Source organism: Hakea prostrata, chromosome 2, assembly GCF_041222555.1.
Source record: "Hakea prostrata isolate BN-2017 chromosome 2, UWA_Hpros_2, whole genome shotgun sequence".
Classification (NCBI taxonomy): domain Eukaryota; kingdom Viridiplantae; phylum Streptophyta; class Magnoliopsida; order Proteales; family Proteaceae; genus Hakea; species Hakea prostrata.
Genome location: NC_142601.1, coordinates 11,225,717 through 11,369,895, shown reverse-complemented (window position 1 = coordinate 11,369,895; position 144,179 = coordinate 11,225,717). Strand labels below are relative to the sequence as shown.

The window sequence follows — 144,179 nt, the reverse complement described above, 5'->3', positions numbered from 1 at the left end:
TCTCTGGCCCATGCAAGGAGTTGAAGGATCTCTTCATGAGTAAGGCTCCACCGGGTATAACATGTCTTGTCATATATCGTTACAATATAAGAGATCTTATTTTGTTCTAGATAAGCAAACTTAAGTGATCTGGTTTTCCATTCATCCATGACAAATTTAGGAACAGGTACCTCATCAAGATCAGCAGAAGCAAGAGCAAGAGCTCTGATACAGAGAGTTCCAACATATCTGAGAGAGAATGAAAAGAAGAAGGGTTTCTATGCCCCAGTGCTGGTCTCCGTTGGTCCATACCACTATGGTGACCCTAAGCTTGAGGTTGGTCAGACCCTTAAAGGCCAGATTATTGAAACGGTTAGTCTACATAAAAAAAAAGCCTTGAATCTTGTTTCCACTCACCTGAGTTTTCCAAAGTAGTCCGTGAGGCAAGAGAGCTTTACGCCAGTGATTCAAAGTTAGATGAGTTGAATGAAGAAGCATTCAAGTGCTTGATGTTCTTAGACGGTTGCTTTGTGGTGTATTTCTTTTGCTACAGTTTCGAAGAACTGGATTTCAAGGATCCACAAATGAATATCAACTTAAATTTCATACAGAGGGATATTCTTTTGTTGGAAAACCAGATTCCATATATAGTTCTGCAAATGCTGGCGAAAGAATTTTTCCCCAACAAAGATTACATTGAGGAATATGTGAAATCATTTGCCAGAATCGAAGGCAGTCCAGGTACGTAGGGTTTCACCCTTATGTGGAGCTGTTGGATGTTGTTTTAAACCAATTCTGGATTTTGCTCGAACCATTCTACGACCAGATGATTCATCTTCTTCTAATGCCATGAAGGAGGAACCACCAGTACTTCATCTGCTGGATTATGTACGAATCCATTTACTTGGTGATGAATCATCTCCTTCTTCCTGCCATATTGAGAAATACTGGGAATCTTTCCGTTCAGCCTATGAACTTAGATCTGCAGGGATCAAATGCGTGACCAGCGGCTCATCTACCGTAGACAAAATCAGATACACACCACGTTGTTTCAACATCTGTGCAAGACTATCGCTTCCGGCTATTATCATTCATGGCAATTTCAAGCCTCCGTGGCTAAATTTATTAGCTTACGAGGCATGCCCCGATTTTCCTAACGATGCTGCCATTGCATCCTTCATATGTTTCATGGATTCGTTAATCGATCACCCAGAAGATGTTAAAGAGCTTCGAAGACGAGGTGTGCTTCTAAATGCTCTGGGCAGTGACGAACAAGTTGCAGATCTTTTCAATGAAATGGCGGATGACTCGTCACCGAATCCTTTGAAGTATAACCAAGTTACGCAACAAATTGAGAAGCATTTCAACAATAAACTCGCCATTTGGATAGCTGGGATTTTACACGACCATTTCAGTACTCCCTGGGCTGGGATTGCCTTCGTAGCTGCAATATTAGTAGTCTTTCTCACCTTTGTTCAGACCTACTACACTGTCTTCCCTCGAAACACATAGTTCCCTTGCTTTTTCCTCTCACTGGTCTTTATGTTTTAGTTGGTGGAGAGTACATTTTCCAACCATCAACGTTCAAATAAGCAAATGTAATATGCTTGGATTGGATATGTTTAGCTCATACATGCATTCATGTGTTGGATCAATCTCATCATCTTTATGTACAACTTCAAGGGTTTGGCTTAGTTGACAAAATACAAAGAGTTTGAATCTCTTTGCGGCCAAAGGCGAAAACCCAGCCATATATTTAAAGTTAAACTTTCATTGGATATATTAGTCCAATCCATTTATGACTACCATTAAATCATCGTTTTATTTTTCTAATATCAAAATTAACCTCAAAGAGTTGATTGAATCTAGGGTTTTCATATTGTTTAAGAGCAATGAATTAGCTTTTTTGCTTCCTTCTAGCTTGTCTTTGTCCAGAATCTAGAGGAAATCAGATGATTTGGAATGTTCGAAGATAGAGGTTTAACCAGAGTATCTGTAACAATCAAACATAACCAAACATGATAACCATGCAAAACCTGAAATCAAACATGCGAACTGGCCAGATCACATTGGCACCTTTCATAGCACATGGTCATGAATCATACCTTTTTAGGATCTATTGGAGATGGAATGTAGCAAAATCTTTTCTTCAGTCTTCTATGAACAATGAACTCCCTTGTTGCCACGTGGATACCACTAGGATGTTCTCCTCTAAGCTCCTTCTTGTTCACTACCTTAATGGAATGACCACTCTCTGAACTCACTTTTTATGTGCAGAGAATAATGTGTGATTAATTAGGGTTAGACAAGGGACCTAGTATCTCTTTATATAAGCTAACTCATTAGATGCTCCATCAACATTTAACGGTTCTTGTTAGCCCATGCTACCTAGTCCATATCAGGATTAGTAATTATATATCTCCCATATATATCAGATCAAATTAGCAAACCAAATAAAGATAAGATACAATCAATAATGCCCACCTTTTGTGGAATACTTCATAACATTAAAACAAGCATTAGTGGTCAACATGTAAAGTATGGAGGGTACCATTATTGTAGTTCTACCAATTGAGGTGATTGAGAATCCAAACTCGTGCATTGAGGTTTTGGTGGTAGGGAGTGATTTGATTATGGTAACTAGTAACTCAACCCCATCCCACTATGGCAACTAGGGATGTTAATAAAACCTTGTTGACCCGAATGGGCCAGATACTTCCCTAAGCCCGACCCTCACTTTTTAACCCGAAGGGCAGGTTTGGGTTACAAAATAACTAGCCTTGCTAGGTTTAGGTAGGGTTTGAGTTTAGCCCTTGGCCAACCCAGTTTTGGTCCTAACCAACCTTATGTTAATTAATTTAGTTAAATAAGAATTATATATAAATTGAGTTTGAATAACTATTTAACCAAAACCTGCCCTAAGCCCGACCCTCACTTTTCAACCCGAAGGGTAGGTTTGGGTTACAAAATAACTAGCCTTGCCAGGTTCGGGTAGGGTTTGAGTTTAGCCCTTGGGCCAACTTGATTTTGGTCCTAACCAACCTTGTGTTAATTTAGTTGAATAAGAATTATATATAAATTGAGTTTGAATAACTATTTAACCAAGTAACTCTTGGGTTAGAATGGGCCAAAAGCATGAGGATATAGAGGTTGTGGATTGAGACTAACTCAATAGCAATTGTGGTCTTACTTCAAGGTAAAAAGATCCCATTGGCCTCAACTTCCATTCGATACAGCAATTGTGGTCTTGCTTTAAAGGGTGGACCATAATGGGCCTCAATTGATGGTTGGAGAGCCGGATTGGGATGCTTCAAGAAGATCTAGATGATTTTGGTTTTAAATAGGTCTCTTTTGGTTATTGTATAATTGATTGGTGGTGCTTTTCTACACCCCCATAATTTGTTTTCCAAAATATTGAGAATGGAACCAGTGAGGTTGAGTGTACAGGGTGCAACTATTGTTGTGGGTTGAGTGATTGGTTCTTATTTCAACATGGTTTTGTAATTGTTGTACTCTTTTTCGCTTTTAATATAAACAACCTTTTAAACACGCCCCCCCCCCCCCAAAAAAAAGAAAGAAATTAAGAAAGAGTATTTAACATGGTATCCAACTAACAATCCCAAGTGATTAGCTTATTTAGCAAAAACTAACCTTTGATAAGTAAGAGGAGTTCAAATTTTCTTGGGGATATTAACATGTGTTTGTTGTTCTGTTTTCAATGGATTAAGAATCAAAGTTTGTTTAGAGTAAATTAGGGCTAGTCCGACCCTATCCTATAGTAAATAGGATGAGTTCGGCTTAGAACTACCCTAGCAGGAGTAAGGTTTGGGTTTAGGATTCTTAAACCCAGGGTAGGCCATGTGCAACAAAATTGATCGTTTGATTTCAAAGTTCTGGCAAGGTTCTCCTCAATCTGAGAAGAAGTTGACTCTGATAGCCTGGGACAAGTGTTGTCTACCAAAGTCCCTTAGTGGGTTGGGATTCAAGAAAATAGAGGAATAAAGCACTTCTCTAGCGGTAGGGTGGCGGTTGTTGACTCACCCTAATGCAATCTAGAGTCAATTTTTGAGAGCTAAATATTTCCTAGCTTGCATCCATCTTTGACCCCAAGGTGACCAAGAAATCTGGTTCAAGAACCTGAAAGAGCTAATGTTCTATTTTTCCTATGCTTGCAAGTATGGTGCTACGATATGTAGGGGATGGCAAGGTAACATCCCTTATTTGGTGGAAAAGAGAGGATAGAGGGTTCGTTGATTAGCTTACTTGTCTCCGAGGTCTTTATTCTTTTCTTACTATTCTTACTATATGCCTTGTTTTGACTGTATCGCACTATATATCATTTGAAAAGCCAAGAAATACCCGAGCCTTTGATTCAAACCTCATTTCAAATGGAGGAAAACCCTTGGTTATTGCACATCAGACCACAGGTTTGGTCCCCTGATTTCAATATACAACCGTGAAATGCTACGGTTGCAGATATGATTTGTAGAAGAATTTAAATGTACCCTCCTTTTTTGCGTTTGATCCTGCTATGGAATAACTTAGTTGTTTCTATATTTTTGAATTATGCTTCAGATTATTGGGAGTCTATAATTTCTTCATCTGGTTTATTTAAGTCCAAGTTAATTGGGCAGGAGATATGCTCTTTAAAACACTCTTCTTTGACTAATAAATTTACCCCTTGGTGGAAATTTTTTTGGAAGCTACATATTCATCCTAGGTTTAAATCCCTTCTTTTGGCGCGTGCTTCATGCAAGGTTATCCATTTGTGCAACCTTATCAAGATGGATTCTAGTTTAACCTACTTGTCTTCTATGTTATGAAATTCCTAAAAATCCTAAATTGATAAACTTACATCTCGAGTCCATGAACTAGGAGTACTATTAGAAGGTAGCTTTGGACCATCTGAGTTGAACCCGGGAGTTCGAAAAACTGAACCTATGGACTCAGGTGAACTAGAAGAAGACCCGACCACCCTAATTGATTTCAAGAGGAGAGAGAAATTAACCTGAAAGGCATAAAAATGAGATTTTGGCAAGCACAAAAATCAATGCTAGAGGACCAAGGGGTACAAACGAAGTCATGGGAGGACCGGTTTAGTACTACTATTTATAATTATTCCATTATAGGGTGTAGATGAAGGTAATTGTACTACCACAAGGGTAAGGTTGAGCAAAACTCTTAATTAGTCTAATCCCAAGGAATGTGGGGGTGTGTTAGTTGTGGTGCATATCAGAGACTAACCTAAGTGGATGTAGAGGGTTTGGCCACCGTCAATGAAAACTTATAGGCAAGTTCTCTAAACATTCATGAATCCAAGATAAGGGACATGGCCGGTTCAAAAGTCCAATGTGTAATATAAAGGGTAGCTCCAAAAGTTGACATCAAGGACATGGATGATGGGACGAGTAGCTACGCTAATAAGGAAAGGTTCAAGGAGTTTGACTCTACCCGTACTTTATAGCATGACTCAATAGACCTAGTGTAGGTTCAAGTCCGGAAGACACCTTCAACGATGTGTCCTTTAGCGTCTAATACAGTCATAACATGTGTCATTTTTTGCAATTTTGAAACTTGTGGGAGATTGTTAGGTTTTTTATTAAAATCTATATTAAGTTTCAAAATTAGTTTTTGTATTTTTTTTTTAATTTTAATTGTTTTGTTAGTGTGTGGGACCTAGAAGGTAAGGGTGGTAATGAGGCACCCATGCGTAAAGAAGACCCTTCATGACCTTGGTTATGAGGCTCTTCATGACATTGATCATGGGTCTTAAATGTCTTGATCATGGTGATGAGGTGGGCTTACTTATAGGGTAAAATTAATTTACTCAAATTCTAACTATTGATCTTCAATTCTTATTTCAACTTCATGACCATTCATGATCATTACCATGAATGGGGTTAAGGTTATTGAATGGATTAAATCCAATTTATTAGAAGTGAATATCAAAGTTAATTCTCCATCTAGTGGGGAGGTTATGTCAAAGTGGTTTATTTCCATTAGTGGAGAAGGGACAAGCCCATTGATTCTCCCATTTGTAAGGAGGTGAGTCATTGTGATTTAATGACCCAATTTATTGCTTTGAGAATCTCAAGGGGTGTAAGGTGTGGTTTAGGCCCATATAAACCCAACCCCTTCCTTGCATGTGGTGGGTAATAGAGATACTCCTCACATTTGCATTTTTTTTTTAATTATTGTTTTAAAAGTTTTTTCCTTTGAGTTTGTTTAAGTTTTGTGCTGTAGCTTTTGGCTTCTTGAAGGGACTTAGAAGAACTACTTCATCTTCTGAGGTTGCTTTATCTTGGAGGTGATGGTGTAAAGAACCCTTGGTAGTAGGCTTCATTAATTACCTTTAAAGATAGTACTCAACATGGACTCAACCTCATTCAATGGTGATACGTTCGATTGCAACATCGCTCTCCGGATTGGCTAAGGATTTTCATCTTTCAATTGTATTGCAATTCAATTATTTGCATTTTGGAGAATTTGTAATACAATTACCCAACACTAAACTGCACCAAACCGAAAATGGCCCGAAATTGTTATTTTGCAAACTGGTCGTGTTTGGGTTGAGTGATTTTGAGAAACCGCTCGAAACTACACCGTTGACATCTCTACTCTCGAGTATTCTACCCAATAAAAAAAAAAAAATTCTCTTGAATAAAAATTTAAAATTTTCTTTCTTTGGCTTGAAAGGTTTTTCGTTTAAAAGTTCGGTGACACAGATTATACTCTAGAAAACTATGTTTAAAGATTCGTTTTGCTTGGCTGCAAAAGGAGCTAGGAGTTGGATTTCGTTGATGAACCATGCTTCTTAACTAGAAGTCGTACCTCTCTAGGTGCAATATCGGTGGAATTTTCTCATATTATTATTAATTTTCTTTAAGAAATTAAGATTTGCTCGGGCAAGGTTTTTTGCAGCTTGGTTATATCTATAGAATCGTTTGTTTGTTGGAATAAAGATGGGGTGGAAAAAAAAGATGAGAAAAAGTTCAGAAAAGTTTCATAAAATTCTAAAAGTGTAGTTTGTTTGATTTAAAATTTACCAGGAGTTTGTTTGATTTAAAAGTTGGTAAACAAGTTTGCCTGTTGAAGTGGTATGCTAATTTTACATTTATGCCTTTTCAAAATTTAACAAAATATATAAAATTTTATGAAAACATATAAAAAATAATAAAATAAGACCCACATTAATAAATTACATGGAAGCGTTGGATTTGCCAAATGAACCATCCCATTGATCTAGGCTCCCGTAAAAAGGTCATTATCACACGTCACACGAGCATCAAAATGTTTGCGCTGTCCCCGTTGAGGCGAAGCACCCCTCCCACCAACTCCTTATCAAATACTATCTATTCCAAACATCCCCAGTGTCTCTGTTTCGTCTCACCCTCACTCGCTACTGGAATCGGCAGCTATGGCCGCCAAAACCATATTAGCAGCTTCTCCTTCTCAACCTCTGATATCTTCATTCTCAAAACCTAGTCCACCATTTCAATCCTCCTTCGTTGGTTTCTCCCTCAGATTCTCTCGTCAGTCATTGAAGCCGGTAACTGCTTCAAGGTCTTTCGCCATTGTCGCCGAGACCAAGAAAGCCGTTGCAGTCCTCAAGGGAAGTTCCCAAGTTGAAGGCGTTGTCACCTTAACCCAAGAAGACGATGGTTTGTGCTCCGATTCCTTTTCTTTTAATGTCAACGCTTTGCTACTGATAATTTTCTTTGTAGAATTTGCAGTCGTTTTTGTTTGAATTTCCAGAAGGTGATGCGATTGATGTTGGATTTTTCAATTACAGGTCCTACCAAGGTGGATGTTCGTGTTACCGGACTCACTCCTGGACTCCATGGATTCCATCTAGTAAGCCCCTATTGTAAAAGAATAATCTTTGATTTCATCAATTTGGTGATAAATCAAAATTATTTCTTGTAATCTTTTTAACTTCTAACCTCGAATTTTGGTTTCTATATTGCAGCACGAATACGGCGATACGACGAATGGTTGCATTTCAACAGGTTGAATTTTACGCTTTTTATTTAGCTTTTTTTCGTTAGTATTTTATTTGAACAGTCAGGGATCATTGAAGAATGCGGATTAGCAACAGTTTTTTTTTTTTTTTTTTTGACATTTTCGTTAGTTCTTTTCTTATTAACGAGAACCGTTTGGTGGTGGCAAAATAGGGCCGCATTTCAATCCTAACAAGATGACACACGGTGCTCCTGAAGACAAAGTCCGCCATGCGGGTGACCTGGGAAACATAGTTGCTAACGCCGAAGGTAAAATTATCTTTCTTGCTATTATTTAGATTCATTTATTCCCTTTTACGGAACTGATATCCATTAATGTCAATACAGGTGTGGCCGAAGCAACAATTTTAGATAACCAGGTAGTTTATCATTTCTTTGACTGTGTAATTTAGATAGATCCTGGTACTCGTTTATTGAGAATATTTTAAGCCAGGATTCTGACTTCATTTGCCTAAATATGCAGATACCATTGTCTGGGCCTAATAATGTTGTTGGAAGAGCTTTTGTGGTTCATGAGCTGGCGGATGACCTCGGAAAAGGTAGAGTTTAATGTGCATTAGCTTCAGCTAATCCCATCCAATCAGCTAGTTATCAATCAGTTTTATTTCTCCAATTAAAAAAGAAAAATGTCGATCCATTTATATAGTCATCCATTAGAATTTTCTTTTGATTCTTACATGCTATTTTCTCACTCTCTGCTTGGTGCATCTGTAGGTGGACACGAACTTAGCCTCTCCACTGGGAATGCAGGTGGAAGATTGGCCTGTGGTACGTAATGTCTTATTAAAGGCATTTTGTAAGGAAAAATTATATCTAGAAATTGGATAAATACTGACAACTAGTAGTGATTGTGGTGTTTTTTTTTCTTTGGGTAAAATGCCAGGTGATTGTGTTTGTTATTCATGGTTTCTCATTTAATGTCTAATTATTTAAATTATGACTTCACATATACTGAAAGTCACAACTCTGAAACTTTGCATCTATATGATTTACAAAATGCTTTGGTTTCTGCTGTGGCTGAGAGCTGCTTATTTTCCATGACAGCTTAAATTCGTAGGATAGATCCAGAATGTTAAAGTGCTTACATCTACTTTTTATTACTGATTTTTTTTTTCATTTGTTGTTTTCCCTTTTAATGTACCATTGAACTTATGCTTGTTCATGTGGGTTGTCTTCATAGTTGTTCATTATGTGATTGCTTTGCCTCCTCCTTTGATTTGTGATCTGGAGTTTAATGTTTTGGGTTGCTATGGGCTTGACTATTTGCTGCAACAAATGTTAATTTATGAAGGGTTCCCAAAATGTTTGGAATATCCTCCACTGTAATGTAGATCAAGATACAAAGAAAAAAAGGGCAACACACTGTTAATGATACCATAGTTATCAGTGCAAGAGCATGGGGTCCAAATGACTGGACTGTGATGCATATAAGTAGACCAAGATGGACGGGTCTGGATTGAATTATGGGTCCAGTAGAATCTTTAGGAATTTATATTATTTGAGGAAATAATGTCTTTAGTTTATTTTATTTATTTTAGAAGTTAGATTCATAGGATTTTGTTTCCTAATTTATTTAGTTTTCCTTATTTGAGTTAGTTTCCTAGTTAGAGAGTCAGTCAGAGAGTTAGTCATATTTTAGGGGCCTCTAATTATTCTTTATATATGATGTAATTCCCATGTAAAGGGCAAACTGAGTTTATGGTTGTGAAAGCCTGTGTGGCTGGTCTGTATATGTGGCACGCAGCTCGCTCTTATGTTTCTTCTTTTTCCTTTATGTCTCTGGTTTTTCAGACGTTTCCCTTCACCCTACAGGTTCACCATTAGATCATTGTGAGTGCCTTGACGCCTTGTTGGTGTTGAGTTGCCACCTTGATAACTATGCAGTGTTATTTACTTGAATGGTGTCACAGCCCACATTCACAATGTTTGGCAATGTTTTGTCAAGAAAATCTTGTAAATGCATCAAAAGTGGAGAAAGGCTCCATCCCAGCGCTTACATAATTGAATTTTCAATTTTACAAAGTTTATTTTAATTCATTTAGGCAGCTTCTAGTTTCAGTTTGTTACTATTTTTGCATATGGTAGGTAGCTAGATTTGTCAAAAGTGCCTATTTTAGTTTTTGTCTTGAAGTCTCTATTTCCTTGAGTTTCTATTTTTGAGACTTCCTGTTTTGGGAAGCTTAGTTCAACCTATAAATAGGCCCCACAGTTATATTGAATAGAGACTTGACTAACGGAATTTTAAATGCTTGCTTGCAAGTGTTTGCTCTGAGAAAGATGTGTTCATCGGATAAATAGCTGTGAGGGAAAGGCCCATGGCTGAGATAGCCTACAACCCTTACCCATCCTCCATCTTTCTGTTGACTTCGCAGTTCTTTACATTTGATATGTTCAGTGAATATTTCAATTAGTGGTAGTGGAGTAGAGAAGATCCAACTCAATCTATTGGGAACACCATTCATTGTCAATGAGTGTGGCCCATGCAACATACAAAGAATATCAGTGGTGCTGCTCTATTTGGAATATTCCCAAATATGATTCCTACAATCTTCTCTACTCTCCTTATACATCAGAATGCTGCTGGTTGTGGTTTCTTTCCAATGGATGTTGGTGGCTTCAAGGTGCTTTATGCATGCATATGATGGATTTATGAAGGCAGAAATAGGATGGGGAAACAATTGAGAAGCCCCTTTCCTAGTTTCTGAGTATACTGGGACTTCTCAAGCAGCAAAAAGAATCAGCTGTAGCATCTTGTATGCACTAAATTTAATATGGAAGTTGCTTCCTCCCTTTTCTCCTTTCCATTCTTCATTTCTGAATAAGAAAGAATGTAATTGGGTATCTAACTTCAGTGAAGCTGTTAGGGCCCTAGGACGATGCCAAGTGGAGGAGAGAGTGTGTTAACATTAGTTGAGGGGTAATAAATTGGGGGGGGGGGGAGGGAATTGAGAGGAGAGGGTTTTGAATGTATATGTGAGGTTTTGGGCAGCCTAAGGCTAAGGCCAGCATTGAATGCTGTGGGGGTGACTAGCGCCATTAAAACCAGTTAATTCTTGTTAATCTCTTGGTTTCATTGGTTTCAGTATTAGTTTTGGTATTGGATAGAAGGTTCTTATCAACTTGATAAGATCCCTCAAATTGAATGAAAAATTCAATAACAAAACTGAAAAATTAACAAGATCATCTGGTTTTAATGGTTCTAGTCACCCCCACAACATTCATTGCCGCCCCTCATTCATAGACTGCCCAAAACCTCACATATACATTCAATACCCTCTCCGCTCAATTTGCTCCTCTTTATTACCCCTCAACTAACACTGACATTCTCTCTCCTCTACATGACATCATCCTAGGGCCCTAATAGAAGCTTCATCTCCAAACAGCAAGGAGAATAGGATCAGAAAAAATGGGAGGAACAAGTTGAGGTTTGGAAAAGTAAAAAAGAAGATTTCATGGGTATGATTTTGACTTCTAAGGTTCATGCTTCTAAGCCCTCTCTGGCTGATGAAGCTTCCTGCTCGGTTTTTGATTGTCAGTTGTGGATATCAATTTCTGAAAGTGGAACTATTACTCTTAATTTCATATGGTGCTCTGTTCAGACGCTTGAACCCAAGGACTTAATGCTAGGTTTTAGGTTTTTTAACTTTTTTATGGTCTGTCTCTTTTCTTTTACCATTTGTGTTATGTCAAAATAGTTCAACTGAGAACCACTTTATTCTAAGATTGATGATAGGAAATTGCTGCAAAACCAAACACCAAACTATGGAAAGTAAAAGAAAGATAAAAGGCAGAAGAAGATGATACATATAAAAAAGGGATAGGATGGGTTGCTCAGCACACTCTCTCATAACATCATGATTGTGAAAACAGCCCCTTTTTTTATTTTCAGCAACTCGTAGGGCCATTACATTACATAGCCAAGTAGCCAAAGGAGTAACTTCACAAAAATCATCTGCTATCAAGTAGCCAAAGGAGTAACTTCTTGTAATATCTAGTTGCCATACATCAAATCCTATCTCCTATTTTAGAAAACAAAATAAAAATAGTAAACAGATTGAGATTAGAAATTAATAAAGGCTTTGTAGAATCCAGCCTTCTAAACAAACATGGATAAAAAAGAAAGAAAGAACCAAAAAAATTAGAAACTACTACATAGTTATAGACTCAATAAGTAAGAAACTAAAGCAGCAGCAGCAACAACAACAACAACAATAAACCTTGTCCCAACTAAATGGGGTTGGCTAATGAAAAAGGGTTTGGCTAGATTTTTTCCGGTGCCAGCTCCCGATCTGACACACCAACCTTCCTCCTTTACCCGGGCTTGGGATTGGCAGCAAAATGCTGGCGGAGTTAAACTAAAGTAGTAGCAGCTTTTGATAAAATAATATATTAGCATCCAGCATCTAATCTGCAGATGAGTTTTCCATATGAGTTCACAGTGCTGTTCACATGAACAATAACTTGTACTTTTCCTGTGCACAGTTTTTTTTTTCCCTTGGAAATTCTGTCTTGATTCCTTCTCATCTTCGTTCTTCTATCTGGACTGGGAAGCCTTGTGTGATGCTCCATTGAGCCAACATAATCCTGCCACATCATCAGTCAAGGCTGCCTGCAACAGCAGTTGAATATCACAGCTGCACTCCGATGATTTTGGGCCTTGTTCCTGCAGATACACGTAGACCCATGATCTACATCAGTGTTTCACATAATAAATAGCTCGGTGGTAGGTGGCTTTAGCAGATTTGAAGTTTGACCTGGGTGAATGATATAGATGATAAATCCATATGTTGTAGAAAAGCCCCAAAACCAGCCCAGCAAAGTTGTGGGATGCGACTACTGTGAGAGGCAGCCTAATCTGATGATGTGGCAAGTTTGTGTTGGTTTAACGGAGCATCACACAAGGAAGTCCTACTCCAAAGAGAAGCATGAACAAAGAAGAAAAAGGACCAAACACTTATCCCCAAATAAGGCAAATATTGGCTGACACTGTTCATGTGAACAGATGCTTGAAAGGACTGAATAAGTCCTTTCCTCCCTACTTTTTAACTAACTCGGGTAACCATCTTCGTGCCTAATGTAGAACTGTTGCAACAAAATTTAATGATAAACTTAAACAATTTTTTCACAGTTGAAGAATTTATTTCATATAAAGATTTCTGAAATGAATAACTTCTTAATATGCTTAATTGCTTGCCATGTCAAAGGTGGCATGAAATACCATATACCTCAGGTCAATCAAGATACATGCTACATTGTCCACATCAAATGATCATACAACTCTTTAAAAAGATAGGATTTAGGTGGAGTCATCTAGTTGAATTGGAGGAAGATGGATGGTTGCATAGGGGCTAATGCCCATTGTATCCAATGTAATTAGAAATTTCATGAATATCTGACTAATATTCAGTTACTTAATTTGCCAGAAAATCTCATCAATACTCTTTGATTAGATTCCAATAAATCTTTTCCTATGTCATGTATAATTACATTTTTACCCTTGTAGGTTACCAATTAATTACGAGCTTTTGAATTGTGAGTAGTAAGTGAAACAAAAAAAATGTGAGATTATATATATATATAATCCCCCTCTCTCTCTCTCTCTATGTCCCTCTTTGTTGGCATTTTGGTTTTAATTTCTCTGACTTTTTTGTCCTCATTGTGTATGGTAATACAGGTGTGGTTGGTTTGACTCCACTTCAGTAAGAACAGCAATTCCGAAACCAGTCTGGTAGTAAAATGTCACTTCTTATTGCTTCTATTTACAAGTACTCAAGAGTTGAATAATCTTTCTCAAGTCAAAGAGGATGATGCAGTCTGGTTTAGTTGAGAATTTGTGTAGTTGAGAACAACTAGTTGAGTGATAATGTAGCAAGAGGGAAGCTGACCATGTTTGCAGGCATTTCCCTCCATTGAGACAGATGTACCGTGTGCTGAATGGACCTTGTTTGTTGGCTTTTGTATGCCTTACTGTGTTGAATCATGGATTCACAACTCCTGTTTTAAAATTTCCCTCAATTGAACAAATGTAGTTTCAATTAAAAAGTGGAAATCCTGGATCTGGTGAAAACTGAATAATTTTATTGATTAGTTGCCTGAAAGGTTCATCAGGCTGATAACCTGGATCATGAACCCAAAATTCCTAGGAAGTAAACATGATTGCTCTTGAGTTTTATGATTTTCAGCTTTCCTTTTAGTGACAGAAATCTCAATATTTCATTTCCCATGGATGAAATAAAATAGCTGATATTTTTTCATGTAATTTTTGGTATTGAAACAGAGGGTGGTGTCTCTGGAGTCCGGATTGTCTCCCTCCATGCTCCCTCGATGGTTTTCGACGACAGACTACAAGAGGGGCCACAAGGGTATTGGTGATGGGTCTCACTTTTTAATTTTTTTTCAGTTGTGGACCCCATTTATTTGTTGTGGTTACAAAATCGTAGGGGGAGCACAGGGGGAGATGATACACCACTCGTTTTTTCTGGGTGGCATAGCCAGAGCTGCAGCTCCTGAGAGGTCTGTTATATTGTTGGGTTGAAGTCTTCAACTCTCTTTGAAGTTGAATGGCCCTTCAATCCACATTAACATTGGATGAAATTTTATCATGCCACTGTTATTGCTTTGGAGAATAAAATCCCCAGCAATCCAGTGAAAGCCTTCTCTCTCCTTTACGGCATCTCCATTCAGGGTCTCTGTACCTTCGACTGCAGGCTTCGAAACTGACAAAACTCCAGCAAAGTTACTGAATAACTCTCTCACCTTAAAGCTTATGCCGACGAATCTTTATACTATGAATCTATCTAGAAATGAAAATTATAAGCGTGATACCGAAGTGACTATGGTTCATGGATGTTGAATGTTACTGCTTAATCGACGTTTAGAATTAGGAATGGTTGAATCAATTCCACTGTTGAAGGAATGATGGATACCTTGCTTTCCACCTTTGGGGTATTTAAATAACTCTTTATCTTCTTTTCATTTTATCTTTAACTTACCTTTAAATTGTCTAATCCCTGTGGAGATGTTTCTCTTATATTTTCTATGTGCGCTTAGATTACATCTCTAAGATAGGTTTATTTATTTATTTATTTTTAATATCTAATTTAAATGTAGGATAAGGTTTTGCTTTTAGTCCTAGTCCTTATGAGATATGAACTCTTGACCTAATAATATGAGGCATTAATCTTTTGTTAAGAGAGCCAACTCTTAGAGATCTCCTAAAGATTAGTTTGATGAGACATTAATTTCTTCTCAATGTTTGCATTAAATTTTTTTTTTTGTTTTTTTGGGCTTTTTTCCCTTCTCTCACTGACTCACATGGTGTCAATCTATCTAAGCCAGGTCGAGGGGTGTGACTACTCTAGAATCCTAAAGGGGCTTCGTTGTAAGGAAACCGATCCTGAATGCTGATTTTGGTACAGTGGTAAGATCCATAGGTTGTAACGACAAAAGGTGAAGCATGGTGTCGACTTCCATATGATGGATGACAAAGCACCCTTCATGAGGATGTAATCGAGGTGCTCTAATTACGCACCTGAATTGCCCAGATGAACTCACAGCTAAACGAAAAAAATTTCATCATTGATTTCAATTGGGACCTCAATTGAAGTCTTTCTTGGTAATTCCCCTAGCAAAATTCTCACAGCTGGACCAAATTCAATTAGGGTAATCATTTAAAGTCTTGTAGCAAAAACCTCTTTTCCCCTGTTCCCTCCCCCCTTTTCTCTCTTTTCCAAGGGTTGCTTGTCAAGCAAGTCTTGCTAGGCCAAGAGTTGGAAAACATCGCTCAATGGCGACGGAATATGACCAGCATTTAGTTGAGGGGGTTTGATAAGGTTTGGGCCAAAGACGATAGTTTGGTTCTATTTAAACAATGTGCTGCAACTTGATGAAAAAATTGTTTCGTGCACACTATCAAAATGAGATCAATATCAATTTACAAATTAACGAGGGCAAAGGGTTACTAAATTGTTTGATCTCCTTTCTCCATTGTGTAATCAATTACAAATACTTGCTTACTATTAATATCATCATTTAACTTTAATACTTAACAGTAATATTTGTAATTGATTTTTTTAGGGATAATAAATGTAATTAATTATAGATCTAATACTGAAGAATTTTTACTATCAAATGTCCAAAATTCTTTACTTTAATACTGTGCAGCTGATATGGTATCTTTAAATTTTTATTTTTTTTTGGGGTGTTGAGACAGCTGATGTGATGTCGATGCTATATCAAAATCAACGTGATGCAAAACAAATACTAAAGGTCCCATGTTGATTACTTGCAACCATGTACGTAAAGACACCGGAGAGAAAATAGAGAGAATATGGTGATCAAAGAACAAGTGAACATAGCCCGTTGGAATTCTGTTAAAAAATTGGGCGAAAGAAAATTAAGTTCTTGCATGGGATCTATAAAATTAGAGAGAGAGAGCAGCCACATTGCGGCAAGGAGACTACAGTGCTAAAGGATGAAAAGGACTACCAACGGAGTTGGTCCAGAGATTGGTTTGGGGGAGAAGCTTGTTTTGCTTACCGACCCACGCTCTTGGTAGCGAATGGCTTGTTGGATGCAAAAAATCTCCGGTTAGCAAGTTCAACTCAGTGCAGCCATCGTTATGATCGAACGCGGGTCGACACCACCATGCATTATTTTTTAGGTTAACCGTGGTATGGCAAACCAAAAAAAAAAGGATGAAAAGGACTCGAGTTGAGGAAAGTTGATGGTGATAATGTTAGATAATAGATTTGGTTTAGTGGAGAAGATCTTTTGACTACCGACCCACTCTCTTGACAGGAATGGCTTGCTTTGGTTATGACTTTGGTTATCAGGTTCAACTTTAGAGTTGCATATGTCACAATCGAATGAGTGGTCGAGGTCGAAATTTTGAACACTCATTTTACTTATTTTTTGGATTATAGGTAGGTATGGTTGAAAAAGTTAAAAAAAAATCAAAAGCCCAAATACCCGGGTGTTCTAACTACTAACTTAGCCTTCAAAGGTGTCCACTTGACCGTACGATCGAGCCACGTCTATTTTGTAGGGCTTTTTCAAGATCAGGCTCAAACGTTTTTGGTGCACTCAACACGACTGAAGCTCTATCCCTCATTATCAGTTATGCTGACCCAATTATATGTATTTAACACACAACAATTAGCAAGAGTCCAACTTACCCATTTTCTTAGTGGGTTTTCACCCTCCTCAAATTTTTTTAATTTCCCTTTCAACTTGAATCACTTGGATAGCCTTAATCCTAATCTATTATTCAAGAGGGGGAGAAAATAATGCTCACTCTAGGTAAATTAATCATTCTCAAGATTACTGAAGATGGATTTAAAAACTATTCAAAACAAGACAAACGACAGCTAAAGATGATTTTTCCAAATACATGTATACAGCCGGTTTTATATAGATAGTTTCATGATATAGCAAGTCGTTCATTAATGAAATTAAGTTAGAGAATTGAGTACTAGATGTATGGGATATATCGGCCAGCACAACCTATTCTAGTTCTGATTAGGGGATTAAAAGTCAATATGGCATATTTTAATCCAATTCTAATTTTGATTTTAATTATTTTTTATGGATATTCTATTGTTAAAGGGGAGAAGAAAGGTGAGTACTAGAAGACTCAAATTAATTAAACACCACACTCTGCCAAATATGCTAGAGAGCTGTTGTATAATTCTTTATATGATTCTACCAATTGTGTAGTATAGAAGTGAAATTGTGGATACTTTGTGAAATGGCTTTTAAAATTGATTAATACAACTCATCATAAGTCTGCAATAATTTAGTTCTAGGAGCAAAATTAAGAATTTTAAAAATTTGAAACAAAACTTGGCCTAAGGGGTACAGGCAAGTATCATCCAAGAATAAACCTGGGAATAACCCAGTAGAGAGGTACAATTTAAGCACTTTTTTTTTGTTTTTTTGGTCACCTTGACTAGTAAGAAAACGAAGAGCAGAAGCAGATAGCAGCTCATATTCCTTGCTTTGCCCTAGGTGAAACTTCAGAATCCTTTCTCATTCAGTTAAGTTCAACACCGACCTTCAGGATTCAACTGAACGTTTTGGTTGGCTTTGACATACAATAAAACGTGCTTCAGGTGTAACTTTCCTTCATTCAGTGCCTTCTCGACCTTTCTTTTCTCTTACGTTATCACCTCTCTCTCACTCTCACACACTTATTCACTCTCTCACAGAGCTCATATGCATGCACACAGATATGCATGCCATATACGTCACAGGCATGCAACATGTGCATCTTCAGCCACATCTCTCTCTCCCTCTCTCTGAGACTTACTTAGTATGAAAAGAGCTTCTGGGTTAGCTGGGTTTGTTTTCCCCAGGAGAACAAAGAGGAAGAGGATGGCAAGAAAGATCTACCTTTTCTAATAGAGAAAAGACAGGTCTATGGTGTAATTTTGACCCGACTCCATGCATGAACATAAAGATTTTCTAAGCTCGAGACTTTGCACCATCTACCACATTGACCACCTTTTACTTGCTTTCTCCATATTATTGGAAACTCACATTTAACCATTGCAGATGATGTGAAACTTTTTTTTTCTGGGTCTCTGTGTTGACTTAGACCCAACAAATCCAATTTAGAAAATATCAGAGTTTTTACACATACATGTCTCAAGTCAGCTTCCTACCAAAAAAAAAGTCAGCTTCAGTTTCTGACTTTTTCCTTAATCTTTTCTTATAGGTAATTTCTTATCTAGAAATGATACTTAGTCTTCACCAAAAAAAAAATGATACTTAGAGATAAGAATAAAATAAGAATACAAATAAATAAAAACTAAAAATAAGAAGAAAGTTGCAAGAGTCAGCACATTTCCTAGAGCAAATAATAGGTACTGGTACCTAAAAAACAAAGGTTAAGTTTACATAATGTTTATGATTAATTTCTTATACAACGGATTTAGATAAATATTTTTCATCTATTTTAACCAAAGAATTTCTCAAAGGCCATTTATGAGAAAAACCACACTTTTTTTTCTTGCCATGGCAAAGAATAACTTGAGAAATCTGGTTTTTAGATGGTAATCATATGGAAATGATCTAGAAGAGCAATGTTAAATATCAGTTTCAATTTTGATATTTTATTTGTCCTATCTAATGCCATATATAGCCTCTTGGGTATGTTGTTTTTGGATTGTTGTACTCATCATCATGTATACCATCTCAATAGTCCTAAATTTTATAATTTTTATTTTATTGACTCACCAAATCATCTTAATTTGAAATTTAATATGTGAGTAATTGACTTTGGAGTCACCTTTTAAAAGCTTCGGTTATCCAACTGGCTAAATGGCAGGTCAAAGTATCTATTAAATGGATATTCATTCATTCTCAATAATATTCAGGTTTGTCCAAAATAAATAACATAATTTTGTTAATGTCATATTTTTTTTGGTTCTATACCACTTGATTGAGGTGAGTAAGGTGCAATAGTTTGAAGAGTTATACCCATAAAGACATAATATGTCTTGAACACTATCAAAGAATATTCACATCTTTCATCACTTGTAAGTTTGTCACATTAGGTTTAGTTGATTCTCAACTCTTAAATTTTAAAATTTTTAAATAATTCATGTTTTGATTTTCACAGAACAATATGACAATATCTAGAAAATCATCTATATATGTAATTAAATACTTTTGTCTTCCTTTAATTGTGAAATCCTTTTAAAATCACAAAGATCAGAATGTATTAATTCCAAAACTTGTGTGCTTTTGGAAACCCAACAAAAAGATTTTCTAGTATTTTGTCTGGGTGCACACACTCCATATCTATTAAATTGTATCGATGTATCTATTAATATGTTATGAATTTTAGAAAATTGATCTATTTACCTACAAGTCACATGTCCCAAACCATGCTGCAATATTTTAGAATCAATTAAATTTATTATCTCATTTTATAAATTCAATCTATATATGCCATTAATTAGACAAGTATTGTCACACCCCACCCAACCGGTCCAGGCACATCCGAATACCTGTGGGGGCGATAACACTACAAGATCATATTCATGGTTAATCCATAATCATATAACACAACATAGCAAAATCCAAGAGCAAAAGGGAAATAAAGTATTATTTATCAAAGTATCAATTTGTTATTACAGTCATCCTCAAATTATAATCAAAGTTAAAATCAGAGCATAAAAGAAAGAAATTGCTCAACAGCAGAAGTCTATATATTGTTTATCCAAGGAAGTTAGGAGTTTAAGTAATGCCCATGCCTAACAAACAAATAAACGATATAACTAATGGAAACTAAGGCAACTACTTTCTCCAACGATATCTCCAGAACCTTAGAAGGGTTGGACTCTGTATGCATTGTTTGTGCAAGACAAGATTCTCCAAGTATATGAGGTCCTAATAAGTTGCAGTAGAATCTAAGAGAAAATACATATAAATGAACGAGTTCTACAAAACTCAGTAGAACTCAGTGAGGCCACCATAATCATACATTGTGCATCAGTCATACACTTTCATAAGCAATATAATTATATATAAATAATAATGAAGATGCAATGATGTTCTTAAACTCTAACAAATGTAGCATTTGTAGTAACACACATTAAGTTATGACATCAGCCTCCTCTGGACAGTCTCGTCACTCTTCCCTCATGGCACTCAAGTCATCTGTTGGGTTCTCCGCGGCAATTGGGAATAGGTCACATCATACCATGGTTGAAGATTAGGTCATTGTTAATGAAATAAAAGTAACTACAAGCGTAATGTATCATATAGCTAACGGGTACAGATCTTAGGGAGATATGTCACTTTAGAATTTAACCTCTTAATGGTAATGCGAGAGTGCAGTAATTCAAAACTTTTAACTAATTAATTAACTAAATTGGTAGATCTAAATGAGCGGTCCTAACACATACATCTAATGCGATTGAATTGAGAATAAAAGTAAAACATAACATAACTATTCATCATCTAATAAATAAAAAGAAGAAACAAAATATGTGGACAATAAATAAATGAACAAATAAAAGGGAAGTGATCTAAGTGTCAGCTCTGGATCGAGGGAAGGGGAGTATAACTAGGATGACTTTGATCGTGGACCTTTTGACGTATCTTACAGTCCACTGATCGGGGGAACGAATATTAAAGAAAAAAAATGTAGAAACTAATAACAAAACAAATAACAAAGTAATAAATGGAAGAAAAAAAAACCTTAACCAATGAGAGGCACGACTGTAGGCATCTTTGACCAAGGATCCAGGGGATAGGAAAACAATAAATAAATACTGAAAAATAAATCCTAAGTTAAGAATATAGAGGGGTAGACAAAAGTAGGAATGGAGGGGGGAGAGAAGATTACTGACGAAGGCTACTTACTTACATCCTCGAATCTTGAATAAAAAAAAACCTTGAATGATCGATTCAAATCTCAACCAATCCTAACAATCAAATTTGTAATTGCTAGACCTAGAGAAAAACGAATCCTCTTGAAATTTGAAACTTGAAGCTTGAACTCGATACTGAAATTGAAATTGAAATTGCCTTGATCAAAAGAAAGAAAATACACTTGCATAAAATAACCTAAATAACTTGATTATTCATTGCATTACATAGAAAATTTTAACCTAAACATTGAATCTAAAAACGAGAACCTCACAGAGCAATCAAAGAACTAGAGAAAACCTAAACAAGCTAAAGAAAAAAGGTGTAGACGGCCAAAAAAAGTAAAGAGAAATGAAAGTGTCCTAAGTCTAAGAGGAGAGGGTGTATTTATAGGAGATGGTGAATGATTTACAAAATAAGGAAATAAATAATAATAATAATAATAATAATAATAATAATAATAATAATAATAATAATAAAGAAAAGTGAACTAGGAAAAGGAAAAAAAATAAAGAATAACCTAATTTTGTTGGAAATTTTAAGGAATAGAGAGAGAGAGAGAGAGAGAGAGAGTGAGAATGAGAATGAGAGGAGGAAAAGAAGAAAATAAAAAAATAATAAATATAGTAATGTACAAATGTGGAGAAGGAATAGGGAGGAAAGAGAAAAAAGAAGAAGATATTTTAAGAAAAGCAATGTGACTTAATTAAAGAAAAAATAAAAAATAGTAAAGTAAAAGAATAGAAAGTAGGGAGAGAGAAAAAAATAATTAGGGAAATAAATAAAATCTTCTAGAATATCTATGGGAAAAAATAAAAAATCTTAATCTTTGATTACTTGTGGGCCCATACATTTTTCAATTACAATAAAGTAAAATAAAATAAAATAAATATCCTAACTAATCTTAGCTGTAGACCAAAATTGACTTCTTTATTTTTAAGACATTCTTGGAGTTGGCCCATAATCGCCTCTTTAGCCCATCATGCTCCAAACTAGGCCCTTTCGCACTTGAGAATTTGAATGGACCTCTTGATGTATAAAATTGTTTGTTTCATACCCAAAACTCCAAATATTTGTTCAAATCCTAAAGAATCCTAAAATATGCAAAACAAAATGAAATCCAAGGTAAGTCTATTCTAAGTGTGTAAAATGCATGTTTTATGCTATAAGATTTCGCACATAAATGTGCTCATCAGTCACCACTCTCACACCAACACCATCGGTCTAAGAACTGGTGTTTGTAAGGGATAACACTAGGCCAATGTAAGGTCAACTATGTCTCATACTATATGTGATCTAGACACCTTCCTTCATGCCTAGTGCACAGTTGGTCTGCGTATCTTTCTCACCTAGGAATGCTATTCTTCATGGCCCTTAAGCCGTTTGTTGGATTACCATTCCATAACCCTATGGTCCTCCACATGTACTAGGGAGGATGCCTCTCATGTCTCCTCATGATACTCAAGTTATATGATGGATTGTCCATGAGCCCAACCCTAACATATGTAACATAACCACTACATGATAATAGTGGGCCAGCATGATGCTCACAAGACCCAACCATTGCTATCACGGGTCACTCGGCTTCAATTCCCCTGCCGAAAGGGTAATAGCACTCAATTGAGATTTACTAGCAAAACACATCTAGACAATACTAACCATGCACCTAGTGATTCTATATAAATGCATTAACACTAGGGATAATGGGTGATATATAAAAGTGGGTAGTGCTCTACCACCCTAATTCCAACCACATGATATTCACAACCATCATTTGAATGAATCAAATTATATCATAAACAAAAACATTGTTTTATCTTTCATTCGTGCAAAGTCTCACGCATTTGATAAGAAATCATAAGACGTTCATATTTATGGAAATTTAAATACAAAACAAATACACAATATATGAAGATGTATTTTCTCACTTGTAAATGACAATAATAAACTTCAATGTCCAAGAATTCCACAATTTGAGAGTGCAAACAACCTAAAAAAACCCTAGAAAACATGTAGATTAAATTATGTATTAATCGGGAATTGACTAGGCATCAAATGAGTCAATTTTGACACTACAATAGTCCGATGAGGTTAGGAAGGGGGCAAGCTCCAAAGCAACAACCAAATCCGTGAGGGGCTGGTTCCCAATATTATATGCGTGACACATAGTTACAGGACCTACATATATAATATACCTTGTGATTGGTATATAAGAACTGAGTGCATTCATTCATTATTTGTGTGTTCTCCTCACAAATTCAGTGAAATTCATCTTGTGGATATATATTTTCTTCTAAAGATAATGGTACAAATGTCAGGCTCTAAGGTCCAAGAAACCCAGGTATACAAGGGCATTGTTAGAAAGGTAGTAGCTAAGCAGGAGGACACAAGTCATGATGTGGTGTTTGCATGTTATGCATGCACTTATTGATCACACTTAGTTATTTAGGATGCTGCCCTCTTGAGACAAGACATTCTATTTATTTATTTGTTATTCATTTGACTGCGCAGTTTAAATTAATTGTGGATCATAGATTAGGTATTGTAATAACATTAGACTTTTGCATACATATTTGGTAATTGAGTATTTTCTCTCTCTCTCTCTCTCTCTCTCTCTCTCTTTTGCCCATGATTATGTGTTATGATTTGAATGCACTCTTGAGGAGAGTATTGGGTGTCATGGGACATTTGGTTAGACACAATAATCCATCCCATTCCAAGTGTGGTGTGACAGTCATAATTGAACAAATTGTCAAGAAGTGAAGATAACATGACAGTTTGTTATTTATTTATTTTACCAAGTTGCTGTCAGTCATCGTGATTAGGGGTCCACAGACCACATGCCCTTTGGGAACGGGATGGGGGGAGGGGAGTGTGGAGGGAATGGAGAACCCCTCTATCAAGAGGCTGCCTCCCAATGCGCTAGAAGCGCGCCCACATGATGGTATGTTAGGGGTTGGCACACTTATTATGTGCCATTTGCCCATTTTGGCACATAAGTCAGCAAAAGCATGTATGGTAAACCGGTTCAACTTTGTGTGCTGGTTCAACAAATTTGTGTTGAACCAGGCGTTTGGCGCAGAAATTCCTTATGTCAGAGAAGCTCCAAATTGGAGCTTCTCTGACACAGAATTGCTTCTGGAGAAAATGCGCAGGCACAACCTCTCATTGACGGTGATCAAGGACATCGATGTCATTTTCCATTAAAACCTAATGTATCTTTCGTCATTCTCTTTGCACTCTCTCTCATCGTTCTCTCTGCACTCTCGTCTCCCATCTCTCTCTGGTCTCTCTCGACTCTCTCTCATCTCTCTCAACTCTCTCAACTCTCTCGACTCTCTCTGGTTTCTCTGGTTTCTCTCTGAATCGTCTCAATCGTCTCTTGTTTGTGTGGAAGCATCTCTGCAACCGATCTCTCTGTTTAGGAGCATCTATGCAACCGATCTCTCTGTTTGGAAGCATATCTGCAATCGATCTCTCTATTTGGAAGCATATCTGTAACTGATCTCTCTACTAGAAGCCAAAGCCCTCTTGTGCAAGCAAAGCCCTGTCTCTGCAACCAATCTCTCTTCAACTGAAGTCGTGTGTCTGCAACCCACTTCTTGATTTCGTTCATTTGCTTCTGATTTGAGGTATTTTCCACTTCTTTATGCATATTTATCGTTAAAAATGTGTTGTTTACAAATCGTTCTCCTAAACTCATTTTGGGTGTTTCGGTTGTGTAATTTGTTGGCCCTGCTTATCATGTTGGCTTTGGCTATGAAGGTAATCAAACTTTATACAACTGTTGTTTCTGGACCTTTATGAATGTGAAATATTTCCTATGTATCATCACTAAATTAACTAACAGAAGGTCCTTCAAATGTTCTTTATTCAAATCTGGTTTCATGTATGCATGGTGTCACACCCCACCCAGCTAGATCCGGCCATACCCGAATACCCGTGGGGGTGATACACCGCATGACCTAGGTTCAGTGACAATTCCATACAATACAAGATATAGCATAATTAAAAGGACAAGAATAAATCAAGTTCAAGTATAAAGTTATCAAACTTGATTGATCAAAAGGTTACAGTCATCCATAAATCTAAAGTTAATCAAAATGGACATCAGAGTTTGAATGAAACATAGTTTGTTGCAGCGGAAATTAAACTAAACTGATTTCCTAATGGAATCCAACCTCATAAGAATAGTCTTTGCACAGGCATGAAGCTCCATGCAAGTCTACATCTTCTTCAGTCACTCCTTCAAGAAAGCCTGCCGACGACGAATCCTCCACTTGGAAGGAGTTCTCATGACCTGTAGAATATTCTAATAGAAACAAACATACAAAAAGGAATGAGTTCAACAGAACTCAGTGAGGTCAGCATCTTATCATACATTCGTCCACAAGATTCCACATCATATCGTGCATTCGTACACAAGATCCCACACCACACATATAGTTTGAGTATCGATAATGTAATTAATGATAGTGATATGATGTATAAATGATTATGATATTATGCTCCTAACTCTATCATGAAGTCTATGGTAGACACACATTAAGTTTGTACACCAATCTCCTTTGGGCGGTCTCAGTCACTCTCCCTCAACAAGAGACGTCTATTGGGTTCTCCGAGGTTGTTGGGTAAAGTCCTGTCAAGCCATGGTTAGGGTATAGGTCACTACTCTCTCACATCACCGTTTGGTATGAGATTGGCGCGTGTCAAGGATAATCTTAGCCCAGTGCAAAGTCATACAGTCTTGTACTACATATGGTCCGAATATCTCCCCTCATGCCTAGTGCCCTTTTGGTTCAATACCTTTCCACCTATGAATGGAATCCTCAACGGGAGGCATCTGTTGGATCCCATTCCTTAACCCAGTGGTCGTCCACATATAATGGACATGATGCTCTCCATGTCCTCTCACGAATCATTTCACCGGTCTTGAGCTCCCAAGAGCCCTTATCTATTATATGCAACCCTACCTCTCTATGATGATAGTGGGTCTGCTTGACGCTCAGGATCCAGCCACTAACATCACGGGTTAACCGGCTTCAATACCCCTGCCGGAAGGGTAGTAGTACTCATGAGGTTACCTAGCCAAACACTTCTAGACACTTAGCATTCATGTACTTAAGTCTAGATGCATACTCATGTAAGTTCACTAGGGTAATGGGCGAACCCACAACCCTAGTTTGAAACATAAAATAAAAAGAGTAATTTAATTCAACATCATCCATATATCTTCATATCAATGATTTATAATTTGAAAGTAAAAGAAAACACTCAATCCATTCAATCTCATCCATCCCATACATTCTCAGATTGTTTTCAAAGAATATTGAAAATAGAAGCAAATATACTTGCTTACCTTTCATTCGTGCAAAGTCCCACACATAATCACAAGATAACAAATATTAAAACAATGCAATATTATCAATAATGAAATTTAATTACATAATTAAACATGCAAGATAAGGTTGAGTATATTCCTCTCCTTTTTAGTTAGCATAAGCTCTCCAAGGTTCCACAAAGTCAGACTTACAAGTTGGTGATTATAATCAAAATAAACATTTCCTAACGTTTCCGCAATGATCGGGGTGTTAGCACACGTCCAAATGGTTAGAAACCTTACTTTCCCTTGGTTTCTCTTCCTCCTTTAGCCTCAGCTTCGTACTAGCCTTCTAAAATGTGAGTATGAGAGGTTAGAAACTCAAAATAGGGTTTTAAACATGAAAAACCCGATTCTGCCCCGAAGCTGGAAAATGGTTGGGGGGTTGGGGCGGTCGACCAGCCATTCAACCGGTCCCAAGTTTACCCCTCAAATGGACTCCAATTTTGGTGATTTTTGGCTTGTTGGAATGGTCTTTTGACGATCTTCGATTTGATACCTTATTTGCGTCAATCGGATTCTCCATCGCCGATCTACGGACGTTCCAAAATCACCATTTTTACACCATCGAGATTAATCTTTTTCTTCACTTAAACTTTAGGAGAGTTGATGAATCATCACAAGAGTCATCCACCAACATTGGTTCCATTTCCAACCCTTCGGGCTCCACTTGAATGGCCCACATTTGCCGTCAACTCGAGGCCCGGTTTTCTCGATTTTGAAGCCACGGGTTAAAGGGGTAGAAATCCGGGGGATTCCACACATGGGGTCTGTCATGTAGTTGAATGAAAAGCTATGAAATTAACAAAGAAAATAATGGTAATAATTTGAAAATGCATGGGTAATTGCTGATTTTATTAGTCCTGCATTCAGAGGGTAGTGGTCATTATGAGCCATTTCTGATTTGTCTTAATTAAGTAATATGCAAGTGTGTATGTTTCCCTGCTCAGCAATTGTAAAGACAAATAGAAATATAACAAATATATTTAACACACGCATTTTTTTTTCCTACCAAAAAAAAGGTGCGTGTGTTAAGTATATTTGTTATATTTCGTTTGTCTTTACAATTGCTTGAGTAGGGAAACATTTCCTTATTCACTTGGGGGGAATTTTGTTTGTTTTCCTATATTGGAATTGTTCTTCTTGATGTATATCATTGGCTTAAAAAATGTAAGTTCATGATATGATCCAATTGTTGAAAGCATGAGATGAGAGAATTTGGTTTGACTTGTTCAAGATATGATCCATTTGTTGATTGCATGAGATGAGAGAACTTGGTTTGAGTTGGACTTGACTTGATTTTAATAATTTCTTCTTTTTGGTTGTAATGAAGCTTAATAGAATAAGGACTATAATTGAAAGCTTGAATTGGATATCTTCTAGTGTTGGAGAAAAATGAACTCTGGTATTTTTGTTTCATGTTGTATATTTTTGTTTCTTTTTGGAAGCTTTTCCAAAAGCCAAAAGTTTATGTTGAATTTGGAGTCCGATTGATAGAAAGAAAAAAATACAACTTTTTTACTAGGTCATCAGTCATATACCTTTTCTTGGGAAAGAGAGACAAACCCAGAACTCCCCCATGGTGTTTCTCTTGTTAGTTTCAAATTAAGTTTTCGCATTTTCAATCTCTACATGAAATCTAAACTTGGTTAAAGTTCTTCCCTCAACTCCACTCCCAAATTCTTACAACATAGCGAACCCTAGGGTTCAAAATGAACCACAGAAAAATCCCCACTTTTCCTTGATGCGATGAACTGATGGTAGAAAAGCAATACATCCATTGGGATAAGTGTAAAAGGAGGGAAGAACACTTTTTATTCTTTCTCTTTGGTTGATGGTGGGCATTGGATTCTTTGGATATTTAACTGAACTAATCTCATCTTTTATACCTTATAAATACCCAAATGGGTTAAGGAAGTAAGCATCTAGGAGAACAGGAAATGGGTGAAATGATAGAAACTAAAGTTGTGGCTCAGATCCCTATTCTCACCCCATACAGTATGGAAAAGTTTAATCTTTCTCATAGGTCAATGACACTAGTATTGCATTTCTTCCTTTTCTGTTTTGGTATCTAATTTGGTTCCAGAAAGCTTGGAAAATCAAGTGCTGTTTGGTTTTCTTGTATTAGTAAACTATGAACTGTTATGTTGTAATTTTTTTGAGGTTTAAATGGGTTTGAAAGTGGAGGTTTGGTTTGACAAGATTAGATCTTTCTATGCTTTACCTCTAATTGTAACCACTCCATTATTTAATGAACTTGATTTTTCTTAATAGGATTTTTGCTCTAAATACTCATTTGGAAATAGATCTAACCTGAAAGTGTTGGTATCAAGTTGGCTTTTTGTTGTGTTATTGTTTGATGAATGAACAATTTTTCTGGGTTATAATGATTTGCTTATCAGTTTTTCACTTTGTTTTACCACTACTTAATTTCATCAAGGAGGCTGTGGGCTGAAGAACTCAAGTTTCAGTTTGTGCTACTGAGAAATATTTGCAGGAACCCCTTTATTTAGCTCTCAGACTTAATTCTTCAAATATTAGGAACTTCTTATGGGCCTACTTCTGATAATTGTATTTCTTTCAAATTGTCTTTGCCCATTGCATCACTATGCCCATTTGTATCTGGATGTCAACATCCAGTGTCAATGATGTTAGAAGTTCTTATTTGAAGTTCAATAATACAAATTGCAATTGTGAGAACCTAGCTGCAATCAAAATATCAACATCAGTTCGACATCCTAATATGTTATATCAAGTATGTGCATCATTTCCGAGGGAATGTAGTTCTTTTCAATGGTGTGAACCAATAGGAGAAGTGCCGACAACACTCATTCACGTGGGATTAAAAGAAGCCAAGATGACCCATTAGTTAGGGAACTGTTGAAGTCCCAAAAAAGGGGAATGAAATGTATGGAGAGTGTAGAGAAGGATGTAATGTTAATTAAACATTTAGTGATATGAGTAGTTGTATTATGTGGTGTATTTTTTTTTTTCTTATTTGGTTCACTTGCAGTGTAGTATTTTGTTATGTTGTCATGGACTATTAACTCATATATGACTGCTCTTATGTAATTTTTTTTAAAATGTTAGAATCATTGTCAGCACCTTTAATAGTTGTAATTTGATTAGTATTACATATATTGTTAACTAGTATGACATATCATCATTATTTGTATGAATTAATAGTTTAAAAAATGTCAATGTTAAACACTCAAAATGCCAATTGGAGCCAACAGAATACCCAACTTTTTATTGAAATAATGGTTGAGGAGGTTAAAGCAAACAATAGAACAACATCCACGTTCAACATGGTAGGTTGGAAAAATATTCTAGAGAACTTTAGAAGTAGGTCAAACATCAATTATGAAATGAAGCAGCTAACAAACAAGTTCAACAAGTTAAGACAGCAGTATACTAGTTTCAAGAAATTGCTGGAAACTATAGGATTTGGGTGGAAAGCTATCACCAAAATTGCCACTGTTGAGGATGAGTCATTTATGGGAAATGCACATCAAGGTAATTTCAGCTATGTTTATATTATATTTATTAAAATTTAGACATTTTATGGTATTAATGTTTTTTTAATAATAGAATATGAACCATATGCTTCTGTACAATGACTTGCAATGTCTATGACAAGACAATCCAGGCTGGGCTAAGTTTAGGAAGCATGGCCTTACTGAGTGGGAAGACTTGTGTAAATTTTTGGAGGTACTTATGCTACCGGTGATGAAGCTATTACTCCTGACATTGCACTGCAGCCTTCAGTGGACTTGAGCATGGATAATGATGAGTTTGTAGGTGATGCTAGCTCAGATGAAGATAACCTGAATATATTTTCTAATGTCATTCTTGAGATGTCATCTACCCATCATCTTCGTTCACCCAGTGGACCGGTCCCTCCTACTAAAAGACATGACAAGACTCCAAATGCAAAGAAAAGGAAGAAAAAGAGCATATGCCCAGGATTCTCCAATTCTAGTGCACTTCAGTCATTCTCAGAAATGTGTTTGCTAAAGCGTGACAAGTACCTAGCTCAAAGTACAACAACATCCACTGATAGTAATGACTTCAGCATTGCTAAGACCTTTGGTGTTCTGATGTCAATGAATTTGGATCCCAACACATTAGGCGATGCAATCTTCCATGTTAAGTCGGATCCAACTTTCAGAGAAAAGATAATATGTGCCCCCCCTAAAATCAGACATCTTACATTAAAGCGGTTACTTTAGCCTACCCAGCCACCCCCAGTGATCCTACTCAAAGTTGAACCATTTGTGTTTGCATGATGTTTTATATATTTGTTGTTTGAGGATAATATTATATGCAATTGGTCTGTATTATGTTTGGATATATATTTCTAGTTTTGTTTTTTGTTTTTTTTTCTTTTTTAGTTATGGATTGTATGGATGATAAGTATTTTGAAATATGGTATGGACTTTCCTACTTTGAATTTGTAGTGTATGCATGCGTTTGCTTTTAAATATGGTATGGAGTATAAAACTTTGGATTTACATGTTATGCATTATGTGTGCTTTTTAATAGATTATGTATTATGAAGATTTTGTTGTGCTTTCTATTTGAACATGGTTTGTATGATTATTTTCAGGGACTATCGTCATAATATGGATACATCTAGTGATTCAGATGAAGAGAGTCTTATCAAGTTTTTAGGTTTGGAAGTGCTACTAATGGATCAAATACAAATGACCCGTGTCCTTGAGCCAATAAGTGATAGCAAACTCACAGGACCGAAACGTGTTAAAGAAATATTAAAGGGATACATAGATCGTGTTTTCGAGAGATTCAAGATGGAACGACATGTGGTTTATAACCTAGAGATTAAAATGCGACATCGAGGATGGTTAGATGATACTAGGTATATTCATGTTGATGAGCAACTTGGTATTTTATGACATTACTTGGTTGAGACTTTAAATATAGAGATGTGGCCGAAGATTTCCAACGTTCTCCTGAGACAATCACAAGAGTATTCAAGAGAGTGTTAAATGTTTTTGTGATGTTTAGCAAAGAAAACATAAGGCCTCCTAACCTTGATGCAATTCCGCCAGAGATACTCACAAATCCAAAATATTTTCCTTACTTTATGTATGATACAAGCTTTCATTATTAGAATACAATCTCCCACATGTGTACTTTATGCTCCTCACCACTTCTATTAATGGGCTTGAGAATGTTCGTTGTACTAGGATTGTATTAGTGCAATCGATGGCACCCATGTGTATGCAATGATACCGGCTAAAAAACAAGTACCATATCATGGAAGGAAAGGAATCACCACACAAAATGTCATGTGTGCGTGTTCCTTTGACATGAAATTCACGTTTGTCTATTCTGGCTGGGAAGGTTCTTCAAATGATTGCATAGATTTAGGCAAGCGATTACAAACCCTACGATAAATTTTCCTCATCCTCCTCCAGGTAAATTTAATACAACTACTTTATCGATATTTTTTTTAACCCTTCATCAGATCTAAACTTATGGGACTAATTTTTATTATCTTAAATTGTCGTAGGTAAGTATTATGTGGTTGACTCCGGATACCCAACTATAACTAGATTCATGACACCATTCAAGGGTAATCGGCATCATTTGCGAGATTTCAGGGGGAGTGGTCGAGGGCCTAGGACTGCTATTGAACTTTTCAATCACAGACACTCTTCGGTAACGCATTTTTTTTATAGAAAGGTCTTTTGGATACTTAAAGAGCAGGTTCCCAATTTTGAGTAAAATGCGTCATGGGTTTACATTTTGTACTCAAGCCAAAATTGTCATTGCTTGTTGTGCTATTCATAACTTTATCTGCGATGAGCAAATTGCCGACAAAAAGTTTGAACTTTTCGGTGACCTGCATTGGATACTTAAAGAAGTAATATCGGAGCCTTATATTCCCCCTGAAAACACCCAAGCAGAAGCAAGACAATGAAGAGAAAAGGAAGACAATTGCAAATGAATTGGCAGCAAGAGCGAGACTCCCACTAATCACTTGAAAACATTATAATCTCACTTGATTTTATGTGAACACCTGTGTATGAATTGAACCAACATATTTACGTATTTTTAATTATTTTATATTTATCTTTTTAAATATTTTATTAAAAAAATGTGCCCGTTTTGGCACAAAAGTTGTACATACCATACAAGATTCTGTGCCAAGATGGGCCAGAGAAATGTGTCCATTTGTGTCTAACCATACAAGATTTGAGTACAGATTCTATGCCAAATTTGCCCACTTCAGCACAAAAGCATAAAAAATGGATTCTGTGTTGAATTGAGAATTTTGGCACAGAATCGTTGCCATACAACCCCTAATCATGTTGGTTATTACTTGTGTTCTTTATTTATGTTTTGAATTAATATGTAACATACTAATGTATCTCCAACATGTTGAAGTGAAAATTGACTGGATTGAATATGCAATAGATCGTCTCTTAGGGCTTGTTTGGTTACATGAATCCAGAGATTTCAAATCTCTAGATTCATGAATTCAAGATTTATACCCGTTTGGTTGTAAAAATCCATGGATTCATGAAATCTAAATATTCATCTTTTTACACTGAAAATGTGAATCTGTAGAGTTATGGTTATGCAGTGAAATCCAGAGATTTCATCCCAACTATAAAAGAGCTGAACATTTCAATGGAATTCTCCGAACTTCAACTTTCGAACGAGAATGAAGAGCTCTCTAGGTTTTCATTCCATGGATTTAGGTTAACCAAACACTTAATTTTATGAATTATGACTCTATAGATTTGAAGTTTCTAAATATTTGAAATTTCCTTACTCAAGTAACCGAACAGGCCCTTAAGATATTACTAGACACAGGAGTTAACTCATGCGCATGGTTTAAAGTTTTGGAGGGTGAAAAATACATTATGTAGACGTTTTTCTCCCATTTTTTAATTTTAAATTAAAATAAAACATTTACTGGTAAACACAAAAAAAATAACTTGAAGATGCTAAAGGAGAGCACGAAAAGCTTAAACATTTTTTTTTTTTTTTTGGTTCAGAAAAGCTTAAACATTGCACCCTGCCATATACTGATTCATTAGTACTGGGTTTATCGACGCCGGCGTCTAACCCTCGATACCAGCCGATGAGATTTTCAAACATTTCTTCGCCAATCTCGCCATGGATGTTCCGTCATTGCAGAAACGCCACGCCCTTCTGCTCGCATACGCTAAATCAATCCTTGAGCTCAGAAACAGTGATTTCGGAAGAACCCATCTCCAGATCAGTCGTTCCCGTAGAATCCACTTCAGGGATGGAGTTTCCAGAGAAACTAAGTTCGTCGATTGAGATTTTGGAGCAACCTTCTTCTAGAGAATCCAGGTGTGCCCAATCTCCCTCACCTTTTTCGCAAATTCAACATGACAAAGACGTTACTCAGGATAATGTGATAGAGTTTCTAGTGAATAACCAGCACGATCACGTATCTGCTTTAAAATATTTCAAATCTGAAAAACAGAGAGGTTCACCTCTAGGTGTGGAAGCTTTGTGCATTGTCCTCCATATTCTCGCGCGGTCTTGGAGATCTGCTGCTCGAAAGCTACTGGGTCAATGCCTTTCTGATAATTCTATACCTAGGGCAAGCATTATGGTTGGTCACCTAATTGAAAGCTCAAAAAGATGTCAATTGGATTCCCGTGTATTCAATTATTTATTGAAAAGCTATTTACTAGCTGGGCGGCTCGATGAGGCAGTGGAGTGTTTCGAGACAATGAGTAAGAACGGCATTGTCCCTCGAACAGCATACAGAAATAGTCTTCTGTATGCTTTGGTTCAAGCCAATATGGCTGATGAAGCTCGGAGATTGTCCTGGAAGATGCTGGAAGAAGGGATGGACTGCGATTGCTTTACTCTAAATTGGATGATGCGTGCTTGTTTAAAGAGAGGGAAGCCTGGAGAAGCTGTAAGGTACTTTCGTGCAATGAAAGCTAGAGGGTTTGAAGGAGATTCTGCCACATATGGGACTGTTATTCAGGCTGCTTGTAGGAAATCTGATTCGAAAACTGCGTGTGAATTGTTGAGGGAGATGAAGGATATGGGTTGGAATCCGACTGAGGCCACTTATTCAGATGTCATTCAGACTTGCGTAAACCGGGGGAACCTGGTGGTGGCATTAAGAGTAAAAGATGAAATGGTAAGGGATGGTCTTCCAATGAATTTGATGGTTGTGACGAGCCTAATTAAGGGATATTGTGCACAAGGCGACTTGGATGGTGCTTTAGATTTGTTTTCCAAGATTTGTGATAATGGTGTCCATCCAAACAAAGCCACATTTGAAGTTCTCATTGGAGATTGCTGCAGGAATGGAAGGATGGAGAAGGCTGATCAGCTTTGTACCCAAATGAAACTCATAGGAATCCGTCCTAGTGTCTTCACTGTTGACTCTATGATCAAGGGGTTCTTGAAAGCTCAGTTGTTGGATCAGGCTTCTAGGCTTTTTGATGAAGCAGTTGAAAATGATGTAGCTGATGTGGTCACCTACAACATTCTCATCCGCTGGTTCTGCAAACATGGCAGGTTAACTGAAGCTTGCCATCTATGGGAAAAGATGTTGAGCAATAGGGTGGTACCGATTACAATGTCTTACAACATCCTGATACATGGCCATTGCAAAGCAGGTAATATAGACTTAGCATTTTCAGTTTTCTCTGAAATGCGTCAGAGGGGTATCAAACCTAATGTGATCACCTATTCACTTATGATGGATGGGTATTTCAAGAAAGGTGAGATTAACCAAGCTTTCAGTGTTCATGAACAAATGTTGAGTTGCAGGATTTCTCCCAATGACTTCATATACAATACAATCATAGATGGTCTATGCAAAGCTGGTCAGACATTTGATGCCAGCAAAATGTTGAAAATTTTCAAGGAAGAAGGCTTTATTCCCATTTGTATGACTTACAATAGCATTATTGATGGATTCATGAAAGAGGGTTCCATAAACTCTGCATTGGCAACATATCGAGAAATGTGCGAGAGTGGAGTATCCCCTAATGTTATTTCATATACATGTTTGATTGATGGTTTCTGCAAAAGCAATAATCTTGATATTGCTCTGAAGATTCGGAATGAAATGAAGGGAAAAGGTCTGGAGCTCGATATTGCAGCATATAATGCCCTTATAGATGGTTACTGCAAAAGAGGAGATTTAAGGCATGCACATGATCTTTTCACTGAAGCTCTTGAAGTTGGTTTGACCCCAAACAGTGTTATTTACAACAGTTTGATTGTTGGCTTTAAAAAACTAAAGAACATGGATGCAGTAGCTGCCTTGCATAAGAGAATGGGTGAAGAGGGAATTCATTGTGATTTGTCAACATACACAACCTTGATTGATGGGTCACTTAGATCAGGCAATTTAATTTCTGCATCAAAGCTTTACAGTGAGATGCTAGATAAAGGTATTGTGCCAGATATTATCATGTTTAGCGTTCTCATACATGGTCTTTGCAATACAAGGCAGCTAAAGAATGCACATAAAGTCTTGGAGGAGATGGATAAGAAAAAAATTTCTCCTAATGTTCTTATATATAACGCGTTAATAGCTGGACACTTCAAGGAAGGAAATTTGCAGGAAGCTTTCAGATTGCATGATGAGATGCTTGACAGAGGCCTTACACCTGATGATATGCTTGTAAACTCAAGGTTTGAAGGGAAATCCCCCTTGCTGGGGCTTGAAGTGGTTATATAGCTCTTCAAATATTTCTCTCACTAGCTTCTGCAGAAAACACCTTAGAACCTTCTGGCACATCTTCACTCATACCTGCAACTTCAAATCAAGTGAGTTGTTTTACTGTACCTATACTTCACCTTTGTTTTTTCTCTTCTGTTCCACACTGGTTTGGTCTTCTTTTTTTTTTTGTCATGGTGTAAAACAATCTGAAACCAGGTAGTATTTTTCATTGCTTGGCCTCTTCTGTTTTGTCTAGGAATGTAGCGTGTCTAGTGACCATATAAATAATGCATGTCATAATGATTATTAAGCACAGGTTTCTTATATATCTCATGGTTATCAAGGCAGCTAGGCAACCACAATGTTTGGTCCTTTTAACTTTTAAGTTCCTTAGTGATAAGGTGGCTGTAAGGCACAATGGCAAACAAAGTAGCATATGACATATTATATGGTTCTTCTTATATGCTAAATCTTACTACTATTGCAAAAGCATGAACTCATAAAACATGGCTACATGTTTCTTACAAAAAAAATCCTTGTCTTTTCAAATTATTAGACCTTTAGCCATTAAATAAGGATACCCAAAATTGTGATTTGCTATTTTTAATAATAGTGATAAATATGATATTGATTATTAATTTTTAATTAATTGATATTATTGAACATTACTCTCGCTCTTCTCTCCCTCTTGAAGTTTCCTATTTACTATATCTTGTACCCCATATAGTTGTTCACCTTCCAAGGCACTACAATTTACAATTACAACAAATGAAGTCTTGAGTTATTTACGTTTGAGTCACTTAGGGGTTTTATGGTAACCATTCTGTGCCAAAATTCCCACTTCAGCACAGAATCTATTTTTTATGCTTCTGTGCTGAAGTGGGCAAATTTGGCACAAAATCTGTTGTGAGATCTTGTATGGTTAGACACAGATGGGCACGTTTCTCGCCTATCTTGGCACGGTCTTGTATGGTATGTAAAAAGTCGAGTGAATGGGCCGTTTTTTCTCTTTTTTTTTTTTAATAAAAACAAAGTAAAATACCAAGGCTCCATCTTTTATAGAATGGTTTTCATTATTTGTCAAAAACAAAATTAACACTGAATCTTGGATCACCATCATACCTGAAACTTTCTGGTGCTCTTCCATTTGAGCTAGGATTCTCACCTACAAAAACACATGTTGGATCAATCCAAAAGAGTCCCTATTATGAAAATAGCCATAAAATAAATATTTTTCTTCTATGACAAACATAAGGTTAAGCAAAGAACCTACTTCTAGTCATAAAAAAAAAATATTATTCTCAAAGAGGAGAGAATAGCCATGACTTCCAACAACAAATCCAGTTAAGTTGCATTTCAATTTTCACAGATCATAAATGATAAAACCACATCTTTCATGCAACGCTTAAAATTTAGAAGCAACTCATCTCCACAAGACATAAACAAACGATCATTAACAACTAAAACACATCAATATCTTAACCCAGGCTAAAAAACCATAATATAACTTGCTAACTATCTGAAATCAGAATTAGAAATTCAGTAGCAGACACCTACATTTACATAATCTATTCACATAAAGATGAACATCAACAATAAACTAAGACTAACTTTATAGAATGAAACGACATGGTTGAAGTTCAGAAAAGCAACTTGTGCATTCAAGCTACCTTAATCCCAACCACCCCTTCATGAGAGCCATTCAAGTGACAAGAACTGCATAGAAAACATGAACAAGCTTGCACAACACATTTCATGAACAAGCATAATAGATGAAATTTCAATGCATGTGATTCATAAAATTTTCATACTAGGTCTTCAATGGCTTCCAACAATGCCTTATTTTGCAATTTCAAATCACCCACACTCACAAAGTTTGGCCTTTAGTCATCGTGATTAGATACAAAACCTAATCTAACTATTAAATGCATTACCAAAAAAAATCTAACTATTAAATGGTCATGGTTCTAAATAGTCAACATGATTTTAGGGATGTAAGGAATCCAAGTCCCACAAGTTGAGATGCCTTTTTTGAAAACTAACTCTATAACAGTATAAAAAAAAGAGTGAAAACTACAATTAACAATCACATAGACGAAACTAGGATAGATGTGGTTAATAAGGTTGTTTGCAAAAAAGATAAGATGATATCTATTTCACTATCAATGAAGAAAACGTGTGTATTTTTCCCTAAGAGTACTTAGCCAAGAAAACGAGCAAAAAAGTTACCTTGTTACCAGTGCAAAAAAGATAAGATGATATCTGTTTCTGAATGTAGCAAAACAGTTACCTTGCTACCAGTGAATATCTTTTCCAAGAACATCAAAACCCATGAAGCAGAACAATCTAACCTTCATAGTAATGCTTTCTGAGTTCATGACAGTTAAAGATACAGAAGAAATGACTGAATTTTTTTCCTGGAGAAAAATTAGAAAGAAGAAATGAACTCACTCCTATGATTTGATGAATTTGTATGTTATGATGTCAATACCATCAATTAAGGGCAGATTATCTGCTGAAAAGTAAAATTGGAATACATCAAATCAAATTCATTTAGCCGTTGAAATTAATCAAATTAGGTTCAAAGGACAAAATAATAGTATTGTTATCAAATCAATCTCATTAAAGCATTCATGAATATGTGTGTTTACTCTTTTACATGAAGACATGGATGCTTTCATCAGTTTGATGCTATATTTAGCTATGAATCACTAAACCATATATTGTTTTCTTCTTTATCTAAATTTGGTCAACCCAATACTTAGTGAGATTTAACTTTTAAGAGCAGATTTTCAGATCAGATTCCACACATCATGAAATAGACTCTGTTTCAGCTCTTATTTAAAAAGCCAAAAGGAGACCAGGTTTAATATTTTTCAGTCATGTAAAATTATGTCAGTACCAAGTGTTGTGCGGTTCTAGTATTCAATTGGGTCAATTGTGCTTCAGAAGACAATTCTATTGCAAGTTTATCCACCTTATAGAGTGTATTAGACCATCATCACAAGAAACCAGGAACCAACCACTAACATTTAACCATAAACACAATTAAAGTGAGGAATTATGTCCTAGAATCCAACAACCCAGCAGTAGAAGAATCTAATAAAGATGGAAGCAAGGAAAATACAAGACTACAAGTGAAAACTCATAAAAAGAATAGACACAAATTCATTTTCCATCAAAAGCAGACGCGATTTTGTGTCTTGATTTCCAAAACTCATAAAAAAACACAGACACAAATTGGGAAAGTATAGAACAATGCCTTTACACATTTCCATTTGTTCCTTTGGAAACACTAGTGTCTATACAAATGGAAGCAAGAAAATACAAATGGCTTGCTACCTACGGTTAGACGATTCAGGATACAAGACTACAAGTGTGAAAACTAATGGTTGCTATATTCAATTTTGTTAAATGTTGTTTTCCCTTCAATTTCACGTCATCACGTTTCTCATCCAAACTTTAGGGATTTTATGACCGTTTAGGTTGTAAAACCAGAGATAGAAGAAAACCGCGAAACCATTTCTGCAGGTTTTTGTAGGACTCCATAGACACCGTGTGCTAGGTAGAGCAGAAGAAGAAAAGAAAAATTTGCACAAAAAATGGGAGAGACAACAATCCACAACCGAGCCAGAAGAACAAAGAAGCAGAAGACGAGGTTCCAATTGCTCAAAAATTGTTAGGGAAAAATCCACAAGCGAGAATCGTTAAAACCCCAGGTTCCAATTGCTCAAAACTTGTTAGGGAAAAAAACTTACAGACTACTTTTTGTAAATAATAAACTCAGACTACGAAGATGAGAAGAACCTGATTGGGTTACCACAGAAGAAGAAGAAGGTACCTGGTGGCAGTGGGATTTGTGGATTGTCGACGGAGAGTAGAGTCCGAGTGAAGTGGCGAACAAGAGTGCAATCACGCTGGAGCTTTTCTTCCTTCGGTTGTACTGAAGATTTGTCTTTCTGAAACCAGAAAATGAGACTTTAGCAGAGAGTCGTTTGCAGAGATCTTTAGCAGAGAGTTGAGACAGTTGAGCGAGATGAGAGACCAGAGAGAGACGAGACGAGCGACTAGAGACGACATCAAGTTTGTTGAGCAGAGAGGCGAGATAGTTGAGAGAGACGAGAGAGGTGAGCATAGCTTAGGGTTATCGATAAAATTACATCGATAACCCTAAGCACCGTCACGAGCCTCATTTGTGCCCCGCAATTTCACACGTTGCTCGTGTCGCCCTTCTCCGACAACAATTGTGTGCCAAATGCTCGGTTTGGCACATTTTTACTGAACCAGCACATAAATTTTGAACCGGTTTACCATACAAGATTTTTGTCATTTCTGTGCCAAGACGGGCAAATGGCCCAGAATAACTGTGCCAGAATCGTTACCATACAACCCCTTATTATGGGCTGAAGCTCGTGTTATGTCACTTATGTGCGCCCAAAATTATGTTTGCGTCACAAGTTGACGGTTAAAGACCATTTATAGAATTCAAATTTTGAATCTAATAGGATTAAATTAGCCCTTGAACCATGATGACCAAAATAACCGCCCACCCACACCCATCCTCCCTGCCAGAAATCACCCACCACCGGCCCCACCCTGCCGGAAATCACCAACCAAAAAAAGGGGGGGGGGGGGGAAAGCAAGCTACCACCACCCCCACCTTCATGGTGCACTTTCACCATCGCCCCTCAGTGCCCTCCAGCCTTTGCTCGCTGTTACCACTTCCGCTGGCTCTCCCATGTTTAAGACTTGACTGGGAAGAAGCTCAGATACATTGTGACATTCATTGTCATCATCCCACTCTGTTAAGAACAAAAAGGTTAGGTTGGGGAAGAAGGTTGCAAGTTACTACGATGGAGATTGGGTGTGAAATAGATGGAGATAGGTTTCTTAATGTTTTGATGGTCAAATACAGCGGGAATAGAAGCAGCGCAAACTAGGGTTTGGTTTCTGGTTTCAGGATAGAAGAAGATGGATAAAATCTACTCTAGGTTAACAGTGATCAGAGATTCAGAATGAGATGCAGCCTCAATGGAGTTTTCCTAGGGCTGTGCAGGTGACTGTCCCCAAATGATAATATTCTGATTGTCAGATTGTTCTTTGTAGGTTTTAGGGGTTGTAAGTGGTGTTCAGAGATGGGAAAAACCTAAGAGAACAATTAGGTTGGGGATGAACAATTGCTGAAGACCTTGAACAGCAGCTTGATTAATTGAGGTGGTACTTGAGCTCTGGCAGAGAAGCCAGCAACTAGAAGATGCTTTGGAAATCGAGCAGCAGCTTGATAACAATCTTATGCCTTTTGGAACCCCACCGTCTACAACTTCCCTCTCTTTTTCTTCTTTCATACCACTGAAAGAAATTAGGGTTAGTGTTGTGGGTTTCTTTTCTTTTCCTTTTTTGTGTTCCATGATTTCTGGTAAGGGCCAGTGGTGGGTGATTTCTAGCAGGGTGAAAGGAACCTAGGGATTGAGTATGCTATGAGAACAAGGGTATATTAGTAATTTTCTCTTTAATTTTACATTTGGGTATTTGGTCATTTAACAATAGAAGTTAACTAGGCTTAACGGTATTAGTTTTTGTTGAAAACATGGACTGAGGTTTCCTAATTAGAATAGGATTATGTTTCTTCATAAGTCTAGAGTTTTATTTCTATATTTCCTTTTTCTACTTATTATAGGACTTAACTAGGTTATAACTATAAATACCCTATTGGGGTCTTGTGAATACTTAACTTTTAGAGGAGCAATTTCTCACATTACAACATGGTATTAGAGCAAGGTTTTGTTTGCATCCTACAGAGGTACTGTAGAAATTTTTTTTGAAGTCGATATTCACATGTTTGTTTTCTTTTCGAGTATTCTGGAAATGTAAATTGGGTGATTAAGTGCATGTCTAGGAAAATTTTGTCTAAGGAGTCTGGTATTTAAGCGGACCGGTTGTGTCCCTTCAGTCTTTCTTGGAAACTTTCATGGTGTATTTTGCTTCAATGATATACCAATTGGAGGTAACTTGAGGAGATACTTTTCACGTGAATTAGTGAGAGTAATTTTGAAAATATTTCAGGGACTTTTTCGTAAATTTTGAAAAAGTTCAGGGACTTTTTGAATAATTTTTCTTTGCAATGATGGATGATCCCATATCTCCTTTATCTGGTACATCTGAAGAGTCTCCCATGTTTTCCATTTATAAGGATCGTGAGTACGCTTCAGATAATCACTGTGAAACTTAATGAGACAAATTATCTTAGATGGTCTCGTTCAGTTTCCCTTGCTATTGGTGCTCGTGGTCTTACTAGCCATCTTGATGGAACTTCTACCAAACCTTCCACACTTAGTCTGCAACTTTCCAAGTGGTATAAAGATAAATGCTTGGTCATGGGTTTTCTCATCAACTCCATTGAATCTAGCATAGCAGAGAATTATCTCCTCCTTCCTGATGCAGCAACTATTTGGAAAGTTACTAAAGATACATACTCTAGAGTTGGCAATGATGCACAGTGCTTTGAAATTAGACGGAAAATCAATCAGTTAGAGCAGAATGACCTTCCTCTTTCTCAGGTCTATAACACTCTTCGGGGATATTACCAGACTTTAGACTTCTATGAGAAGTTTATACCGAAGAATGCTAAAGATGCTATTGCCTATCAACAATGGGAAGATAAACAAAGAGTTTATAATTTTTTGGCAGGATTGAATATAGAATTTGATCAAATTCGCGCACAGATCCTTTCTAGAGAGCCTTTCCTTTCTCTGGCTCAAGTTTATGCCAGGGTAGATACCGAAGATAGTCGAAGGACAACTATGGTACACACTCAAACATTTGATAGATCTGGATTGGTGGCTAGTTATGGCAATAATAAATCTAGTTCTAGTAATTTTCGCCCTCCAGTAAAGTGTGAACATTGTGGGAAAAAGCGTTATACAAAGGACAAGTGTTGGAAGTTGCATGAACGTCTAACAAATTCCCGTGGAGGAGGTAGAAATAGAATCAAGGGCAACAATCAAACATTTGCAAATCAAGCTAGTTCTGACACCCTGAGTACTCCAACACCTTCGCCAATTGATGTCCAGACTTGACTCATCTTCTCCAGTACCGACTTCTAGTACAAGTATAGCCTATGTCATTTATCCCTTTGTTGATCCACAAATCCCCACAGGTATTTTTGGTTGTCACAATGTCAATTTGACTTATCCCTCTTGGGTAATCGACTCTGGGGCAACCGACCATATGACAGGCTCATCTACTTTATTTCATACTTATTCATCTGTCCCTATTGCTTAGGATGTTCGAACGGCTGATGGGTCTCTCTCCCCTATCTCTGGGAAATGATCTATTATCTGTTCGCCTTCTCTTACCTTATCTAATGTCATGCATGTTCCTAAGTTTTCGGCTAATATTTTATCTATTAGTAGCCTTACTCGTGATATGAATTGCAAAATATCTTTCTTTCATTCTCATTGTGTTTCAGAACCTGGAAACAGGGCTTACGATTGGCAGTGGTAGACAGAAAGGGGGGCTCTACTTAATGGATGGGTCCCCATCAACTCTTTCTACAGTCTTTAGTTCCACCTCCCCTGCACTTTTTACCTTATTACAGTGGCATAGTCATCTTGGCCACATTCCTTTACCTATTTTGTCAAAATTATTTTCTGATCTGATTAAAAGGTGCAATTTAAAAGATTTTTATTGTGAGACATGTATTTTTGCCAAATAGACTCGGCATGTTTACCCTATTTCAGATAATCGTAGTAAAATTCCTTTTTCAGTCATTCACTCTGATGTGTGTGGTCTTTCTCAGACCGTGTCTGTATCTGGTCATAGATGGTTTGTTACCTTTTTTGACTGTTGTTCTAGGACCGCATGGGTTTACTTCTCCAAAAAAGTGACGTTTTCTCACGCTTTCAAAATTTTCATAATATGATTACAACTCAGTTTGGAGCGACAGTCAAAATCCTTCATACGGATAACAAAATTGAGTACTTGGGTGGCGCATTCCCTTCCTACTTAGCAAACCATGGCATCATACACCAAACTAGTTGCGTCGACACTCCACCTCAAAATGGGGTTGTCGAACGCAAGAATAGACATCTACTTGAGGTATCACGTTCCCTCATGTTTTCTATGCATATGCCTCTTCGGTTTTGGGGTGAAGCCGTTCTTAGTACAGGATATCTAATTAACCGAATGCCTTCCTGAGTCTTAGACCAACGCTGTCCCTTTGAGGTTCTTTTAGGTACAACAGTCTTTAGAGTCTCACATAAGGTTTTTGGATGTGTTGCCTTTGTCCGGAACCACCATGTTCATGGAAAGTTAGATCCTCGTGGGTTAAAGTGCATTTTCTTGGGTTATCCTCCTACACAGAAGGGGTTTTAGTGTTATCATCCTAGTAATCGTCATTTTTTCGTCTCTATGGATGTGTTCCAGGAACAAATTCTTTTTTTTTCCCTTACACCTCTTCAAGGGGGAGAGTTTTAATGAAAAGGTTCCAATGTTGATTCCTCCTTTCAATATTTCTCCTGAGATTCCTACAGATGATCCTCCTTTGGATGATATATACGGGGAGACTAGACCTTTGAAGACCTATAAGAAAAAGCAACAAGTGACCCCTTTTGAACCAAGCCAGTCAAAAGCTTTGGTTCCTGGCCCTGAACAATCCCTTTCTCCAGGTGAGTCTGTTTTTGACCCTTCTTCTAATCCTACTTTAGACTTACCAATTGCATTAAGAAAGTAGCCACGAACTTGCACCAAACATCCTATTTCCAATTATGTTTCATATCAGTCTCTATCTCTAAAATTTCAAAGTTTTATTTCCTCTTTGTCCTCTACTTCTATTCCTAACACTTGGCAGGAGGCATTATCTCACTCAAATTGGAAATAAGCTATGGATGAGAAAATGCAAGCTCTAGAGAAAAAAAACAAAACATGGGACTTGGTGACTTTGCTCATAGGAAAGCAGACTGTTGGGTGCAAATGGGTGTTTGATCAAGTACAAGATAGATGGGACTGTTGAAAGGTACAAGGCAAGATTGGTGGCCAAAGGTTTCACTCAGACTTATGGCATTGACTACCAGGAGACATTTGCCCTTGTTGCCAAGATGAACACAATTCGTACTATTATTTCATGTGCAATTAGTAAAGGGTGGAGTTTACAACAATTAGATTAGAAGAATGCCTTTTTGCATGGAGAACTCCAAGAAGAGGTATATATGGATATACCATTCGGGTATTCTACTACAGAGACTTATAGGAAAGTGTGCAAGTTAAAGAGGGCTTTATATGGGTTGAAGCAATCTCCAAGAGCGTGGTTTGGAAGGTTCCATAAGGCAATGATATCTAATGGCTTTAAGCAGAGCAATGTAGACCACACTTTGTTTATTAAAAGAGATGGTTGCCACACTACTATATTTTTAGTATATGTGGATGATATTGTGATCACAGGCAGTAGTGAGGATGAGATTTCAGCATTAAAGACTTTTTTGGGAACTGAATTTGAGATCAAAGATATGGGAAAACTAAGATATTTCCTAGGTTTAGAGTTTGCATATTCTACTAGCAGTGTATCTCTATCCCAGAGGAAGTATACATTGGATCTTCTTGAGGAAACTGGAATGCTAGGATGTAAGCCTGTTGAGACTCCTATTGAGCCTAACCTACACTTGAAGGCAAAGGAAGGAGAACCAGTTGACAAGATAAGGTATAAAAAATTAGTGGGAAAGTTGATCTATCTATGTCACACTAGACCTGACATCACATTTGCAATTAGTCTTGTTAGCCGGTATATGCATGATCTCTATTCCTCACATTTGGATGCAGTATATCGAATCTTGAGATATTTGAAGACTACTCCAGGAAAAGGAATTTTAATTTCAGCTCATGGACATTTGAGATTGAGGCATATACAAAGATGTAGGTTGGGTAGGATGTCCAGATGATAGGAGGTCTACCTCTGGGTATTGTGTATATGTAGGGAGGTAACTTTGTGACTTGGAGAAGCAAGAAACAGGTTGTAGTTGCACGGTCCAGTGCCGAGGCCGAGTTTAAGGCGATTGCTCAAGACATTTGTGAGGTACTATGGCTTAAAGGGCTGCTTCAAGAGGTTGGGACAGATTTGGAGGTTCCTATACAATTATTCTCAGATAGTAAGTCAGCAATCAGCATAGCTCACAACCCAGTACAGTATATGTTTAAGCCAAAATGTGTTCTCATAGTTGTTGATGCATGATTGGAATTCAATAAGAGAATGCAGCACAGAAAGAACAAAAACATAAAAGGAAAAGAAAAACAATGAGAAGGGGATGGGAACTTAAATTTATTCTGGGGTTTTCAGATCTTATTCTACTCACGATTAGACTTTCCAGTTGCACCTCAACCTTCAATGTTCCACACTGCCTAAATTGAGGTCAATGGAAGCCCTCCCATCCATCTGGACAGTCTCCCATCTGTATCTTTCTTTCTCCTGCTTCTTAAGAATCATTTAGTCATTCTAGATAATCCTGGGCTGCAAATGACTCCATTTTCCTCCCTTTTCACTCTCTGGTTTGACTAGCTGTCTGTTTTTTAGGTATGATGGGATAAATATAGTTGGTAACTTGACGTTGCCTTTAGCAATTGTCTCCACCATCCTTTAAAACAAGTTCTGGTTGAAATTTCAGAATTTTGTTAAGTTGAACATATTTTTGTAACATCGTTTCATTTCCCACTACCTGGTCTGCTCACTGGTTAGAGAACTTGTTTTGAGAACTCAGCTCTGATCCAACTCAAGCAGTCAAAAAACCAAGGTAGAGTGAGATTTGGTGAGTTGGTGTGCTTTCTTTTTTTTTTGGTTGAATTGAGGCCAGTGGGAAGCACATTGATTACGGTAAAATATTGATTCACTGAGGTACCTAGGTAATGTTTATGTTGCCGTTAGCCAAAATGAACCACAAAGGTGACATCAACCTGGTTCCTGAGATCAACCATACCTTGGCTAGGCCAGTTCAAGGGTTGCTAGCTAATAGTTGGGCCGAATTCAAAGTTGATTTGCATAATGGTTAATAACAATTAACAAGAGTAGTTGCCTGATAGAAGGGGCGTAACTATGAGAGGTACAAAAGAGTGGGGGATTATTCAAATTGCATATCTGGTAACCAATCAATCCAACTGCCTAAAGATAAATAGGAAGAAAGAAGAGGATAAATGGATCCACCGATCAAACAAATGAATTTATCCTTCTTACTGTTTTTCATTTTTTTTAAGAAGTTGAGTTAATTTAGGGTTCCTCATCTCTGTGACAGGAGACAACCATTGTATGATCATTAGTCCTGAGCAATCCTGTTCTATAGCACATTTGTTTTAATCATTCTTTGTTTTATATCTTCCCAAACTGCCAAAGCAATTAGAAGTCCTCAGAGTGATGAGCCCAGAATGCAACTTGCAGCAGTTTGATAGAACCTGAAATAATTCTACTGAAATTTCCTTGAATTGGTCTGCAGACCTGAAATTTGGGAAACACTCACTATTTGGCATGCTAGATGGGGGCACTCCTCTTGCTAATTTCCCCAGTGGATGGCGTTGTTGACAAGGAGTCAGACAGAAATATGCATAGCAACAACGTTAACAAGAACCAGGAAGGGGCTGATACTTCTCCTGAAGACAACACGAGAAGCAGCATGTGGTTCTAATCAGAGTTAATTCAAGTAACACAATCCTACTTTCAACTTAAATCCCCGGATTTGCTGCAACTAACTAACGCACTCCTATGGTCGAAGAGTGAGCATAGGGCACATTTCAAACAGCTGATAATGTTGGTGGTATGCCATAACTAGCCACTGTAACCCGGGTGCAACAGTCCACTTTTCAGGCCTCCAGCGCTGCTGAGGAGGTGCAAAGTGTGACCATCTCAAGTGCAAGTCAAGACAGTACCTCATCTCAACCAGGGGAAAGCCAGTTAGTTCACCTATTGGGGAGCACCAGTGGGACTCAAGTACAGAAAAGTCAGACAGCTGCAACATCTGGAACAGCTGGTTGCAACATATGCCAATAGGAAGTGCACAGTAAGCCCATGCTACAGTAGAAGCAAGGAGGAATAGAAGCTTCTACTGGAGGCCAGGAATTCTCAATTGCCTGTGAATCAAAATATTAAGTCCAAAGTCAAAACACTGTTTAGGTTTTGTGATTTTTTAATCTTTTTAGGATGTCTATTAGCCACATCAACATTTCAGATGCTCATCATATTATCAGCATTAGCAAGCCAGAAATGATGGATCATGTAGTGACATCAGCAGACAATGTTAATCATGTGATTTACCAACATCAGTAGGCTGGTGGCATCATGTTATCAACAGCAGCAAGATAGAAAGAAAGACATCATTTTGTCAACATCAGCATGCTGGAGACAAAAGCATTGTGTTGTAACACCAGCAGGCCATGGTAACCATATCATCTACTAACATTTGTAGGCTTGTGGCATCATGTTTAACATCAGCAGGCCTGCAATGTAATGCTTTTTGTTTTCTTTTCCATTTTTTTAGTCAATTTTGTTTGCAATTTCATTTGCTATTATCTTCTTGTTGATAATTTGATTTGGAGGTTGTCCTTCATGTCATTGCAATTATTGAAAATAGAAGTCCTTGGAGAACTGTCCTGGTATAAACCACTTTTGCTTGATCAGAAGTCAGGATCTGTTTTTGTTATGTTTGTGTTTTCTGCTATGGTCTTCTGAGGGAAATCAATATTCTGAGATATCCCGTCTTATATCAGAATCCCAAAAAAAGGAGGATGTTTTGTGCATGTTCTCATTCTCTATAATGTAACACTGTAAAGCCTAGGGAGACAGTCCCAAATATGTTTCGCATGCTACAATAACTTGGTAGGAAAACTGATGTGAACCAAATCCTAGGTTCTAATTGTCTATGCATGGCCCTAGAATGAAGCTCAGTCCAGGATCATCCCTGAGAATCAGCAGTCTTCTAGGGCTGAAAGCACCTTCAGTGGATAGTTTTTGAAGATTTACGTTTTGTAAGGGTTAGGTTAGGGTTAGGGTTAGGGTTAGGGTTTGGGTTGCTTTGGCAGGCTTAGGGGTCTGGGGTTTTAGTTTGCTGTAATTGCAGTTTCAGATCTGTAATTGAAGTTAAGGTTTAGGTAAATTAGGTTTTGAAGGATTCTAAAGTTAGGGTTTCTTAAATTTGAAGGTAAGTTGCAGAATTTTAGGGTTTGAGGTGGGGGAAGGGGCTGGAGTTCAGGATCAAAGGAAGGGAGTGAGGTTTATGGTTCAAGGGGAAATGTTAGGTCCAGGGTACGGGGGTCCTATAGGGTTTAAACTAGTTGCTGCACTTCTCGAGTTTAAGTTTCTGGAATTTCCAGAAGTGGTGCAGGGCTTCGGAGAAACCTCTATGAGTTCCATCATTACGCTTGAGGAATTTGGGATTTTAAGTGGAATAGTTAATTTATGAGTTTGAGTTATTTGTTGCAATAAATCAGTTTAGCTGGGCTGGTTTACAATTACATTCTGTGTGAGATTTTTTGCAGGTTATCGAACAGCAGGCAGGTGTACACAGATGTAATGCATTGGTCAACTTGATGGAAGAGAAGTACCCATCATACCCAGCTGTTATGAATGATGAGAGGGTGCATGAACATGTGAAGACAGTAGGGAAGCTTCTGCTAGATCCCACTAACGTAATGATAGGCAGGAAGGTGATGGCAGGTGAAGATTTTGCTTTCTATCAGGAAGTGATTCCTGGAGTGATGTTTGGTATTGGAATCAGAAACGAAGCAGCAGGATCTGTTCACTCCCGGCATTCCCTTCACTTCTTTCTTGATGAGGATGTGCTTCCTATTGGAACAGCATTGCATGAGCAGAGATACGTCTGAATGAGTTTTCATCTTAAGATTCTAAAATTTGATGACAAAGATGTTATGAATGAGTTTTCATCTTAAGATTCTAAAATTTGATGACAAAGATGTTATGGCTCACTGTATATCTGCTTAAGAAGCAAATTTGACAATCTTTGCTGGTTATAGGCAGGCCTTAGGGATCAATGTACCTACTCCTGTGGGAATGTCTAGGAGGTCCACACCACCAGAAAACCCTACGATGTAATATCCTTTGCTCTGTTCTTTATGGTTATCTTAATAAGATGGGTTCTGAGCACGATGAAATTGGGAGGATTTTGTAGATATTGCTGTATCATGGTTCTATCTAGAGGTCTATGATATAATGGGAGTGTAGGTGGTGCAATAGATGAGAAATTTGGGCTTTCTTCTTGTTCTTTTTTTTTTAAATAAAAAAAATTAGAATTTTTTGCATGGCTCCCCCTTTAGTGGGGCCCAAATTGGTGACTGCCCCCTTAAGGAGGATGTATAGGTCTGTAAACGGACCGGATTCGGCCCGGATACACCAGTATCCGAATTCAAATCCAAATTCGGCAAAAATTTAGAGAAGGCATCCGAATCCGAAACTTTATCGGATATCCGATAATAATCCAATCCGATAAAATATCCGATTATTGATTGATAACTATCACTTTTTTATATTTTTTATTATAAATTTCTAATTTTCGATTACCCGGTATCCGAATCCGATTATTATCTATTTTTAAAGAAAAAATGTTAAATACTTTACTCTATTCGGATATTATCTGATCCGATAAGCAATTATCCGACTCCGAATCCGATTGCTTAACGGACGGATAAGAATATTTTCCGGTAAGAAAATTTTCGGATACGGATACCCTTAAATGAATGCGAATTCGGAGGCGGATTTCAACTATCCATTTACAGGTCTATGTATTCCACGATGCCCCTTGTGCGTAAAGTGAAAAATTCCATGTTACCCCACTTAGCAGTCAAGCCTTTTGACCGTTAAATTTGGGGTGTAAAATCTCCAATATACCCTGGTATGTATAAGTACGAAAGTACACCTTTCATAAATTAAATGACCCAATTTAGGTGGGCGAAGGAATTCTTCCTTCCCTTCACCCGTCTTCATCCCTTCGCCCATCTTCTTCCCATACCTTGCTTGAAACCCATTTGCTGGCATTTCCTCAGATCACTTTGAAACTTTTTCCAGTCTTCAAATTTGCATCCATGCAGTCCTTTCCAAGACTGAAATTAGAGTCCCTTAACACCTCTTTTAGCTTGAGAAAAAACTACACCTTGAAATTCACGCCCTCTCATAGTTGGAGAATATTCTTCACTACTGTGCTCTTCCTTTATAACACTATGTTAGGTTTTTTATTAAAATCTATATTATCTATATATTAAGTTTCAAAATTAGTTTTTGCAAGCATTTCTTTTATTTAATTGCTTTGTTTGTGTGTGGGACCCTTGAGGTAAGGGTGGTAATGAGGCACCATGAGTAAAGGAGGCCCTTCATGATCTTGGTTAAAGGAGGCCCTTCATGACTTTGGTTGGGCTCTTCTGCTTGGTCTGGGTCTTAAAAGTCTTGATCATGGTGATGGGTGGACTCTTGATGGTGGTTACTCAATTCTAACTCTTGACCTTTTTTCTCATTTCAACTTCTGCCTTCTGGCCTTCCTGGTGGGGGTGTCTTTGTGGGTTAATTCTTTCATTCCAGAGTGATTGAGGTTACTTCCAGTGTGGGGGGTTGGTCGGGGTTTTTCCATTAGTGGAGGGGCACCATTGATTCTCCATTAGTGGAGAATTGATTCTCCCCTTGTGGGGAGGTGTGGTTTGGGCCTATATAAACCCAACCCTTCCTTGCATATTGTGTGCTATTGTGACTCTCCTCACTCACATTATTTGTTTTACAAAGTTCATTTCTTTCTTGAGTTGTCTAAGTGTTGTGCTCTAGCTTTTGGCTCCTTTAAGGGACTAGAAGAACTACCTCATCTTCTAGTTGGAGGTTGCTTTATCTTGGAGGTGGTGGTGCGAAGAACCCTTGGTAGTAGGGTGCATCAATTACCTTAAAGACAGCATCAAGGTGTGACTCAACCTCATCAATCAGTGGTTCGTTCGGTTGCTACTTCAAGCTCTTCAAATTTGCTAAAGATCTTCATCTCTCAATTGTATTGCAATTTCACTTTTATATGTTTGAAGAATTTTGTAATACAATTACCCCAACACACTACTACGTAGTCTCTTGGAACGCAACCTAATCTCGCTACGAGAACTACTCCCATTCTTTGTAGAGAAACCATTCGAAAAATTGTCTCCCCGACTCCTTGAAGACATAACTCCACCTCACCCACCTCTCTTGGTCTTGGTCAAGAACCCACTTTAGAAAAGTTCAAATTTTGCTGATAAGGAAACTTAATAAGCAAATCTCATGCACTGTTTTTTAAGCTCCTTTGCCAAGGATTTCATTGTATCGCTACAAAAAAAATGAACCCAAGAACCAAATTGAGGATTCTAATGGTGAAAACAAGAAAAAAGAAAATGAAGACAGAAGAAGAGTGGTGCAAGGTTACCCTTCCATTGTTAGATTTCATTTATTTAAATAAATAAATATTAAAGATTTTATTTCTCATAATTATGATGTGGTCCAAACATTCTTGATTATTACAACTTAGTTCTAGGTAACGCCTTGATAACCATTTAGCGGTTACCTGGAGGTGTTTGATGGGAACACTATTTTTACGGGCTCAAGACTGAACTTGTATTCTGAGAAGAAAACTTACTGTAGTTTTCTTTGATCTCTGGTCCTTGTTTTGTTAGCAAGAAAAATTCTCTGTCTCTCCATCATTTGGTTACTAAGGAAAAATTGGAAGAACTGGATTTCTTCGACATTGTAGATGACGACCTTCTCGAAGAACTCACAAATAATTTCCAAAAACAAGTTTCCATGGTTATAAGTAAGTACATTATCTTGTCTTTCATATGATTGAACTAAGAACATGATTAGTTAGGTTCTTGGGTTCAATATTAAGTATATTGATTACTTTGTTGAAGTTCTTACATTTGTTATCAGAGCCATGGTTTTTCTTCTGCCTGGAATTGTTTCTGAAATTTCTGTGGATGATCCATCATCCATGAGGCTATTGATTTTGAGATATTGATGTTTGATCTATGAATCCATTATCAAAGTTGTTTAAAAAAAATTTAAGGAATTTTTCATGTCCATTAGAAGTCTTGGATGTTGAAAATTTAAAATCAGAGAATTTTGGACGTTTTTGGATCCCGTCTCCGATGACAGAAGATTGTTTCTGTCGAGACAGTGAGCCGTCTGGGTGAGACGGCGCGCCCTGTAATTGTGTTAAATTACAAAGTGTAGACAAAATTGTCCATTTGCTAGATGATGCGCCGTCTGGGTCAAACGACAGTCCGTCTGGGTCAGACGACAGTCCGTCTAGTGGTTGTTTTGCCTCTTTTTAAGCTCAAAGACATGTATTTTTTGGGCCAATTTTGGGATTGAAATGTCATATTAAATAACATATTTGAATAATTTGGATTAGCCACAACATCTTCATTATGAAAAATATGTTCATATGTAATGATTATTCTTTAGATCACATGAATGAAAATCACATTGAATTCTACTTGTACATGGGGACATGATATCTTGCCCACAGAAAATATTGTTTCTTAATGTATGATTAGGATAAAATATGAAGTTGTTGTAATTTCTTAAGTAGCCCATAGGTATTGAAAATTTTCAATTTTTTAGTTTCATTGATTTTTAGATAAAATCATTATATGTAATATCTTTGCCCAGAGGGAGGTTTTATGATATATGATTTTATGTATTTATATTAGTGTACATTGGTAGACTAATAATTATGTTTGATAAGTTGTGCTTCTAAATTTATTATAGTAAGTATGCTTGTTGATTCCTTTGCAAGAGAACAAAATGTTGTATTCTCTTATTATGGTGTTTCTCTATTTACTAGGGTCAACTGTACTGGTTGGAAAGAGTCTGTACTACTGAACTTGGCTACCGTGACCTAGGCTATGCCATCCACAAGGCAATGCCTACGGTACCTACTGAATCTAGTACTAATCAAGAGATTGAACTATACGAATGATGGGAGCGATCCAATCGTTTGAGTATGATGTTCATCAAGTCGTGCATTATGCCTAGTATTCATAGGTCCATTCCTGAATGTGAAAATGTTAAGGATTTCCTAGATGCTATTGAGGCTCAATTCTTGACCTCCGACAAGGCACTCGGGTGCTACGCTCATTAGTAGGTTGGTTTCAGCCAAACTCACGACTATAAGAGGACTGCGTGAGCACATTATGCAAATCAAAGATATCTTTCCGCAACTCAAGGCACTTGAAAATGGTGGTTTCGATGACTTTATTGTGCACTTCATCTTGTAGACTCTTCCCCATCACTATGCCCTATTTAAGGTCTTATAACACACTTAAGGAGATATGGTCAGCTAATGAGTGTCTGACCATGTGTGTTCAAGAGGAGGGGCGTTTATTGTAGAAGATGGGAGAGTCTGGTGAATCTGCTAGTGGTCTCAGTTTGAACCAACCGACTTCCAATAAAAACTGTAAGAGAAAAGGAAAGTTGCACAGTGTCAAGCCTATTATGAAGGACAATCTTAAGTGTTTCTTCTGTAAGAAGAAGGGGCACATGAGGAAAGATTGTCCTAAGAGACAGGCATGGATGGAGAAGCATGGTAATCACCTTTCTCTTGTGTGTTTTGAATCTAATGTTTGTGTTTTACATAATGACTAGTGGATTGATTATGGTTCTACAATCCATGTGTCTAATACCTTGCAGGATATTCTCAATCGAAGGAAAGCGATGGGAAGTGAATGGTGCATCTATTCTGGAAACTATATGTCTTCTAGAGTTTAATTTATTTTAACAATTAGATTAATGTCAAATTCAGGACATATTTTGTTTTTAGAACATACCTTTTATATTCATGATTTTTTTTTCAGGAATTTTATTTCTATATCTAAACTAGTACCTTTGGGATATAATTTCAACTTTGTTATGAATTTCATTTTAGGTATTTAAGAATTCTGATGTTGTTGGTTGTGGTAATATGCTTGATGATCTATTTAAAATTATGTTGAATGATGTTCCATATAGTTTAACTGCTTCTAAGATAAAATAAATATTAAACGTAATATTGTGAGTGAAACGTCGTCACTCTTATGGCATAGGAGACTAGATCATGTCTCCATTAATAGAGTTAAATAATTAGTAAACTCTGGAGTTCTTGAAACTTTTGATTTTACTAATTTTAAGACTTGCTTAGACTACATCAATGGCAAGCATACTAACAAGTCTAAGAAGGGTGCCAATAGGAGTTTAGAAACATTAGAAATTATACACACTGATATTTGTTGCCCTGACATGAGCTTAAGTAATCATAAATATTTTATTACCTTTATTGATGATCACACTAGATTTATATATCTATATTTGCTTTATAAGAAGAACAAAGCATTGGACACTTTTAAGATATACAAAGTGGAGGAATAGAAACAATGTGGTAAACAAATCAAAATAGTGAGATCATATAGGGGTGGTGAATATTATGGTAGATACACAGGTGATGGACAGGTACTTGGTCCTTTTGTTGAGCTTCTCCAAGAGCAGGGTATAGTTGCATAATACACTTTGCCTAGTACACCATCACATAACAGTGGTGGAGAAACGAGAAATAAGACATTGTTAGATATGGTGAGGAATATGATGAGTAACTCCAAATTACCTCTTTCTCTATGGATGGAACCTCTTAAAACAGTTGCGTATATTATAAACAAAGTTCCAACCAAGGCAGTTCCAAAAACATCGTTTGAGTTATGGAAGAGCTGGAAACCGAATTTAAGATATTTACACGTTTGGGGCTGTCCAACTGAAGTAAGAGTATATAATCCATATGAGAAGAAGTTAGATCCAATAACTATAAGTGCAATTTTTGTTGGATATACTGAAAAGTCCAAGGGTTATAGGTTTTACTATCCAAATCATTCAAGTAGGTTTGTTGAGTCAAGAAATGCAAGGTTTCTTGAGAATGACATGATTAGTGGGAGTGATCGCCTCAAAGACTTGGGCTCTGATAGAAGAGATAGTGCGGTTGGTGCTCCTTGATCTAGTGAAATGCTGGTTGTTAGCCCTAGTTGGATGGACATAAAGAGACTAGTGACTTGAGACCCACGTCCTACAGAAATTGCTATGGAGAATCAACCAATTCGGCAACAACTTCTTCTAGAGGTTGGTAATATGGCTATTGAAGCGACCTTAAAAGATCATGGTGAAAATCCTCTATATCAGGAGCATCGTGTTGAGGAGCAACTTGTTGTTCAGCAACCCCAACAAGTGGTTGCTGAAACAACATCAAGGAGATCTATTAGGGTCAAAAAATCAGCAATACCTACAGATTATGTTGTATATTTGTAAGAGTCTAACTACGATATCACTACTGAAATAAATCCTTAAATGTTTTCACAAGCAATGAATGGTGATAAATCTGGTTGGTGGTATGAAGCTATGAAGGATGAGATGGACTCTATGGCACATAATGATGTTTGGGATCTTGTTGAGTTGCTTGAAGGAAAGAAACCAATTTGTTTTAAATGGGTCTTTAAAACCAAGAAAGATTCATTAAGCAGCATTGAGCAATACAAGGCCTGATTAGTTGCCAAGGGATTCACACAAAGGGAAGGCATTGACTATAAGGAGACATTCTCTCCTGTGTCAACGAAGGATTTCTTCCACATCATCATGGCGTTAGTTGTCCATTTTGATCTAGATTTACATCAGATGGATGTGAAACAGCATTTCTCAATAGAGATTTGCATGAGGAGGTATACATGAAATACCCTAATGGGTTTATTTCGAGTAGTGGTGAACAGTTGGTTTGTAAACTTAAGAGATCCATTTATGGACTTAAGCAGGTGTCTCGACAGTGGTATTTGAGATTTCATGATGTGATCTCTTCATTTGGTTTCGAAAGCTTGGTTGCTACTTCTACCATGGAAACTGAGTTCGTATCCTGTTTTAAGGCTACTGTGCAAGGAACATGGTTGAGAAACTTCATTTCTGGGCTTAGAGTTGTTGAGTCTATCTTTAGGCCAATGAAGTTATATTGTAATAATACTGCTATAGTGTTATTTGCTAAAAATAATAAGAGTGGAAGTTGAAGTAAGCATATCAACATTAAGTATTTAGCAATAAGAGAGCGCATTAAAGCTAAGGAAGTGCTCATAGAACACATAAGGACCGAGCAGATGATTGCTGATCTGTTGACAAAGGGCATGCCACCTAGAGCTTTTGAAGATCATGTTGTCTGTTTGGGACTTCAAGAAGATTTATCTTCATGAAAAGTAATTATTACACATTCTGATGTAATGACTGTTATGCAATTTGTTTCTCATTTCCATTGTACACATTTCTATTGAGATAACAAACATGTTGGACCAAGAATAAACATTTGAGGTTTATTCATAAAGTTGGGTTTATGTAGGAAAATAAAGATTGTATTGTGATACATGGAAGGTACCGCTTGAGTCAAAGGTGTCTAAATCATTTTTTTTTTTGGTAGAAAAACATCTTCATTCAACTGACGGCAAAACCGAGTTGGTCAAACACAAAGTTGGTGCTAGAATTACATTCAAACTTAGTTCATTGTCTCTTATGGGTGCTTACATTAATGCAGATTGGGCTTGTTGCCCTAATACTAGACGCTCTACCAGTGGATTTTGTGCATATCTTGGTGCTAACTTAATCTCTTGGTCATCGAAAAAACAACCAACTATTTCTTGCTCCAGTGCTGAAGCTGAGTACAAATCCTTGGCTATTACAATCTTTGAACTATTATGGCTTTCATATCTCTTGAAGGATTTACATGTGGAGCTTTTGCCTCCTATACTAGTCTATTGTGATAACTTGTCTGCTACACAAATGGCAGCAAACCCAGTTTTCCACGCTCGAACAAAGCATGTTGAGGTGGATTACCACTTTGTCCGTGATTTGGTTGTAAACCACAAAGTTCAAGTTCAGTTTGTGCGTTTTGAAGCTCAGGTTGCTCACATTTTTACCAAAGGTCTACCTACAACAACTTTTTTCTAGCTACGCTCCAAACTATTGTGGCTACCACCCCATAGTTTGCAGGGGGATGATAAACCAAAGTTTGAGTGAGAGACAAACTCTTTAGTTTAGAGTTTAAATTATATTTCACTTGGTTACTTAAGAGTTGGAATTCTATTCAAACTCTAAACTTAAGAGTTGGTATTCTGTTTAAGTTTGTTTCCCTGTATTCTCCACTTCCTATTCATGTAATTGATTAAATATAAATACAATACTCAAGCAAATGTGAGAGCTTGAGCATTCAAACCAAATCTCAGAATTCTTTTAGTAACAAAGGATTCAAAACTAGCACCGAGTCCCAAGAACATATAAAACAAGATCATTGTTAGGAACAATGTGGGAGGCAGAAGCAAGAGAGTCTACAATGCTCTTCATACGGATGAAATAATCTGCTATAGAAAGAGATCATTTCTTAAGTGTTTGTAACTGATAATGCAACTACATGATTCGAGCACGTGACTAAGACCAAAATAATCACTCAAGGGCATTCCAAACAGCAGCAAAGGTCTGAAGGCCAATAACCTGTGCCATCACATGTTCCGTCATCATTGCATTGATCCAGCTAAGAAGAAGCTGATCACCCCATTCTTCATAATTTGGGTTTGTAGTTTGGACAGTAGGATCAGAAGAAAGATGAATCGTCTCTGTTGGATGGGCAATCGGTCCGTCGAGATATCCATACATCTTTGTGGCATGAAGGATAGGTAAGAAACTGGGAACGCCATAGGAGATAGTTTTGGCGATCAAGTTTGATGGAAACCTAATTGGTGATGTTGGATAGAGGACTTAAATAGGGGTGTAAATGGACCGAATTCGGATCGGATAGTGATATATCCATATCCGCATCCTATTATATTCGGACGGATTCGGATAATATCCTTCGTTTGGCGGTTTTGTCGGATCGATGTAATCGGATGTTATTTTCTTAAGTCTTCTTCTAAATGAGCATGAATATAATTGAATACGTTTTCCGCTTACTCTTTCCTTTTTTTGTGAGGATTAGGTTTAAAATTTAAGAATTTAACAACTTTGGTAGTTATTTTAGTAGAAAATCTAGAAAAATAGTCACATATCATAGGTAAAATTTATAAAAATAAGAATAATAAATCTAAATAAGTAACTTAATCGGATAATTTTATCGGACGGATAATAATCGTTCAGAAAGGGGTATACCATATCCGTATCCTATTAATAATCGGACGGATTCGGATACCCCTCGGATGCGGTGCGGTGCGATGGAGTGGTTTCGGTTATCCATTTACACCCCTAGATTTAAGGGAGATTGAAGGGCTGCAGCGGATTGGCAGCTATGGGTAACAGCGAAAGTTGAAGAAGTCGACATGGAGAAGAAACATAGTAAAGAAGATTAGTTCAAGTGGCTAATTGATACCATTAAAGACTTGCTCTGCTATTGAAGTGATTGGCTACTCATTCACGTAATAGGTTGTAAATTTATTTACAGCGATGGCAGTCTTCACTCCTTGGGAGTCTTTACCGTAGTTACATGAGATTGGGTTTAGTGTTGGAACAGGTATGTGTTATAAGGAAGATTAGATAAAGTAGAACTGATCAAGAGAGATTCGGGTCATGTGAACTCAAGAAGACTGGGTAAGGTGGGACTCAAAGACCCAGTTCTTCACGTTTTACTAAGTTGGTTAATCCTATCGTTTCTTTTGATGATTTCAAGTAATATGTTGTGTTTGACAAAAACACTAGGTATAAGTGGTTGAATGCTCTGAAAAATCAGCTGGATTTGCTTGACGTGTTCCTTCATTTTAAATATTTAATTGAAAATCATTTTTCTTCAAAGATCTATTGTTTACAGAGTGATGGTGGAACTGAATTTCAAAGCTTATTAAAAGTTTTAGCAGACAATGGAATCTCCCATCAAATTTCCTGTTGTTATGCACCACCACAAAATGGAATCACAGAACGAAAACACCGGCGTGGAAAAATTCAGGTCTGCCTTTGTTAGGACTATAGTGTATTTACTTAATAGAATTCCTTTGTCCACATTAGGATTCAAGTATCCATTGGAGGTCCTTTTCCACGTCAAACCAGATTATAATGCTCCAGACTTTTGGTTGTCTTTGCTTCCCGTAGCTACAGCCATATGCAGCGTACAAGCTCCATCCTCGTTCAAAACCATGTACTCTTCATTGGCATCCTTCCTCTTACAAATGATACTTATCTCTTGATCTTGGGACTGGCAGAGTATATACATCACGGCATGTTGAATTTTACGAAAGCAAATTTCCATTTATAAAGTTATCTAGTGTTGCTGCTTTGACATTTTCCGGTGGTTCATGAACCTTTGGGAGATGTCGAGCAAATGAGGTTGTTTCCACACCTCTTGAAGTCAGCCCTTGCATATGGGCAAGACTTATCTAGGATTGTTGTGCCTAACCTGGACCCACCTGTCTCATGCTTGGACGGTTCTAGAGCACCACAATAGCCTAGTTTTGTAAGTAGCTCCATCCATGGAAGCTCAGTCTGGGTCAATGGATCAAAACGTACTTGTTCAAACTAGTTCTGTTTCTACTGTGAATCAGAATAACTAGGGGATTGCTTCACCCCATGACAACCCACTCTAAGACTGGGTCACCGAAGCCCGCTATTAGGCTTAATCTTAGGACAAGTGTAGAAGATAATGATGTACCCAGTTGCTACTCTAAAGCTTCTCTCTCTCCTCATTGGCCGAATGCTATGTTGGAGGAATTTAACGTGGTTATTCAAAATGGTACATGGATTTTGGTTCCTTCAACTTCCTCTCAATATGTTATTCAATGTAAATGGGTTTTCCATGTCAAAAGGAAGCCTAATGGATCAATTGAGTGATATAGCTCGCCTTGCGGCGAAAGGTCTCCATCAAAGGCTAGGGTATGAGTTTGGAGACACCTTCAGTTTTGTTGTGAAACATATCACAATTAGAATTGTTATCTCTATTGCAGTTAGAAATAATTGGCCCATCAAACAGCTAGATGTTGCTAATGCCTTTCTATATGGCAATATTGACGAAGTTGTCTACATGGAGCAACCGCTAGTTTTGTGGACTCTTCTCTACCTACACATGTTTGCTAGAAAAAATCCCTCTATAGCTTTAAACAAGCCCCTAGGGCATGGTGTACAAGGCTTACTTCTTGTATTATGTCTCATGGCTTTCAAGGAAGCAAGACTAGTTCTTCCCTTTCCTTCTATGAGAAAGCTTCAGTGAAACTCTACTTTCTTATTTTTGTGGATGACATCTTGGTTACTGGCAATAGTTTGCTTGCCATTTTTGACCTTCTGAAGGCTCTTTCTACTATGTGTGCTATCAAAGACTTAGGGGACCTTCATTATTTTCTTGGTATTGAGGTTACTCATTCTTCGGAAGGGTTGCTTTTATCTCAACAGAAGTATATTACTGACTTACTTGCACATACAAAGATGAGTGAGGCAAAGTCTATTTCTACTCCTTTTGTTTCTGGTGTTAGTCTTTCTCTTCACAAAGGGACATTGTTTTCAGATGGTATAGAGTACAGACATACAGCAGGTACTTTGCAATATCATGCAAACACCCATCCTAATATTAGTGTTGCGATAAATCAAGTTGCACAATTCATGCATGCTCCCATTGATATTCACTGGATTGCAGTTAAAATGATTTTTTGTTATTTGAGAGGCACATCTACCCTAGGATTATTCTTTTCATAGACTTCTATGTCCTTATCTACTTACTCTGATGCTGACTAGGCCGGTTGTCTAGATGATCGACACTCGACAACTAGGTTTTCTATATTTCTTAGGAGTCTCCTTATTTCTTGGAGCTCCAAGAAACAAGACACTGTCTCTCGCTTCTCTACAGAAGCTGAGTATCAGGCTATAGTTTCTATTGCTACAGAGTTGATCTGGGTTCGCTCATTACTTAGTGAGGTTGGTGCTTTCTTACCTACAGCTCCACAGATTTGGCGTGACAATATTGGATTGATTTATATTACAACGAATCCCATCTTTCATGCACAAACCAAGCATGTTGAGATTAATTTTCATTGCAGCAAGATTACAACTCATCAAATTAAAGCAATTGAATGTATAAATACATTTTTTTTGGCTAAACAAGCTTCATTCAAAGAGGGTAGAATAATTAAAATCTGAGGTACATAACTTGGAAATTCAAGTAATGGAAATAGGCCAGTCAATCCTACTCGGTAAGAAGACTACCTTCAGCAAGAAAATCAAGGTTTTATTTAAATAAAAAAAAAATCTAATCTTTGTATCGATCAGTGCAATACATAAGCACACGTTAACAAATAATATTTAAAAGAAACTTCAAAGCTGGAATGAAAATGCCATTGGGAACAAGTTTCTAGCTCAATAGCGAGGAAGTCAAACAGTTGAATATAATGAAGTTTAAAGGAGTTTGAGACTTCAACCCTCTTAAAATAATAGTAATAATATAGTGTGGCCTAATGGACTCCCTTGTTGGCCACTTATGCATCACTGTCTAGCCCCATTATGAAGCTCAGAAGAAAATTTAAAGAAAAGAACAGTAACCCTCACTTAGAAATCACCCCCCACCCCAACCCCCTCCCCCTCGAAGAGGAAATCAAAACTCATTAGAACAAGATAAACCCCACAAAAATGGAATTTTTATTTTTAGTTTTTAAAAATCAACCTGTTCCTTAAATTTTTAAACCCCTCATAGTTGATGATTATTCAATATTAAATAACTGCTGATGAACATGTACCCAAAAAAGAAAATGCTTGATAAATACATGCTGAGATAGTCTCATTGAATACAACTTCAGTGAATAGGAAGTGAGCTTTGTACTCAGGCATGAATTGTAGCAAGTTGCATATCAAAATATCAAAGTTACTCAACTCTTATGTATGTTTGACATCATCATGCAAGATACAATTAGTTGCTACAACTTCAAGTGTGGTTCTTTCTGTTGTCAAGTGGAAATCTGTGGATATATTAAATAATTGGCCGGACTTGGATAAACTTTGAATATAATTTACACAAAGCTTTCAAAAACTTTGTTTGAGATCTTTATATTAAATGTTTTTCCTGCACAAGGTTTATTTTCTTGAGAACTTCTTTTAACTTGTCGTTTCTTGTGTAGGTAGCCCAAAGTGGCATGGAAGTGGGATAAAAAGGTTAATATATCAGAATAATAACTACAAGGCAAGGTACCTTGAAGAGAAATATTTCTCTTTTTTTCTTCTTTCTTTTTGGTAAGGAAGAGAAATATTTCTCATACTTCATACCTAGTAGTATGAGAAAATGTCTCATTTTAGGGGTTGGTCAAATCGATCTTATGACATTAATCCCATCCAATAGGGCCAATTTCTGCCCAGCATGGTGTGCCTGGGAGACAGAACATGGTCGAGAAAATTATGGACAGTTATGGAAGTCAAGGATGGGGAGTTGTATCTGATTGTATGTGAGATACTTGGTGCCAGATCCTGCAATAAGCAACAAACATCTCTATTTGATGGGACAATGACTCTACAGCTTCCAAAGGAAAGTCCTAGATCTGACGATCACAAAGAAAAGGATATCTATGCCATATCGTATATCCTACGGCATGCAAATGCACATGTCATACCATATAAACCATACACTCACCAAGTTACAAGTTGTGTTCTTGAATGACTTGATCATTCAAAACAACTTCTCAACCATCTCAAGGTTGGCCTACACTCACATCTTTGTGTATGCAGGTGATCGGTAGAGCATGAGCTTCAAGGGCAGTTAACCAGTTTTGTCAATCAGATCGACAAAAAAAAACCTCAAAATCTAGGCTTTATTTGATCAAGATATTGGTAAAAGATGTTATGAAAAATAAATAAATAAAGCTAGTAGGCATCGGCATCAAATTGGATGATTGAACTAGTAGACTTGTTATGTAGGGCGTGATCCACTATTTCCTTGTTAGGTTTGTCATCAACCAAGATTGGTTTGGAGTGATACTAACCACTCTTTGATACCTCAAATAATGGTTGGGGTGCTTTCTACAAACTTGCAAATGGGTGAGTCTTAAGTTAAAAAAGTTTGTCTATCTCATTGTCATGTCTTGTAGTTTGTTAAATTAATAGTTTTCTTTGCTTTTGAGTTGGTTAGCTGTGCACAGTCTTAAAGTAACCCCAAACTACTCAATAAATGAACGCAATGGCTATCAGAAGCTCATAGTGATTATTGATCCTAGAGATCAATTTTCTACGACTCAAATAGTACTATATACGGGTATTAAGGAGAGTGGTTAGTGTATCCTCATCAAGTTACTCTCATAACATAACTTTGTTTCCTGATTTAGCCACAGCAACCACCAAATTTTTGGACACAAAATTTGACATCTTGTGAGACCCAAGTTGGCTAGCTTACTCAGAGTGTATAAGAAAGCTATCATCTCCACCACAGTTAGGTCTCTTATGTTGCCTCGAATAATTCCACTTCATTTTATACACAGGTTTTCTTCAAGAAAGATTAAGCTTGAAGAGATAGATTTTATAATCTAGTTTAATTTCTAATATTTTTTAGATATTTTACAGTGGATGAGTAGTAGATAGAAATATGGCATATCTCAAAGTTCTATAAGGGCATTGGTTGATCTTGCTGTGGAAAAGTTACATATATTTTTTTGTCTAGACAAGACAGAACAGTAGGTATCCCCTAAAATTCAAACTAGAAGAAACATGCTTTTTGAGTTTGGGTTGGGTTGGGTGGGGTGGGGTGGGGTGGGGTGGGGTGGGGTGGGGTAGGGGAGTTGTGGGCTAGAAGGGTTGGGGGCATCATCAAAGCCTGCCTACCCCAATCATATTTAGACTGCTCGAGCTTCCTCCGACAAAATGTATGAACCTCTTCCTCCTTGCAAAACATCTAAACATTGTAAGACCATCTTTATCCTTGTCTATGATTTTCTTAAGATTTTGAAGAAAGTTCAATCATGGAAAGATAAATGTGTTATATAATGTCATACAAGCATGTTGGCTAAAAAAAATAGTGGTTCCGCTGATTTTCCTAGAAAAGAAAAATAAATTCGCTTTAAGCTTGTCAACCAAAAATTGGGCATTATAAAATCAATACTAACAACTCAGCAAGTCGATCTGTTAGGTCAAAAATTCACAATGGCCAAAGAGTCCAAGGTTAAATATGTGTGAGAGAGAAGTTGCTTCAGATTACATTACATTTATTTAAGCCAATTGTGAAATCTTGTTTGTCTTAAAAGATTAAATGTGTGTGTGAGAGAGAGAGAGGAGAAGAAGAAGAAGAGGAGGAGAACTAGAGAGGAGCTTTAGAATATGCTTTTTCGGTGGAGCAGTGACAGTTCACTTGTTGATTGGATAAATCTCTTGTGCAAGATCATGAAGTAGAATTGAAGGTTACTCCTGTGCTCATCTCACATAGTAAGGGCAAGAGGTGAGAGTTTGGGGAATAAATAAAGAGTATTTTGAAGAAGCATTGTACCTTAAGCAACAGTTTTTAGATGACAAAGTAAAGATTTGAATAAATATTGGCTGAGTACAGCTTGGTTCCTACCTGCAGATCTACAATGTTGTCCTGATCATCCTTCACCTTTTTTAAAAAAAAAAAAGCTCTATTCATCCTTTAATTCCGTCTTTCATGGCATGATCCCTTCGTATTTTTACGCGGCCATCATTGATGAAAACGTGGATGATGTAAGCTCTGCCATGATTCTGATAAGAATTGCTAACAAATGATTCTACTTTTTCTAAGATTATCGATCACTGGTAAATACTTCACCAAGCTTACTAAAGATGATTAGCAACCACTAACCAAATTTAATTAGGTAAACCAACACTTAGTTGCTCTAATTTTTTGTGAAATCAAAAGCAAAAGCTTTATATTTTTGGTAGCTTTGAATTCTAAAAGAAAAACTAATTAATGAGGATTACATTTATATGCTTTCTTAATTATCTTTTAAAAAGCCTAATGGGATTGATAGCCTAATCGAAAGAAGTCCTCATCTGGCAGGTTGTGGGTTTTGAATTTGGTGTATCGCGTTTTCACTTGTTTGTCTTGTGACTACACTGCTTGTCATATCGGGGACAATTTGAGAAATTATTATTGTCGTAATGCCTAAATCCATTTCAAAGTGTTGGTTATTATAGATGATCACAAAATTAATCTTGTTCTTATTTTTCAAATCATATGGTTCCAAATAATGCTAATCCAAAACCATCACTTTTATTTCTATTAAGACTTGTCACACTTCCCCCTCCAAGCAAATTAAACCCTAACCCATATGGGCTAATTTGACATGCACGTCTTTTTCTTCTTCTTCTTCTTTTTTTTTATCACTTTTATTTCTCTTTGTTTTAATCAATAGACATGCACGTCACATGTATAGTTTTATTATATCAACAATACAGAAGGAAATAAAAACACATATCCAATGCATAGAGCTCTCAACATTACGTGGCATGAAGAGAACCCCATTCTACAGAGAGATCGTTTCGTAACTCAATCCCGCGACACGAGGACATAAAAGAGCACATCCTTACCATGTTGTTGAGGTCCACCCTCCATTTAACCCACAAATTTAAGAATTGGTTATACATAGTTTGGAATTGATGTTGAGAAAAGAAAAGAATTTTGAGGAGTTAATACATATGTGGCAAATGTCATGGGTGGAAGTAGAGAGAACCTAATTTTTGGTGAGAGTAGGCATAAAGTCATTTTCGTTAAAAGGAGAGGTTAATCTCAAAAGGGCTTAAGGCACTCTCTCTCTTTCTCTCTCTCTCTCTCTACCTAGTCTTTGCATTAGTTACAACCTCACCTCACTTCCACTACTAACCCATGTCACCTCTTCCACTACCAATTCTTCTATACTATCCTTTCAACACAACCAAACACAACTCTTCACCTTATAAACTAAAAACTAAAAACAAAAATAACACATCGATCTCTAAGCACGAATACATATATATGATCTGTGTTGCTTCTCTAACACCCACTCCTCTCCTTGTCTTTGTATTAAAAGATAAAAAAAACACATCAAGCTATGGAGTGTTGACACCTACTCCACGCTACTCAATTGGATCCTTCTATATATCTAATTAAATAATTAATTAAGATGGCTTTATTATTATCAAAATCACATTAGAGATTCACGAGGTGTACATGCATGATGAGACAATCTAAAATAGCCATCTGTATGGAAGAATGGTGGGGATCCATTGACTTTGCAAAAACTAAAATATCAGAAAGCATTGACTTTCTTAATTGGACGGTTTAGATGGATCTCATTAGATATTATTCCATATTAAGGTGAGATAGTAGTGGTTGGCGAGGGGGGTTGCACCATAATGGCATGTTTGGTAAGAGTGGTTCGGAAGCTACTAAATCTTTCTCTCTCCAAATCTCTTTTCGTGGGTAACGTGTTTAGTGAAGCTAATTAAACACTAATCATACTGCTTCTCCATTTCCTAACTAGTAGCTTAGTCGTCCAGTTCATACTAGTGTTATCTCCACACTCCTTAAACTATATAAAATTGAGTTTTAATGGATTAATTAAGGGAGGATAAGTTGTACAGGTGGCACAGTTGAGGAAAAGAAGTAGGAGTGATAAAAAGGAATGTATAAGGACAAAGTAGAGAAATTATAAAAATGAGAAGAAGAAGAAAATATATATATATATATGAAAAGTATATGAGAGAGCTTGGGTACTTGGCCAACCAACCAGAGGAGAGAAAGATGGATCTTGAAATAATAGATGCTTTACTTCCTCACCACCTACTTCAAGTGCTGGCGTTGCCTCTTACGTGCTTCACACAACCAACCAAAATAATTCGTTACGCCAAGAATCTGCCCTCCTTCACCCAATCATGCTCATTGACTTACCGCCCAAATCTGAACTCATTTCTGAACTCGTTATTTCATGGATGAAATTAATACCTAATAATATTTTTATGTCATGGTTGGACCAAGTGGATCAGTTGATATATGCATTAAATGTATCATGATTCACGACAAATTAGTCACAATAGAGACAGAAATCAAATAAACTGGACTGATAACACTCAAGAAAACCTCATTTTTGTCTTTATTTTCCATTTTATAATTTTGAGTTGGAGTTGGCATTTGATCCTGGGTTAATATTGTGGTGCAGGGTTTGTCTTTAATCTAATTAGCTAGATCACCTAATTGAGCGTGGTTTGTGGGTTGTGGTGATCTGTATCAACTTAAAAAGATGAAGAGAAGAGTGGGTGTGGGTCATCACTCATGAGACAGCACATGAACTGTTTGATTGGAAATAGCACAGACACTAGATTTCTCTTTCTTCTCTCCCAGATGTTAACTGAGAGATCTAATAAATTAGAGTCATTAGTGTGTGAGAAGAAGAAACAAAGACAGACTAATTAGTATAATTCTTTAAAAAAAAGAAGAAGAAAATTATGAAGAAGAAGGAACTGAAAATAAATTATAAGAAAGGAGAGAACCGCAAATTCCGTGGTTCCAGGCTTGCAGTCCAATCCTGAAAAAAGAGAATCGTTGAGGAAAGGAATGGTGGGTTTGCTTCAAAGCCAACCGAATCTCATCATCCACTTCTTACTATTCTTCTCTTGACACTCTTCTTCTCTTCTTCTCTCTCTCTCTCTCTCTAAGTTATAATTTAACTTGCTATTTTATTATGATTAATTAATAAGAAATTATCTAAAAGAAAGAATAGAATAATATAGGAATTAGTGAAAGAGAGAAGGATTTTGATTAATTTTTATATATAGATGAGTGAATGAGGAAGCATGTCTTTAACGTGCAATGGAGCATGGGTGGTGGTAGTTTTAATTTTCGTGACTGCGTTGGCAAAGTGTGAGAAAGAGAGTGTGACACGGACTTAAACCTTAACAACCTGTGGCCAAACTGTTCAAGTAATTTACTATCACTCTCTATATTTGCCTGTTTTCAGTTTCTTTGTTTGTGTCTCTCATGTCTTTGTGTTCTTTCTCTACTACATCTTCCTCTATTTTTGGTTCTACAGATATCTCTCCCTTTCTCTCTACACAACTAATTAATATTATTTTTATTGATGTTATCATCTCTCTCTATAGATAACTTACTTCCAAGGTTAGAAACGCAAGGAAGATTGGCAGGACTAATTCACGGTTACTGTTCACGGGGGCGGCTTTGACTACTTGAAACATCATTCACTATATAAAACCCTCTACTCTCCCACCTTTGCTTGTTCCATCGGCCTCTCTTTCTGATCCTTCTATCTTTCTTTCTCTCTTTGTCTTCTTCTTCTTCTTCTTTTGAAATTCTTTTCTGGGTTTACTTGCTTGCTTCTCAACAGCAAGGAATTGAAAGGGATCAGCAAGAGAGCAACATGGAAGCTCAAGAGGAAGTTATGGGTTCCAACGACCTCTCACTTGTTGTCAAGGGAAAGCGCACCAAGAGGCAAAGGGCAACTTCTCCTCTTGCTTTAGCCATGAACAATACTACAAGCTCATCCAGCGCAGGCGGCGGTGGTGGTGGTGGAGGAGGAGGAGGAGAAGATGATTCTAATTTCCCTTCCCCAACAACAAGCTCTACAGGATTATATGCAGGTCATGAAAGTACAGAGGAAGAAGAAGATATGGCTAATTGCCTAATTCTACTAGCCCAGGGTCATGGCCGTGTTAGCCCAAAAATTGAAGTGGGTGGTGGAGGTGGTGGACCTGTGGAGAGAATCAGTAGCAGAAGGTTTGCAGAGGCGGTGACAACCACAGCAGGAAAGGCTGGATTTTATGTGTATGAGTGCAAGACTTGCAATCGTTGCTTTCCTTCTTTTCAAGCACTTGGTGGGCATAGAGCAAGTCACAAAAAGCCTAAAGCAATGATAGAAGACAACAAGAAAGCATCAGGTTCTTCACTCATGGTGTTATCTCCTGAAGAAGAAGAAGCCCAATTCAATACAAGTAGCCCTCCTCTCCCTCCTCATATGCTCAACAGTTTCAACCACAGCAACAACAACAACAACAGAGCCATGTATACTAATAACACCAACAATAACAAGTCCAGAGTCCATGAGTGTTCTATCTGTGGCTCTGAATTCTCATCTGGGCAAGCTTTAGGAGGTCACATGAGAAGACACAGAAACGCTGCTGCCACCGGAACAACCACCAATAATAGCACAAGTATCACAACACCGGCATCTGAATCACCTGAAAATGACGAAACCCATAAGCCAAGAAACGTCTTGCAGTTGGATCTCAACCTTCCAGCACCATCAGAAGAAGATCACCATCACTCAGAATCCAAATTCTCTTTCACTCCAAAACAACAACAACAACAACCACAAAAGCAACAACCACCACCTGCTCTCGTCTTCTCCGCATCTCCTCTGGTAGATTGCCATTACTAGCAGTGATCTGGGAACCAGATCATCATTGTGAATTACAATTACCAGTCATTTTTATTCTTTTTGTCATTTACATTTTTTTTTCAACATGATTCAAGAAACCCATCATCACTGATAAATTACTTGCTATTTTTTTAAAATATTATAATTCATATAAATTGGTTATCTGAATTCCTTTATTCATATTTCATTATTTAATTTACGGGTTTCTTCCCTTCTTGTAAATTACAAATTCTTATCATCCCCCAGTGGAAATTGAAACTGAAGCTCGATTGTTTGTGGTTGACAAGTAAGTGGCTCGTGTTCATGGTGGCCTTTGATTCACGAAAGGTGAGTGAGTGACCGAGCATCTTTTTCTCACTCTTCATTTTTTCTTTTTTTCTTCCTTAATTGTGTTTCTCCCTTACAATACCTAGATTTGTTTGTTTTTCTTTATCAAGTGCGAGAGCGATGTGTAATACACAACTCCATAACCAATACCAACTAAGAGATAGAGAGAGAGAGAGAGAGTGAGTGAGTGAGTGAGAGTGAGTGATCAGTTAGAAAACAGATCTAGAGAGAGAGAGGGGTTGGGCTTTCGAGTACCACCAAAAGTCGTGGATTAGGTTCGTCCATTGTTTGGTTTACAAGAAAGCTTTAAAGCTTTCTTTCCTTCTGCTTCATTAAATGACAAACAATAAACGGATGGGAATCAGGGGGTTGGTAACTTTCCTTCCCCAAATGGATCCATCTGTATTCTTTCTTATTTATTCATTTGGCGTGAAATTGGCATGGATTTCACTTTATTTCTGACAAATAAACTCCTTTAATTAATTCAAGAATACATCTTCTACTCTTTGGGTGGGGGAAGAATACACGGTTCACGAATTCATCTTATATATCTCTTTCACGTGTAAGAATTTAGACTTTAGATTGGTCACATATCAAATTTTAAAACGTATTCAATGAGATATTCTTCGTATATGCTCTGTATATTTATTTATTATATTTTCCATAGCTTATGAATCTCTTTCGAGTTTTCAATGTTTATTTTGTCATTTAACAAATTTTGTAGAAATTCAAACATAACACATGAATAGAAAATCCTAGGGTTTAATTGTGTGTCGCCGAGAAAATATAGAAGTGGCCTCTTTTTTTCTTTTCTTTTTTTGATTGTAAGTGTATGAGAAACAATGACTCATTTCCCCCTTTTTGACATTCTACCTCACTTTTTAATGCACTACCTATCCATATCATACACCTAATCAATCGTGATTCACAAATCACTCCCTCAAAAGTGTATCCCTTACTTCAAGACCTATTCAATTGATAGTAACCTACTAGATGTTTAAGGTTCAAGTGGGTTCTTAAGGTGTTTGATTATAATCTAAGTCATTCTCGAAGTTTATTAGTAGCAAAAATTTCGGATTTGACCATTCTTCAGTGGGTTTAACGTCGAAGGAGTGCCACAGAGGCATCCTATGACTGCGATGGGCCATACACATCTCAATATTTTCCAATCAATTAACCATCATGATGAGTAACACAGTCTCGCCATGAAATACACTCGCTTAGGTTGAGTTGAATCCTTGACTCATACGAACAAGTTTGTGTTTCCTATCAATGACTCTCTCTCTCTCTTCTCACTTAATAAGGGGTGTACATGTCAATTCACTAGAGAGAGAGAGTGCATTATGGCAAGAGAGAGAGAGAGACTTGAAGAGCAAGTCACAATAAAGAGGGAGAGCTAGGGAAGTTATTACTTAAGCAAATAATGCTTTTAGTGTTTGTTATGTGCACGTTTTGGAGGTCTTTTTTGGGAAGCCACGCATGTGCAATTGTGAACTCTTTGCGTGAGATATCCAAATACATGAATTGGAACTTAGAAGAGAGAAAGAAAGAAAGGTCATTGACATTTGCACATGAAGTAACGGTTATCTTGTCTTAAACCTCCAACATAATTCCTAATCCTTAAAATTATATTTATTAAACACTCAATTAGGGGCCCGTTTACACACTTTAATTATATGTTTTTCTCCCTTTAATTACTACCACAATTATTATAATTTATATTCACCAAGTAACATCTCTTATTATTAATTTATGTACTCCATCAAAGATGCCGGTGGCCCCCTCACCCTTGGGTTTCTTTGGCTCTCACTGCTACTTAGAAGTTAGTAGTTAGTAATGTTTTTTCTTTGTTTTTTGGGTAACAGTTAGTATAGTTACTACTAATAATCTTATTTATATATATCTATAGTACTTGTGAAGTAATAAAGCAAGTGAGAAAGTCAAATGGAGCTTTAAAGTGTGTTCCAATTGTGAAATCGATGCTATAAGCTTTCTAAGGATTTCGAAAGTCTCTGACCTTTGTGATCCCTTTGGGGATACCCACAGGTGGCATTTGCCGGCCACTTAGATGTTGAGAATTTCTTATTTTTCATCATGATGGATGAGATCTATGATGTCATCTTCTCCTTCTAATACGGCTGCTTTCAGGGTTCTTTTCATCAAAAATGTCAAAATTACACAGAAGGTGACTGATCTAGTCAGTTTCCACCTATCCTCTAGAGCAAGTATGGTATCTCTGAACTTCATTTCTTAATCTTTGGTTATAAATAGTTTCACACCACAAAATGGGTTGAAATATAAGAAAATTATCTCACTTACATGACTTAGAGGTCATATGTCTAAGTGAATTCTCACACGAGATATGGGTTTCGCACACTATAGTGCAAATCCCCCTCACACAGAAGAAGCTTCATAACCTCATTGACTTCTCTCCCTCCTCTCTCTCGCCTCACCTCGACCACTTGGTCTAAAGAGGATCTTGAACTTGGCCAGGCTGGAGAGTTCGGCCAATGATGAAACTTTGCAATTGAAAGTAGTTCTTCCACTTTCGTGTCGTCTATATGGTCCGGAGCGTAAAGGTTCTCCGGGGGAAACCGCGTCCGCAGAAGAAGGCTCACGCAATGAAGAAAGTAGTAACAAGTAAAAAGGTTTCTATAGCAGAGGAATTCAAGAAGGTAGATGCAGCTTTAGCGAAAGTATCCACAGTGCATAAGAGCCTCCCATTGGAAGAGGATAGTGCTGCTATGTACAAGGTTTAAAGTATCCCACGATACCATACGATACTAGCCAATACGTATCCATATTTGACCCAACCGTTACGATACATATCGATACGTCCCTCCATTAAATTACACTAAAATACATTAGTCAGAACGATACAATACTCGATACAGGACGATACGTCTCTTAAAATCACCTTACCGACACGCTACACGATACCCATACTTTAAACATTGGCTATGTAACTATTGTTATGAAGCTTTTCTTAAAGATCTTAATTTGGATGCATCTAGACGTCCTACATTTTGTTTCTGATAACTTAGTTGTTGTCAATTATGAGTAGGAACCAGTGAGGAAGGGTGTATTGGGGGCAACTGTTGTTGCGGGTGAGCAAGGTAGGTACTAATTGCTGTATTTCTTTTCTTTTTCTTATTTTCGTTATAAAATGACCCTTTTAGCGAAAAAATGGTGAGAATCTTGGGCTTTTAACGTGGGGAAGGAAAGAATTTGCTCCAATTTATGTTCTATCGATTTGTCCTTGTTGAGTGTTAAAGTATATGCATGAAGAAACATTTGTGCTGTTTGTCTAGCTAAAAAATGTTAAAAGGTATAATTAAGCAATGTTACCTTTAGAAGAGCTGAAAAGGAAAGATTATTATTCTTCATTTTCATGGTTTGAGTCGATTTTAACATTCCAGCCACCAAACGATCATCACATACTAGGACTATTTTTTTCCTATGAGAAATGAAATTAATTTCTCACTATGATTACAAAATTATTCTCCAAAGAAACGTTTCTTAGTAATACATCTATGAACATGTTTGACAAGAAAGAAATAAGAGTTTGGATTTTTTATTACGGAATTCAGATTAAGACCAAGCAAATTGTCCAAACAAGAAGCAACTGTTATAGCATCAATGAAGAACAAGCACAAGCTTGTTGCTAAGATAGAGCTAAGATAGATGATGAAGAAAGGAAGGTGTGGCTTGCGCTGGCAAAATTCAATCTACACGCTAGCTAGCTTAGCTAGCACTACTGAACACACTGATGATTTATAATTGAATTGGATTTTAGTTTCTAAGGTACTGGTTGTCAACCCATTTACGCTTGGCTTAGGTGCCGGCCATACTATTTGTTAATATAAGTATTTAATTTTTAATAATCATGAAGAGCATTGACATTTCAAGTACTGGAGGAATTTCTAATCAAGTTTCTTTTGATGGAGAGACAGAAGGAATAATGACACTCTATGACTAGATTCTTCTAGATATTCTAGATATTCTGTTTAGTCGTTTTATTCTTTTTTTTATTTTTTTTATTTATTTATTTTTTTCATATTTATAGTTTTCGTTTACTACCATTTTTACAAATTTTTTTTTCAACAACAATATGGAATGGTATGGTCTAGCTTATAGAAAACAAATTTTGGTTTGACTAAGGCAAGTGATTCTTTACGATTTGATTTGGGTTATTCTCCACCATCGTTTTTTTGATACATTTTTCATAGCGAATAAGAATTCTTTTAAGACCCACTAAGTATTCAGCTCTGAGAAACATCACTAAGTAACTTTAACTGTGTTGTTCTAAAAATCTATTCATCAATGTGATGCGTCCAAAATCTGCTCAGCCCTTAGATCACTGATGAATGATCTGCAAAACAATCGTTAGATGTGGCCCGACCGTGGGGTCAGGAGGCCACCTCCGAAGGCTAAGTTAGTTAAGGAACTGATCACAAAGGCTCTGGCTAATTACAAATCAGAAATTTGAATACGATTATGGGAATACAATTCAATTACCTTCTTTGTAAGTAGATTGTGACTTATAAAGTTTTTACCTTCTAATATTGTCCGTTGGACTCGCTCAAGCCTTCTATTAGTAGCTGTTGGATCTTTACGGTTAGACCTCTCTCGTGGAGTAGTGGGTAACTTCTCTTATTCACACGATCCTCTAGTAAGGGCGTGGTAGTTACCCCATCATGCACAATCGTCCACTTCTGCGAGTGTTAATAACCGCCCCTTGGTGGATTATCTATCCCAAGTTTCTTGGGCGCGTGCTTGCCTTTTGGACGTGCAATTTCTTTCTTAACACGCTGCCCTTAAACCCAGTTCATTCGAACCTGAAACGGTCGAGCCATTCCCGATCGGGGTCAAGGGTTGAAGCGAGGGTGGACCCGATTCCATCATAATTTTCCCGTATCACAATGCAAACCGAATTAATCTGCAAAACAATGTGTTCAGCCAGGGTAGCCAAAGAACACCTCCGATGATCGAGTTAGTGAAAACTCACAGCTTTAGAAGAAGAACACAAGTTGCAAAGCTTTGAGTACTAGAATGTAGACTAGAGTATGTGTAGCTAATAATAGCAAATATAGGTGCTCGAGTGTTACCTTGGCCATACGTACATACAATCAACCTCCGTAGGTATTTCTTGATTGTCTGATATGGGGCTTCCCAATAGTAGACACTAATTGAGTCCTTATTGGTCTCTAAGACTGACCCACCTTCCCACTTTGACTAGGAATTCAGTTCGAGGATTTAGGGAGGGTTGGTTATAGTTCAAGCTTTACACGTTACCAGATGTGCATATATAGCATGATATTGGGTCGGACCATGTTTGGCAAGTCTAGTCCTACCACAGATGACTTATCTAGTCCGACCATATCATACTATTTTTGGAAGCAAAAACTGTCACACCCCACCTAGTCGGATCCGATCATACCCGAATACCCGTGGGGGGATATACTAAAGGACCAAGGTTTAGTGACAAATCCATACAATCATATGACATAGCATAATCAAGGACAAGAATAAATCAAGTTCAAATACTAAAGTTGTAAAATTTGAATTTATCAATGAGATTACAATTGTCCATTAACTAAAGTTAAAACATAAAGTAAAGTTAATCAAAACTAAATATCAGAGTTTAGAGGAAAGAAAGGTTTGCAGTGGAAATAATCTAATTGTCTTAATAGAAGATGTTGTCACCCCTCTCAAAAGATATAAGGGTAAAAATATAAGACAACGCTATGAAAGACAATATCGACTCCCAAAGAATCGCTGGCTCCCCACTAGAACCTAGCTCCATAGGAGCAGTCCTAGCATGGGCACGAAGCTCCATGCAAGTCCACCACCTCACAAGTAGCTCCTTCAAAATAGTCTACCGACGACGGATCCTCCATTTGAATGAAGTCATCATAATCTATAGTAAGATCTAAAAGAACATGTATATAAAATAAATGAGTTCCACAGAACTCAGTGAAGTCAACTCAATAACATATCATGCATTCATCCACCAATTTATTGCATCACACATATAAGATTAATAGTGATAATATGACTAATGAATGAATATGATGTTATGCTCTAACTCCATCATGGGGTCTCTATGGTAGACACTTATTAAGTTATACACCAGTCTCCTCTAGGTGGTCTCAATCACTCTCCCTCAACAAGAGACATCTATTGGGTTCTCTATGGTTGTTGGGCCAAGTCATATCAATCCATGGATTGGGGGTATAGGTCACCACTCTCTCACATTACCATTTGGCATGAGAACTGGCGCATTTCAAGGACAACTCTAGGCCCAATGCATAATCATACGATCTCGTACTATATATGGTCCAGATTTCATTCCTCAATGAGAGGCATCTGTTGGTTCGATATCCTTATCTACCTAGAAATGGGATCCTCAACAGGAGGCATCTATTGGACTCCATTTCTCAACCCTATGGTCATCCACATATATATAGGCAGACGCTCTCGTGGCTTCCCTGCGAAAATCGCACATCGCACTGAAAGTGACACAAGCCCAAACTCTATACATATGCAACCATACCATCTCATGATGGTAGTGGGCCTATTTGATACTCACAGGACCCAGCCACTGACATCATAGGTTAGCTGGCTACAATACCCCTACCGGAAGAGTAGTAGTACTCATGGGGTTACCAGCCAAACACTGCTAAACACCTAGCATTCATGTACTTAGGTCTACATGCATATATATATATATATTTTTTTTTTTTTTTTTTTTTTTTTTTTTTTTTTTTTTTTTTTTTTTTTTTTTTTTTTTATATTTATAGGGGGGGGGGGGGGGGAGGGGGGGGGGGGGGGGGGGGCCCTTTTTTTTTTTTTTTTTTTTTTAAATTAAGGGGGGGGGGGGGGGGGGGGGGGGGCGCCAACAAACCCCCCCCGCCCCCCCGACCAAAAAGGGGGGACCCCTCCGGGGGGGGCCCCAAAGGGACACCCACAACTTGAGGGGAGAAGGGGGGAAGAGGAAGGGAGGGGGGAGGGGGGGGACGAGGGGGAGTTGGCGGCTGGGGGGTGGGGGGTTGGGCCGCAAGGGTGAGGGGGGAAAAAAAAAAAATTTGTTTAAATTTTTTTTTTAAAAAAGAAGGGAGGAGTATATATATATATATAATATATATATATATATATATATATATATAGGGTCACTAGGGTAATGAGAGAGCCCACAACGCTAGTTGGCAAGTAAGTATAAGAGGACATTGTCCCAAAATCAAGCTCACATAGTCACACTATTCTCGTATAACAATTCATGGAATTTTAAAAATAGAGACAAATGTAACTAACATTACCTTCCGTTCGCACAAAGTCAAACACAATTTATAACAAAATGTAAAAGATCAAATAATGCAAGATATCAAACTATTGAAGATATAATTAACTCACCATTCATACAAGATATGGTTAAGTATATTCCTCACCTTTTCAAGTTAGTAAAGTTCTCCAAAATCCCATTGAGTTCACCAAAGAGTGTGTAATTAGACCCAAAATAACCCTAGTTGCATAAGAAAATGAGTGAGTAACAATTGGGAATCAATTGGGGTTCAAAAGAGGGCCAAAAAACACATCCGAATATGGCTGGTTGCATAGGCTTACAGGGCTGGTTGAACAGCCGGTCAACCTGCCACCAACTGGTTTTGAGCCAAATTTCAGATTTCGGCTTTGATTCGAAATCAAATTAAAGAGGGACTTTAGGATCTTCAAATTAACAGTAATAGGATCCTCAAAGTGCCAACCAATCATCCCAATTGGGCCTCAAACGAAAAGCCCCAAAATTGGCTCTCGCAAATGCCCGTGTGCATCTCTGAGAGGTTCGAATTGGTTTTGAATGCAATGATTCATATAATCAACTCTTAAAAAATTGGAAGACACAAAGAGAAGTAATGGGAAGCATTCATTGCAATCCAATAACCCCAACTACTAATACTTGGCATTCAATGATGATATAAAAAATAATAATAATAAAAATAAAAAATAAAACATTAAAACTAGGTTAAAGAAGAGAGTTTTCATGAACACTCACCTTTCTAAGCATTACCGCGGTGAATCGAGCTTCAATGTGATGCCGCGTGAAAAGAATCCTCAAATATCCTTGGATTTCTCTTCTCTCAAGCCCTCAAATAGGGTTTTAAAAACCCATTTTCCAGAATTTGCCCCAAACTGAGCAAGGGGCGGTCGACCCAACCCGGTCAACCGTCCCTGGTCGACCGGTCCTTGGTTGCCCCTCAACCTGGGTCCAAATCTTGTGATCTCCAGCTTGTTTGAAAGGTCTTCCTAAGGCCTATGATTGGGTATATTTACCTCGGCATTTGGATGTTCCTTCATCGGTTTTCGGACGTGCCAAAATCTCTTATTAATGCCTTCATGATTGACTTTCTCTCTTCTCTTAAACTCTAAGAGAGTGGCCGAGTCATCAATAGGGTCATCCACTACCATGGGGTTCATTTTTGAACCTTTGGGCTCGACTCGAATGGCCCCCTGTTCCGGGTTTGCGGTCCGAAACTATGGGTAAGAGGGTCTAAAATCTGGGGGATTTCACATTCTCCCCCCTTAAAAGAAATTTCATCCTCGAAATTGACATACCTGAGGCATCAAAGAGGGTAGGATACTTTTCTCGCATTTCGTCTTCTTTTGCCCATGAGGCTTCCTCAACTGTGTGGTTCTTCCATCGAATCTTCAACAATGGTATGGTTCGATTCCGGAGTTGCTTGTCCTTTCACTCCACTATTTTAGCGGCCTCTTCTTCATAAGCCAAATCCGCACTCAATCCTTTAGGCTCTTGTGGCAATAGGTGTTCCGAGTTCTCTGTGCATTGGCGAAGCATAGAAATATGGAATACATCATGCACACCTGACCAAGGATGATGGGAGTGCCAACCGATATGCAACCGGTCCCACTTTCTTATAATCTCAAAAGGGCCAATATATCTTGGACTGAGCTTTCACTTGATGTTGAACCTCATCACACCTCTCATTGGTGAAACCTTCAAAAATGCTCTTTTGCCTACGCGAAACTCAAGGTCTATTCTTCTTTTGTCTACATAGGATTTTTGCCTAGATTGAGCTGTCGTGATCTTTCTCTAATCAAATCAACCATAGCTCCGATGGCTTCAATCAATTATGGGCCTAAAATCCTTCGCTCTCCAGCTTCATCCCAATAGAGGGGAGTTCTACATGTCTATCCATACAAAGCCTTGAATGGTGTCGTGCCAATGGTAGATTGATAGCTGTTATTGTAAGCAAACTCCACCAATGCTAGGTGCCCATCCCAACTTCCACCCATGTCAATTACACAAGCGCGAAGCATATCCTTCAAAATTTGAATGGTTCTTTCAGATTGTCCATCAGTTTGAGGATGATGAGTGGTGCTCAAGTTTAGTTGGGTACCCAGAGCTTTTTGCAAACTTTTCCAAAATCTTGAGGTAAACCTTGGATCTCGATCTGACACAATGCTCACGGGCACACCATGTAATCTCACCACATTCTCCACATATAATTTCGCCAGTCTATCCATGGTGAAAGCAATCTTCATAGGAATGAAGTGTGCCGACTTTGTCAACCTGTCTACAACTACCCACACTGTGTCATTTCCCTTGTTGGTCCAAGGCAAACCTGTGACAGAATCCATCGTAATGTCCTCCCACTTCCAACTTGGCACGTGGAGTGGTTGTAAAAGACTTGCAGATGGTTGTCAAACAGCTTTTACCCTTTGGCAAGTTCCACACTTGGCCACAAAATCCTCAACATCATTTTTCAATCCAACCCACCAGTAATGCTCTTTTTAGTCTTCGTACATCTTGGTGCTACCGGGATGTACGGTGAATACGGAGTGATGTGCCTCACTCAAGATCTCTTTCCTAAGATCTTCATTCGTCGGTACACACAATCTTCCCATGTACATCAAAGCATTATCAATAGATAAGGAGAAATCAATTACCTATTGTGGATCTGAAGAAATCTTCTAAGTCTTCTCCTTCAAAAATGGGTCCAAAGGTTGCGAGGTATTGATCCTGTCTCTTAGGGTAGGCTTCGTTGTCAAAGCGGCAAGAATCACATTAAAACCTTCTTGCACAATCTCTAACTCCAACTCCATAATGGAGCTCAACAAAGGCTTGTTGAGTGCAGTAAGGTCTATCAATTATCGGGTGCTCTTTCTACTTAAAGCATTGGCAACTACATTTGCTTTGCCCGGATGGTACTAATATCGCAATTGTAGTCCTTTACTAGATCCAACCACCGATTATCTCATGTTCAACTACTTTTGGGTGAAGAAGTATTTCAAGCTTTTATTGACATCCCCCCTGCATGTACCCATTTACCCGAATACCCGGAGGCGTGATCCACAGCCCCAAAGATCAGGTCTCAGACAATCACCAACCATTCCACACAATAGTCCAATCATGAGCAAGAATAAATCAATGTATTAATATTAATATAAAATAAAATCAAGTGTTAAGGATCTCAAAACAGAATCAGAGTGCAAAAGTAATGTCAAATCTAAAGTATACAATTGATTCATTCATATATCATATCATTGTCATTAATAACATTATCGATATTCATGTTATATGTGTGGTGTGGAATCTTGTGAATGAATGCATGATATGGTGTTGAATTGACCTCATTGAGTTTTGTTGAACTCATTCCTTTTTATATGTCATTTTCTAGTAGAATATATTGCAGGTTATGAGGACTGTTTTCAAGTGGAGGATTCGTTGCTGATATATCTTCTTGAATGAGCAACTGAAGAAGGTGTAGACTCGTATGGAGCTTCATGCCAGTGTCAAGATTGTTATTATGGAGTCAGATTCCATTAGAGAATTAGTCTAGTTTTCCGCTGCGAAGAAAACCATCCTCTTTTCTTTTCAAAACTCTAATGTTATACCTTTTGTTTTGAAGTAATGGATGATTGTAATCATTATTTCAGTTTTGATAACTTTATACTTGAAACTTTATTTGATTCTTGTAAGTTTGATTTTACTATATCATGTATTGTATGGAATTGTCACTGAACCCAGATCTTGCGGTGTATCACCCCCATGAGTATTCGGGTATGACCAGATCCGGCTGGGTGGGGTGTGACATCGTGGCTTTTCCGTGGAAATAGCACATCGCGCTAAAAGTGACACGAGCCCAAACACTATATGTCACATCCACCCAGCCGGTACCCCATTTGGAATACCCGGGATGTGATCCACAGTCCAAGGATCAATGATCTGAGGTCCATGCCTCCCACATACACAGTAACACAATCATGAACAGTAATAATCAATGGTAAAAACAGTTAATACTAAGTATCATGAATAAGATAAGATTAACTAAATCAGAGTGCGGAATATAGATAATAATAGAGTGTGATCAAAATCATAAAGGGTGAGAAGGTGTGGTAGCCACCCTCTCAGAGCAGCGGAAAAGAAGTAAATCAAGTTAGTTACATATCCAAGTGTCACCAGAATAATCCAAAAACAAGTTAATTACAAGATCCAAGGTTCCACAAATACACCAGGGGAATGGGGCACTATGCTAGGGTTTCTTCTATACTAATGGTAGTCTCCTCAACAGTATGGATGAAGTAAACCCAATGCTGCCGCTCCCGCACAACTATGGGGCTAACCCTGGTGCGGATAGTAATCCTCCTCGGCTCCAATATACGGATCCTCACCGACGCCACTACCCGGAGGGTAGTATGTGGAATCATAGTCCGCCTCATAGGAGGTGCCATCGTAATCTTCGGTACCTGGAATGTAATCTAAAACATTTGCACAAAAAGGAATGAGTTCGAAGAACTCAGCAAGGAAGTTATTCCATAATTAGAAATCATACACATTCAGAACATATAATAATGCAAACATATGATGCAGATATGAGCCTAACTCTATGAATGCTAGTCTCTAGGGTAGACATGTTTTAGGTCATAGAACCGTACTTCTCTGGGTCGTTAGTCACTCTCCCATTTCCATATCTTGGGAATGCCCGGGGAAGATCGGTAAAGTCATCAAAAAGCCGTGGTAAGGGGATCGGTCACCACTCTCTCACATCACCATTTGGTCAAGTACTGGCGCATGTCACAGTAAAGCCTAGCCCAATGCAAGTCATCTACTCAGTCGGTCAAGTCAGATTCAGATACGTCCATTCCTCGCCCCCAGCGATCCTTTCCGGTATCCTTCACACTAGAGCCAGCGAAATCCCGGATTTCAGACTCATCAACCCTATTGGTCATCCACATATAGTAAACGGGAAGCTCTCACGTCCTCTCACGGATTGGTTACCGGTCTTGAGCGCCCGTGAGCCCAAGTCTATCCATATGCAACTCTACCAATAAATGGTCTCTTTCAGGTATCCGTAGCATGGTTTATGTCCCCTACAGGATTGGCTACCGGCCTAAAGTGCCCATCCAACCATACACTACCACTGGTTGTTCGGTCTCAATGCCCTTCCGATTCGGGTCTGACACGACAAGGATGAACCTAGCCACACAACTAGACAATCCTATGTATGTCATCCAATAACTCGGGAGAGTGTCGATAGGCACCATCGGAGAACATCCCATACTATTCCCTCCGATGCCCAAGGACAGAAGTGTCAGTAGGACACCCCCCCCCCAAATCCCAAGTCATACGTAAGCAATCACACATCCAATCTCATCATTTCTCATGCATCCAATGCATATTCATAATAGTAATCAAATCATGATATTGAAATGAATCATTATAAACATAAGCAAATCAAAATGATAAAGTAACACAACAAGAGTATAAAGATTTAAATGCTACTGTTCTAACACATATGTAACAGTCTCATAATGATTGAAAGGAAATTAAGGGATTTCATTCTTTAAATAAAGCACAGTTCAATATTTGATGACTTATATGTTTATGGATATAACCATCCTTACCTTGGATGAATTGATGATGAATTGAGAATACCAAGAATAGTCCAATAGAATTGTCAAGGCCCTAAACAAACATCAATAATAAGTTAGAAAAGAAGTCGGGAAGATCGGATGTCATTTGGGTCAAAATCGACCAAGGTTGTTTGTCAAGAACAACTTTGGTCGATGGTATCGACCAAAAGGATTGACCAAAATTGTCTTCGGGACAGAATAGTGGATTTTGGTCCGAAATGAGTCTTCCGGTGTTCGGATCAATCTGAAACTTGGAGGCATACTTAACAACAGTAGTAGGACACTATAAATCAAGGAATCAACCCAATCCAATGGTCTAATTAAAAAGCCCCAATTTGAGCTATCAAGTTTAAGTGATAAACATCATGGCATGAGTTGGAATTGATTGCATTGATGAGGAATAGCATGCAATAGTTAGAGGAACTAATAGAAATTCGATTGGAATCATATGGCAATGTTAAACATGAACATAATACACTCTATAGCTCAGTTTGATATCAAATGGCATGATGTTAATAGGTAAATCATGGAATACATATGCTAGGCATGAGATAGAAGCATAGCATCAATGAATAGCTAAGGAAATCATGGATTGAACATGAGTAGGCACTTGGGGTGGTGGTTGCAAGGTTGCAGCACCATTCCCAATGTCTCATCAGCAAGGTGACAATAGAAAAGAGTAGAAAATGGTAGGGTAGAGAGTGGAATGAGGAGTCATACCTTAGTTTGGAAGATGAAGACAAGAATCAATGATAAACTAAGTGTCTTTGATGAGGTACCCTTCACACTAACCAAGGAGCTGCTTTGGGAAGCTCTCCCCACGTTCCCAGGTGAGAAAATGATTGCAAAAGGCTCAAGGCTCGAGGTTATATTAAATAGAAAAGGAATATTCCATGGAATCATTAACTTGGCAGACTGGGATATTTTGGTCGATGGTCCTTGGTCGATGGTATCGACCAAAAGGATCGACCAAAATATTTCCAGCAGAAAACTCAGGTTTAGAATAGCAACTTCAAGTAGGGATTTGAAAGGCTATACAAGGTCAAATTGAGTGAGGTTTTCTTCCACAATTCAATCAAGAAGTCTAGTTTCGGGGAATACCTTCGGATTGTGCATAGGAGGTCATTTGGTACATCAACCATATTAATCTTCTCCGATGCGCAGACTTTCCTTAAACATTGACAATGCATTTAAGCAAGGGGTATCATTGTCAATGTCCATGGGCTCGGTCTCCGAATCATGATCATCAATCAGAATGGTCCATAAATCTCTTCTTCCACCGCTTCGGGTCTTCGGACTTGAATACAACAGTGGATCCGGGTCAGGGTCAAGGTTAGAATAGGGTTGGATATTACACTATACATATGCAACCCTACCATCTAATGATGGCAGTGAATATACTTGATGCTCACAAGAACCAACCACTAACATCACGGGTTATCCAATTTCAATACCACTATTGGAAGGGTAGTAGTATTCATGGGGTTACCTGACCAACACACCTAGACACCTAGTTTCCATGTACTTAGGTCTAAGTGCATATATATACATAGAGTCACCAGGGTAATTGGTGAACTCACAACCCTAGTTGGCATATATGTACAAGAGAACAAAGTCTCACAATCAAATCCACACATTCTCATCATTCTCATATCACAATTTATGAAAATTGAAAATAGAAACAAACATAGAATGATATTACCTTCCATTGCACAAAGCCACACACAATTTATAATAGAGTATAAGATATCAATAACAATGAAGATTAAAATAACACCAACAATTTCACAAGATATGGTTAAGTGTTTTCCTCACCTTTCAAAATAATATCAATCTCCAAGGTCTAAAGTAATCCACAAAAGAGATTGCAATTGACCCAAAATAACTCTAGAAACACGAGAAATCACATGAGCAACAATTGGGGATCAACCTGGGTCAAAGGGGGCTAAAACACGCACCTAGAATAGGAGGCGGTTGATTGAGCCTCACAGGGCCAGTCGACCGCCCCCTCTGGGCAATTTGGTGGATTTCGGCCCTGATTCAAAATCAACTTGAAATGGGACTTTAGGTCTTCAATTTGACAGTATTAGGATCCACAAAATACCTTTTCAAACATCCCAATTGGTTCTCAAATGAAAACCCTCAATTTGGGGGCTCTCTGTGTCTGCCCGTGGGCGTCTTAAAGAGGTTCAAATCAGTTTCAAATGCAAGGGATTGAATAAACCAACTCTCACAAAGGTTGGGAAGCATTAACGGGGGCAAGAATAAGCATTCAATGCTACCCAATAGCAACAACCACCACAACATTGCAAAAATCCCAACATAAATGCTTCAAAAGATGGGTTGCAAAGAGGGTTTTCGAGTTTCGAGTCTCCTTAACTTATTGTGTGATTTCCTTTGTATCTCGCACTTCGGCACCACCAAAAGAGTGAAGAAACTTCAAAATCCGGAGCTCTCCCTCTCTCCCACATTCTCTGCTGCCCTCTATCATAAACAATGAGTTTATGAGGTTGGAGAAACCTAAAATAGGGTTTCTAACCTAAATTCTCGAATCCACCCCGAAACTAGGCAGGGGCAATTGATCCAAGGGGGCAATCGCCACTGCCCCTCCCCTACGGCGACCACCGCCCTCCCCTGCCAGCAACCACCGCCCTCTCTCTCTCTCAATTCTCCTCATGCTTTAGGCAGATTCAAGACAAAGTAGCTATTGTTGCTAGGGCTCCATGAAACCAATGAATCTGTAGAGGGATCATCAAACATATCATAGGTCTTACTAAGGAAGGGTGGCGAAGTATTAGCGCTTGGAATTGAGCTTGTGGTCACGGTAGTGATTGTAAAGGAGACTAGGAATTCTACTTAAATTAAGCTTGAAGCTATTGGGTTTTAACAAGCAAAAAATTTCAATGGATAAAATGCGAAGACTGTAAATTTGTTTATTTATTGCTCATCAACCTGTCCAAGCTTTTAATGAGTGAAACCAAATGCATACATAAATAAATGGGTTCTCCAATCAAGCATAGTGTACATGCGTGCTCAGTAGTTGAACTTATCACGGACCTTATGAACAAAATTCATGGCTTCTTCGAGAAACAAGGAAGATTTGAACAGTTCGGGAAACACGTAAAAAGCATGAATAGCTTTTGGATACTCCAGCAATTTGGCTTCCTTCCCAAATCTCTTGAGCCACTGGTAGAATTGTCTCTACCTATCCTACAATGAATCAAATCCTCCCACCACCACCATTGTCTTCAGGTACGTCAATCCCTTAATATCCTCTGTTCTTGGCCCCAAAACATTCGTGGTTTTGTGATCTATGTTCTCTCCTTCTGGCAAGAATGCCTTCCACATCCAATTTGTTCTTTCCATTTCAATGAATGACACATTTACAACCCTAATTTTTGACTCCGTCTATTTTTCTCTACCGAAGAACGTTTGTATCAAGATCTGACCGATCACTCTGAGTCTCTTGAAATCAGCTTTCCCAAATCTGACTGCCATATGGTGAGAAAGGTTACCCAAAGCCAAATCCCTAGCGAGTAAGCAGCAAGAGAGATCTGCATTCATCGGGAAACCAAATTTTTTTGTTTTTGTCTCATCGAGGAATTTAAGCATGTCGAATCCTTTGTTAACCCTTCTCCACAAGAGTATCTATTGGTTTGCAGTTGTGCATCTGGTATCTCTTCAAGATACTGTCAATATAGGTCTCTTGAGATAAACCCAGTAATCTCTTTTGCCTATTTCTGATAATCTTGACACCAAGCACATAGTTTGTTTCATCCATGTCCTTCATATCAAATATGGATGACAACCATTTCTTAATGGTTTCCAATAGCTCCTTGCTATTGCTAGCCATGAGTATGTCATTGACATATGGTGTCAAAATGACATAATTACCATCGGATCTCTTGGTGTAAACACAGTGGTCTTCCTCAAGCTTGGAAAAACCATTTTTCCATCATAGATTGGTGGAAGTGCACATTCCACTATCTATACGCTTGTTTTAAGCCATATATGGACTTCTTGAGCTTGCACACTTTGCGCTCTAGTCCCTTAGCTTCAAAGCCTTGAGGTTGATCCATACAGATTTCTTCCTGAAGTTCTTTATTGAGAAAAACAGTCTTTACATCCATTTGGTAAAGCTCCAAGTCATCTGAGCAACGATGGCTAATATGAGGCGGATGGAGGCAAACTTGTCCACAGGGGAAAAGTTTCCTCATAATCAACGCCCTCTCTTTGAATGTAGCCCTTAGCCACTATACGAGCCTTGAATCTCTCAATAGATCCATCCGCCTTTCTCTTGATCTTGAGAACCCACTTGTTCCCAATTGCCTTTCAGCTCGGCAGTAAGTCAACCAAGTCCCAGACATGGTTAACTTTCATCAACTCCAACTCTTCCTTTATCGCTTTCAACCATTCCTTTGAGCTCGTTCCCGCAAGAGCTTCATGCGGGCTCTTTGATTCATGCTCATCAACTGGAGTCATCTCAATCACCTCATAGTCAGTCTCTTCAGGAGCTACCATGTAGGCTTCATCCTCTATGTCAAAAAGTCGACGAGGAACTAGCCCGCGCTCACTACGGCGCAAGTGCATGTTAGATTGCTCATCCTCTGAGGAGCTATCACATCTGCACTCCCACTCCCACTAGGATTTTCTGGATGAACCCCAGGTTCATTATCCAAAATCTGAATCCTTGGAGTGACAAGATCACTATCTTGTATTTCAAATAATTCTGTATGATTCTTTGTTAACTCTTTCAAGAGCTGGAAAATCATTTTCCAAGAATGTTGCATCCCTAGACTCGAGTTCCATTCTCCTCTCACTCTCATCTAGCCCAATAAAGACATGGCCCTTTGAGTGTTCAAAATATCTCACAAAGATACACTTTCTTCCTCTAGGTCCAAGCTTCCCATATTGGTGAGAGGTAGTGTCACACCCCACCTGCCGGTCTCGGTTACCCGCCCGACAACCCGTGGGAGTGATCCGTCACAGGATCCACGGTTTTAGTCTATCAACAATAATAAATACAAGTAAAGACAATCAAGAGCAATAACAGTTCAATAAATAAATTAAAGGATTACAGGAGTCCAAATACTCCAATAAAAATAATAAATGAAAGAATAATAAATCAAAATGAATACGAGTTTAGCGGAAGCAATCAAAAAGAGTTATATTATTTTCTTTCCAGTTTCCTTTTCTAAGGCTAAATAATGTTTTTCATGAATTTCTAGAAAGGGCATTCTCCAGTTCTTCTTCATTCGCTGAGCGAACTGTCTAACCACTTTTCGTCTCTGTCCATCAATAGGTGTGATAAGCGCACTCTATACACTCGTAGGAGCTCCCGCACAGGCTATCTCCATTTCCCATTGCCGGTGCCACATCCTCTTCATACGGGAAGGTTCCTTCATAGGATACCAGTCCATCTTCCGACACATTTCCTCCATCTGTGCAGACTAATAAAACATATACAAATAAAGGAGTGAGTTCTAGAGAACTTAGTAAGAACAATGATAATTCCCATCAATTATCCTACAAAGCAGAAATGCATAAATGATATGAATGAGTGCAAAGTATGAATGATACTATGATTCTAACTATGCAAGTCTCTAACAACTGACATGCTTTAAGATATACACCAGCCCTCCTCTGGGTAAGTCTAGTCACTCTGATCCGGCAAGGACTGGTTACCTCTGTAGGGATCCTGGGTAAAATGGAAGGTCCACACCTAGCTCTCAAACCATGGCTGGGGTTAAGTCAACACTCTCTCACCACGACCATTGGCAATGAGTACTGGCGCATGTCAGGGTTTCTAATCTAATGCAAGGTCATACTGGTAACATGTCTACATGAAGTCCAGATACATCCCCTATGGCACCAACCAACTCGGTTCAGTATCCTTCGCAACCTAGGAATGAGAATCCTCACGGACTGGTTACCGCTGTTGGACTTCATTCCATAACCCTATGGTCATCCACATATTGTTGGGGCGGAATGCTCTCATGACTCCTCATGACACTCGGTTCATTCCTTGGACGTCCATGAGCCCAACCCTAACATATGCAACCCTACCATTTACATGACTAACAGTGGACCAACGTCACATCACTGTCATCACGGGTCATCCGGTTTCAATCCCCCTACTGAAAGGGTAGTAGCATGTGGGGTACCTAGCCATGCAATTCTAGACTCTACCTAAGAATGTCATCCAATAGTCATGACAGTGCTGGAGACATCAGCAGGCATGTGTCCCATTCCACAGCCTTCTGATATCCCAAGCTAAGATATCCCAAAGGAATACCTCATCCATCAGAACCTCATACTAAGCATCATCAGTATATCACATCCATAATCAACAAAGTATATATGTAAACAAGATGAACAGCAGCAATACAACAAGATTAGTATGTAAAACATGATTATAACAGCTTATATAATGAAAGACTAATTCTAACAGACATTGGACTAGCATGTTTAAGTCTATTCATAAAGATAGAATTGAATGTCCTTACCTGCATATAAGTAAATCGTCTGTAAAACGGAATCCGTAAACTATTATAAGACTTTCTCTTCAAACAGAGAACACCTAAATACAGGGTTACAATAATGTATAAGTCAATTGAATCAAAGTGGATCAAAACCAAAAGTCATTTGGTCACTTTTTACCAGCCGGTCGCTTAGGTTGAGCGACCGCCACTAGTGACAGCCCCAAAAACAGAGAGTTTCAATTCGAAACTCAAGCTTTTGATCACCCGTTTTCAATCTGGATTTCGAGTGATCATGGCCTAAATCTCGAATCTAACACTCCCAAAGCCAAAGGGTGAAAGGAAGCCTAACAATTACCATCATTGGATTACCCAGAACTCTCCCTTTGACTGGATCTATCCTTTTCACGAAAGCAGGGTTTCGTTTTCAGATGAATCACATCAAGAAGATTAGAAAGAGAGTTACGAGAGGGTAATCACCTTGATGAGGGGATGGGTTAACACGAAATTGAAAGACAAAGGAGATAAAGGATGAAGGGTGAATCCATTACCTCACTTCAGAATACCAGAAACAGGGAAGGATTGATCTCCAGATCACTACCAGCACTTCAAATCCGCTTTTGGCACTTCTCCGCAGCCGTCTAACCTCCAAAAACGGTAACCACGAATAAAATATTCGTAAATTGGACGAGGGTTACCTTTTATAGAATTCAGGGGGCAAAATAGGGCAAAACCCCGAAAACAGACCAGGCGGTCGCTCCAGGCGATCGCTTGGTTTGATCGACCGCCACTAGCAACGGCCCCCATGTATTTTGCCAAACAAGGGTGCTTTTGCTAGGGGGTTGATATCCAAGTACAACCTAGCCCTAAAGAAGAGATGGGGGAGATCTTACCTTCATTCCGGACATCTCTAGACATCACTTGACTTCCAAAAGTCCAACCACCAAGCAAGGCAGGCTCTTCAGACAGAGGATCCAGATCGATGGGTTCAGGGTATGGATCATGGACTTTTATCCAGACACTCCACAAATTTACCCGATTAGACCTTCGGGTTCTCGGACCTGCAATACGGATCTCGGGTTAGAAATACGGGGGTTGTTACAGGTAGAGTGAATATATGTTGCACAACCCCATGCACGCATGTGACTCAAATCTAGCTTCCTTCCAGTCTACAACTCATATGATGTGGAAGGAACCAATTTGATTGGAACTCTGTTGAGGATATAGGCTGCAGTCAGCAAAGCATCTCCCCAATAAAAGATGGGTAGGTTTGCCTGCGCCATCGTGGATCTTACCATATCTAGCAAGGTTCTATTCCTCCTCTCAGCAACCCCATTTTGTTGTGGAGTCCCTGGAATAGTGAGTTGCCTAGATATTCCCTTTTCATCACACAACCCTTTGTACATATCAGAGAGATATTCTCGACCTCTATCTATTCTAAGAGTTTTAATTCTTTTATCTAACTGATTTTCAACTAAGCTCATGAACTTCTTAAAACATTATAGAGCCTATGACTTATGAGAAATTAGATAAATATGACCATACCGTGTATGGTCATTTATAAATATGATGAAATAAGCTTGTCCTTTTCTATGATGCACATTCATGGGTCCACAAACGTCTAAATGGATAAGTTCTAGAGAAAGAGTCTCCCAAAACCTTTTTTGAATGGTTTTCTAGTTGCTTTTCCTGCTTGACATGATTCACAGGTTGGCAAATCAAATAGTGAACCTTGGCCTAAGAGACCTTCTCTTGCCAACCTGTTCATCCTATCTAAGCCAATATGCCCTAGTTTAGCATGCCACACAACATAATCAATACATAGTATTTTGGCACACAAAAACACTACTAAAATTAGATAAATAATCAATTGTATCTAATACAATAAAATTATTATGTAGAAAACCACACCCATAATTGTATCACCTAGATACAAAACCATAGAATTGTTCTCAAATACAACTCTAAAACCATGTCCCATAAGAAAATTAATAGAAACAGGATTCTACCAAATGTTTGGAGCATACAACATATCAAGGAGTAACAACGTCCGACCACCTTGCAAAACTAATTTGCATGTGCCAATGCCATGAACCTCCACACTTGAGCTATTCCCCATCATTATTCTTCTGCTTCCTCTTGAAATACAATTGTATTCCACGAAGCTCGAGTGTTCCCTTGTTATCTTTTCTGTCGCACTTGAATCAACAATCCACAAAGGACTTAATTCAACAAGCATAGAAAAACTTGTTACATAACAAGATGAGATATAACACAAAGTACATACCTCTTGCTCAGTGCAATCAAGAGCAAACTGACTAGGCTTTCGATAATTGAAGCAAATCAAAGACGATTTCTTTTGCCAGCACTGGTCCCCCTTGAACACTTGGAGCCACTCTTGTTTCTGTTCCCAACCTTGTTACTTTGCCTGGAACACTGAGGTTGAGCTTTTTCCCTCTTGCGCTTAAAGCCTGCACCCTTACTGGTGCATGCTTCAGTAGCAAATACGTCAATGGGAGGGGCATCAACCAACATCCAATCCTCCCCAGCTCAAGGTGCTCGGCAGCTTGATAAAAAGTCTTGACATCGTCAACATGAGTCAATAAAATATTCATGTGCTCCCAAGTCTTTAGCAATGACCTGATGATTGTAGAGACTTGTTCTTCATCGGTCTTTTGGTGCCCATATGCGCTCAACTCACTTATCATATTGGGCATGATGGTTATGAGCAATCTCATGGTGTGACCCTAGCGCATCTTGTAACCTTCAAAAGTGAGTATGAGCCGGCGGCCTCTAGTGGTGGAAGTCCCTCCATATTGGAATTTCACTGCCTCCCACAAAGACTTTGCAGTCCTATGCTTCTCAAATCGAAACATCAGGTCATCCCTCATAGAGCTCATGATAGTAATCCTAGCTACCCTGTCCTTCTTCTTCCAGGCATCGTAAATCTCAAGGTCCCTATGATGCTGTGCAGTGGTACCTTATTCAGGTGGGGACACTGTCTGGTTTATGGTTTTCAGCATGTCTTGCTCTTCCAGGAGATATTGCACATTTTGGTGCCAGATGTCATAATTCCTCTCATTCAACTATCTCCTTTGGTGTGGTCACCAACAATACTCTTGGTAATAACCATTTAAATTAGAGACAATATATATATATAGGCAAGGATGAGTTCTACTATTCTAGCATAAAACATAAGTAGCAACAATTCACACTAGCATGGTCAACCTATGTGATAAGCATTTGAACCAAAAGAAATGCTAACAAACATCCAATCAAATCCTCATGCAAATCCACATAGAATTTATATACTAGTTTCATTCTATTCTAGAAGCATAATTAAATAACCAAACCAAAATTGTTTTACTAATTATAAAAGTAAAACCCTAAATCATATTTATGCTATGAGGTGGTTCACACATAACGTTTCTACCTCAATAGCTCCCACTTAGCCCCATTAGGCTCTTAATGTCCAAACATCACTTAGATTGTCAGGTCACTGGTGTCTAGAAAGTCAGAAACACATTCTGAACTAGACGGACTCTCAAACAGATTCTGAGAAAGATCGCTGTCTGACAATCCGTCTGGGAGTCCGTCTGCCTAGACGGACTGTCATCTTACTAGATGGAAAATCCGTCTAGTCTTCTGTGACCAGACAGATGTTCGTCTGGTCCTTTGTGGACCAAATGGCGTATGTAACTACTAACCTTGTACGAATCAAGTTTCATCATAACGGAAAAAATCCGTTTTCTCCCAAAAACGCATGAAAATTCCAAGAAACATTAAACAAAAATTATTCTCATGGATTATCAATTCATGCATGTTTTTATGGAAGGGAAATCACAAGGATCCTAAAAAAAATTTAGGGTTTCTATCAAACCCTCGATCCTCCCATTGTGGGTTTCTATCAAACCCTTGATTCTCCCATTGGATCCATTCAAGAAAACATCAATTGGGAGGAACAAAGAACCGTGAGAACCTGGCTTTGATGCCAATGTAGGTTAATCTTTCTATTCTATAAATTAATGAGAGAAAGATTTTTACTTAGATTCACTTTTCCCAAATTAAAAAGATGTGCAACAGAAGTAAACTCGAATCTACGTCCTCGTTCCTCCACGAAATTGTCACTGAAAAATCTTCCACAATCTCAAGGAATGGGAAGAAACTTCACAACCCAAATGCCATTGTGGATGGAAGAAAGTTGAGATCAAGACCTAGGAGAAGAAGATACTCTCAAAGCTTCCTTCTTTCTGAGTTTTTGGAGAGAGAGAGAAAGCGAGAACCATTTTCTAAAACTCATGAATGTTGTAATGCAATTGTGTTCCAAGTGATGCAGTGGTTACCAAAATATAAACCTATATTTTGTAACCGCCCAAAAGTGAGTTTCTACTTTTGCCCTTGGGCATGTTAATAAATGCCAACAAGAGGTTTCGAGTGGTGTTGACGGTAATGTCGAACGATTTGACGTCTTTAAAGGGAATGCCATTGGCAGGGACTTTCGGTTCTAACAAGTTGATCAAACAACGATTGATGGTGCCATTGGAACAATGAACGATGTCGGAAAAGGCAAAGGCGCCCGAGTGAAAAGGACACTAAGCTGTGATTTAGAGACACACCTATATCTGTCTAGGCCCTCTGGATCCAATCAAGTTCTAGCAAAGAAACCAGAGGAGAAGTTTGTTATCTAAATATTGGGGTTTTTAGAGAATTAGGAGGGGACTGATGGACTGATAACCGAAGGAAGCGGGAGGAAAATTGAGAGAGAGAGAGAGAGAGAGAGATTGCTGGTTGTTGGCAGGGGAGGGGCGGTGGTGATTGCCGGCAAGGTAAAGAGAAGAATATGGGCCCCTTCACCCACCTAGGGTTGGGTTTAGAGGACAATTTTACAGAGGGGCATTTAAGTCTTTACACACGCAAAGGAGTAATAATGTAATATCTTCTTTTCCAACCCTCACTTGACGTTCAAGAGGGGTAACTTGATATTTTGCTTTATGACATGGGAGAGTGTCGTAATATTAATTGCATATAAAGGGGCAATCGAGAATTTAGCCCCCACTTAAGGTGGGTACCCTGAAAAGAGAAAAAAAAACTCTTTACATAATTATCCTTTTCACTCTTTTTGCTTTTCTTACTTTTTTGGCACTTTTATAGGGTGCGCGGCAGGGGACGGAAACGGGTACGGGATTGGTGATGAGTTTAAATTGTGAAAACGTTTTATTACTAGAAACGCATATGTATACGTCTACATAACAAAATCCCGCCATTAAATTTTTTAAGCGTCTTCTTGCTTCGACTTTTTCTCCTTTGTATGCTCTCCCCCACCTGCATTTCCTTGTTTCTAGCATTTTCTCAGAGTCAAGGTTTACATGGAAACAGTTTCTTGCCCTGCAACCCCTCGTTGGAATTCGGAACGACCATTTCTGACCGGTCGTTTCCATCAGGTATGATCTCTTCTTCTTCTTTTTTCGATAATATTTGGGTGAACAGTATTTTCTAGATTTCATCTAACTGGATTATCGTTTTCCTTTCCCAATTCATCAACAGAAAAACCGTAAGAGAGTTCTAATTAGTTTGATTATCTTTCAGGAAGCCAAAGTTGCGACTCAACAAACTGGATCCAGAGGGTTTTCCACTGATACTTTTAGGTAGCGACTTCACTGCTTTTTACTAGTTATTCTTATTGTAGTTTAAATCTTAACTCCATTTTGGTTCTAATAAGAGCATTTGTTCTTTTGTTTTTTCTTTTCCCCTTCTTTTACTGGGGAAAACTTGATTTATTTAAGCAGTCCGAGTACGGAAAAGGCCATTGGGTGCTATCCTGCCTCAGTTCAGGTGTGGGTCTTGGCTTGCAATAATATTAAGTGCTTAATTTTGCCGATCTCTTTTCTGTGCCTGCGGTTTTAAGTTTTGATCTGACATCTTTTTGGATTATACCTATTTTGGTTATAGCATTTTGATCAAGATGTATTTCTGTGCAAATATGTGCTTGTTGTGGTTGATGTTAAGCTTTTGGTGGTTATAGTCTTAAGCATTAAATTGTGTGACCGTGGGAAAATGAAATAACAATCCTGGGAATTTCTATGAAAATATGTGCTAGTTGTTTTCCGTCAGTGATGTGCTAGTTGTGGTTGATGTTAAGCTTTTCCTGTTAATAGTCTTAAGCATTAAAATATGTGTGACTCTGGAAAAAGGAAATAAAAATCCTTGGAACTGCAATGGTGGTATAAGTTAGTTATCATTGACCTTTGGTGGGGATATGGTTTACCATGGAAATAAAAATCTTGTTCAAACACTTCCATAATTTAATCGGGGTATTGTTTGCGATAAGTTTTGAGTTGAAACTTATTTTTGATGGACTGGCAAGAAAGCTATAGTTGCACCAGATACCAAACGAAGGATATATGAGAAGAGAAAAGAGATGAGCTTCCCTCAAGGGTAAATAGCAGCTCTAGATTATCTACAATGTGTGGGTGAAAAATGATAAAAAAAAGGTAAATGTGTATGGCATGCATTTGGTAAAAGATGGTCATTTTATCTCTAAAGCTCATATGGTCTGGTAGCTGAATGAATCAAGTATGATCCAACAGATGTACAAAATTTGAAAGTAGTGTGTCCTAGGTCATTGGAAATTCTCCTATAATGTACCTCGTGCAGACTCAAATAGACAGCAAGAGGCCACATTTTCCCCTGAAAGATTCCATTAATTGCACCTACTTGCTTATACAACAAGGAATATAAAAATGCAGTTGGACCCAGCTAATAGGCAAGGGAATGGTAGTAGAACTCTTGAGTAGAAAGCTGAATTAAGTCTACTGTCTTTTTTGTTTGTGCTTATAGTTGAATACAACCTACACAGCTTGCATATTTTCTACTTTCTGTTTAAGGTGGAGGAGGTGGTTCTTTGGTACTTCTATAACTTGGATTACAATTTTCGTTGAGAAATGGAAATTTAGTTTTCAGTGGTGCAGATTAGGGAAAACAACCCTGAGCCCCACTTGGATCCCTCTTTATGCAACACTAGGAAGTTTACTTCTTTTTCTTTTTAGGGATGAATATGAAGTTTACTTCATCTTGTATGTCAAGATAAGATTTTTATCCTAGATATAAATGATGGTGTATCATTTTGTTGTTTCTCTTTGTTAGTCTGATCGGAGTAACTCAGTAATTGTTTCCTCTCTTTTAAGCTGATAACTTGTCTGCGAACTCTATGGAGTGTCACAATATTTAAGTTGCTGTTCTTTATGATCTTCTGTAACCAGGAACTCTTACTTATTGATGATCTCCTCTCTGCCTTGGTGGGAATTGAGGGACGATACATTTCAATAAAGAGAATCCGTGGCAAGGATGATCGAGTAAGCTTCCAGGTTGATGTGTCTATGGACTTGGCGCTTCAGGTGAGTGTTATACCACTATTTTGTTATCAGTTGGGTGAATGCTATTTCAATAGAATTTTTTGGATTAACCCCAAATACTTTCAAGCTTGATATTGCCCTTATTGTTAAGTTAGAAGCACAGACCTTCTAAGTTAGAGTGTGCAGAGTTATCGGACAATTCTTGCAAACTTGACGTGCCTTATACCAGATATATGAAATGGTGCAGATCCAGGACCAAATCTGGTCGTTTTTCCTAGATATAGACCTGGGTTAGGTCATAAAGGTAATTGGCCTTCATTGGATGGGTTTCTTCGTAATTGGCAAACTTAATGAACATATAGCATGGGTACATGAGTTTGACTACAAATTCTTTCACTTAGTCTGTTTTTCTAGTCCTTAATAGAATTGATACATATTATTTAATTAGTCTTAGTCTCTTTTTCTAGTCCATATTAGAATTGATACATATTATTTAATTAGTCTTTATTATAGCTAATCGAGTCCACATAGGACTTCTATATTTATTAGGATTTCTCTTCTTGTAAGGTTATAAATAGCCCCTTATCGTGGATCATATTGACTAGTTCATGATTAATAATATCCAAGCTATTCAGCTTTCTTTTTGCGTTTGCTTTGCTGTTTCATTCTGAATAGTTTTCTAGCTTTGGTAAGGAATCTCCAAGTGAATAGATTTGGGTGAAGATAAGCAGGGGTTCCATAACGGCTGTGGGTTGCAGCCTGTGTTTATGCTATTCTAGCTCCATTGCATCACTCAAGGCACATTCACCTATGTGAGTGATAGCTATCATACCCCATCCCCCTGTACTCTTACCTTTTTATTCTATTTTTCTTGCATTAACAAACTTCCAAAAACGCTAAAACTTAGGCACCCCATATCTTCCAATTTAGCCATCCAAACCCACCAAACTTGGAGGATCATATTCTTATATATTAACACCTACTTTCCATTTGAGTTTCAACCCATTTTGACTAGCCAAGCCTACTTCCAAGAACCTAAATTAGCAGATTTTCTCTGAAATCTTTCTGAGAGGAACTATCTCTCCTTTTACTAGAACTTAACCAAACTTTCAATAGGGCTTGATGTCTCTTAGGTTTGGCTGGTCAAAATGGGCTGTAATTTGGTATTGGGGAATATGATATATATAGGAATAATGATATTTCAAGTTTTGTTCAGTTTGGATAGCTAAATTGGAAGATATGCGGCAACTAGGTTTTAGGAAGTATGACAATGCTTAAAAAAAAAAAGAAGGTAAGAGGATAGGGGGATGGGGTATGCTGGCTGCCATTGGATGGGGGAGCCTTGAGTGATGCGGTGGAGGAGCTGGATGGCTTGAAAGCAGGCTGCAAATAAATGTCATAATCGAAGCCCAGCTTGTCTTTACAATTGACCCAAATTTATGCACTTGGAGATTCCTTACCAAAGCTGGAACAGTATTCTCAATGGAATAGGAAAGTAGGCATAGAAACGAAGTTGAATAGTTTGACTATTATTAATCATGAGTTGGATAATATGATGCACCATTTGGAGTTATTTCTAACATTAGAATAAAAGAAATTTAATGAACATAGAAGTCCTCAATGGGCTCGGATTTCTAACTAACTTGAACTGAAATTAGAAGCCTCTTAAAATAGAAGTCTTAATTAGACTTGAACTCTAACTAATCAGACTAATGAAAGCTGAGTTTATTATCAATCCTTATCTTGACTCCCCATCAACTCTATTAAGGATTAATTAAATAATATGCGTTAGCCTCAACAAGGACTAATTGAATAACATGCATCAACTTTAATAAGGGCTAAGTAATACATATCAACTCTACTAAGGACTAGAAAAAGAGACTGAGGGAATTTTTGCACGTAAGCCCATGTATCAATGTTGTAGGTCCAATAAGTTGGCTGATTACAAAGGAAACCCATTCAATGAAGGCCCAGTACCAATATGACTTATCCCTAGGCCTATTCTTAGGAAAAAGAACGAGATTTGGTGCTGGATCTGAATCATGAAACTCAAATTAATACTTGTAACTCAGGAAACAATGTATTTGTACTGTTTTTTCTTGTTCACTGAGCTGTAATGTTAGATTAATTGTATACAGCTTTTGCTTGATTATTGTGGTCTATACCCAACAGCCTGAGCTTTTAACATAAGCAGTTGTAACATGATATTAGAACCAGAAGATCGGGTGGTTGATCACTGATAGGTGTTTTTGTGTTTTCCTTCCCGTGTACACCTTGGTGCCACATTTGGCAATACCACATGATGGTGTCCCATATAGACCTAAGTGCTTGAGCTTCTGGGATATGCAGGGGACAACAACACTCTTGTGTTCTGTAAGGCTGCACAGAAGTAAGATATGATTAATTTTATCCCAATTGACGAGACCCAATCGAGTATCAGAGTAGTTCTATCATGGATTTTGAGATATTGGACCTCCAAAATACCAAGGCTAGTCCAATCCAGATTGCTTTGGATCGGTCAACCACACAAAGTATCAGTCAGCTTAATGAGTAGAAGGCTGATGCAGGCATGCAGCCACTGGATCGGCTTCTGTAATTAGTATAATATATTAGTTTTGTTCAATCTGATACCAGTACAGGTTGACCAATCTGAATTCTTATCATTATGGGGTGGTCCTTAAAGCCTTTGATGGAACTGATAATGACTACTTATTGCAGGAAGTGGCAAAGCGGATATTCCCCTTGTGTGAGAACTTTATGTTAATCAACCAATTTGTTGAGTCAAAGTCACAGTTCAAAAATGGCCTCGTCAATCATGCCTTTGCTTCTGCCTTAAGGGCACTCCTTTTGGTAGGCTTTGACTTATACTTACATTTATAATTAGATGGGGTTTCGTTTCATTTGATGCCTTGATTCATGTTTTGTTTGTTTTATGACGAAAACTGGAAAGGAACCTTGCTGCTGTTTCTCATAATTGTCTTAAATCCCCTGGGCACGTAGGCTTGGGCATTTCACCCCAGAATACATAAAATCGGAATCCTAGTCCCTGATTACTTGCAGTAGGTATATCACATTTTCTTTTGTTTTTTTAGCATGAAAGGATCAAGTCTATAGGGAAACAATGAGGTAAACTGAAATGGTGGTCAAAGTAGTATAAAGTACATGATTGCAAAAGTATATTTGAATGCTTGTTGCATTGAACCAATCAGTCATCTTCATGATGCACAAATGGGCCTCAATATTTATGACCCTGGTTGATGTAACCTCAAAGGGTAGGGCCAATAACCAGAATCTAATAAAGGAAATCAGAAGGCATTTAGGGCTCTCACAACCCTGCGATTTAGGGGTTTACTGCTGTTTTATGATTTTAGGTCAGTTACTAGACTCGTCTAGGGTTTAGAGGTCAAGGATTGTTGAAACCTAAATCCGAATTCTGTAATTTTCAGTTTCAGATTTTAAATTTCAGAGTCTTGGGGTTTAGAGCAACTTAGAGTTTCAATTTTATAGGGTTCAGGGATGTGGTTAGGGCTGTTACTTGAAGTCAAGTGCTTGGGAGGATGTAGGGGAGATGATTCTAAGAGTGGAGGGATTTCGATGACAGTGTTTGAGAGATATAGGAACTATGGTTTTGGGGAGGAAGATGGGTTTCAGTTTTCCTTAGGGTTTTGGGTAGGGTGGTTAGGGTTAGGGTGAGGGTCGAAGGTTAGTGATGGGGAAGAGGTCTTGAATCCAAGAGGGGGTGGGATTTGGGTAAGGGCATTGTGAGAGCTAGAGTTTTAGGGTTTGGGGGAGGGAGAGATAGTGCAACAAAAGAGAGAAGGAAAGGGAAATTAGAGTTGCGACGGGATAGGGCTAGGGGGGCTGTTAGGGTTGAACACTTGCTATGGTAGGGAGACAAAGTATGCTGAATTTGCTGAAAGAATGCCGTAAAGCCAAAGCTGCTGTAGTTTTCCTCCCTTGGAAACCCTCCAAATTCCACTTAATTCTTCTTTAATCAATTTTATTAATCATCAAAACTGATTTGATTACATGTGTCTTGGTTTTATTTATAACCTTACGTTGAAGGATTCCTACTAGGACTCAAATTGGAAAACAAATCAACTATGCATCGTTTGTTTATAGAATTTGATGTGGGGTGGGAAAAAGTAAACTTTTCCTTGAAGTCCCATAGCATCGTTTGTTTAGTTCAATGGGGTGGGAAAGTGGGCAGAGAAGTTTGCTTAAATTAAGGAAGTTTGTTTGCTGACGTGGTAGCCCACCCCATCCCTTTTTAAATGTCCCACATAATTATGGGACTTTGTGGGAAAGTTAGGGATATAATAAAAGTGGGACCCATATTTGTTACTTTTTCAAAAAATCATTATATTTCCTTTCCTATTCCCCCACTCCACTAAAGTGGGTCCCACGTGTTTATTTTTCCCACCCGTTTTTATCTATCAAACAAATGATGCCCTAAGAAATTTTGTTTTAAAGTACTCCTTATTAAATAAAATTTGCAGAATTGATGAACTTTTAACTTGATAAAGAATCCAATTTAAGATAGGATTCCAACTAAACCTTTCCTAATTAGACTAGGACTGTTTTATAACTTAACATAGATGGACTCAAAAACAAAAGTAAGAGGACTGGAGTCCTAAATTATTCTGCATCTAATAGTAACCATAGGACTTGCTTAGGGTTGGCAAAATGACCAAATTGCTCTTATGCAGTTTGGCCTTCTTGTAGGGCTGCAAGGGTAGGGCAGCAGCCCCATGCCTTTTTTCGGTCATTTGGCAGGGGGGGGGTCCTGTAACTTCACATTACTAATGGTCACGGACCTTTGCACAACATTAACTTTGCTCCACAGCGACCTACTCAGTAAACAGCCTCTCGTGAATGGGGTTAAGGTTGTGTACATTATGGTCCTGCCCAGAACTCACAATGCTGGGAGCCTTGTGTGCTGGGTTCACCTGATGTAGATCCAAAGATCTACATCTGCAAGTCCAAGAGGCTGCCCTAGTAGCACCACCAATAGCAGTTAATGTAGAAGGGGTGATGTAATGCTCAAATTGAGGGCCAGTATTCAGAATCACTTAGGTTGAATTCAGCAGTAAATTAGGGTTAACACCCTGTGGCTAGGGTTTCTAGAGGTCTAGGGTGTTTTAGGGTTGATGGGGAAGATGTATGGGTTCAGCCAGTAGGTTTAGGTTAGGTTTTTTTTTTTTTTTATAACATTAGGTTTGAATTCTGTTATTTTAATATTCAGGCTTAATTCCAGAATTCTAGAGAATAAAAAATTAGGGTTGCTAAAGGGATGCGAGAGTCAAGTGTCGGGGTCAAAGATAGAGTTTTTTTTTTTTTTTTGGGGGTGGGGGTGGGGGAGGGGAGATGATCCTGAAATGGAGTAGGGTTGGGATGAAGGGTTTGTAAAGCAAGGAAAAAATTTCGGTCGATATGGGAATTTAGACCTTGGAACCTCAATTTTGGGCCTCATATGGACTCAAATTGATTTGTATTCTTGCATATTACCTATGTCAAGCATAATAAACACTATAGAGCTACTAGTTTACCAAAAAAACCATTGAAAATGTAACATCCTACTTTCCAAGTATATACTACATATGAGAAGAAGTGAGAATGTTACTAATTACAAGTATACTCTAATTCAATGTCTCCATCCTCTAATCTCCAAGAATAAACTATACAACCATTACAAATGACAATACCAAGTCCCGAGTTGATGTTTGTCCCATACTCCCATATAGTTTTCGAGATATGGCGAGATCTCGAGGGATATCCCAACTCGCAGATCTCGACCTCCATCTCGTCCGCATTGGGAAAACGAGATACTCGTGAGATCTCGCCGAGATCCGCGAGATCTCCACCATGGCCCATTAAGTTTTCGGGCGGGCCCATTGCGGCCCCCGGACGTGGCCTCATCCACATGCTTAAGATTTCCTGACGGTGAGAAGTTATGAATCTCCAAACAAGGAACTGGCTCAACTGCATATAGAAAGGCTGGTGGTGGGCCTGGTGGCTGTGGAATAGAGTTGAAGATCTGCTCAACAAATGAAGGAGCACCCTGGCTGTCAGCAGAAGGATAAGGTCCGTACTGACAATAAGGTCCCAGTGGCCGACTCCGATAGGTGATAGTGGGAGGGAGTAGGGACACCATAAGCTCATAGATTGCTCCATAACCATAAGGCTCCACTAGTGGCTGACCTTGAGTCTGATAGCTAGGAGGGACACCATATGGTTCGTAACCATAAGCTCTATAAGTCGACCCAGTAGAACCAATACTCTCCACAACAGTATCATATGAGGACTCTGCAGGCCTATGCCATCCGGATCCTTTGGAGGTGGAGGAGTCTCTAGAATCATCAATGCTCATCGATCTCATCGATCCCACTAAGCTCTCGGCATCAGCCGGACGGTAGGACCCATATGATGACATGTCCTCTGTGCTATCGCCGTGCTGTCTCCCCTTCCCCTTCCTCGAATATGTAGAGGAAACATTTTGGCTTCGAGATGCAGCTCTAGTATGATCTGAATCCTGTGTCGTGTGGTTGAACTGACTCTCGCTTGTGAATCTCAGTGGTCGTTCTCCCCTCCTTAACTCTCATGTACTAGTGGTGGTGGTGGTCTGTCCTTAAGATCAACTGAATCCTGATCACGAGGTCTAACACCCTCCTTGCCCCTTCCATCATCATCACCATCGTTATCGTCATCATCATCACCATCGTCGTCATCGTCGGAGGCCTGAGTCACATCATCCTCAGTGTTGGACCAGACAATCAAATCCTCACTCTGGGTGGATGCATTAGGGTGTGGCACGAAGGGACCGGGGGGGCGCTGCATGTGCACTTCCCTCCTGGGCCATGAAGTACTCCACATCAGCCCCCATCTCCTCTGCAATCTGTCTACTGGGATGACCTCCCTCCTCATCTAGCAATGGCTCTCCACTGTCCTTGATCCAGTCAACTACTAGGTTATCATCATCATCCATCTCAAATATGTCGGCCAACTCGATATTGTTATTCTCTCTGTCCATCCCTTGTCTAATATGATCCTCCCTCAGTCTCATATTATAGTGTATGTAGACAAGGTCCTCTAGACGCTTCAATCCCAATTGGTTGTGCCTCTTCAAGTGAATGAGGCTAAAGGTGCTCCAGTTTCGCTCACAACCAGTGGTAGAACATGTCTGGAAGAGCACTTTGCTTGCAATCACACTCAAGTGGGGTGAGTCACGTCCAAATTGCAACCACCACTCAGCTGCAACAAGCATAGACTCCAAGTCATTTTAATACTTAAATAACTAAATTAAAGATAGAATATAATAATTAAATATATAATAAATAAATGAATGAACTCACGAAACGACCGAAGCTCCCAGTGGCATCCCTAAATGTTTTATCTAATATATAAAGAGAAAAAACAATAACTAGTTACTAGGTTATTGACTTAGTATAAAACTATGAATTGTGAATATTGAATGATTCAAATCACTATCTCACCTCCATAAGGATGATTGTTTGTTTAGATGGATCTAGTTTCAACTTCTTCACTACAGTTTGGACAACATTCATCAAATCTTGCCTCATCCCAAGATTGTCCTTGTAATGTACTTGGGATTTAAATAGTATGTTGTGTAAGAAAAAATATGTCATAAAAGGGAATAATTAATGGTTTAATGCTTAATAGTGTGATAACATAATGAAAATTAAATTGAATACTAGACTTAACAACTCACCAGCCTTATGCAGTGGATGCTGCAACATAGACTGCCATCTAAGTTGGATGATTTTGAGGACTTTCTTGTTGCTGTGTGGGTGGACTTGAGCAACTTGCTGCTTCATCCTCTCTACTGCAACAAATATGTGTGGTAGAGTAGGTTTTCTCTGCTGATCTACCATCCTCAACACATGTATCACAGACTCAAGCATCTTCACCATTATCCTCATATTATACCAGAAAGTCTCATTGAGTATGGTCAACTGTGCTTTCCTTCCTCCCACGGATGAAGAACCCTCCCAGCTAAACCATTGCTTTGATGCAAACATGCTCCTAAGGCCAGTCTTCCTACTCTCAAAGCTCTGCAGTGCTATCTAATTAGTAGCAAATCTAGTTATGCCTGGCCTCACTAACTCACCTTGACATTTGTCCCTCATCATTGTTAATGCATATGTGTGGTTATAGATGAAGGTGCTAACTTGTCGGGCTTGCTCCATGGTCTTCTTCACAAGCTTGACCTTTCCGATGTCCTTCAACATTAAGTCAATGCAGTGAGCAGCACATGGGGTCCAAAAGAGCTTATATCTGTCCATCCATCAAGGCATCAATACAAAGTCATAAAGTGTACATGTAATGTAAATATATGTATTTAAAAATAAAAATTAATACTATATGTTTAGATACCTGTAGTTCTTCTACATCTTCAACCTAGCTTTCTTGTAGTTGGAGCCATTATCAGTCACAATTTGGACCACATTTTCCACTCCATCCTCCTTCACCACTTGCTTTAATAATTTGTAAATATATTTTGTATCCTTCTTATCACTGGATGCATTTACTGACTTGAGGAACACTGTCCTCCATCACAATTCAACATGAAATTGATGATGGATTGTTTAGTGGGACCAGTCCAACCATCAGCCATCACAGTCACTCCATAATGAGCCCACATGGGCTTTAATCCCTTAATATACTCATTTAATTCCTCTTTATGCTTAGGCAAATAGACATTATATATCTCATATGGAGTGGGTCCCTCTGCACCACTCCTAGCCTTGCCTATCTCCTCAATCATATCTCCGTAGTAGGGCCCTTGGGTTATATGTGCTGGAATACTATGGTAATAAGCCCATTTGGAGAAAGCCATCCCCACTTTTTCCTTCACACTCCCCCATAAGTGCTTCAACTTTCTCTGCTTATGCTTAGGCCTCGCAAATAGAGCCGGATCATTGCAAAGAATATCCAGATTTGTAGGATGTGCTGTCGAAGCTCGACCCCTTGTAGGGGCCCGTGGGATAGGAACCTCCTGTCTCACGCTCTGACTCCTCCGCATAGGGACTTGAGAGCTGCCTATGCCTCCCATACTTACTGGCTCTCTAGAGGACCCACAACCCAGAGACCTCTTTTGCCTCATGTCATCAACCCTTTGTTGCTCCCTACTCATCATCATCGCCCTCCTGATCTGTTTGGCCTCTGGTTCAGGGTCACATCCATACTCTCCTGGCTCATCTAGACCATAATCCTCGGGATTTGGAAGGTCATCTAAGCATGCATCCTCAAACTCCTCCCTTTGTGTTCTCTTCTCTTTCCTCTTTTGCTTTCCCCCACTAATATATGAGGCTATTGCCTTCTTGACCTCTACGGGCACCTTTTGGCACCCTACTACATCCCTGTTTCCGCCAGCTAGATGCACCTTTAGTCTAATGGCCCCACCTCCTCCTATTTGTTTCTTTTAGTAATTACACTTGCTCTTCCTCCTATGAGCTGTCAATGGCTTCCCGTGTTACCAAGCTATGTCTGACATCTTTGAAAGAGAGTGCCTGATACAAGAAATACACACTAAGTATTTTGAAAAGCTCCACAACATGCTCCAAAAATGACATACATGCTTCTAATAATAACCTCCTACTTATATATATATATATATATATATATATATATATATATATATATATAGATAAGTATTTTTTAATGTATAAATAATTTAAAAATATATAAAATACACACTAAGTATCTTAAAAAGCTCCATAACATGCTCCAAAAATTGCATACATGCTTCCATTAATACTCTCCTATTTTTAAATTTAAAACAAAAATTAATTATTTTTTTAATATTTAAATATTTTTAATTATTTTAATATATATAAAATAAAATAAAATTACATAATTAAAAGAAAAAAATTGATTAAAACACCATCACAGCAATATGGTGTCTCAACTCTCACATACATTAATTTGAAGCTCATACATCTACTATACATATACATTTTAATAACAGAAAAATAAAAAAATAGTAGGAAGAATAAAAAATTAATTTTGACACTACAATAGATCAACACTCTAAAGTAAACATACTTAAATTTGGAAGCAATCTAAGATGATTTAAGGCACAAACATAACAAAAATAAAAAAATGAGGAAGTAGGTTACTCACCTTGCAAGATTTGAGAAAATGCACAAATGGAGGAGCAAATCTAGTGTTTGAATGAAATGGAGTTGTAGATATTAAGTGAAAAGAGGGATGAAAGCAAGAAAAATAAATTTCTTTTTTCAAAAAAGGGTCGAAATGTCGCTGGCGATAGGGCTCGAAATGCCTGAAATCACCGATAGGTCGATAAATGGGTCGAAAATGGACATTTTATAGGCTACAAGTGTGTCGTTTCGGCTCGATACAATATCAGGCCGAAATATCGTGTCGTATCGACCGATATATTGGTTAATATGATACAATACAGGACACTTTTCGTGCTTGTCCTTATATTTCATTTTGATTTCAAAATAGGCAGGCAGGCATTTCGAGTCTTCGACTGAAAGTTTGACCATTTCGGTCAAATTTTGTTCCATGTTGTAAAGTATGATTGAAAATAAGGTTAGAGTTTCTAGGGTTTAAAGAGAAGAGGAAATTGGGATTACTAGAGTTTAGGGAGATGGGAAAGGGCTGAAATGGGGGAGCGAAGGTAGGGAAGGAGAAAGGGAGTTTAGTTCCTAAGGGGGATAGGTATTGAGTAAAGGGTTTGGGAGTTCTAGGGGTAGGGTTTGGGAAATTCTGGGTTTTAGAAATCTGGGAATTCTTATGCTGCTGCGAGGAGAAAAGAAGAAGAAGAAGAAGAAATAGAAAAGGGAAGCAGGTGGGGAAGGGAGGGATTTAATGGAAAGGGGTGGGGAGGTGAAGGAAGGGTTGCTGCAGGGGATGGAAGGGGGGGGGGGGAGTGCAATGTGGAAGGGGGGGCGGGGAGGGGATGGGGAATAGGGGCTGTGAATAATCCATATTGAAGGAACTAGAGAGCTGGGGTAGACCTAAGAACCTTAGAGATGTGGTGAGAAAGGATTGTATAGCTTGGCCTTGTATCTGCGGCCTTGAACAGAACTGATTGGAGGGCAGAATCCTGTAGGGTTGGGAAAAGGCTTATTGTTGTTGTTGTTGTTGTTGGAATGGGGAATAGGGGCTGCGATGGGATGGAGGGAAGAAGAAGGGTAGGGGCAGGGGTAGGGTATCAACTTACTTACCTAGGGGAGGATGGGGCTTGAAGACTTGAAATCTGAGAAAATTTTAAGCACACACACAGCTGCAGGTCTTCCCTCCTAGGTCAAACCCACGATTCACTCCTCAGTATCCTTAAATCACAAGTTATATTAATCATTAATGCCTTGTTTACAGGTGAATGGCTCTATTTATAAGGCTCAACAATGAAAAATTTCCTACTGGGACTCAACTAAGAAACAAATTAAAGGAAGAATTCTGTTGTAAAGACTCCTAAATAAGTAGGAATTGCAGAATTAAAAGAAACTCCTAACTTAAGGAGGAATCCAATTTGAAGAAAAGATTTCAACATGAATCTCCATCTTGGGACTCTGTCATATCTCATAACTAAACAAACAAGGACTCAAATAACAAAGTTAAAGTAGATTTCGACTGCTAATAGAAAAGATTTCGACTCAAATAACAAAGTTACAGTAAGGCTGCCATTTGGAATCAAAAGGGGGTGGCAAAATGACCAAATTTCCCCCCATATGGCTCGGCCTTCCTGGGGCCACAAGGTTTTGCACAGCAATCCCTCCTACCTTTCCGCTCTTGGGGCTTCTCTTGAAGGGTGGGGGGGGGGTCCTTCTGGTTACATCAAGAGGTTCAACTAAGAACCACTCTTTATAGGGTTGACGATAGTTTCAGCAATTAAACATAACCTCTGTAAAGAAAACTGTTTGAATGAAGGGTTTCAGCTGTAGTTAAAAACAGCAGCTTGGGAAGGAGATGTTATTAACTTGGCGATCTTCTCCTATCAGCAGCAGCAGGACAAATACAGCTCCAGCAAGGTTTGAACAAGTCAAAAATAGCGAGGAAGCAAATAGAAACTAGAAGGGGGATAAGGGTGGTTCAGCTTTCTTTCAGCGAGGACATAGCCCTTCTCACCACTCAAACATGGACGAGATAATGGGAGAACTCAAAGCAAAACTCATTTGGTTAACTCCGAAATCTTTCAGGTCTATGGACAGATAATTGCATACATATATATAGAGCAATGGCTTCTACTTTCTATTTGTTCTGCTGCTGCTGATTGGAGAAGACCACCAAGTAGAGATCATTCCCTTTCCCAGCTGCAACCCTTTATTCGAACATGTATGATGACTGAGGTTTTGTTTAATTGCTGCAAAACCAGTTTGGTTTTAATGCCTGGTAGTTCCATGACAGTGGCTGTCTATTTACTTAGGAGACTCTTGGAAAGATATAGAGCCCATAAAAAGGATCTTCATATGCTACTATTTATTGGTCTAGAAAAGGCTTATGATGGAACACCTAAAGATTTAATTGCACTGATGAGGACATCATTCGTCGGTGGCAGTTTCGAGTCAACCGGCGACATCAACATAGAGATTTTAAGTTATTTTTATTTACTTGGGTTTGGATTGATTCATGTGTTATTTTTATTTAACTGTACTTTAAGTTTCCAATTTTGTCCCTATATATTAGATCTGTGTAGAGAGTTATTTAGGGTTTTCTAGGGTATTAAATTGTAGGGTTGGGATGAAATTATTCTTTTTCCTATTTAAGGACGTGTATGGCAAGGAATGAAGGATGAATTATTGATTGAAAATTAGAAGTCTTGCACAAGATCCCCTCTCTCCTTGGCATCACTTCTCTCTTCACCTATGGTGTACCTTTTCTTCTCTTCTACTTTCTTGAACAGACCCCAACCCTTTTTCCCTAGTCTGTTCGGAAGTCCTCTATTGCTGCTGTCATTCTTTTTCTTCTTTTTGTTGTTGTTGTTGGTGTTTCTTATCTTTTCTACATGACAGCCTTACCGTAATATTTGTTTCTTTCTTTCCCCTGAATCTTTCTTTTCTTTCTGTGTCATCTGTTCCTGGTTCACAACCCCAATCTCCTTTCCATTTTTGTTTTCCTTTTGTTCCTTTATTACCCGTAAAATATTTTAGTGTTTCTTTGTCTTCCCATCCATAGTTTTAACAGCTATTGGTTTCCCTTCTTCTCATTGCATATACCTTACCCCTATTCCATTACTGTTATTTCCTTAACCATTGTTTTGCAGCCCCATCAAGAACCAGCAGGTATTTTTTTCTTCTTCTTTTGTTTCCTTTGTTACCTTTCATTAGTTATTACTTCCCATTTTCTTTCATTCTGCAGTAGGAATGCTAGTATTTGTTTTTGGTACATAGGAATACTAGTATCAATTTCTAAGGTTTTTACATTGTGATTGATTGCATTTTTATGTTGGAGATAAGATCTTGACTAGGCTGGTAGTTATTTTCTTGGATTCTTGATGAATCTTGGACTCAAAGTAGGGTTACAGTGCACTGATTCCTAGCCTCATATTACCCTTAATTCCTTGCTTTGTTATTTTATCTGTTAGGGATGAATTGATCTTGCTTTACTATTATTGTCTAAACTTGCATGTTCACTAGATTATGCTGTTAAACTTCCACTAATAATTGCCTAACCTAAAGACTAGTAACCAGCCTTGTAGGTTCCCCTAGTTGCTAGGGTTCCCCCTATATCACCCACATATCCTAGTTAAGAGAGGGGTGTCAAACACTTTTGTCTGCTTCTACTGTTGAATGTGGCCAAATCTTCACCAAGATGCAGCTAAACATTGTTGTGGGAGTGATGTGGCAATCCTTAGCACTTGATTCCAACAATGTGCATTCCTGAGAAGGCAAAAAAAGGAAGGCAGAAATGTGAGTTTTCCTTCTTTGGCAAAAAAAAAAAGGCAAAAGAGGGAAAAAGTTTGAGGTTGATCAAAATTTCGATTGGGGACATTTGAAACAGTATTTATGATACCCTGTTGAACTGTATCGCTGAAAATGATATGATATGGGGTGAAAATGTTGACTGACACATTGTTCATCCTCTTATTTGTAGGGTATTTCAACTAGTCACTTCGAAGCTTCTAAAGTTAACATTTTCCTAGTTTTTAAACCATTATTTGACTACATGTTCAGCAGCTTACATCTGATAATTATAGAGAGAGCTTTGTCCGAAGACATCTATTGTTTGTGAAGATCAAGAGCAACTGATATTAACACTAATATGAAATAGGGAAATGGTTTGGAGGTTTGATAAACAGATATAGTTCATTCTTCACATTTGACTTGGTTTAAGCATGAACACATTTGCCTCCACAGGAGAACACAAGCTTCAACCTTTTTGTTTCAGAACATTCTCCTCAGACCTTCTGAAAGAGCAAGCCAATTTCTAACTTTGAACATGTGTTCAGTTTGCTCCATCTGATCAGTATTGGAAGGACTTACTTTGTTATCCTTGTTCACATATATCTATTACAGATATCAACTACTAATGGTATTGCAAGCACTGGTGGCTTGAAATTCCAACTGCATTGATATCATGATATGCCATTGGATTATACTTGCTCCAAACTCATGCAAAAATTTACTTTTCAGGATTACCAGGCTATGGTGGCACAACTTGAGCACCAATTCTGGCTTGGAAGGCTCTCTATACAAGGATTTTGGTTTTTTTGTCAGGTTTGAATTTGCCTTATGGCTTAATCTATCTTTTACTGCAAAATCTTCTTGGATATCCTTTCCCTGATTTATGCCATGCTTTCCAGCCAATGATGGGTTCAATGCAAGCTTTGTGCATCGTGATACAGAAGGCTTCAACCAATAATTTCATGGGTGCTGTGGTTCTTAACCTCTTGCAAAACCAGGTCCTACTTTTTCTCAATAATATCAGAAGTCATTCAGTTAAAGTCTTGTGAAGCTCTTCTGTGATGTTGGATATCCTTATATTATCTCCTATCACTGAAGTGTAATATTTTAATTTCCTTTGTTATCATTGTGCCTCTTTAAACTTTCAGGCCAAGGCAATGGCTGGAGATCATGCAGTGAGGTCATTACTGGAAAAGATGACACAGTGTGCGAGTTCTGCATATCTTGGCATATTGGAAAGGTATCTGTTGCTTGGGAGCTTATTTCCATTCTACTCGTGCACTCCTGTGTCAATTTGATTTGCTAAAGGTTTTCTCTGCTTGAATTCCAAACTCCAATTGTAAAATTAATTTAGCTATCGAAATTATAATTTGATATACTAGGAAGTCTGATCTGCTTGTTTGGTCCTGGTGAAAGAATCTACTAAATGCATAGTCATAGTTTCACAATGCACAGTGGAAATGTGGGATTGATTGCCATTTGAGAGGCACCGGACCACTATTTGAAGGAATCATCCTCTTTTGGAGATCTATTTTGTCAATCTTTTGAAACTGGCTGATCTTTAGCATTGGAGTTCTAACATGAAGTAGGATAAAACCTAGCATAGGGCTGAAACAGGGCCGGGCTGGACCGGCTCTTGCAATCCCAGGCCCAGCCCTATGTATTCTAATCTAAGCTTATTCCTCCCTTGACCCTAATTCAGGGCCAAGGATTATTGTTGCTGACCCTAAACCCTATAGGGCCCACCCAAGCCCATTCCTGCCATACTTAGCCTTGTCTGGCCCTATCCTTATCCCTGTTCCTAATTCATTGAGATCAAACATTAGACATCAATTCACTTTAGATAAAAGGCTCCCTTTCTAAGGTGTTAGGATAGACATAATAAATAACTTTAAAAGGTAAGCAACAGTACCCAACAGGATAAAAACTAATAATTTGGAAGCTCTAACACTCAATTTATAATAACTAAAAACTAGTGTTTATGTTTGCATGAAACACCTATCAGACATAGATGAGAAACTTGAAGAATCAGGAGGAAGAAAACCACCTCTTGAAGCTCCTTATAAACAAGTCAAAAGACCCAAAAAAAAAAAGAAAGAAAAAAAAAAAAAAAAAAAAAAAAAAAAAAAAGAAAGAAAGAAAGAAAGAAAGAAAAAAAGAGTAAACTCAAGGTTGTTATAAAAATGATGCCTCACTAACCTCTAAAGTTCTGATGTACTCCTTTGGTAAAGTGTTTACTCAAGCAACTTTTATTTTTGGTTACTCCAACATGTTACTCCCATGCTGGACCATTAAAACACTATCAACTTGGCACTTCTGCTGACATAAATTTCAACAGATAAGATGCTGCTCAACACATTAACAATGAAACCTATGGTGGTCAAACCAGTAACTTTAAGAGCAGCAACCAACCATAGGAAAGCTCATTCATTGCAGCTATTATTAACAAACTAACATCTGAATGTAGAAATGTCAGAAAACAAAAACAAAAGCTCTTCAAACATATTAACTAAAATATCAAGAAGATACATAAAGGTATCATAGGTAAACTAAAAATAAAATTCATAGAAATATAAAATGATTCAAGCTCCTATAAATCATAAAGGGCAAATTACATATAGACCCCCTGCATCTACAATCAATTACATCTACTACCCCTAAAAAGAAATCAATTACACATACCCCCTTATTGTTGAGTAGTAAAGCTAAATGATGATATTAATAGTGAGGGGGTATTTGTGATTAATTTCATTTTAGGGGTAGTAAATGTAATTGATTGTAAATCCAGAGGGTTTATATGTAATTTTCCCAATGATAAAATAGTTAATAAATTCGTAGTGTTGCTTTAAACTTGAATAAATCAACATTCCATAATTCTATATTGACCTTTGAAGGTCTCCCATTGCTTTAGGGCTAAAATGAGGACCAGGATTAGGGCCAAAACCAAGGTCAGGATCAGGGCCAAAATCAAGGCCAGGGTTAGGGCCAAAATCAAGGCCAGGGTCAAGGCCAAAAATCAAGGACATGCCCGACGGGCCAAAGAGTAATCCCAAGCCCGCCCTTGGCCTTAGTCAGGGCCAGAATATTTTGGGCCCTAACTTGCCCTCAAGGCCAAAAATTTGAGCCTAAGCCCTATTCGGGCTCAGGGCATGTTAGGGCCGCTAAGGCCAAACTTGCACCCCTAACCTGGAGGCTAAATTTTCCTACAAGGGCAACAATCCTAGTGTAAGGTGGGGTTGGTTCCAAATACACGTAGACATTGTTTAGTTAGGACGAGTAGCAACATACATTGAGCATGTAAAAGAGGGAGACAACAGTAAACAGAGAGAATGAGAAAAACACAACAACAGTAAGCCTTTTCCTGACTAAATGGGGTTAGCTACATGGATTCCTGCCTTAAAATCAGTTATGTTTGACGTCATACTAGATACAGGTCTAAGCCATGCATATCCTTTCTCACCACTTTTGTTCAAGTTATCTTAGGTCTACCCCTAGCTCTTCTAATGCCTTCAATCTGGATTACGTTGCTTCTCCTGTATAGGGGCATTCAAAGGCCTCCTCTGAACGTGGTCGTGGCGCCATGCCACCTTTGTTGATTTTCTTGTAGTTTATCATTTATTGGAGTTACTCTCGTACCAACTCTAATATGATCATTCCTTATCTTATCTCTCCTAGTTTTGCCACTCATCTATCTTAGCATTCTCATTTCTGCTACATTTGAGTTTATCTATATGATGCTTTTTAACTGTGTAACACTTTGCACCATACATCGTAGTTGGTAATATGACGGTCCTATAGAAGTCTCCTTTAAGTTTTAAAGGAATATATCACATCATACTACTATATAAAAGTAAAACCTCAATTCAGTTATGGTATTTTTTTCACTAGACCAAAATACCCTTTCCTAACCATAGACACCCCTTCCCAAAATATACATACTCTTTCAAACATCTCAGATTCATATTCACAATCCATCCCTTGAAAATATTCATTTTCAACAATTACATCTATTCAGCAAAAAAAGAAAAAAGAAAAAAGCATACACTAGGAGACCTCATCTTGAATGTCTTTGGTCAATTCATCCATTACCAGTACAAATAGATATGGGCTTAAAGTTGACCCTTAATGTAGCCCAACTGTTATCGGGAATTCATTACTTTGTCCCCCTACTGTTCTAACACTAGTCACCGAACCATCATACATATCCTTAACTATATCTACATATTTACTTGCAACACTTCTTTTCTCTAGTACTTGCCAAATTAACGCTCTAGGGACTCTATCATAAGCTTTTTCTAGGTCAATAAATACCATATGAAGGTCTTTCCTACATTCTCTATACCTTTCCATAAGTCTCCTAATTAGGTAAATAGCCTTCGTTATAGATCTTCCCGGCATAAACCCAAATTGGTTCTCCGTAACTATAGTTAAGTGTCTCAAACGGGTTTCAATTATTCTCTCCCATAATTTCATCGTATGACTCATCAATTTAATGCCCCTATAGTTATTACAACTTTGAATATCTCCTTTATTTTTGTAAATTGGAACTATGACTCTTCTCCTCCATTCATTTGGCATTTTCCCTGTGCTCATAATCTTATTAAACAACTTAGCTAAATAATTTATAGAATTCACAATATACTAAATCAGAATTGTGTCAATTATCTAAAAAAGATATTCTCCCTCAGTATGAAACAAACATTTAACCTCTCATTTGGTAACCAAACGATTTTCGGTCATTTTAAGTTTTTCGGACTATAAAATCACCATAAATTATTTTACAATGAACTCTCAAACGGATCTTAAATTATTTCTAGAAAAGGAAAAAAATAAAAAACAAAATACAACCACGTGCATATGCATGTGGAGTTTTGCTAGTCTATTATAAAAAACTGTGGCCGTACTCCTCCATTTCATTCACCCTATTTTAATTCTTTGGGAAACATCATCATTTATATCACCTTTCTTTCATATATGATTAAGCTAAGGTGCTTAAAAGAATTTGCTTTTTGGAATCTCCTAAATAAATTTTACCACCTCATCATCTGTCCAATCATAACCAAAAGTTACAGACTAGATATTCTGTCTTAATTTGCTTAGTTTGAAGCCTTTTGATCCAAAGTTGCTCTTTATGCTTCTAACTAGGCATTAATCCCTACTCGTGTCTCATCTATCAATACAATATCATCAACAAAAAGTATACACGAAGGAGCCTCATCGTAATGTCTTTGGTTAAATCATCCATTATAAGTGCAAATAAATATGGGCCGAAAGTTGATCCTTGATGTAGCCTAACTATAATCGGGAATTCACCACCTTGGCCTCCTATTGTTCTTACACTTGTCATTGAACCATCATACATATCTTTAACTATATCCCTATATTTACTTGCAACATTCCTTTCTCTAGTGTTAGCCAAATTAATTCTCTAGGGACTATCATAAGCTTTTTCTAGGTCCATAAATACTATATAAAGATCTTTCCTACACTCTTTATACCTTTCCGTAAGTCTCCTAATAAGGTAAATAGCTTCCATTGTAGATCTTTCTTGTACAAAACTAATTGGTTCTCTGTAGTAGTGGTTTCTTGTCTCAAACGGGTTTCAATTACTCTCTTCTATAATTTCATTGTATGACTCACCAATTTTATGCCTCTATAGTAATATAGCTTTGAATATCTCCTTTATTCTGTAAATTGGGGCCAGGATGCTTCTCTATTCATTTGCATTTTCATTGTGCTCATAATCTTATTAAATAACTTGGTCAACCAAGCTAGCCCATAGGTTCCTAAGATCTTCCATACTTTTATTGTGATTTCATCAAGACCTTGGGCTTTGCCTACTTTCATCCTCCTTAGAGCTTTTTTTTTTTACTTCAGACATCGAAATTTTCGTATATATGTTCAAAAATTGGTGGTATGGCAAATGGTGTAATCATTTGAACCATGGATTCCTGAAGTATGTTCATTTAGTAGGCTAAAGAAATAGACTTTCCAAATGTTCTTGATGTCATCATCACGTTCTAGTACCTTGTGTTCTTCACTTTTAATACATTGAACCTGGTCTAGAACTCTACTCTTCCTGTTCTGTATTTTAGCTATCTTATAAATAGCTTTTTCCCCTTCCATTGTGCCCAACTTATTATATAAATCTTCATGCCTTTTCTCCCTTGTTTTTCCCACAATTTTTTTAGCTTCATTCCTTGTCAACTTATACCTTTGTAGGTCTTGTACATCCTTAGTCCTTTGCCATGTCTTAAAGCTAGCTTTCTCTTAAGGGCTGTGTGAACCTCACCATCCCACCACCATGTCTTTCTATAAAGATGGTGCTTTCCTTTTGATTCACCTATGACACCTTTAGCTACCTTCCTAGTACACATAGCCATGTCATTCCACATTTTATTAGTGTCTCCCTTAAATTGCCACTTTCTTGTTTGACTACTTCATTAGTGAAAGATTTCAAGTTTCAAGTATGCAATCTCTTTTTAAGTTCCACCACCTTATCCTTGGATAGTTAATCTCAGCTTTTATGAGTTCGTGGAGTGAGGCAGGCATCCAAGACCACAATTCTATGTTGTGTGGTTAAGCTTTCCTCTAGTATCACCTTACAATCCTTGCACAACAATCTATCCAATCTTCTTGTTAGGAAGAAATCTATTTGGCTTCCAAACTGTTCACTTTTGAAGGTAATAAATGCTCCTCTCTCTTTTTTAAATTAGGATTTTCAATAGATAAATCAAAAGCAACAGCCTAATCTAGAATTGCAATCCCTTCTTCATTCTTCTCTCAAAAACCATACCCCCTCCCCCATGTACACTTTCATAGCTTCTTTGATCTTTCCCAATATGCCATCTAGATCACCCCCCTTGATAATCTTTTCTCCTTGATGAATTCTTTGCACTAATCCATCCATATTTTCCGTAAATTTTAACTTTATACTTCCATCCAGTCCTGCTTGAGGTGCATATGCACTAACTATATTTTCAATTTCTTTATCCATTACAAGCTAGATAGTTATAATACTGTCGCCTATTCTTTTAACATCCACCACATTATTCTTTAAATCTTTATCCACTAATATGACTACTCCACTTTTATTACCTTTATCCGTAGTTACCATAGTTTAATTCATCCAACTCTTTAGCTTTTTTTCTCTTCCATCTAGTCTCTTGAATGTAAGCTAGATAATCCTTCTTTTTCTCATGACATCTATTAATTCTAAGCTATATTAAGTTCATTGAACTGCACAAGGTTCCAGTTGAATGACACAGGGACATAGACTACCCAGTATATAGTCAAAGCATATGTGCATGAACCTTCAAGAATCCTAAAATTGGAAGGCTAAGTAGCAGTTACAGCAGTAACATCTATGTTAGTCATTAACTCATTCAGCATAGGGAGTAACTATGGTACATACACTAAATGAAAGGAGAACTAAATATTATGGTAGGGGATATACATGCTACTCAGATTTTAGGGCCTCTCCTTAAGGTTATAGTTCTGTTCAGTTCCTTTAGTATGCTGGTGAAACTCTAAAGAATAAGGAGCAATATTGTTTTTTTTTTGGGGTTGGGGGGGGGGGGACGGATGGGTGGGAAGAAGACAACATATCGGGGAGGCGAACAAAATTTTGGAGAGTAAGGAGCAGATAACAGAAGAAACAGAGGTAATTGATCAAGGCTTTGAAGTAGCAAGAAGAAAGAAGAATAAAGGAGAGAAAAAGGATGCAAGATTGTCAAGGTGAAGCCTAGGCGTCCTGACTCTTATTGTGTCAAGGTGACCTGGTGTCGCCTCGGATTTCCTTGCCCTCTATTGCCTCGCCTCGCCTTGTCACTTGACAACCTTGAAGAGACAAGAAGAACTACAAAAGAAGAGTAATCAAGAGGGGGTAGTTGCAAGACTAAAAAATATAGTGAAACAGAGAAGACACCTCTCCTTACATTCATTCATAAATTGATAGAAACAAACAAAAAGTAGAATTAATAAATAAAATTGAGAACACTGGAAAATGATAAAATCTGCTGCAAGTGAGGTTCACTGGCTGTCCTCTGCAGTATGGCACCCACGAAACTTGTTGTCAAAAGAAGCAGTGGATGGCTGATATGTATGATAATAATGACATCTCCTTTGGTAAGCGTGAAATCCTTGATCAGATGGTGTGATGTCCTCATCAAGATATCGTTGTTCGGATGTTTGCAGTTTGAATCAGCAAGAATTTAGGTTCTTGTTTCTTTTCTGGACTCAATCCAATACAATTTTCTTTTTTTTTTGGTTGGGGGGGGGTACCTGGTTAACTAACTGTGAGTTTTATTTTAGCAACATACCATACTGCAACAACAGAAGGCTGATCTACAGCTCCAATAAAAATCTAAACAAGGGTAAGTCAGATTCAGAAAACCTTCCACACACACCAAAAAAAAGGAAAAGAAAAGAAGAAAAAGAAAATGTAGGGCTGTGCCTTTACTCTTGTCTGCCCCTTTCTTATGACTGGTTTCATTGTGGTCTACATCAATCATCAACTTTGGTGGTTATTTTTTGTTTTGTTTTATAGTTCCCTTTTATAAGAATGATGTTTGTGTATTTTTTAGCAAAGCAATGACAGGTATGAGCAGGAAGCAGAAAAAAACAGCTTTTATAAGAAGTATGAAACGAAAAATGATGACAGATCTTTTTATTCATGTCCTGTGTCATGGATTTGGTTTGGACTTCGCAGCTAGACCCATTCCTACCCTTTGTTTATATGCCATTGACCATTGTATGTACTGCTTTGATCTTGTTATGCCTACTTGATGATACCTTCAGTTGAACTGTACGGAATTGATCTCTAGGTGGGTCTATGAGGGGGTGATTGATGATCCATATGGTGAGTTTTTCATTGCAGAGAACAAATCACTCCAAAAGGTAACAGTAACACCACTATTGTTGAGTATGAGTTTAGTGCACATGGGCCCAATTTGCTTATGTGGGTTTTACCTTTTTGATAGGAGAGTCTTGCTCAAGATTATGATGCCAAGTATTGGGAACAACGTTATAGTCTCAAGGATGATATTCCTAGCTTCCTCAGCAATGCTGCGGGGATAATTTTGACCACAGGGAAATATTTAAATGTCATGAGAGAGTGCGGGCATAATGTCCAGGTTCCATATAACCTTATTTTCTGCTATATTTTTTCCAAATTTTCATTGGAACCTGCAATTACCTCAGTCAATTTTCCACATGGTGCTAATAAGGTTGTTGTCCTCAGGTTACAGTATCAGAGAATTCAAAATTAATGAGCTTTGGATCAAATCACCATTATCTTGAGTGCATTAAAGCTGCTTACAATTTTGCCAGTGGCGAGCTCTTGAACCTCATAAAGGAAAAGGTGCAATGCTTTCAGTTTTTCATTTTTCAGCGTATTCCTTGCAATTTTCTGTTTTTACTCGTATTCTTGTCAGTTGCCATTCAAATGCTTTATGTGACAAATTATTCTGATGATGAAATTTATCTTCTTGTTACAGTATGATCTCATGGGAAAGCTTCGTTCTATGAAGCACTATTTTCTTCTTGATCAGGTATGCTGATCTACTAATAATTCCACTTGAATTTATATTAAATTTATTTGGATCCTAGCTTATTCTTGATGGTAAATTGTTCAGCTGATTGCTCCTTATGTTTCAAAAGCATTCTCTTGTTTTATTTAATAAATAGATTTGGAAAAAGAAATTAAAAAAAATAAGGCATTCCATTTCCATATGGAATGGTTTTGATGGCTAGATGCAAAGTAATGCAGAATTATGAAAATAAAAACTTAAATGTGTTATTTGTATGGAAAATAGTGCAAAAGGTGAAAAGGTGGGAAACGTTTATTTGTTTTCTTCAAATTACCGCAAATGAAATAGTTTGCATAACACCAAAAAGGGAGGAGTAATTGTTTGGTTCCATTTTTTGTCTGCTGTTCCATCTTCCATATACCTGAATATCTTGCCTACGATTAAGCTTGAGAGACAAGTAACCTTGTCCTCTAAAGAAGGAAACAAACTTACAAGTAAAGGACAGAATAAACTAAAAAATTTTTGGTCCATAATAGAAAGAACCAGAAATAGAAAGTATAAATTGAAAATAGAAACTAAGCAGAAAAGGACACTCTGATCCTTCAAAACTTGTGAACCAAGTTTGCTTTGCAAAATAGGAACTTGTGAAATAGAAACTTGGGCTCCAAGGTTGCTGCCCCAAGGCTTGTGCTCCAAGGCAATTCTCAACAGTTAGATAGGGTAGGAAACTTCTGGACAACTTCATCAAATGAATTTGTTCTTGCTTGGTGAGGTAGCAACCCTCTTTCTACTGTCCTCATCACTCTCAGTGTCCCACAAATTTGATGAGACTTATAGCACCATTCTTGGAAAAGTTACTTTTGAGTCTCTTTTCCACCAAACCCCACCCAATTACGTAGTGCAAATTCCATAATTTCCTTTTTTTTCTCTCTTTTCTTGTCAACCCAACCCACAACATTTGAGACTCAATCTTAAATGTCTTTAAACTTGCTGTTGTATCAAAAGTACCTTGAAATAGGATCTCCTATGCTCTTCCAATTTGGTGCTTGATAGGGCCTCCCTCTGGGAGGTCTTTCATGAACTTAATACCTGTCATGCATGGGGTTGTCATACTGGGACTCTAGCATGAGCATTCCTCTTTCTGCCTTCTTGATAGCCACCTGTGGGGACTCTTGTATAAACTTCTCTGTCTCTGTGTTTTCCACTAGTTTCTTTCCAGTGGGGAATAACCATTTGGGAATTTACCTGTGGAGGTGGGGGAGGTAACTCTTCTCTGCATGGGTGTTCTAATTGAGCCACCATATTTGTCAGACCTTGTGCTAGAACCTTTGCTAGGGTTTTTATTTTATTTTTGATTTATATTGTCTAAAGTTATGGCATGCTGATTCATCCATGATGGCTCTGATGCCACTCTGATGTAGCCTCACGTGTATAAGGCCCAGTTCTTCCAAGTTCTTATTAAAACCAACCTTAGCCAGATTGGAAAGGCTGGGGATGAAGGATGGAAGAATGAAGACAGATCAGCTATGCTGTTGGAGGAGAATTCCTTCTAATTGAAACCCTAAGTATCCATTTGATCCTTGATCTCTGCTGCAACAACTCTCTTCAACAATTTTATTCATGAAGACTGATTTGGTTACAAGCATTAGGCTGTGTATTTATAGCCTTTATTGAAGGACTTTTACTAGGACTTAAACTTCAAAAGCAAAAACTAGAAGGACTTCTATTTTGAATAGAACTCATAAGTAAAATAGGACTGCTACTTAACATTGTCTGACTCAAATAACAAACCAAAAACATAATTGGACTCCAAATAAAATCTTGACTGTAACTAGACTCGGTTGGGCTCAAATTGGACTGCCCAAAATGACAAAAATGCTCCTGCTGTCGCACCATGACCCTATGCTGTTGGGCAGTGCGGTTAGCTGCTGGGCAGCAACCTTGTGCCCTTTTTCTGGCCTAGGGACCTTCTTGGGATGAGTGTTGGGACCTGCATCACATACCCATGGGAAGAGTGATCAGGGTGGGAAATCTCCTCTTTTCTGATTTTCTCAAGGGAAGATCAGGGAAAATAACTTAAAATTGTTGACTTTAGTCTGGAAAAATGTTACACATTTAAGAGAATGAAAAGAAGCTCTATTTGATCATATGTCTAGAATGACTATTTATCACCATGACAAATGGAAGTCAATCTGAAACTAACCTTGATTCGGATTGCTTGTTATGAACCTGGTTCTGTATGAATGATTGAATTCAAGAGAAATCTCTTTATGTTCAGGTTTGCCTGGGGAATTTGCCAAAACAAAATTCTCAGTCACCTGTCTTAAGTACTGAGTTCTGAAGCTATTATTTACTTATGAAGCAATAGATCAGCATATGAGATTAAATTATTCTCATATCTCTAATAGAAAAGTGTTTTTCGATTATTTTGTTCTTTACGTGTATTTGTTGGGGATGGATGCACAACCACGAAGAACAACAATAACCAAAGACAATAACTTACATGAAAATTTCCAAATTGGGAAAAAAATCATGATCTTTGTCAAAAGAGAAGCGGAGAAAATCTCGCTATGTGAAAAATTGTTACAATTGCACAGACAGTTCTCACAACTCACAGGAGGGAGGGAGGAAATGAATAAAGAAAGGGACAGGTTTGGAGATAGCCAACCTGTGCATAAAAGCGCAACTTCAGTATTGTGATGGACACTCAATTGTCAATTTTTGTTCCATTCAATTCTCTCAGTTCCATCAGAATACATGTAAATACAGAGGAAAAATTAACATTAATTGAACACCTACACAATAGGAAAAAAGGCTGTACCCACTACCCAGTGCACGAGACACTTGCATTTAGTCAGGTCTGAGGTATGCAGCCTTACCCCTGTTTGTGAAGAGGCTATCTCCAGCACATGAACCCGTGGCCAAGCATTCAGCAAGTGAGCACTTGACCAACGTGCCAAGTCACACTCTATGGAAACTTACTTGAATAATAAAACTTCCAGATATCTCCTATTCAATCTACCCACCATTATAAGATTTTGCTTCTCTTGAAACTATCAGCCCTCTCTTGACTGTAAACACTGGGTTTGGCCAATAGCATCTTTGCTTGGGTATTCAAAGTGGGCCATTCTGGTCCAACAATGCTAATGCATGCATCAACATGGATTTCCAAATCTTGACTGGTGGCTTTATTGGGCATATCATACCTTTTGCTGTCCTTTTTCATTGTGCTCTTTATCTTATTCTTGGTGCTCCTATTCATCTTAATCTTATTCTAAGCTGTACTGTTACCCTGTAAATAATGGATCATTCTTATCTTTGTGATTTAACTTTCATTTTGTTCCTGTCCTGTGAATATATCTGTGTTGATCCACAGGGTGACTTCTTGGTTCATTTTATGGACATTGCTAGAGATGAACTTGTGAAAAGGCCTGATGAAATTTCAGTGGAGAAGCTTAAGGTTGAACTTTTTCTTATTCTTTTTTGTTTAAAAATTATTGTTATTGCCTCCAGGAAGTTCACTTTATTTATTTATTTTTATTTTTTTATGGCGATCTTTGAGAAACTAGTCACTTCTAGATCTTGCACTGAGAACCACGGCTGCTGCAGCCGATCCTCACCATGAGGACTTGACCTGTTGTGTGGTATGTCACTTATACTTTTTAAACTTCGCTTTTGTTAGGTTGAGTTGGCTGGGGGTGTCTTGTCCATTTCATGAGTTACTCTCCTTTACAGGAAAGGTCTTCTTTGCTTAAAAGATTGGGCACACTTAAAGATCTCGAAATTAGTAGGCCTGTTTCTGATAGTAATGATCTAGAGGAACCAGTAAGCATTACTGGCCTGGAAACATTTTCTTTGAATTACAAGGTATGTGAAATTTCTGCCTTTCTAATTGTGGAGTACTTTGTTAAATTGTTGATAATATAAGCCAATATGCCAGTAGCATGTGTAGGTAGGGCTAAAACTTGGGCCGACTGGATTGGTTGATTGCTGAATTTTTAATAAGGCTGAGCCTGGTGTCTGGCCCAATTTGTTCAGATGAGGCCAATTTTCATTTGGACTTTGGCCACATTGTATCTCTACGGGTAGTGATTGGATTGATGGTTCAGTGTGCTGTTTTGTGAGGCCAGAAACTATTGATTTATAGCTTGTCTACCAAAATTTCTTTATTGTATTTCCATTGTTGCCCATGTTATTTTGGTAGATCAGATGGTCAGGATTATTTGATGAGGTGATCTGCCAATCCTACCCTTATTGATCTCCTGGGATGCTTCTCTTTCGAGAGGGTTTATTTCTTGCAAAGCTTTTGCATGACACCAAATCTTGGCATCCTTAAGAGCCGTTTAAATACATGATATGGCGGAAATGCAATTTCATTGACCTACTTTCTGGAACAGGTTCAATGGCCGTTGTCCCTTGTTATTTCAAGAAAGGCCTTGACAAAATATCAACTAATTTTCCGCTTCCTGTTCCACTGTAAACACGTTGACCGTCAGCTTTGTGGGGCATGGCAAGTTCATCAAGTATGACGTTATCTCTTGCTTACATGTTTGAATGTTTCCTAGTACACCCAACCCTTTTTTCCAAGCTAAATGCTATTATTTCCTCAGGGAGTTCGTGCTCTTTACGCAAGAGGAACTGTTATCTCCCGCTCATCACTTTTATGTCGTAGCATGCTTAAATTTATCAACAGCCTTCTACACTATCTTACATTTGAGGTAAGCTTTAGTTCTTGCTCTGTACTGTTGGAAAGATACAATAGGGTCTGGGTCCTTGTATAATTTTATTGCTCTGATGATCCAACTGAACCAAAAAAATAATAATAATAATTACATGGAGAAAAAAAAAAGGATCTATAATGTAAATCACTCCTGACCACTCCCCTCCCCCCCAAAAGAAAATTTTGAGAATAGTATAGATTGGATCTTTGATGCAGAGAATATAGACCATAATATCAAGAAAGTTTATATCTTAAAACTGAGAACTTGTAACAGTTTAATAACTTGTGGGAGTGGACTATTCTAACAAGGGCCTATTTGTTTGACAGAAAAAAGTGGGTGGGAAGAAGTTTTCTGTAAAACACCAACACCAATGTTTGTTTGATTGGTGGTAAGGAGAAGTGAGGAGACAGCTTTCAATAAGTAATCACAAAACAAACAAAGGGCCAACGCCCAGCCGAAGCAAAAGCACAAACCAGCGGCAAATAAGAGGGGCTGGAAGAGAGAAAAGTGGCTCAAGAGACACTATGCAAAGCCGGCCAAAAGCCAACAAACCTAGCTAGACTGAGTTGAGCCCATTTTTTCTGCCTGTTCTACTTCTTATTCTGTCTAGGAGACTTGAAATCAATGATGAAGTCTCCGTTCACTTGCTAATGGCCGTTGGTGATACAGTTGCTTCTCCTTCAGGTGTCATGATCACTGTCACGATCAGGGCAAAGGAAAGGGAAATTTTGGTCTCATGAGCATCCTTGCAAACACCCCTGCAAATGTTTTTGTCATGCAAAAAAGGGGTCTAGAATAATAGGGTTAGTTGCTTGGAATCGGAGGGGAAAGGGGAGCGAGAGATGGAGAAGGGGCTAGCCAAACATTGAAGGAAGCTGGAAATCCTAATTTGGGAGGAGAGAGGAAGAAGAGTTTGGAGGAGGATGGGGAGAGGGCAGTAGAAGAGGGACTTGGGTGGACAGTTGTTGGAAGGGCTGGAGGTGGGCTGAGAATGGTAAGGGAGAGGGGAAGAGGAAGGGAAAAGGGAGGGAGGGTTGGGCCAAAGTTGGGGCCTGGGAGGGGGGGGGGGAGGTATGGCTGGGAGGGGAGATGGGTTGGTGGGTTGGGGAGGGAGAGGATGGGTAGGGTTGAAAGGGAACTGAGGTGGGAGAGAGGGAAAGATTGGAGCCTAGGGATTGGGGATGGTTGGGGGGGGGGAATGATTATTTTATTAATGTAAGAACCACAAAAGTCAATTTTCTGATCCTTCCTTTTTTTTCCTGTTCCTACACCCTATTCCAGATGGGTCACACCCCCTTTTTGGGGGAAAACAAATAGCCCCCAAAAGAATAGGCCTACAGAATTTGACAAAATTATAACAAATACAGAGTTCTGTAAAATTGCTGGGGCTACTTGGAAAACTAATAGCAGAACCAGACATCAATGTTGATCAGAGAATTTCAGAACTAACAGAAATTCAAAAAGTTGAATTACAGAACCTTGTGTCTCAGTTGTAGCTAACTCAGAGCAGTAACTAAAGAAATAATATCAAAATTTGATTGAATCAGGTTACAAAACAGATATGGTTCAGCTATATGTCTTCAAGGTGCTGGCTAGGTGACTATCCCGGCGCCTTGATGACTAATGTCGCCTATTTTGGTGTTTAAGATGTAGCTTTACTTGAATAAGGTTTAGTCTTCCAAGATCTCTAAGGCTAGACTAGTATTCCAGGCCTTAATTTTGATTCTGGGTATGGCATTTGGGATGGTTTCTGAATGGATTTGCTGGTTGGTGTGGACTGGTGGACTTTGAATCCCTTGGTTAGGGTAATTGGGAATTTGGGATGAAATGGTTTCGAGGATGGAGTGTTAATTTTTGAGAGATTTAGGATGGTGGGATGAGATGGGATTGGTTCTTAAGATATGGGATGAAAAGTTAATGGGGATGGGGTGAAACTTGGATTGAGCCTGACCCTTACTGCCAAGTATAATCTCCCCAAGTTTCAATGGATTTGGATGGCAGAATGTGAAAATATTAGGTTTCTTGATTTTTGAGCGATATTGGGTTAAAAAAAGGAAAGAATGACCAGACCTGGAGATTGGCTGGTTTGTTTGGGCTGAAAATGGTTCTAATATAGTGTGTATGAAGGTGGAATATGGCTGTTATTTTGGGTGAAACTGATGGATGGTTGTGGAGATCTGACAGTGTAGGTTTGGGCTGGAAGAGAAGGGATCGAACCAGGGAATGGAGAGCCAAACAGAAAATCGAAGTGACTGGAGAGGGGGACTGATGTAGGCTGCTGATAATTCCTGAATGGAGCCTTGGAGATGGAACAACTTAGGTGGATGTTGAAGGTTGAACTCTGCTCTTCAACCAGCTGCAGGTCTCCAGGCTTGACTTCACCTTAGAACCCTTCGCAGCCTTGGATCTTGAATTCTCTATTGACAGATCTAGAACGTACTGACAAGTAACAATCACATGAGGAATTACTTAAAGAGAAGCTTTCTTATTTAATCTTCGAATCTGATCTCTGCCATCAAGTGGAGGAGTCTTCTATACAAACTAGGGACTTGAATTTCTAGCCTGATTCTAACTTGACTTGCTATACTTGAGGTCCTTATAGTTACACCTGTTTAAGGACTGAATTAAAATAATAAACACACACGTCTAAACAGAAAAAACTCATATGCGTAATACACCCCTCAAGTGGACAGAATTACAATCCTGCTACTGGTTCTGTCGAGTACACTAAAGAACTGAAATAAAACTGTAAATAAGCTACTGGTTCTCATGGCCCTTCACTTGGAGGGCTTGGATACTGCATCTGTTGGGGTTGCATTGTGCTAGACTCCTTTAACATCTTGGTTCACCGGGACACCATGACAATATTTTATTATTATTCTTTTTGTAACTGAGGTTTGTCCAGGCCAGCTTACTCACACCCTGACTACATCCTCAGGGGGTAGCTTTATATATAAAAGGGCGGGAGGAATAACTATTTATATATATAGCGAGGTTCGTCCCTGGCTCCAAGGAGATTCGAACTCAAGAGGTCTTGGTACACCATGACAATTATTCACTGCAAAGAATGTAGATTTTGCTTAAAACTGACCTCTAATATTGAATTAGAAAATAGATGGATAAAATTGTTAACCAGGCGTGGGATCCATTTAAGGACCACTGCAAAATCAACAACAGTATATCTTCAGAAATGATTGAAACTGTATTTCATAAATTCTTATCTTAGGCCATATGGCCCTGCATCTATTTATGATTTCATAAACTAATTCTTTAACAATCCTAAAGAGATTGGGAATCCAAACTGCTACATGGAATAATCAAAACAAGCTAATATTTGGCACTTCTACCCAAGCTAGGACTATAAAGACAGAACATAGATTTTGAATTGAATCTGGACTCAAATTTCTAGTAGTTCTAGCAATTGACTTGGTTAATTTCCAAAATTTAAGGACTCTAAACTAATCTCGTAGTCTTAACTCCTACCCATATTTTAGGCCCACTGTAAAGTCTATCCCTTGGACTGAATAACCAATATGAGTAGAATTCATGTAGATTGAATTGAATAGAGCCGATGCCAAGATCTCTTTGAAAGAACCATCTCAAATGTATAGGGAATTAGGGTTTCTTGGGGGTTTAGTTAGGGTGTATGGGTGGTCTAAAATGGGGTCTTGGTTCTGGTTGAAGTTTTCTATGGTTGTGATGGGATGGTTTTAAAGGGATGCACAGTTGAATTTGAATCTCAACCACCAGTAATGAATAGGATTCTTGGGATTATAGGTGATCCTTGGAGTTTTTGAGATGGGGTGGTTTCTTGAAATGGAAGGGTTTCTTGAGATAGGGATCTAGAGAACTAGTGGTTGGATGGTGACAAAGTTAGGATCAAACTAGAGGAAATAGTCTGGGATGGAATTTTAATGGATTAATTTAGGTTCTTGATTTCAGGGCTTGGAGAAACTTAGAATTCAGGAGAGGCTGGAATTAGGTTTTGTAGGTGGAGGAATGGGCTGCAGCTGGAATAGAGGTAAGCGTATGTGGAGGGATGTTGTGTATGAAGTTTAGGTTCAAATTGATAAAAGATCAGGGAAGAACTTGAGCTTTTCTAATTCGGGGTGAGGGTTACTCAATGGAGTTATATCTGGGGTTCAAGAGAACAGAAAAAGTGGGGAAAGAAAGGGGTCGGGAAGTGACAGGTCTGCAAATAACCTTGCAGATGATCTTGTTCTTTAATGAAGTAGAAGATAGATGGAGGGGAATACTGAATCCTTAGTCACAGCAGGAGATCTGGACCCTTGATTCCACTTTGGACTTCAAGCTTCAAGGATCCCAGGCATTTTGGACTTGAAACACCAAGGAAGCAGATCTATGTCCTAAAAACTTAGACCAGTAACTCTCAAAGAGAAGACAGCAGATGCTTGCAAGCAATACTCCAATAATCTGAGTTCCTCTATTCCTTGTATCTTGGGGCTTTAAATAGTCGCTTACAGCCAATTATAAACCAGACTCAGATTAGGATAACTGATACGCCCCTTATCACTCAGGTGTACAAAGTAGAAAGAAGCAGGGGAAGACAGCAGTAGCAGCAGCTGATACAGGGGAGAATATAGCAACAGCAGCAGAGGCAGTAACAGCAGCTGATACAGGGGAGAAGATAGCAACATCAGCAGCTGGTGTAGGGAGAGGACAAGTGGCAATTCCTTAGTGGACAGCCTCCATTCTGTTATGAGCAGAGGGACAGAAATGACAGTCTAGGTGGCTGAAGGACATTGGATAAGAGAATAAGAGTTGTTAGAGTTTGTTACGCAGGCTGGAGGGGGGGGGATATATCTGGAATGAGAGAGAGATTGAAGGGAGGGGGAAAAGAGAGGAACAGCAAGCTGAGCTTGCGGGGAGAGGGAGCCTCTCAGGTAAAGGGAATGGTCTTGTGTGGAGATTGTCTTCAGTTTAGTTTCGTTTATTTTATTATTCCAAGAACTGGTTATCAGATGTAGAGAATCTGGGTTGTATCAATCCTTTGTATGAATGTCATAATGATGCTAATGGAATGACAGCCAACTCTCTGCTATGTTAATGTTTTCATTGTGAATCTGGGTAACTACTGCGTTATTTACTGATTTGAGGGAAAGTCAAGTTCCCGTTCTCAGAGGGTTCTATCAATAACCAATTCCATTAATTGAACCAATCAGATCATGACCCAGTCAAAACCAGGTGTTAATGCTCAAATAAGACTAAGCCCAGAAGCTGAAAATAAAATTAAGTACACAAAGCCCAGAAGCTGAAAGTAAAACTAAGTACAGGATAACCGATTCCAACCTAAGGCTTATTTGCACTAGATAACCTCACTTTCTGTTTTATCTGCATTCAGGTGCTTGAACCCAATTGGCACATGATGCAGGGTAGACTTCAAACTGCAAAGAGCATAGATGAGGTAAGTCCCTCTTTCTATTTGCTTGTTCTTGCTTTTCTTTTTTGACCTGAATATTCTATGTTAAGTGTATATCGATTTCTAACACGTTGGTTACTGCAACAGGTTATCCAGTACCATGATTTTTTCCTTGATAAGTGCCTAAAAGAATGTTTGCTTCTTTTGCCTGAACTTCTCCAGGTCAGCAGTTCTTTCATTTCAGATGATGTCATAACCATAGATTCATTTAGTTGAACTTCTTTAGGTCAGTGCTATTGAATATAGGTTTTTTTTTGGATAAAACATGAAGGATGATAATCCATGTCATACATGTGGATGCATTGCAATACTGGTTATCCATTTCTCCTTAAGGTCATTCAGGCCTACAAGTCAACAGATTCTGGTGATTCTATCTCATTTTCATTTCCCTCTTCTGCTCAGAGAATTTTTCTAAATTTGTCCTTGCAATTGGTGTATCTACATTGGACCCTGCCAATCGATCTTGTTTTATTCTAATGAATGGTACATATAGGTAGCCCATAGTTTGTTGAGTTCCACTATCACTGTGATCCCCATTACATTAACTTTTTTTTTTTTATGGTGAACTGTTCATAAACTTGTTACTTGTTCTACTATATCAGATTCTATTTGTGCTCTTCTAGGCAGGCTGTTATGGTGCACAGGTAACAGAAGGCACTGGGAGGGTAATAAATCAGGTGACAGCAGTAAGGTACCGTAGGCATCTGTTACGTGCCTAGATGTCTAGGCACACTACTCCTTGATAACTATGCTTCTTGGTTGGAAGGTGTCAAGTAGTTGATGCAGTTTTTATTCACCATAAGTGGTGAAAAAAAGCAGGCTTGCAACAGGATGGATCAGTCCTTTCTCTTTGGTCTTGAGGTTCTTAAAACTGAATAAATTTTGGTTCGGTGCAATATGTTTTGGCTTGCGGTTCCAACAAGTCTTGATTTTCAGAAACCTTATTAGTACACGGAGTCATGGTTAGTTTAAGAGGTTTGTTTTCTATTTTACTTATTTATAGTTAGTTGGGATGGACTACCATAAGACCAATCCTATTCTTTTTTATTTCTTTCTTCTGTTTTAGAATTTCCTAGCCTTTCTTGGATTGTTCTTTTCAGCTTGTGTGGGGAAAAGGATTATTAGTTGACTCTTTTTTCCTTTTATTCTAAATCTGGTCTGGCTACTCTATCCCATCACCCTATGTGGGAGTTTTGATTATTGGAGAATCTATCAGTTTTTGTTTCTAGATTTCAGGGTTCGCTTGGGTGGATTCTCAGGTGACCTAGCGTCAAAACAGGTTTTGCTACTATGAATATGGATTCAGTAGGCTTTCTGAGGATTTTTTTCGGTGTTTTGCTACTCCATTTGATATTAACTGATCGGGGCAGTATATGATTTGTTCTGTTGTCCCTTTTATTTCTTAACTCTATATCTAAGATCCTTTACTTTCTGTTAATATTTTCTAAGTCTGTTTTTAGTTCATGTGATTCTACTGGCCTTTTTTTTGTTGATCGTAAACTTCAAATTTGAATTTGGTCGCTCATTGTCAAGTTCTTTTAAAGAATCAGTACTCAGGATCCATTTTTACACGGATTTGCAGGAGTATTTTCTCATTAGGATTTTCTGATTGTAATTTCAAGTTCTGGTTTTTTTCTTTTGTAGTCATACTGTTATTAGAGAGAAAAAGCAGAAGGAAAGAGGAGAGGGAAGTGGTTTACCCAATAAAGGCATCATGTTACTGTGAATACCTTATTAAACTTTATCGTATAGAGACAATAAGCTAGGGTAATCAGCAAGTAACACAGAAAAAAAGGACTTAATCCTATTCATTAGGGATCTGGTGAACAGATTACTATTCTCACTGTGTATGTTGATGAAATAGTCCTTGCTGGGAGTGAGTAGAGTGACAGAGCTGTGGTTGCAAAATTGAATTTGGGCAGGAATCTTAGAACAATGACCTAGGATTGTTCCTTGGGGTTGAGGTTGCTCGGTCTTCCAAGGGAATCTTCCTCTCTCAAAGGAAGCACACCAAGATCTTCTATCAGAGACTGGATGCTTGGATGTCGCCCTGTTGATACTCTACTTGAAGTGAACACACTTTTGAAAATCAAAGATGGGGAACCAGTGGATAAAGGAAGTCATCAGTGTCTTGCAGGGAGTTGATGTCGTTCCCATACTTGGCTTGACATTGCTCATCATGTGAGGCTGATGAGTCAGTATATGTATGATCCACACTTCACTCATTTATATGATATATGAGTCATATTGAGACACCTCAAGTTGCCCTTAGAAAAAGGGGTTCCTTTCTTTCTTCACAGAGACAATCACTTGCATATAGTGATGTGGGTCCACCATGAAATTGGCCTATTTCTCTTTGAAGTCAACTTAGGGTTGGTAGATATGGGTGTTTGGCCTTTGTTCGGCTGGTTTATGTGGTCATTGGCCTATTTTAAAAGGGTGAACCCGGTGCCAAAGGCTTCTGCACAAGTAGTGTTTGGGGGCCAGTTTTCCTATGGAGTTTTACCCCAGCAATTTTTGCTGCTAGGCTATTTCAATTCCTTGACCTCCCTTAAGTTTAGCGCTTAGGCCAAGTGTGAAAATAGGTTATTTATTTGTTTAAATTAGGTGAGGCCTATCAAGAGTAATGTACCCTAATTACATAGACCTTATCAGGTGCTGATACATTCTTCAATGAATAATCCTTATCAAGGGCCTGATACACATTAGTAAACAGTCCGTACTAGGTTAGTATTTAGTATCAAGAGTCCTTTTTCAAATACAGTTTCTGTTTTGGGTACAACTAGGGTTGTAAGTTAGAGGCTATAAATACAAGGACTGCGCATGTAATAGATTTCAGATTACAATTAACAGAGTGTTATTGCTGCCTAAGTTTTACTGTTTTACCCCCCCCCCCCCCCCCAAAAAAAAAGTTATTGCTGCCTAAGTGTGTTTATAAGAATTAGAGCTGCTCCATCAGCGCTAAGTTACCTCCCTGAAATTGAGTAAGCAAAACATAGGGCTGCTAGCTGAAGGATCTCCTCCTGCCATGCTTGCAGCCTGCCTCCCTCCCACGTCTATCCATCATCTCAATCAATTACAAGACTTGTGCTGCAGGAAGTCTCAAGTCAGCAGATTCTCCTGTTCCCCCGTCCACTATTTTAATTTCTGTTTGAAAACCCTACCCCATTTGATCACTTCTCCATCTCTATTAACCCTAGATCTTTTTAGCCAAAAATAAAACCCTAGATCCATTTCCTCATCCCACCATCAGAATTCTTCCACATTGTAGATCCATTATCTGCCCACCTCCGTTGCCACTTGATCCAGATTGCAGTACTTTCCCCTACCCAAAACCCTAATTTCTTGCTGTCCTAGATTCCCAAACCCTAATCTAAAAACTCTAAATCTGTAAAACCCTAACTCTAGATCCTTGGTACCCTAGCTCCACAACTGTCAAACTCCAACTAAGAACCTTAAAACCCTAATCCTAAATATGTAACACCCCTTACAGCCCTATTGCTCGAGGCCTCTAGAAACCCTAACAGCCCTGATCTGAGGCCCCTAATTCCAGCAGTCAAAGGGAAACAGCCCAGCATACGGGTATCTTAATATTCGTACAGGTCCAGTGACTGAAGTCTGAATTATGATCATACCATTCAACAGATCATGTATGTAATTTTCTTTCCAACATGTAAAAGCCAGCTATTAGTGGTGAACTTTTCAATTGCTAATTTTTATAAAAAATGCCTGCTGCTAAAAATGCAAGGTAAAAATTAAAAGCACCTGTTGGTTAAAAGAATAGACTCAGCTCTTAAGGAAAATTTGTGATTTCTGTACCTTCCTGAATTCTGTTGCACTTTCTCATGATGAATGATTCCCTAATTGCAGAAGGTGGAGAGGCTGAAATCCATCTGTCTTCAGTATTCAGCGGCTACTCAATGGTTGATTTCATCATCCATTTACATTCCCGCCCCAGAGGAGCAGTCAAATATCCAGACAGGATCAGAAAAATTGAAACCATGGCGATCAAAGAGCAAGGCTCCAGTAATGAAGTTAGATGCTACTGATGCCACAGCAGTGACAGATTCTGTTCTGTAAGTCAAATTAAAGCATCAATAGAAATAATTTCCAATTGTGTCACTATCCTCACTTTTTAACTTCTGTCAAATATTTTCTCATAAACTGCAGGAAGTTCGAGAAAGAATTCAATTCTGAGCTTCAGAGTCTGGGACCAATTTTGAGCAATAGTTCCCAAGCAGAGCCATATTTGACTCATCTTGCTCAGTGGATTCTTGGTGTCGGGAATGACTAATAAGTCAACCCTGTCTTCAGGAGTCTGACATTGTGGGAGTGAGTTGATAATTTTTCCATTTCATCAATGATCCTAGGTTTGCAGTTATGTGTTTCTTCCGGACTTCAGATTATTTCTAACATGGTTAAAACGGAAAATTTTCAACCATTTTTGGGAGGATGAGATTACTGGTGCTTTTGTTCTTCATCTTATATCTCCCCCTGCCCAAGTCTCTCTGTACAAGCTTTGCCCAGCTGACCAACATGATTGGTTGGTCGTCGGAACATATATAAACAGTGAAATCCCTAATATCACCCAATGGGTTAACAATTTCAAGAGGCCAACTGCCACTCAGGACCCATATAATGAATTGGTGGAGGCCCAAATAGGCATGCAAGCCTCTCTTTTTTTTCTTTTTTGGCGGGAATAAGATGGAGAAATAGATGGATCATTCTCCTTTTTTTTTTTTTTTTTTTTTTTTTGGTTGAAAGAAACAATCCATTAAATAAGAATAATTACAGGTCAGATTGGGTGAGTTCATCACTTCTTCCCATCCAATATCTTCCCAGTTATACAGAGTTTGTATCGTAAGGGTGGTAACCCATTGACGTATTTCCTCATTTTGAAACCTTTTTATGCTTTTGAGTTTGTTGAACCAGGTTTAACAGTACCGGCACAACAGACGCATTCTTGATTCCTTCCACAACAGAAGAAGTACCTCCGCAGTAATCAACAAGAGAGTTTTCAAAAAGACTCCCAGCCAAACTGAATAACAAGTCTTCTAACTCCATAACCTTCTGATGGTGTCTCAGATATCCACACAAAGTACCCACTGTTTTCTTAGGCATGGGTAGCTAGTCGGTCAGCACTTCAATATTACTCGAGATTGTTGTGATTTCCAATTCTAAATGCCTCGTAAGGTTTTTTTATTTTGGGGTGATAATAAGCAAAAAGTTAATAAAACTATATTACGCATACAACCATGGTCTGTGGTTATAATTATTTCCTCTAGTTCGTTCATATTATCAACTTGTCTTGCAATGGATTGGAACCATGATTGCAATAGACTTTCCTGGAGTGGTTCAACTTTTGCAGTTCCCATTAATCTCAGAATCTCAATAAACAATTGCATGAATTGCAGTGGCCATGGCTTTAGATTTGGTCGTGTTAGGAGTTTGTCATTAAACCATTTGTTCCATATTTTATGGACCTCTATGTTCTTCATCTTCAGTTTTAATAGTTCATGGTGTAATCCTTGCAGTATTGCTTCTAGCAAATTCGTTCCTTTGTTGATTCCTTGTACAAGAAGTTTGATAGTATCCCTCTCTAGCAGCCTGCATAACCATCCAGTTCCCATTGTTGTTGTTGATCGTTCCTGCACAGATTAGGATTAAGTCACAAGATTGTCTTTGAGTTGTTGAGTGATCTACAAATACAGACATTATCAGATCTATGGTTGTTCCATTTGATTCCCATTCCACAACCCTCTGTGGTAGGAGCTGTAGCTTATTGAACCATTTATGAATATAATCCATCACTCTATTTGGGTCTGGGTTTTTATTAAGAAAAACAACTTCATTATGCACCAAGCAAGTCGCATAACATGTTACCAGAGTAGTATTTAAAAACCATCTAACTGTGGGTTTATCCATGCTAGAATGATAAAAGAAAAAACTGCAAAAGCTTATAAGATTATTATGGTATAAGTGATCCACTCGAAGGCCTAATGGCCCTGCTGCCCAAATTCGCCTGTTCCATTCAGGATCCATAAGCACATGCCATATCAATTCGCTAGTGTTTCCGTATAGAGCACAATTAGGCCAAATCGATGTCCAGTGAGCGATGATCTCCTTAACTTGAATACTTGCATTCAAACATCGCCAAAAAAACAATTTAATTTTTGGGTGGATATGTAGTTTAGAAGAACTTCCACCATGTTTTGTGTTGAACATGTGAATCTGCATAATTGAAAGACAATAATTTATTGTATGCCGGTTTAGTGGTAAAGCAACCATTGTTAGAGATCAAAGAGATCCATCTATCAAATTCCTAATTAAGAGAGTTTCTATTTAGGACAGAGTGAAAATCATGAGAATACAAGCTAGCATCATTTGTGATAGATAACCGGTTCTCCACCACATCTCCCAAAAAAACATTCCTGGGTTGGGAAAGAGGGTTGAAATCTCCAATTGTATGGTTTGGTGTTTAACTAATTCAAGGGATCAAACCAAAAGAAGGCAAAGTGCCCATTACCCACTTGTCTAATGACCATTTTGGCCAGGTCAGGTAGAAATTTTCTATGCCATTCCAGACAATTGACCCATTTTTTGTGTGAGTGTGAGGGTCAAAAATTGATGTTCTGGGAAAGTACTTTGCCTTTAGGGCCTGTTTGGTTACTTGAGTCTGTAGATTTCAAAAATCTAGAAATTTCAAATCTATAGACTTCAAATCTCTGGAGTCATGATTCATAAAATTAACTGTTTGGTTAGCTTGAAGTTTTGGAATGAAATTTGTAGATTTATCCTAAAAAAATATTTATTGAATTATGGTTCAAATGTTTAACGCTTTGATAGTAGGGGTGAAATCTCTGGATTTCACCTCATATCCATAAATCTACAAATTCACATTTTTTGTGTAAAAAGGTGAATCTCTAGATTTCATGAATTTAGGGATTCACACAACTAAATGGGTAAAAATCTCCCATTTGTGAATCCAGGATTTCAAATCTCTAGATTCACGTAACCAAACAGGCCCTTAAGCATTTCACCCATATTGAGTCAGGTTCATTTAACATCCTCCAGCCTTGCTTTAGAAGTAGTGCTCAATTCATGTTTTCCATCTTCTTGAAGCCCAAACCCCCCTTCTCTTTTGGTAGACAACATTTATCCTAGGCAAAGAGGGTGAGAGATGTTTTCCTGTATCAATGTGTCCACGCCAGATTCTTTGACATAAAGAGTCCATTTTTTTGAAAATTTCCTTAGGAAACAACAAATATTGCATATGATAAATAGCTTAGGTGGATAACACAAATTGTATTATAACCTGTCTACCTGCAAATGACAAGGAGTTAGCTTTCCAAGGAGTTAGCTTTCCAACCACTCAACCGCCTATGCATTTTGTTAAGAAGGGATTGGAGGTCCTTGGTTCTAGATCTAGAGTGAAAGAGGTCAATTCCAGGATAGGAGGCTTTGTTCCCCATATGGTTAAGACCCAGTATGCCAGCAAATGATTCTTTATCCTGTTGACTCACATTCTTGCTAAAGAAAACCTCATTCTTCTCCAAATTAATCATTTGCCTTGTAATCTTAGAAAACAAATCAAGTATAACTTAAAACATACATGCATCATTCACCGTAGCTCTGTAGAATAAGAAGGTGTCGTCAGCAAAAAACAAATGTGTGATCTCTAGTGCATTTCTAGCAATTTTGATTCCTTGGAAGGCATCAGAGTTCCTAAATCAAGTAAGAAGCCTGGAGAGCACCTCCATGACGAAGAGAAAAATGTATGGGCTTAGAGGACAACCTTGTCGGAGTCCCCTATTTTCAGAGAACCAGGAGAATGGGGATCCATTAACTTTGACAGAGAAGGAGGTCGTAGAAATAAGGGTAGAAACCAGGTCACACCATTTGGAGTCAAAGCCTAGACATTGTAAAATCCTTAGACAGATGGCCATTCAACATGATCATAGGCTTTAAACATGTCAATTTTGAGAGCCATGTACCCCTATTTGGCTCTAGAATGTGACAAAAAGTGGAAAATCTCCTGAGCAATCATAATGTTGCCATTAATCTGTCTAGAAGGGACGAAAGCTCCTTGGAAGGGTGAGATGAATCCTGATAAATGAGGTCTGAGTCTATAGACCATCAATTTAGCAATGAATTTATACAACACATTGCAAAGGCTGATGGGTCTAAAATCTAACACCTCACAAACATCATCTTTTTTAGGAATGAAGCACAACAGAGTGTGATTAACTCTAAACAGCAGCGAAGCCGAAGAGAAGAAAGATTGTACAAAAGCAATTGTATCTAGTATAACCATATCCCAAATTTTTTGAAAAAAAGACAGCTTGAAACCCTTCAAAACCTGGAGCTTTGGAAGCCCCCAAAGAAAACACAACTAACTTAATTTAAGCTTCATCTGGAATAGCAGTCAAACTAAAATTATTCAAATTGTAATAAGGTTGAAACAAAGCAAGTAAAATAACAGTGTTTACACACGAATTGGATGTATACAACTTAGGCATGAAATTAGTAAAAGAACTAGCAATCAAAGCAGGTTCACTAAAAAGAATGGTCTCCATCCTTGATGCACTCAATTTTATGTTATTTTTATGTGAATTTTATAAGAAAGATGGAAAAATCTAGTGTTCCTGTCTCTACTGGCAATGTATTGTTTTCTTGATTTTTGAAACCAAAAAATCTCTTGGGCATTATAGATCCAATTAAGCCAAGTCCTCTTTTTATTATATTGTAGCCAGTCAGGGGAATTTGATTGCTCCAAGCCCAAAGTTCAAATTCAATTCTATCACATAGGGTATTGACATTTCCAAATTTTACAGAATTCCATATTTGTAGAAATCTAGAGAGACCAGCAAATTTGTGGTTGAGGGGTACATTACCTAGACTTAACCAGTTGATGCTGAGGTCTATAGATCCAACTAAGCCAGATCCTCTTTTTATTATATTGTAGTCAGTTAGGGGAATTTGATTGCTCCAAAGCCCAAAGTTCATATTCAATTCTATCACATAGGGTATTGAAATTTCCAAATTTTAGAGAATTCCATCTTTGTAGAAATCTAGAGAGACTAGCAAGTTTGTTGTTGAGGTACATTACCTAGACTTAACTAGTTGGTGCTGAGGTCTATCATAAAATTAGGATGGTCGGTGAAGGGTTCGAAGGGTTCGAGTCATCATATGGTGCAAGAAAAATGGGTGGCGAGGATCATCAAGGGAAGGCGCCCATCTCGGTGATCGGCGATGCTAATGGTGAGACTAAAATGATGGAAAAAGGAAAAGGGATAAAAGAGGGAGAAGAAAGGCTGAAAGCTCCTGCTTCATCAGAACCCATGCAACAAGAAAATAAAATGAAAGAGAAAGAAAATTTTGTGATCCCAGAAGAAATCAAAAATGGAGGAGATAATGATATAGAAAAGAAAAAAGGAAAGGTGGAACTGTGTGGTGATTTGGTAGAGGTCACGGAAGGGGCGATGGAAGGGGACCAAACAAAGGACTCTGAGGTGCTAAAAAAAATTTTAAATATGTTGGAGAAAATGGAACAAATGGACCGCGTCACTATCAAAGGCCTCAAAACTAAGTCGGTTACATTTGCATCTAATTGCGAATGCTCGAAATTAGTGCCAAATTCTGAAATAGCTATGGCAAAATCTACACCAATCACATGTGATGCCAGTACACAGACTGATGAGGGCTTCATTGAAATTACTCCACAGTTGGCGGATCCCAATGACATAACTCTTCTTCCTAGTAGGAAGCGCCTAAGGACCATTCCAGAGATTCCTGAAAACCCAATTTTTTCACAGTTGAAAGCCCTTTGAAAGCCTTAATCCCTTTATTGATGCCTTATTAAAGGACCCTCAGGATACACAGGCAATGTTTGGTGAATCATGGAAACCAATGGAGGCTCAGTACACTCTCAATCCAGATTCCGAAATACCTATGCAACAAATAGCACAAAACATTTCCATGGAGCACGGTGCATTCCCTAAACCAGTGGACGAACCAACGGTTGGCATTCCCCAGAGCTTCTCTCAGGTCTTTCCATATCACAAGTACTCTAAGTTTTTCAATTTCTACATTGTGTTCTTTATTTCAATTCTTGCTGTGTTTAACATTTGGAGGAAAAAACTTGATAAGACATCTAGGAATAGATTCTCTGCATAATCTCTACCTATTATCATATTTTCTTGTTCACTGTCCTTTTCTACATGAGAGTGCTTAGCTGGAAACTATTGTGTTACTCCTTTTTTTATTTTCCCTTGTTTTTATTTCTCTGCTGTGATATAGTCTGCCAAATTTCATTTCATCACTTTTGCTTGTGGGGACATAGAAGGTGGGTTTTGGTAAAAAAAAATTGGAATTTGAATTTAGATCTAGTTTGGTTAATAATGAAGTTTTTGGCATGGAATGTGAGGGGAATTAATGGTTCCTTTACCCAACAATGCTTAAAAAAGACCCTGAAAAAACATAGACCTGACTTAGTTTTTCTATGTGAAACTAAGTGTAGGGATCATGCACTGTTCTTGGAAAACAAAAAAGGCCTGTTTAGAAATTATGTGATTACCAGTCACGAAGGAAGTTTAGGACCAAGAGGGCTGAAGGGGGGGCTACTTGTCCTAAATTCTTTGAACTGCAATTCTAAGGCATTTTTTTGGGATAAATCAATGTTTTTTGTGAGATGCTGGATAGAAGGAAGGAGCTATGTGGTATGTTTGATCTACGCTCCTCCACAATATCTAGATAGGAAAATCTTCTGGGAAACACTGGGAGCAAACTTACAAAGCATTAATGAACCTTTTGTCATTTTAGGAGATTTCAATGAACTCCTAGATCCCAATGACAAAATTGGGGGTGTGTTTCGTCCTTTTGGAGCCATGGCCGGACTAAAAAAAATCATTCGGGAGGAGAATTTGACTGAATTTATAGCTCCAGGTTGCACTTTCACTTGGACTAATAAGCAAAAGCCACCCAACTTGATCAAGGAAAAACTTGATAGGATTTATTCTTCTCCTTCTTGGGTAAGCTGTTTCCCGAATCAAATGGTGGAAAGGCTTCCCGCGGCTGGGTTTGATCACAACCCATTAATTCTCAAACCTTTTAGGATAATCTTACCTAGCAGTAAGTGCTTCCATTTTCAAAATGCATGGTTCTCTCATCCAGTATTCCCAAATGACCTCCACAATGCGTGGATGAAAAACATCTCCTGCCCACTGAATGAGAAGCTGGCCTCCTTGTCTAGATTCTTAAAAAATTGGAATAGGTCGGTGTTTGGGATGGTGGATAATCTTTTTCATAATTTGGCCCTAGAAATTGATTTGTTAGAGCAACAACAGAAACCGGACTGGGAAGAAATACGGGAAAAGAAAATGAGAATGGCATGGGCACTAGAGGCGGAAGAGATGTTCTGGTTTCAAAAATCAAGAAGTCAATATATTAAGGATGGGGACAGGAATACTAGGTATTACCATCTATCTAGCAAAATCAACATTCACTCGAGGGGAGTGACGGGAATTTTCGACGAGGGTCAATGGTTTTCCAAACAGAGTGAGATTGCCGGCGTTTTTGCAAAATATATGCAAAACCTATATCGACCTTCGGAATCTCTTGACCCCAATTTCATTGAATGTTTGTTTCCTAGGAGTGACCTATCCGGGACACCACTCTCACATATGCCCAGCTTGTTAGAAATCAAGGAAGCAGTTTTTTCAATAGGAGCCCACAAAGCACCAGGGATTGATGGGTTTAATGGGTTTTTTTACCAAAAAGCTTGGGATTTGGTATGTGGAGACGTGAACAAGTTCGTTGCAGAGTTCTTCGTTAATGAAGTCTTACCTCACGGGGTCAACCACACTTTACTATGCTTCATTCCCAAAATTGAAAAAGCTTCCGTCGTCTCAGATTTTAGACCAATTAGTCTTTGCAATGTGTCCTATAAAATCATAGCTAAAATTTTAGCTAGGAGATTAAAAACACTCTTACCTGGCCTCATTTCTCCTTGTCAAGGGGCCTTTGTAGCCCAAAGACAAATCATGGACAACGTAATTGTGGCTCATGAAATTTTTCACTACATGCGAAAAACTCGCAGTAAGAAGGGATTCATTGCCTTGAAATTGGACATGTCTAAAGCCTATGACAGGGTGGACAGAGGGATTTTAATTAGAATTTTCCAATTTTTTGGCTTTGACGACAAATGGTGCAGAATCATCAATGAACTAATTTCTTCGCCTACTTTTTCTGTCAAGATCAAAGGTTCTCCTTATTCTTGGTTCAAGGGTGAAAGGGGTTTGAGACAAGGCTGTCCACTTAGCCCATATCTCTTTCTCTTCATCATGGAAGTATTATCCCAACTCCGGATGAATATAAATCTCTTAAACTCCTGAATGGCATTAAGGTTGGAAGGTGAGCACCGGAAATAACACATTTGTTTTTTGCTGATGACACTTTCTTATTTTGCAAAGCAGAGATCGAGGAGGTCCTGGCCCTTAAAGCCGTACTAGAGTTGTTCTCAGACCTAACAAGACAGGAGATAAACTTTGAAAAAAGTGGAATCCTTTTTAGTAGGAATGTACCAAACCAAGAAAGGACCCCGATCCTTTCAATACTGAGGGTTTCTGAAATCAAGGGCGGAACAACGTACTTGGGGTCAAATTTGATGCAGGGAAAGGCGAAAACAAAAACTTTACAAAAGG

General features: G+C 38.2%; 5 protein-coding genes, 1 long non-coding RNA gene and 1 pseudogene across 8 annotated transcripts in view; 5 read left to right on the top strand and 2 right to left on the bottom strand.

The window, feature by feature from the left end:
* LOC149023728 (UPF0481 protein At3g47200-like) overlaps positions 1-1,491 on the top strand; it is a 1,573-nt gene extending 82 nt beyond the window's left edge. Inside the window, exons 1-4 of the mRNA XM_089143349.1 lie at positions 1-54; positions 161-351; positions 555-720; positions 806-1,491. The exon at positions 1-54 is cut by the window's left edge and continues 82 nt beyond it. Coding sequence (XP_088999475.1) covers positions 1-54; positions 161-351; positions 555-720; positions 806-1,491 — 1,097 coding nt within the window. The remainder of the gene's footprint in view (positions 55-160; positions 352-554; positions 721-805) is intronic.
* Positions 1,492-7,288: 5,797 nt separating this feature from the next.
* Positions 7,289-14,160, top strand: CSD2 (copper/zinc superoxide dismutase 2). Its single transcript, XM_089144228.1, has 8 exons — positions 7,289-7,640; positions 7,772-7,833; positions 7,949-7,988; positions 8,154-8,249; positions 8,328-8,359; positions 8,464-8,539; positions 8,715-8,768; positions 13,675-14,160. Exons 1-8 carry the CDS (start codon positions 7,397-7,399, stop codon positions 13,701-13,703), a joined length of 633 nt encoding a protein of 210 aa, XP_089000354.1. The 5' UTR covers positions 7,289-7,396; the 3' UTR covers positions 13,704-14,160.
* A 19,644-nt stretch (positions 14,161-33,804) lies between these two features.
* LOC149023725 (uncharacterized) lies at positions 33,805-50,649 on the top strand. 3 transcript variants are annotated; one of them, XM_089144225.1, is made up of 2 exons: positions 33,805-36,570; positions 49,970-50,649. In XM_089144225.1, the coding sequence occupies exon 1, from the start codon at positions 33,878-33,880 to the stop codon at positions 36,479-36,481; it is 2,604 nt and encodes an 867-aa protein (XP_089000351.1). In that variant the 5' UTR covers positions 33,805-33,877; the 3' UTR covers positions 36,482-36,570; positions 49,970-50,649. The 3 variants fall into 3 exon arrangements, with proteins under 3 accessions (XP_089000351.1, XP_089000352.1, XP_089000353.1); XM_089144226.1 differs by lacking the exon at positions 49,970-50,649 and adding an exon at positions 47,935-49,458; XM_089144227.1 differs by lacking the exon at positions 49,970-50,649 and adding an exon at positions 43,932-47,833.
* Positions 37,869-40,630, bottom strand: LOC149023726 (uncharacterized). Its single transcript, XR_016171412.1, has 3 exons — positions 40,509-40,630; positions 40,305-40,422; positions 37,869-38,978 (listed from the first exon to the last, which is right to left on the bottom strand). It is a non-coding gene; the product is annotated as an uncharacterized LOC149023726 (long non-coding RNA).
* An 18,771-nt stretch (positions 50,650-69,420) lies between the features above and the next one.
* Positions 69,421-72,043, top strand: LOC149023724 (C2H2-type zinc finger family protein). Its single transcript, XM_089142842.1, has one exon. It carries the CDS (start codon positions 69,791-69,793, stop codon positions 70,805-70,807), a length of 1,017 nt encoding a protein of 338 aa, XP_088998968.1. The 5' UTR covers positions 69,421-69,790; the 3' UTR covers positions 70,808-72,043.
* A 15,054-nt stretch (positions 72,044-87,097) lies between these two features.
* LOC149023723 (putative carboxylesterase 18 pseudogene) lies at positions 87,098-88,585 on the bottom strand (annotated as a pseudogene).
* A 7,145-nt stretch (positions 88,586-95,730) lies between these two features.
* Positions 95,731-136,233, top strand: LOC149023722 (Spc97 / Spc98 family of spindle pole body (SBP) component). The gene is made up of 21 exons (XM_089144224.1): positions 95,731-95,984; positions 96,130-96,188; positions 96,330-96,375; positions 97,803-97,937; positions 100,614-100,745; positions 112,517-112,600; positions 112,687-112,785; positions 112,936-113,027; positions 120,613-120,685; positions 120,769-120,921; positions 121,029-121,148; positions 121,285-121,338; positions 124,694-124,777; positions 124,887-124,961; positions 125,053-125,184; positions 125,715-125,840; positions 125,928-126,035; positions 131,401-131,463; positions 131,566-131,640; positions 135,349-135,554; positions 135,649-136,233. Exons 1-21 carry the CDS (start codon positions 95,910-95,912, stop codon positions 135,770-135,772), a joined length of 2,115 nt encoding a protein of 704 aa, XP_089000350.1. The 5' UTR covers positions 95,731-95,909; the 3' UTR covers positions 135,773-136,233.
* Positions 136,234-144,179: the final 7,946 nt, after the last annotated feature.

Excerpts from the sequence above, each read along its gene's own strand:
- CSD2 (XM_089144228.1), top strand. The coding sequence starts at position 7,397 with ATGGCCGCCAAAACCATATTAGCAGCTTCTCCTTCTCAACCTCTGATA. Across the intron at positions 8,540-8,714 it reads GGCGGATGACCTCGGAAAAG|GTGGACACGAACTTAGCCTC; the intron begins GTAGAGTTTAAT and ends GTGCATCTGTAG. Across the intron at positions 8,769-13,674 it reads AGGTGGAAGATTGGCCTGTG|GTGTGGTTGGTTTGACTCCA; the intron begins GTACGTAATGTC and ends ATGGTAATACAG.
- LOC149023725 (XM_089144225.1), top strand. The coding sequence starts at position 33,878 with ATGAGATTTTCAAACATTTCTTCGCCAATCTCGCCATGGATGTTCCGT.
- LOC149023724 (XM_089142842.1), top strand. The coding sequence starts at position 69,791 with ATGGAAGCTCAAGAGGAAGTTATGGGTTCCAACGACCTCTCACTTGTT.
- LOC149023722 (XM_089144224.1), top strand. The coding sequence starts at position 95,910 with ATGGAAACAGTTTCTTGCCCTGCAACCCCTCGTTGGAATTCGGAACGA. Across the intron at positions 124,962-125,052 it reads AGGACTTGACCTGTTGTGTG|GAAAGGTCTTCTTTGCTTAA; the intron begins GTATGTCACTTA and ends TCTCCTTTACAG. Across the intron at positions 131,641-135,348 it reads TTTTGCCTGAACTTCTCCAG|AAGGTGGAGAGGCTGAAATC; the intron begins GTCAGCAGTTCT and ends CCCTAATTGCAG.